The 105,627-nt window shown below is 43.0% G+C and overlaps 3 protein-coding genes and 3 long non-coding RNA genes across 14 annotated transcripts; 4 read left to right on the top strand and 2 right to left on the bottom strand.

Annotated features, from left to right (window-relative positions):
- Window positions 1–14,784: 14,784 nt before the first annotated feature.
- LOC118381631 (E3 ubiquitin-protein ligase RNF128-like) lies at window positions 14,785–16,808 on the bottom strand. Its single transcript, XM_035768546.2, has one exon. The coding sequence runs from the start codon at window positions 16,613–16,615 to the stop codon at window positions 15,461–15,463; it is 1,155 nt and encodes a 384-aa protein (XP_035624439.1). The 5' UTR covers window positions 16,616–16,808; the 3' UTR covers window positions 14,785–15,460.
- Window positions 16,809–26,756: 9,948 nt separating this feature from the next.
- On the top strand, window positions 26,757–53,056 carry slc24a5 (solute carrier family 24 member 5). The gene is made up of 9 exons (XM_052501661.1): window positions 26,757–27,095; window positions 27,423–27,602; window positions 27,741–27,824; window positions 28,920–29,023; window positions 33,004–33,104; window positions 34,673–34,944; window positions 36,594–36,800; window positions 48,904–49,005; window positions 50,622–53,056. The coding sequence occupies exons 1-9, from the start codon at window positions 26,936–26,938 to the stop codon at window positions 50,942–50,944; spliced, it is 1,533 nt and encodes a 510-aa protein (XP_052357621.1). The 5' UTR covers window positions 26,757–26,935; the 3' UTR covers window positions 50,945–53,056.
- LOC127918388 (uncharacterized) lies at window positions 29,516–31,396 on the top strand. The gene is made up of 3 exons (XR_008099805.1): window positions 29,516–29,908; window positions 30,553–30,700; window positions 30,809–31,396. It is a non-coding gene; the product is annotated as an uncharacterized LOC127918388 (long non-coding RNA).
- On the bottom strand, window positions 52,928–95,603 carry LOC118375235 (myelin expression factor 2-like). Its single transcript, XM_052501662.1, has 17 exons — window positions 95,412–95,603; window positions 93,738–94,126; window positions 92,871–92,923; window positions 91,894–91,901; window positions 89,313–89,406; window positions 88,809–89,006; window positions 88,316–88,469; window positions 60,293–60,342; window positions 59,933–59,993; window positions 59,628–59,726; window positions 57,021–57,065; window positions 56,854–56,913; window positions 54,554–54,658; window positions 54,143–54,202; window positions 53,795–53,943; window positions 53,469–53,520; window positions 52,928–53,309 (listed from the first exon to the last, which is right to left on the bottom strand). Exons 1-17 carry the CDS (start codon window positions 95,495–95,497, stop codon window positions 53,146–53,148), a joined length of 1,827 nt encoding a protein of 608 aa, XP_052357622.1. The 5' UTR covers window positions 95,498–95,603; the 3' UTR covers window positions 52,928–53,145.
- Window positions 57,470–59,446, top strand: LOC127918387 (uncharacterized). 7 transcript variants are annotated; one of them, XR_008099804.1, is made up of 5 exons: window positions 57,470–57,615; window positions 57,751–57,827; window positions 58,718–58,871; window positions 59,020–59,096; window positions 59,376–59,446. It is a non-coding gene; the product is annotated as an uncharacterized LOC127918387 (long non-coding RNA). The 7 variants fall into 7 exon arrangements; XR_008099802.1 differs by having other exon boundaries at window positions 59,020–59,173; XR_008099799.1 differs by lacking the exon at window positions 59,376–59,446 and having other exon boundaries at window positions 59,020–59,192.
- Window positions 60,349–73,093, top strand: LOC127918389 (uncharacterized). Of its 3 annotated transcripts, none has more exons than XR_008099806.1 (4): window positions 60,349–61,061; window positions 61,782–62,889; window positions 68,870–69,129; window positions 69,786–70,149. It is a non-coding gene; the product is annotated as an uncharacterized LOC127918389 (long non-coding RNA). The 3 variants fall into 3 exon arrangements; XR_008099807.1 differs by having other exon boundaries at window positions 60,349–61,451; window positions 61,976–62,889; XR_008099808.1 differs by lacking the exons at window positions 68,870–69,129; window positions 69,786–70,149 and adding an exon at window positions 72,950–73,093.
- Window positions 95,604–105,627: the final 10,024 nt, after the last annotated feature.

Raw genomic sequence — 105,627 nt, 5'->3', positions numbered from 1 at the left:
GTCTCCTGTGTGTTGGTGTTAGGTGGGGTTGTAGAGGGGGTTAGGTTAGAGGGGGTCTGCTAGGTGTTGGGGTTAAGTAGGATTGAAGGCATCATACCAACAGGAACAGCCTGAGGTACAGAACAGAGGGTCAAGAGGACTGAGCTGATAACAGTCTATCAAGAACCAAACAATAAACGTACAACACACCTCCTGGGAGTTAAGAGCAGTGATAAAGTCACAGACAGAAAACACCAGGAAAGCTCAAGATCTGGCCAAATACTCAAAACATTACATCATCTATTAACATAGTGACAATGTATTAACATATTGACAATGCATTAAACATAATGTATTAAAACATATTGATAATGTCCTAAACCTTACATATCTACCCATGTATTCAGTTATAAAAATGGGTGGTGTAGAATGCTGTGCTGGTTCCCAGAAAACACACAGCACAGCAGCTTTCTAGTTAATAAGTACTGCAGAGGGCAGACCGACCCCTTTACTAAGCACTTATCCAGCAAATGGATTCATTTGACTCTGATCCCATATTTCTCTGATCAAATGAAATCTCCTCCTTCATCTAGCTAATGACCCAGAGTAGAGAGCCAGTGTGTGTGTGTGTGTGTGTGTGTGTGTGTGCGTGTGTGCGTGCGTGCGTGCGTGCGTGCGTTCGTATGTCAGACTTCATTACAGAAGCTTTCCTCCAAGGCAGCACTTTGTACAGAACACACACACGCACACACACATGCACACACACACACACGCACACACACACACACACGCACACACACACACACACGCACACACACACACACACACAAAAACACACACACACACACACAACACACACACACACACACACACACACACACACACACACACACACACACACACACACACTGAGGGATGGTGCTGCTACAGTTAAAACCTTCAGTTTGCTGACTGAGAGGAAGGGGAGGACTTCTGAACTCTTCGTCTGAAAGATGGGCCTTTCAGTTTAGACAGGCTGATTTAAAGTGGTTTTAAATAACATGAAGTGAATGAGGAATAATATGTCCAGGGTGAAACAGCCTGGAGGTGTCAGCTAAAACCTGTCTGTGGTCACCACACTAAATACACAATGACTACAGTCCTCTTTATAGGTCAGCTTTGTACTGTAGCTTTTTTACATAGATACAGTAGTCTGCATCTAGTAGATTCAGAATAGAAAGTATAATAGGAAATTCAAGTGAAGTTGCTGATCTATTCCACTAGATGGCAGTGCAGTATTAACTATATTGATATGCTTATTACACCACAGACTTACATCATTTAGTGGACGCTCTTATCAAGAGAGACTTACTGTACAGTGAGTGCATACATTTTCATACTATTTAGTACTGGTTCCCCGTGAGAATCAAACCCACGCGTTGCAGACGCCATGCTATGCCAACTGAGCCACACGGGACATCAGCAGAGTAAGAGCAGCCAAAGCAACTCACATTCAAAAGTCATTTGTTTCTCACACTCAGCTTTAACTACCATCCACTGGTTTAACACACACATCAAACCAGACTATCTTTACCAACATGTCAGAGCTCAGCTACAGTATTGTGATGGTGGTCCAGTTAGATCTAATGAGTTGGACTGTTGGATGGCTGTCCAGCACTGAAGGTCAACACAGAACTGGGGCTAAAGCCACCTACCCCACGACCAGTGTTTCTGTACACGACCCAATGTTCCTTTAAATGAAAACATTCAGACCCAACCTTTCCCTTCTACGGCCGTTATCAATCACCTCACCACCACCACCACCACAGTAACAGTCTGAATGACTCTCTCTCTTAGATCAATCACCTCACCACCACCACAGTAACAGTCTGAATGACTCTCTCTCTCAGATCAATCACCTCACCACCACCACAGTAACAGTCTGAATGACTCTCTCTCTCAGATCAATCACCTCACCACCACCACAGTAACAGTCTGAATGACTCTCTCTCTTAGATCAATCACCTCACCACCACCACAGTAACAGTCTGAATGACTCTCTCTCTTAGATCAATCACCTCACCACCACCACAGTAACAGTCTGAATGACTCTCTCTCTCAGATCAATCACCTCACCACCACCACAGTAACAGTCTGAATGACTCTCTCTCTCAGATCAATCACCTCACCACCACCACAGTAACAGTCTGAATGACTCTCTCTCTCAGATCAATCACCTCACCACCACCACAGTAACAGTCTGAATGACTCTCTCTCTTAGATCAATCACCTCACCACCACCACAGTAACAGTCTGAATGACTCTCTCTCTGACCAGATCAATCACCTCACCACCACCACAGTAACAGTCTGAATGACTCTCTCCACCACACACCACACTAGATCAATCACCTCACCACCACCACAGTAACAGTCTGAATGACTCTCTCTCTTAGATCAATCACCTCACCACCACCACAGTAACAGTCTGAATGACTCTCTCTCTTAGATCAATCACCTCACCACCACCACAGTAACAGTCTGAATGACTCTCTCTCTCTCTCTCTCTCTCCGTTATTACCTGTTCAGCCAGTTAGGTGTTTATCAATTTTCTGTCTCTCTTACCTGACCACCACACACCCCACTAGGACTCTAATCTGGTTCCCTGCTCTGACCACCACACACCACACTAGGACTCTAATCTGGTTCCCTGCTCTGACCACCACACACCACACTAGGACTCTAATCTGGTTCCCTGCTCTGACCACCACACACCCCACTAGGACTCTAATCTGGTTCCCTGCTCTGACCACCACACACCACACTAGGACTCTAATCTGGTTCCCTGCTCTGACCACCACACACCACACTAGGACTCTAATCTGGTTCCCTGCTCTGACCACCACACCACCACACTAGGACTCTAATCTGGTTCCCTGCTCTGACCACCACACACCACACTAGGACTCTAATCTGGTTCCCTGCTCTGACCACCACACACCACACTAGGACTCTAATCTGGTTCCCTGCTCTGACCACCACACACCACACTAGGACTCTAATCTGGTTCCCTGCTCTGACCACCACACACCACACTAGGACTCTAATCTGGTTCCCTGCTCTGACCACCACACACCACACTAGGACTCTAATCTGGTTCCCTGCTCTGACCACCACACACCACACTAGGACTCTAATCTGGTTCCCTGCTCTGACCACCACACACCACACTAGGACTCTAATCTGGTTCCCTGCTCTGACCACCACACACCACACTAGGACTCTAATCTGGTTCCCTGCTCTGACCACCACACACCACACTAGGACTCTAATCTGGTTCCCTGCTCTGACCACCACACACCACACTAGGACTCTAATCTGGTTCCCTGCTCTGACCACCACACACCACACTAGGACTCTAATCTGGTTCCCTGCTCTGACCACCACACACCACACTAGGACTCTAATCTGGTTCCCTGCTCTGACCACCACACACCACACTAGGACTCTAATCTGGTTCCCTGCTCTGACCACCACACACCACACTAGGACTCTAATCTGGTTCCCTGCTCTGACCACCACACACCACACTAGGACTCTAATCTGGTTCCCTGCTCTGACCACCACACACCACACTAGGACTCTAATCTGGTTCCCTGCTCTGACCACCACACACCACACTAGGACTCTAATCTGGTTCCCTGCTCTGACCACCACACACCACACTAGGACTCTAATCTGGTTCCCTGCTCTGACCACCACACACCACACTAGGACTCTAATCTGGTTCCCTGCTCTGACCACCACACACCACACTAGGACACCCTGCTCTGACCACACTAGGACTCTAATCTGGTTCCCTGCTCTGACCACCACACACCACACTAGGACTCTAATCTGGTTCCCTGCTCTGACCACCACACACCACACTAGGACTCTAATCTGGTTCCCTGCTCTGACCACCACACACCACACTAGGACTCTAATCTGGTTCCCTGCTCTGACCACCACACACCACACTAGGACTCTAATCTGGTTCCCTGCTCTGACCACCACACACCACACTCTAATCTGGTTCCCTGCTCTGACCACCACACACCACACTAGGACTCTAATCTGGTTCCCTGCTCTGACCACCACACACCACACTAGGACTCTAATCTGGTTCCCTGCTCTGACCACCACACACCACACTAGGACTCTAATCTGGTTCCCTGCTCTGACCACCACACAGCATGAATGACTCTCTGGATCAACACAGTACAGTATAGTACAGTATAGTACAGTATAATATAGTGCAATATAATACAGTATAGTACATTATACTACAGAATTGTTGAATACTCGTTTCTGGTTGGCTAGAATGACATTCTAGAATGGACATTTAAACCAGACAACGGGACAGTTGGAAAAGATATCCGGACAGCTTGCAATCATGACACAATATGCATCTACACAAGCAGACCGTACTTATTACAGTTACAGAAAGCTAAACCAACAACTACACAAACTGAAATGGGATACATTGTAAACGCAGGTCCTTGAGGTAAACACTTACTGTAGCTAGCATTGATTTGTTTTTGCAGAGGAGTCATTTTTTGGAGCGTTTGAGGACCTGATGTGGTGAGTGATGAACATGAATTTCTCCGGTCCCCTCCTCCATTAAATCTGTCCAATCCTCCCACATGTTTCTAGTTTGACCTGCTGTTCTCAGTAACTGATCTTTTGAAGTCAGTTGTCATATTGGCAGGTTTGTTAGCTACAAACCATCGCGGTACGGCGTGGGACTCGATGCCAGGACTTCTATCTCCATCCTCTACAGCCACGGAAGCAATGAGTGTTCTCCAGACGTCAAACAGCTTTGCTGCTTTGGATCCTGACGTTCCAGCACCTTCAGATCCGCGGTCGTCTGATCCGGAAGAGTCTTCTTCTGCTCGCGCTGTGTCTGCTCCTGGAGCTCTGACCCCGTGACCTGTGGGGTCCAAGTTGGAAAAACCGAGAATAAAAACGGATCTGTGCTGAAGGCGTGGGAAGAAAACAATAACGGTCAACGGACAGCGTTTTAATCAGGAGCTCAATGGGAAAGTGTCAATCCAAGATACACACACACTTGTTTTCCAGGTGCTAAAGTCACCGAATGAATTAGAATTTTGACAGTCGTCAAGAACAGTTGTGTTGCACGTTGGTTCAAATTACATTACGGGAGTGAAGTATGAGAGACTCAGAAACAACTTCTTGTTGCTCTTGGAAACAGCTTGAAGCCCTGCAGGAAGAATCGTTATCTGAGGACCAATCCCATCTCCTCGCCGTTGTGGGACTGAGAGTTTTAGTCGTATGTGGTCTCTTCATCTAAGGCTGATGCGTCTTTCTAAAGACATGGACACGTCATTTTTTGACAATTTGGATTGTTTTTGGAAAAAGCAGAGGTACTTCATCAATGATGGATTTCACCTGGATGAAAATGGCGTCCGCCTGCTATCATCCAACATGGAAAAGGTACTCAATCAAAATGATATAGGGCCAGTCCCAGTATAGCTAGAGCAAGTATTGTATCAGATGTGTTATGGGCGTGAGTGAGGACCCAAAAGCGGTTTAACAAATACAGAGTCCTTTAATGTCAAAACACAGGAAAGACATAGATCCTCTTCAGATGTATATAATGGCAAAATAGACAACCCGCAGAGAGGGCGACAAATGAATCATAAAGTCCTTCTGATAATTACAGAAGAGTAGCTAGCTGGGTGAGCGGCGACAGACTGCTGGTCTCTCTGGGTAGGCGCAGGTCGTAGAGGACAGAGGTACCTGATCACACGTAGCATCAGATGAACAGGTAGATTCCGACAGGACAAGGGTGAAGCAAACAAGACGATAGTTTGGTTCTGGCATGAGAAACTCAAACGAGAATCTGACAAAGACAGAAGCAGGAACAGAGAGAGAAATAGAGACCTAATCAGAGGGAAAAAGGGAACAGGTGGGAAAAGGGTGAACGAGGTAGTTAGAGAAGATGAGGAACAGCTGGGGGAAGGAGAGGAAGAGAAGGTAACCTAATACGACCAGCAGAGGGAGACGGAGTGAAGAGAAAGAACAGGAACAAGACATAATATGACAATACATGACAAGGTGTAGGGATAATGTACTCAGTAATCTTGTCCCCATTCACTTGGTTCACACTGGCGATTATACTTGTGTAAACACCTCAAGTACCCCGCTCGATATCAACAATCTACATGTTTTTTTAAACTATAAGGGACTTGGTTTTTTACATTTGAATATGCTTAGTATTTTGTCTAAATGTTGATTTTATTAAGATTTTAGTTTCTCAGGCTAGTCCTGATTTCTTTGTTTTATCTGAAACTTGGTTATCAAGGAATTGTAATGATGCAGATATTGGACTGGATGGGTACAATGTTTTTAGGTCAGACAGGATGAGTAGAGGGGGAGGAGTGGCTATCTATGCTAAAAATGACCTCTCCATTGCACTAATTAAATCTGTCTCCATTCAAAATCAATTTGAAGTGTTAGCTCTAAGTCTTATATTAGGTAACAACTGTAAAGTTACAGTTGTTGGAGTATATCTCCCACCTTCTGCTAGTAAGAATATGCTTAGCCATTTAACAAAAGTATTAGCCACTTTTATATCAACTGAAGTCATTTCCTAGGATTTTTTATACTTTTATTGGAAAACACAGGACTCCGACAGTTTAAGACTTTTCTACTGAGGTAAATCTCACACAATTAATCACTGAGCCAACAAGGCCAACTCTTAAGGTGCCTACAAAGTCCTCATTGCTTGATTATATACTAACAAATGCACCTCAGAAATATAGATCTAGCGGAGTATTTCCACGAGGTGTCAGTGATCACTGCTCCATTGTGTGTGTTAGAGATGTCAGAATTCATAGGGACAAACCTTGTATTCTCACCAAAATAAATGACAGAAACTTTAGAGAACAAGCTTTCTTACAGGATCTTGAATCTATTTGAAAAATGTACTAGTGTTTTTATTTCCATTGCCGATTAACACGTTCCACACACTAAGGTTAGAGTAAAGAATAGATCAAACCCATGGTTTATTCAGACATTTCTGATGCTATTCGTTAACAAAATGTAGCATTGGCTAAGGCTAGAGAAACGTCTTCTAGCTCTGACTGGCTTTTAGGCAGCTGAGAAACCTGTGCATCAGACTTGTTAGAGCATGGGAGTCAAACTCTGGCCCGTGGGCCAAATTTGGCCCGCGGGGTAATTATATTTGGCCCGCGAGACAATACCAAATTACTACTAGAGCTGGCCCGCCGGTATTATACAGCGCATTCACCACTAATACTACGAATCCCATAATGCTCTGCTGTTTTCGCGCGCCAATCAGGACAGGACCCAGAAACGCTCTCTCCTCTGTGACAGTAGTCATAGCAACATAGACGCTACAACTGTCAGCGAGCTAACCCTTCCCAAAAATGGCGAAAGAAAGGCAGAAAACAGGAGCTTTCTGGACAAGTGGGAGGCAGAATATCTGTTTACATAAGTAAAAGACAAACCTGTTTGTCTTGTTTGTGGAGTCAACGTAAGTAAGGAGTACAACATTAGACGACACTATGAAACGAAACACCATGACAAATACAAGGACCTGGACATGACTCAAAGGAGCCAGAAAGTAGAGGAGATGAAAAGAAGTTTGGTTTCACAACAGAATATGTTTAAAAACAAAGCGAGGCTGCTGTAAAGGCTAGTTATATAGTGGCAGCAGAGATCGCAAAATCAGCCCGGCCCTTTAATGAGGGAGAGTTCATGAAAAAGTGCATGATGAAGGTTTGTGACCTCGTATGCCCAGAGAAAAAACAAGCATTTTCAAACGTGAGCCTGAGCAGGAACACAGTAGCTGATCGCACATGTGATCTTGCCACCAATCTGTTTGACCAGCTGATGGAAAAGGGAAAAGATTTTGTTGCGTTCTCCCTCGCTGTGGATGAGAGCTGCGACGCATCTGATACTGCTCAGCTGTCAGTCTTCATCCGTGGAGTGGACTCAAATCTGTGTGTTACGGAGGAGCTATTAGGATTCAAATCAATGCATGGCACAATCACAGGAAAGGAAATCTTTGAGGAGGTTTCCAAATGTGTAACTGAAATAAAGCTGCCGTGGGATAAACTCGTTGGATTAACGACAGATGGTGCGCCAGCGATGTGAGGTAAAAAGAGTGGACTGGTGGGCATGGTTCGGGAGAAGATGCGGGAAGAGAACTGTGCAGGTGAGCTAACTGTTTACCACTGCATCATACATCAGGAAGCACTGTGTGCCAAAGCCCTAAAGATGGAACATGTTATGACCACAGTAACACAGGTAGTTAACTTTATAAGAGCCAAAGGTCTAAATCACCGCCAGTTTAAATCTTTTCTGGAGGAGTGTGGTTCGGAATACGCAGACGTGCCGTATCACACAGAGGTGAGATGGCTAAGCAGAGGAAAAGTACTGAACAGATGTTTCGAGCTGCGTGAGGCAATATGTCAATTCCTGGAAACCAAAGGGAAGGATACAGCAGAGCTCCGGGAGCAAAAGTTCCTGTGTGAGCTGGCCTTTCTCTGTGACATCTCGAGCCATCTCGATGCGCTGAACCTGCAGCTTCAGGGGCGGGGGCGCATCATCACAGACATGTACGCTGCAGTGAGGGCCTTCAAAACTAAACTGTGCCTGTGGGAGAATCAGATGCTGCAAGGAAACCCTTGCCATTTTCCCTGCTGCCAATCCATAAAGGCGCAGATCTCTACCGCCGTGTTCCCATGCGCACAGTTTGCTGAAAAACTCAGTGTTCTCGCCGCTGAGTTTAGCCGTCGATTTGCCGACTTCGATGCCCAGAAATGCAAGTTTGAACTGCTTAGTAATCCCTTCGCAGTTGATGTGGAAAATGCACCAACCAACATCCAAATGGAGCTGATTGAACTCCAGTGCAACGACATCAAAGTATGATGCTGTGGGCGCCGCACAGTTTCCACGGTTCATCCCTGACACAATGCCTCAGCTCCGCACCCAAGCTGCTCAGATGCTCTCCATGTTCGGCAGCACTTATCTATGCAAGCAACTTTTCTCCTCGATGAAGATGACCAATACAACTCACAGGAGACGTCTGACTGATGAACATCTTCGCTCGATACTGAGGATTTCTTCAGCTCAGAGCTTGAGCCCAGACATTGATGAACTAGCATCCAAGAAGAGATGCCAGGTATCTGGCTTGGGCACATCAGATTAGACCAGTGTGCAATAATTAACGTTTTCTTTATGCACTTTTTCTTGCTACAAGGCATGGGCTTGAATGGTTGATTGATTTATTATCATTTTATTTGTAAAATTATTAGCCAATGGAAAAAGTTTATTTTGGTATTTAAATCAGAAGGCTGCAAATAGAAAAGAGGCATACCATTTTTATTTAAATTTGATTTATTTAATAAATGAATGCCATTGATGTGTTTTTTCATTTGAAATTCGATTTTGCATGTCTCCACTATTAAATTATATATCGTATGGTAATAAGCGATGCTTGTTCCATATTCAATGTTAAAGCAAAACTTGTTTGGGTCCATATTAAAAGGTTAATTTGTTCAATGTTGGCCCGTGACTTTGTTCAGGTTTTACATTTTGGCCCACTGGGTATTTGAGTTTGACACCCCTGTGTTAGAGGAACAAAATCAGATTACTATCAGATGACCAGTTTAAATGACTGTTTGTTATGGGAATCCAGACAGATTCTGGAAAGTAGTTAAAACATTTAAGAACAATATGCACTCTACACTCCCAAATCAGATAGGGTTGGATACTGGACTCATTACTGATAACAATGACTTTGCTAATGCCTTCAACAACCACTTCATTGCAGCAGGCGATCTTGTTGAGAAAATGTCGACCACAAATGAATGAAGAAAATATGCATATGAAGGGATTATGCATTAGTATGTTGATGGTCAGGGTTTCTCTCTAAGCCTCTTCACAGAGGAGAAAGTTATTGATGTCTTGCTGGCCATAGACACTTAGACACTAAGAAAGCAACAGGGGCTGACAAACTTGACCCAGGGTGGCTAGAGCTGCACCACTTGTCTCTGGTGCTCTTACTCATATTTTGAACCTCAGGTCACACCTAAGATTTGGAAAACTGCCTATGTGCTGCCTCTGCACAGAGGTGGGGTTACTGGTGACCTTGATAACTATCGACCAATCTCTAAGCTGTCTTGTCTTGTCTTGCAAAAATGTAATGAGTCATTGGTAAATGTACAGCTGCGCTCGTTCTTGTCCTCTCTGTCACGCCCTGATCTGTTTCACCTGTCCTTGTGCTTGTCTCCACCCCCCTCCAGGTGTCACCCATCTTCCCACTTATCCCTTGTGTATTTATACCTGTGTTCTTTGTCTGTCGCCAGTTTGTCTTGTTCGTTCAGGCTTACCAGCGTTTTCCCTGTCAGCTCCTATCGTTTCCCAGCCTCTCTTTCCTAGTCCTCCGGGTTTTGACCTTTGCCTGTCCTGACCCTGTAACCCTCCCGCCTGACCTCGCTGCCTGACCCTGAGCTTGCCGTCCTGTACCTTTGCTCCACTTCTGGATTACTGAACTCTGCCTGACCCTGAGCCTGCCGTCCTGTACCTTTGCTCCACTTCTGGATTACTGAACTCTGCCTGACCCTGAGCCTGCCGTCCTGTACCTTTGCTCCACTTCTGGATTACTGAACTCTGCCTGACCCTGAGCTTGCCGTCCTGTACCTTTGCTCCACTTCTGGATTACTGAACTCTGCCTGACCCTGAGCCTGAGCCTGCCGTCCTGTACCTTTGCTCCACTTCTGGATTACTGAACTCTGCCTGACCCTGAGCCTGAGCCTGCCGTCCTGTACCTTTGCTCCACTTCTGGATTACTGAACTCTGCCTGACCCTGAGCCTGCCGTCCTGTACCTTTGCTCCACTTCTGGATTACTGAACTCTGCCTGTCCCTGACCCTGAGCCTGCCGTCCTGTACCTTTGCTCCACTTCTGGATTACTGAACTCTGCCTGACCCTGAGCCTGAGCCTGCCGTCCTGTACCTTTGCTCCACTTCTGGATTACTGAACTCTGCCTGTCCCTGACCCTGAGCCTGCCGTCCTGTACCTTTGCCTTACCCTGGATTTGCAACCCCTGCATTGTACATACAGTGTGAACTGTATTCCTGTACTGCATTATATTATACTGATTATGAACTGGATTTACTCACCTCATTCAAACCATGATAACGCAGGGAGAGATCATGTGATTCTGGTGCAGCACATGCAGCCTACAAAGTTACAACTACAGGCTAGCAAATGAAATTGAATAGGGCCTATTTGTATAATTAGTAGGCTGACCTTTCATAATATTTCCCCTAATGTTACTAGCCCACCTCCTCTTTCTCTATTGTTGCTTCATTCCTTCCTCTCTTTCAACAGTTCAATGAAATACGTTGTGTTGTCCTTATCTTCATCATTCTAATGACATCGTTGAATAATATAGGACCAGAATTAGATGCAGAAAGCTTTCACTTCTCTTCATGAAGATTGAATGGTTATGGGTCTGAATAAATAACTGTTATAACCTACCACCATTGTGAGTTCACTCTTCTTTCAAACTACCTGTGAGTTCTATTGGCTGCTGTATTTAACATTCAGCAAACAAGAGCTTGTGTCCCTCTTCTAATGGTCTATTGGTATAAGAAATGCACAAATATAATAATGTCCAGCAAACTATTCTAGTGTATCTTTTCCTGCATGGGACTCCAAGAGCTGAGGAGCGTTATTTAGGGAGAGGCCAGCGGAGCACAGGTGTGTGTACTGAGCAAGAGACAAGAGGCTATAAAGTACAAGCTTATTATGCATAACCCATCATTAATTTGCTAAATATAAGACTAATACTGCATTGAATGTATTACCTGAAAGAGGTGGGCTAGGACATCTATATATATATATATATATATATATATATATATATATAGAACAATCTAGAACAGGATGATTTATTTTGGATGCAATTTGAATGGAGTTGATGGAGAGAGAGAAAGACACAGTGCTCCTTTGTGATATTCGAGTGACAGGCTGTTTTAAAACTCTGTAGTTGCGATAAAATAAAATAAAACATATTTACAATTTAAAAAATAAGATGTCCCAGATGGAGCCAGATGGAGATGGGTAAATTAGATGCGGATTCATTCTTTATATTTATATTACTGTATCATAGACTATGCAGCAGAAAATGTAGGAATAGCCTGCATTATGAACTGTGCTCCATACTGAGATAGGCTGTCTGTCCCCACCCTGCATTATGAACTGTGCTCCATACTGAGATGGGCTGTCTGTCCCCACCCTGCATTATGAACTGTGCTCCATACTGAGATGGGCTGTCTGTCCCCACCCTGCATTGAACTGAACTGTGGGCTGTCTGTCCCCACCCTGCATCCATTATGAACTGTGATCCATACTGAGATGGGCTGTCTGTCCCCACCCTGCATTATGAACTGTGCTCCATACTGAGATGGGCTGTCTGTCCCCACCCTGCATTATGAACTGTGATCCATACTGAGATGGGCTGTCTGTCCCCACCCTGCATTATGAACTGTGCTCCATACTGAGATGGGCTGTCTGTCCCCACCCTGCATTATGAACTGTGCTCCATACTGAGATGGGCTGTCTGTCCCCACCCTGCATTATGAACTGTGCTCCATACTGAGATGGGCTGTCTGTCCCCACCCTGCATTATGAACTGTGCTCCATACTGAGATGGGCTGTCTGTCCCCACCCTGCATTATGAACTGTGCTCCATACTGAGATGGGCTGTCTGTCCCCACCCTGCATTATGAACTGTGCCATACCATACTGAGATGGGCTGTCTGTCCCCACCCTGCATCCATATGAACTGTGCATCCATACTGAGATGGGCTGTCTGTCCCCACCCTGCATTATGAACTGTGCTCCATACTGAGATGGGCTGTCTGTCCCCACCCTGCATTATGAACTGTGCTCCATACTGAGATGGGCTGTCTGTCCCCACCCTGCATTATGAACTGTGATCCATACTGAGATGGGCTGTCTGTCCCCACCCTGCATTATGAACTGTGCTCCATACTGAGATGGGCTGTCTGTCCCCACCCTGCATTATGAACTGTGCTCCATACTGCCGGCTGTCTGTCCCCAGATGGGCTGTCTGTCCCCACCCTGCATTATGAACTGTGCTCCATACTGAGATGGGCTGTCTGTCCCCACCCTGCATTATGAACTGTGCCATACTGAGATGGGCCTGTCCCCACCCTGCATTATGAACTGTGCTCCATACTGAGATGGGCTGTCTGTCCCCACCCTGCATTATGAACTGTGATCCATACTGAGATGGGCTGTCTGTCCCCACCCTGCATTATGAACTGTGCTCCATACTGAGATGGGCTGTCTGTCCCCACCCTGCATTATGAACTGTGATCCATACTGAGATGGGCTGTCTGTCCCCACCCTGCATTATGAACTGTGCTCCATACTGAGATGGGCTGTCTGTCCCCACCCTGCATTATGAACTGTGCTCCATACTGAGATGGGCTGTCTGTCCCCACCCTGCATTATGAACTGTGATCCATACTGAGATGGGCTGTCTGTCCCCACCCTGCATTATGAACTGTGCTCCAGAGATGGGCTGTCTGTCCCCACCCTGCATTATGAACTGTGCTCCATACTGAGATTGTCTGTCCCCAGACATCACATGCATTATGAACTGTGAACATTTCTGTCCCCATTCCACTGAGATGGGCTGTCTTGCATTATGAACTGTGCAACTGAGATGGGCTGTCTGTCCCCACCCTGCATAAACTGTGCTCCACTGGATTTGTCTGTCCCCACCCTGCATTATGAACTGTGATCCATACTGAGATGGGCTGTCTGTCCCCACCCTGCATTATGAACTGTGGAGATGGTTTGTCCCCACCCTGCATTATGAACTGTGTCCAAAGATGGGCTGTCTGTCCCCACCCTGTTCTGTGCTCCATACTGAGATGGGTCTGGTAGACTGGTTTCCCCACCACCATGTCCCCAACCCTGCATTATGAACTGTGATTCAACTGTCTGTCCCCACCCTGCATTATGAACTGTGATCCCAGGCAGAAGAGGGCAGCAGTCTTTCAGCTGGGTTTAATGACCAAGTTCTATTAGCCACATCCTGGGGAGATTCTACACACACACACACACACACACACACACACACACACACACACACACACACACACACACACACACACACACACACACACACACACACACACACACACACACACACACACACACACACACACACACACACACACACACACACACACACACACACACACACACACACTACAGGCCCCTGAGTGCGAGGGAGGTGATTATGGCTGATCAGTAGGTGTGAGGTGAGTGGAGTCCTGCTGCTAGGAGGTAATTATAGACTTTCTCATCCTCTCTTATCCTCTGCTCCCCTCTCCTCCTCCCTTTTCCTCCTCCTCTCCTCCTTTCACCCTTCCCTCTTCTCTCCTCCTCCTCTCCTCTCCTCCTCCTCTCACCCTTCCCTCTTCTCCTTTCATCCTCCCCACCCCCCCCTCTCCTCCTCTCCTCCTCTCCTCCTCTCACCCTTCCCTCTTCTCCACTCATTCTCCACCCCTCCTCCTCCTCTCCTCTTCTCTCCCTTCCCTCTTCTCCTCTCATCCTCCCCTCCCCTCTGCTGGTCTCAGACTGGCAGGGCTCTCATCATTAGGCCCAGGCATCCCTTCTCACCACATGACAAGTCCAGGTTAAGAAAACTCAACATGGCTTCCATTGTCACTTCAGGATATTCATTGAAATTGTATTCAAAAGTGCCATTTGTTTTTAATGAAGATTTGATCAACTTATGAATTGAATTCCCTTTCTGAATTGACTGATTTGAAATGGAATTGACACATACCCTGCCACAGACACATGTACAGTACATCTCTAGCGATACTAAACCAGGTTAATACGTAAGTTAGTACATATTCTGTTTTGTTGGTTAATCATTTCATTTCATATGTGAACCATTACAGTATACTGTAGTTCCATTCCTTCTTAAATACTGATTTTTGTTTTACTCTCAGAATATCTACTTTTCAAAATACAGTTTACAATTTAATAGAAAAATATATTCAGCCTTTCTCATCATCATACAAGTGATTGTTTGTTCATTTAAGAAATGATAAAGAAGTAACTTTGATCTCAAAGAGAAGTTAAAAGAGAAGCGTGCACACCTGCAGCTTCCTGGACCAGGGTTTAGGCTCCAGCTCTCTATGCAGATGAGCAGAGGTAGAATCTACTGCCATGATAGTTATTTGATCATCAGTAAACCGTGTTTGAATCCAGGGAGATATTTTCCTAGCAGTACAGTAGATATGGTTTAGCTAACAGTGACAGTACAGTATATCACAAGCCACTGCTGTAGCTGTCTATGGGTTGTTGTTGGTGCTCCAGGTAGAAATGACCATTATCCAGTGTTGTTGTTGTCGTCTATCCTCTGGTGGCCACGTTTCCCTGAGGGTGTGTCTCTCCCTCGAAGACTATATTGTCATAGTGATGTGGTTGCCAGGCCTCGGTGGAGGGTTGAGGAGTCAGGGTGGGGGTCGGAAGGTGTTTGTCATTGAGAGGGACCTCATACAGCAGCTCTCTACCTGATCCTCCAGACACTGTGACGATAGGGACATCTGGTGGTGGGACAGAGGAACTGCTGCTCTCCTCCTCCCCGGGCCCCTCCACTCCTAAGGCCTTCAGGATGTCAGCCTTACACATGGGGCAGGTCCTCTTGTCCAGCAGCCAGGGCTCGATACAGGCCTTGTGGAACAGATGACCACAGGTCAGGACGGTCACTACATCTCCTGGGCGGTATGACTCGATACACACGGCACAGGTGTGGCTGTCCGGCTTCGTTTCCTCGTCCCCGCGCTTCAGCGTACGCACCTCCAGCCGACCAATCGCTTTCTTGGCCTCATTCCTCAGCCGCCTATCGGTGAGATGGATCACCCTGAGACTATGCAGTCGGTGGGCGGAGATGAATCCGAAGTAGACAATGGAGGCGCCCGTCACAATGAAGAAGGCGATAGACAGGAAGTAGAGCCAATAGGTGTCCATCCAGGGTCCATGGGCTTTGCCCACCTCGATCACCATGGAGACGGCCACACCACTCCGCACTATGTTGGCGATCTCAACCCCCTGGAGGTTACCGATCATGATGGCCACGGTGCCAGAGGTGTCACTGTGAGCCATGTAATCTGAGCTGTTACCGGTTCCATCCAGGTTATAGACCACTACGGCCGCCGCCCCCCTGGCCCACGCTGCCCTGATCTTCTCACTGAAGGTACAGTTTCCCCTCTTGACCAGAGCGATCCAATACCCCTGGGTGGTGGTGTTGTCGTTGGAGGGGTAGGGGTCCAGGCTGCAGCCCTGGGGGTCTGAGGCAGGGAGGACCACCATCCCGGCAGCGCTCTCCAGAGGGGAGGAACGCCCGTACACCCCACACTCACAGAACCTGGTCTCTGTCTGGTTAGAGCTGCTGTCGTAGAAATGTACCCCCACGTACGCCGTCCAGAATATCATCGCTGTCGTAGACTGGACCAGCCCGGACAGACAGACGAAGAACAGGACAAACATCTCTGTCTGTTTAGACATAGTCGCTCACTAACACTACCACTAGGACCAGTCTCTCTTTGTTAGGACTTCTTCAGTCTTCTGTTTGTCTGCTGTTCTGTTCAGTTCCACAGTTGTTAGTTAGTTAGTTGTTGTTCTCACTGCGTTCAGCGTCTCTCTACCTGTCTACCTCTCTCTCTCTAGCTGTGTTTGTGACCTGTGTGTTGATAGTAATCAGATAGCAGCCTGCTGTAACCCTGCCTCGCTCTGCGTCAGCTCTTCAGACTTATTATCTAAATGGACATTGGACTGTTGGGTAGAGACCAGCTATACAGCCAGGCAGAAGGGCTTGTGGTCTACATAGTACAGGTCTAAGGCCACAGGTTGCAGGTACCGGCTACGGTAAGGAACAGCACAGCACACAGCCATAAGGACATAAGCAAACAAAGAGATAACAACGCCATTAAGGAGCATTCCAAGGGAACTGTGACAAAGGGCGGTTGTGAAACTGTTAGTTTTAGATGTGTCATGCTGCTGAGAGGATACGCCCACAGTTATAACAGAGGTTTTAATAACTAACTGTGGCACTTTATCCTCTTACTTCTCAGAAGATATTATGTTCTTTCCATGAGTCACACAAACCAGGTGACAATACACTGAGTATACTAAACATGCTCTTACCATGACAGACTGACCAGGTGAATCCAGGTGAAAGCTATGATCCCTTATTGATGTCACCTGTTAAAGCCACTTCAATCAGTGTAGATGAAGGGGAGGAGACGGGTTAAAGTAGGGGTTTTAAGCCTTGAGACAATTCAGACTTGGATTGTGTATGTGTGGCATTGAGAGGGTGAATGGAAAAGAGTTAAGTACCTTCGAACCAGGTAGTAGGTGCCAGGCGCACCGGTTTGTGTCAAGAACTGCAATGCTGCTGGGTTTTTCAACAGTTTCCTGTGTGTATCAAGAATGGTCCACCACCCAAAGGACATCCAGCCAACTGTGGGAAGCATTGGCGTCAACATGGGTCAGCATCCCTGTGGAACACTTACGACACCTTGCAGAGTCCATGCCCCGATGAATTAAGTCTGTTCTGAGGGGAAAAGGGGGGGATGCAACTCATTATTAGGAAGGTGTTCCTAATGTTTGGTATACTCAGTGTATATGGTCAGGTTTGTTTCTGTTTTTATCTCCCACAGTGTCACACACACACACACACACACACACACACACACACACACACACACACACACACACACACACACACACACACACACACACACACACACACACACACACACACACACACACACTGGATGTTTACCCTATTACTTCTCAGAACCCAAGATTTGTTTACACACACAAACACACACAGAGACACACACACAGAGACACACACACAGGCATGAAGACTGTTTTGAATGCAGTTTCCATGAGTCAAACAACAACATAAGTGATAATAATAAATATGGTATGTTTTAAAACATGCTCATTGGGTGACATGTCTGGTGAGTTTGCAGGCCATGGAAGAACTGGGACATTTTCAGCTTCCAGGAGTTGTGTACAGATCCTTGCGACATGGGGCCGTGCATTATCATGCTGAAACATGAGATGATGGTGGCGGATGAATGGCATGACAATTGGGCCTCAGGATCTCGTTACAGTATCTCTGTGCATTTAAATTGCCATAAAACGCAATTGTGTTTGTTGTCCGTAGCTTATGTCTGCCCGTACCATAACCCCACCACCACAATGGGGCACTTTGTTCACAACAATGACATCAGCAAACCGCTTGCCCACACGATGCCATCTGCCCGGTACAGATAAAACCGGAATTCATCGTGAAGAGCACACTTCTTCAGCTTGTCAGTGGTCAAGACCCTGGTGAGGATGACGAGCACGCAGATGAGCTTCCCTGAGACAGTTTGTGCAGAAATTCTCTGGTTGTGCAAACCCACAGTTTCATCAGCTGTCCGGGTGGCTGGTCTCAGACGATCCCGCAGGTGAAGAAGCCAGATATAGAGGCCCTGGACTGGTGTGGATACATGTGGTCTGAGGTTGTGAGGCCGGTTGGAAAACTGCCAAATTCTCTAAAATAACATTGGAGGCGGCTTATGGTAGAGAAATTAACATTACATTCTCTGGGCAACAGCTCTGATGGACATTCCTGCAGTCAGCATGCCAACTGCACACTCCCTCAAAACTTGAGACATCTGTGGCATTGTGTTGTGTGACACAACTGCAAATTTTAGAGTGGACTTTAATTGTCCCCAGCACAAGGTGCACCTGTGTAATGATCATACTGCATATCAGCTTCTTGATATGCCACACCTGTCAGGTGGATGAATTATCTTGGCAAAGGAGAAATAATATTTTTTGTGCGTATGGAACATTCCTGGGATGTTTTATTTCTATCAGGACTCAGGAAGCAGATGGTTCAGTTCTCAGATCATTTATTATAACACGGGGAGCAGGCAAAGGGCAGGTCGAGGACAGGCAGAGGTTCGTAACCAGATCAGAGTTCGACAGGTACTGGATGGCAGACAGGCTCAGGGTCACGGGCAGGCAGAAAGGTCAGAACCAGAAAAGCTAGAAACAAAAAACTAGAGAGCAGGGAAAACCAGGGAAGACGCTGGGATGACCTGACAATACAAGACGAACTGGCAACAGACAAACAGAAAACAAAGGTATAAATACACAGAGGATAATGGGGGAAATGGGAGACACCTGGTGGGGGGTGAAGACAAGCACAAGAAAGGTGAAACAGATCAGGACGTGACAATTTCAGCTCATGAAACATGGGACCAACACTTTTTTGCGTTTATATTTTTGTTCAGTTTAAAATATTTTTCTCCCAGAATTGGACACTATGAAACACACGCACAAACACACGCACACACACACACAGGGGCATATAAGTGGAGTATCTGCCTGTAGTAGATGAAACCTTTAGAGCAAAAAAGGTCTGAGGAACTGCCTGCATTCACACAAGCACCCTCTGTCTCAGTCACTTTGCTTGTGTGTGTGTGTGTGTGCGTGCGTGCGTGGGTGCGTGCGTGCGTGCGTGTGTGTGTGGCTTTAAATCGACTGATCATCAAAAAAGGCTATAGGATTATACAGCTCCCTACATCCATTAAGAGGCTGGATCGTTAGTCACATGACTTAGTAAAACCTCATTCCATCCCGAGGCCTGAGATAGATGACCAGCTCATAGAAATGTCCATAGTGTCAGAATAAAACACTGTTCGGCATCTATCTATCTATATATCCCTCCCTTCCTCCATCTCTCCCTCCATCCATCCAGCACTCCATCTATCCCTCCCTCTCTCCCGCCTTCCATCCCTCCATCTATCCCTCCCTCTCTCCCACCTTCCATCCCTCCATCTATCCCTCCATCTTTCCCTCCCTCCCTCCCTCCCTCCCTCCCTCCCTCCTCCCTCCCTCCATCCCTCCCTCCCTCCCTCCCTCCTTCTATCCATCCTTGATAGTCATACTGGCTCCTGTTGTCTCTAACTCTAATGAATGACATATTAGCTTAATTGCGGTGGGCTAAAAGGGCTGAAGAGAGTGGAGGGGAAGAGAGGAAAAGGGCAGGAGGCTGGAGAGAGTGGAGGGGAAGAGAGGAAAAGGGCAGGAGGCTGGAGAGAGTGGAGGGGAAGAGAAGAAAGGGGCAGGGGCTGGAGAGAGTGGAGGGGAAGAGAGGAAAAGGGCAGGAGGCTGGAGAGAGTGGAGGGGAAGAGAGGAAAAGGGACGGGGCTGGAGAGAGTGGAGGGGAAGAGAGGAAATGGGCAGGAGGCTGGAGAGAGTGGAGGGGTGGAGAGGAAATGGGCAGGAGGCTGGAGAGAGTGGAGGAGAAGAGAGGAAAAGGGAAGGGGGCTGGAGAGAGTGGAGGGGAAGAGAGGAAAGGGCAGGAGGCTGGAGAGAGTGGAGGGGAAGAGAGGGAAGGGGAAGGGGGCTGGAGAGAGTGGAGGGGGAGAGAGGAGGAAGCCAGGGGGGTGGACAGACTGGAGATGGAGACAGGAAAAGGGCAGGGGGCTGTAGAGAGTGGAGGGGAAGAGAGGAAAAGAGCAGGGGGCTGGAGAGAATGGAGGGGAAGAGAGGAAAGGGGCAGGAGGCTAGAGAGAGTGGAGGGGAAGAGATGAAAAGGGCAGGGGGCTGGAGAGAGTGGAGGGGAAGAGAGGAAAAGGGAAGGGGCTGGAGAGAGTGGAGGGGAAGAGAGGAAAAGGGAAGGGCCTGGAGAGAGTGAAGGGGAAGAGAGGAAAGGGGAAGGGGCTGGAGAGAGTGGAGGGGAAGAGAGGAAAAGGGCAGGAGGCTGGAGAGAGTGGAGGGGAAGAGAGGAAAAGGGACGGGGCTGGAGAGAGTGGAGGGGAAGAGAGGAAAGGGGCAGGAGGCTGGAGAGAGTGGAGGGGTGGAGAGGAAATGGGCAGGAGGCTGGAGAGAGTGGAGGAGAAGAGAGGAAAAGGGAAGGGGGCTGGAGAGAGTGGAGGGGAATAGAGGAAAGGGCAGGAGGCTGGAGAGAGTGGAGGGGAAGAGAGGGAAGGGGCAGGGGGCTGGAGAGAGTGGAGGGGAAGAGAGGAAAAGGGAAGGGGGCTAGAGAGAGTGGAGGGGAAGAGAGGAAAGGGGAAGGGGCTGGAGAGAGTGGAGGGGAAGAGAAGATAGGGCAGGGGGCTGGAGAAGGTGGAGGGACGAAAAAGGAAGGGGGCTGGAGAGAGTGGAGGGGAAGAGAGGAAAGGGGAAGGGGCTGGAGAGAGTGGAGGGGAAGAGAAAAAGGGAAGGGGGCTGGAGAGAGTGGAGGGGAGAAAAAAAAGGAAGGGGGCTGGAGAGGGAGTGGAGAGGGAAGAAGGGGCTGGAGAGAGTGGAGGGAAAGAGAAGATAGGGCAGGGGGCTGGAGAAGGTGGAGGGGAGGGGGGGCTGGAAGAGTGGAGGGGAAGAAAAGGGAAGGGGCTGGAGAGAGTGGAGGGGAAGATAGGGCAGGGGCTGGAGGGAAGGGGAAGGGGAAGGGGCGGGGGCTGGAGAGAGTGGAGGGGAAGAGAGGAAAAGGGAAGGGGGCTGGAGAGAGTGGAGGGGAAGAGAGGAAAAGGGAAGGGGGCCGGAGAGAGTGGAGGGGAAGAGAGGAAAGGGGAAGGGGCTGGAGAGAGTGGAGGGGAAGAGAGGAAAAGGGAAGGGGGCTGGAGAGAGTGGAGGGGAAGAGAAGAGGAAGCCAGGGGGATGGACAGACTGGAGGGGGAGAGAGGAGGAAGACACGGGGCTGGAGAGAGTTAAGGAAGTTGGAATGACTACAGAAGTTGGTGTGAAGAGAGGTTATGGTTTGGATAAGGTATCAGAAATTGATTTAACTCTGGTATGTTTCTGTGATTATGTACGGCCCTTCAGTAGGATCAGCTGATAAACTGAACGAATAAAATACAAGAATGTAATTCTCCTGGCCAACTCTACTGCATTCAGTTACTACATTCTATATGAAGCAGATGTTTGCAGTCATTTCCATCCAAGGACCTTCCTCAAACTATGTTACTTTGATGATCAACTTACATAGGCCTTTAATTATGTTGCTATCATATTGTGCAAAACTATACATTACAGAGTAAACTAGTTCAACAGCTGTTTGAAATCATTTTCTTCTTAAAACTGTAACTGGTCTGAGTGTGAAATGAGGCACACTACAAGGGTGATTAGAACAGGTTTAACTAATAGATATTATTCCACATGGACCAAGTCTGTCCTGTAGTGGTCTTTGAGAGCTCCAGTCCGTTATATTACTGTGACAGTGGAGGCCAAGAACAAAAAAAGGGTTTCTTTCTGAAACCATCACATGGGGGCGCCGCAACCCAAGATGGTGATGACCTACCACAGCCGTAGAACCATTGTGTACAACTGTTAGTCACCTGCAACAGGTATGTATGCCTGAAGTCATGTTCCACCTAATTCTAATGTCATAATGGGGCGGCAGGGTAGCCTAGTGGTTAGAGAGTTGGACTAGTAACCGGCCAGTCTTCTTCTGGCTGTACTGGGTAGAGAGGAACCAGGCTCTGAGAGATGGCCAGTCTTCTTCTGGCTGTACTGGGTAGAGAGGAACCAGGCTCTGAGGGGTGGCCAGTCTTCTTTTGGCTGTACTGGGTAGAGAGGAACCAGGCTCTGAGAGGTGGCCAGTCTTCTTCTGGCTGTACTGGGTAGAGAGGAACCAGGCTCTGAGGGGTGGCCAGTCTTCTTCTGGCTGTACTGGGTAGAGAGGAACCAGGCTCTGAGGGGTGGCCAGTCTTCTTCTGGCTGTGCCAGTGGAGATAATAAGAGTACATGGCCATTAATTCTAGATTGTTCTTCAAGATGTCCAGCAGGGTCAAGTAATAATCACAGAGAGTGCAACATCAAGAAAGCAGGTGCGGTAGAGAGAGAGGCATTATTTATTCCTAAAATAATGGCCGACTGTCTCATAGTCACATTCTCTATAGGTCTACTAGAGACCTTTTTCTCAACAATTTGGATTTAGGCTACTATACTCTTCATCTATGTAGTCCATATGGAAAAACAATATATTGACATAAATATTTTAACATATATTTACATGTATTTAAGCCTTATATATACATATATTTAAATATGCTATATGTACAAAAATATATGGACATACAGTGCATTCGGAAATAATTCAGACCCCTTGACTTTTTCCACATTTTGTTATGTTAAAACCTTATTCTATAATGGATTAAATAAATAACAATCCTCACCCATCTACACACAATATCCCATAATGACAAAGCAAAACAAGTTTTAGAAATGCTTACAAAGGTATTACAAATAAAAACTTAAATACCTTATAAGTATTCAGACCCTTTGCTATGAGACTCGAAATTGAGCTCAGGTGCACCCTGTTTCCATTGATCATCCTTGAGATGTTTCTTGGAGTCCACCTGTGGAAAATTCAATTGATTGGACATGATTTTGGACAGGCACACACCTGTCTATATAAGATCCCAAACAGTGCATGTCACAGCAAGAATCAAGCCATGGAGTTGAAGGAATTGTCCTTAGACCTCTGAGACAGGATTGTGTCGAGGCACAGATCTGTGGAAGGGTACCAAAACATTTCTGCAGCATTGAAGGTCCCCAAGAACACAGCGGCCTCCATCATTCTTAAATGGTGAAGTTTGGAACCACCAAGACTCTTCCTAGAGCTGGCCACGTGGCCAAACTGATCAATCGGGGAGAAGGGCCTTGGTCAGGGAGGTGACCAAGAACCCAATGGTCACTCTGCCAGAGCTCTAGAGTTCTTCTGTGGAGATGGGAGAATCTTCCAGAAGGACAACCATCTCTGCAGCACTCCACCAATCAGGCCTTTATGGTAGAGTGGCCAGGCGGAAGCCACTCCGCCAAAAGGCACCTAAAGACTCTAAAGATTCTCTGGTCTGACGAAACCAAGATTGAGCTCTTTGGCCTGAATGTCAAGCGTCACATCTGGAGGAAACCTGGCACCATCTCTATGGTGAAGCACGGTGGTGGCAGCATCAAGCTGTGGGGATGTTTTTCAGCGGCAGGGACTGGGAGACTAGTCAGGATCGAGGCAATAATGAACCGAGCAAAGTACAGCGAGATCCTTGATGAAAACCTGCTCCAGAACGCTCAGGACCTCAGACTGGGGCAAAGATTCACCTTCCAACAGGACAACGACCCTAAGCACACAGCCAAAACAATGCAGGAGTGGCTTTGGAACAAGTGTTTGAATGTCTTTGAGTGGCCCAGCCAGAGCCCAGACTTGAACCCGATCGAACATCTTTGGAAAGACCTGAAAATACCTGTGCAGCGACACTCCCCATCCAACCTGACAGAGCTTGAGAGGATCTGCAGAGAAGAATGCGAGAAACACCCCAAATACAGGTGTGCCAAGCTTGTAGCGCCATACGCCAAGAAGACCCGAGGCTGTAATCGCTGCCAAAGGTGCTTCAACAAAGTACCGAGTAAAGGGTCTGAATACTTACGTAAATATGATATTACATTTTTATATTTTTTTATACATTTGTAAAGATTATTATTTTTTAACTGTTTTTGCTTTGTCATTATGGTGTATTGTGTGTAGTTTGATGAGGCAACAAAAACAATTGAATCCACTTTAGAATAAGGCTGTAATGTAACAAATTGTGGAAAGTTAATGGGTCTGAATACTTTCCGAATGCACTGTATTACAAAATTGTTTATATATTTAAATATATGGTGTGGAAATACATTTTAACAATATGCTGTGGTATCTAGTAAAACATGTTCCAAAATATACTTGATTAATATATGTTACCATGTATTTTAATGAATGGTAAATGTTGCTTTTTACTTTAGATACTATAGCTAAGCTACATTAAAATTCAATGCATAAAACTACAAAGTTCAGCACTAAATCACAATAGCATGCTGTGGTATACTTTGACAAGTTTGAATGGATAACAACTAAGAGTGTTTTCAATCATCTTTAGTTCTCAAATAACTTGGTCCATTGTTTAATTGTGGCATCGGAGTCACTGGAAGTTCGCATCTGAAACACAAAATATAATGTATAAATTACATCTGTGACCTTAACATCTGTTTTTGAAAATCATGTCTTTGAACATCATATGTATACTTACAATGCAGATTCCTTCACCTCCAGCTCACAAGATAACCGTTATCATGTGGATAATGCAGAGACATAGAGTTAGTGAAACAATTCCACAAAAGATGATTAATAAATAAGGGGTAAATGTTCATGAAGACGTTTAAATTCAATTGGGAACTAGCTAGCTAAATGATACTAAAGACTACTTCCATTGGCTGGGGTCTGTCCATAGGCAGCTAAGACTCAAGACCAGAAGGATCCACTGCAGCAGGGAAATGTATATTTTTTTTGTTGCTAGAAAATACCTATTTATATCAGAGACACCCAACCCTCACTAAAGCTATCTAAATTAGCTAGCCAACAAGCAACACATAACTTGGCTAGCCAAGAACATTTAACAATAGCTTTGGCAATTCAATTATATCTAATACATACATGACATTAACTCTACTGAACTTAATTTTTCAAAATTCTTACCTTGGTCTGTCACACTGCATGTTGTTGGCAAGCTAAAGGAGCTAACGTTAGCTAGCTAGCTGTGTTAGCAAGCTCGATGAAAACCCTTGTTGTGGGCAAGCTAAAGAAGCTAACGTTAGCTAGCTAGCTGTGTTAGCAAGCTCGATGAAAACCCTTGTTGTTGGCAAGCTAAAGGAACTAACGTTAGCTAGCTAGCTGTGTTAGCAAGCTCGATGAAAACCCTTGTTGTTGGCAAGCTAAAGGAGCTAACGTTAGCTAGCTTGCTGTGTTAGCAAGCTCGATGAAAACCCTTGTTGTTGGCAAGCTAAAGGAGCTAACGTTAGCTAGCTAGCTGTGTTAGCAAGCTCGATGAAAACCCTTGCTTGCAGTTGAAGAAATTATCACCCACCAGGTTAAAAACATAATTAATTCAATGTTGTGAATGTATAAATCAAATAAAATGCCAACATCCACTAGAAAGCTCTATGGCAGTGACAGAAAACGTTTGACCTCTGTCATTGTCAACAAAGGGTATATAACAAAGTATTGAGATAAACTTTTGTTATTGACCAAATACCTATTTTCCACCATAATTTGCAAATTAATTAATTAAAAATCATACAATGTGATTTTCTGGATTTTTTTCTTCTCATTTTGTCTGTCATATTTTAAGTGTACCTATGATGAAAATTACAGGCCTCTCTCATCTTTATACGTGGGAGAACTTGCACAATTGGTGGCTGACTAAATAGCTTTTTTGCCCCACTGTATATACAAAATATATATTTACATATATTTTATTTATTTATATATTGGATGAATACATGATGAAAACATTTCCCCAATATATTTAAATTTGATTGAAAAACATTCCAATATATAATTGTTCCGTATGGGAGCCTAGGCCTATATGGGCACCATGAGTGAGGCCTTTCTAATAATATTAAATGAGTGTAAATGTTTATTTCCAGGAAATATCTTTCCTATCCTGAGACTTTTCTATGGTCAAATTGAATGGGGGGAGGAGGGAGCGAGTTACAGGGGGCTGGGGTGCCTTCAGCTAGAATAACTTCATCCCGTGATCTCTCTCTCTCTCTCTCTCTCTCTCTTTTGTTTCTCTCTGTCTCTGAACACAGGCCTTAAAATATGCTTTTCTCCCCCATGATCTCCCTTCAGCCCTAATAGAGCAGGGTAGTGGTAGTAGTGGTATTTGTGAGTTAGGTTAGTTAGTAAGAGGCTTGTTGTATGTTTACTGGCTTATGAGTGAACTCATGACGCACTGCAACAGTAGTTAATGAAACCATTTTTTTACCGGTTTCTATTCTAAAACCATGTATAGAGACGGAGTGCTGCACAAGAAGAACAGAAAAGACTTTCTACCTTATTTTCTAGGACTAGTTTTAGTTTTCTATTGCACGGTTCATCTTGTGTCTTTCACTGCAGCAGCAGCTCAGGAGGACTCCCATTCCAACAGAGTGCGCCGGGCGCTGGGTGAGTGTTAATATCTCCCCATCAAGCCTGATAATCAATTAGATCAAGCCAATAAACGGTGACAACGTTTTCACAGCTAATGGCGGTGACTAATTGAGAACGAATCCCCATAACGTTCCTCAGAAGAATAGACACAATGTTCGCACTGTGGTCATTCAGTAATGTTACAGACATTTATTCAAGAAGCCTATAATTATGTTATTGTAGACTGTTACTTTCTTTTTTTACTTCAAATGTTTATTTTTATTGTATAAGTTTCATACCTTTTACTGAGTTTGTAGACTGTTACTTTCTGTAACTTAGACAACTCTGTGTGTGTTTTTTCAGAGAATGAGACAGAGTGTATTACAACACAGTCGTCTGAGTTTCCAGAGGGGTTCTTCACACTACAGGAGAGGAAGGATGGAGGACTCCTCATACACTTTATGATCATATTTTACATGCTGCTGGCAGTTGCTATAGTCTGTGATGACTACTTCCTACCTTCTCTAGAACTTATCAGTGACCGTAAGTCACTCTTTGTGTGTGTGTGTGTGTGTGTGTGTGTGTGTGTGTGTGTGTGTGTGTGTGTGTGTGTGTGTGTGTGTGTGTGTGTGTGTGTGTGTGTGTGTGTTAAATGGCAACATCTCTTGGTCTCCATTCCAGGTCTGGGTCTATCTCAGGACGTAGCAGGAGCCACCTTTATGGCAGCAGGCAGCTCTGCTCCTGAAATGGTCACTGCCTTTCTGGGTACGTAAGGCATCTGAAACATATGCACAACATATTTTATTTATTTATTTATTTTATTTCACCTTTATTTAACCAGGTAGGCTAGTTGAGAACAAGTTCTCATTTGCAACTGCGACCTGGCCAAGATAAAGCATAGCAGTGTGAACAGACAACACAGAGTTACACATGGAGTAAACAATTAACAAGTCAATAACACAGTAGAAAAAAAGGGGAGTCTATATACAATGTGTGCAAAAGGCATGAGGAGGTAGGGGAATAATTACAATATTGCAGATTAACACTGGAGTGATAAATGATCAGATGATCATGTACAGGTAGAGATATTGGTGTGCAAAAGAGCAGAAAAGTAAATAAATAAAAACTGTGGGGATGAGGTAGGTGAAAATGGGTGGGCTATTTACCAATAGATTATGTACAGCTGCAGCGATCGGTTAGCTGCTCAGATAGCTGATGTTTGAAGTTGGTGAGGGAGATAAGTCTCCAACTTCAGCGATTTTTGCAATTCGTTCCAGTCACAGGCAGCAGAGTACTGGAACGAAAGGCGGCCGAATGAGGTGTTGGCTTTAGGGATGATCAGTGAGATACACCTGCTGGAGCGCGTGCTACGGATGGGTGTTGCCATTGTGACCAGTGAACTGAGATAAGGCGGAGCTTTACCTAGCATGGCCTTGTAGATGACCTGGAGCCAGTGGGTCTGGCGACGAATATGTAGCAAGGGCCAGCCGACTAGAGCATATAAGTCGCAGTGGTGGGTAGTATAAGGTGCTTTAGTGACAAAACAGATGGCACTGTGATAAACTGCATCCAGTTTGCTGAGTAGAGTGTTGGAAGCGATTTTGTAGATGACATCGCCAAAGTTGAGGATCGGTAGGATAGTCAGTTTTACTAGGGTAAGCTTGGCAGCGTGAGTGAAGGAGGCTTTGTTGCGGAATAGAAAGCCGACTCTTGATTTGATTTTCGATTGGAGATGTTTGATATGGGTCTGGAAGGAGAGTTTGCATATAATTACTATGGTTTGCTGAGAATAACTGCACCTCACTAAAATCATCATCATCAGAATCATGTGTTAACAATTGTATGTGTGTGTCTACCCAGGTGTGTTTGTGACAAAGGGAGACATCGGTGTTAGCACCATCGTAGGATCAGCTGTCTACAACCTCCTGGGGATCTGTGCTGCTTGTGGACTCCTGACCAAAGTGGTATGTGTACAGTACACACATTATGGGAAGCATTACCTAACCATAAAGAGCTCAGTGGTATAATAATCATCCATTCCAGCCAGGGGCAGCTTTAGTAGGTCAAGGAGGGGAGATGATTGTGTAAACTGTTATGGTGTGTGTGTGCGTGTGTGTGTGTGGCCGGTCCTGGCCGTTCTGCCACCCACGTTGAAATCAGGTTCATTTTCAGTTATGAATGGAAGTTGAAATGATGCCATTTCTAGATATCTATGTTTGGGCCATATCAAGGCATATCACAAACTACCATCACACCTCAATCACTAAGCACAGAGAGCTCAGTGCAGCAGGGTCCGGTGGGTTAATGGATCCTGGATGAGCCCCATTATGTTACGCCTCTGTGAAGAGGGAACGCAACACCCTGCTACAACTCAACTCTCCCTGAAGTGAAAGTGGTATGGACTGTAGGTGTGAGTAAGGATGACAACAGAGGTATGGACTGTAGGTGTGTGTAAGGATGACAACAGAGGTATGGACTGTAGGTGTGTGTAAGGATGACAACAGAGGTATGGACTGTAGGTGTGAGTAAGGATGACAACAGAGGTATGGACTGTAGGTGTGTGTAAGGATGACAACAGAGGTATGGACTGTAGGTGTGAGTAAGGATGACAACAGAGGTATGGACTGTAGGTGTGTGTAAGGATGACAACAGAGGTATGGACTGTAGGTGTGTGTAAGGATGACAGAGGTATGGACTGTAGGTGTGAGTAAGGATGACCACAGAGGTATGGACTGTAGGTGTGAGTAAGGATGACTACAGAGGTATGGACTGTAGGTGTGAGTAAGGATGACAACAGAGGTATGGACTGTAGGTGTGAGTAAGGATGACAACAGAGGTATGGACTGTAGGTGTGTGTAAGGATGACAACAGAGGTATGGACTGTAGGTGTGTGTAAGGATGACAACAGAGGTATGGACTGTAGGTGTGAGTAAGGATGACAACAGAGGTATGGACTGTAGGTGTAAGGATGACAACAGAGGTAAGGATGATGACAACAGAGGTATGGACTGTAGGTGGATGACAACAGAGGTATGGACTGTAGGTGTGAGTAAGGATGACAAGATGTAGACTGGTATGGACTGTAGGTGTGAGTAAGGATGACAACAGAGGTATGGACTGTAGGTGTGTGTAAGGATGACAACAGAGGTATGGACTGTAGGTGTGTGTAAGGATGACAACAGAGGTATGGACTGTAGGTGTGAGTAAGGATGACAACAGAGGTATGGACTGTAGGTGTGTGTAAGGATGACAACAGAGGTATGGACTGTAGGTGTGTGTAAGGATGACAACAGAGGTATGGACTGTAGGTGTGAGTAAGGATGACAACAGAGGTATGGACTGTAGGTGTGTGTAAGGATGACAACAGAGGTATGGACTGTAGGTGTGTGTAAGGATGACAACAGAGGTATGGACTGTAGGTATGAATAAGGATGACAACAGAGGTATGGACTGTAGGTGTGTGTAAGGATGACAACAGAGGTATGGACTGTAGGTGTGAGTAAGGATGACAACAGAGGTATGGACTGTAGGTGTGAGTAAGGATGACAACAGAGGTATGGACTGTAGGTGTGTGTAAGGATGACAACAGAGGTATGGACTGTAGGTGTGAGTAAGGATGACAACAGAGGTATGGACTGTAGGTGTGTGTAAGGATGACAGAGGTATGGACTGTAGGTGTGTGTAAGGATGACAACAGAGGTATGGACTGTAGGTGTGTGTAAGGATGACAACAGAGGTATGGACTGTAGGTGTGAGTAAGGATGACAGAGGTATGGACTGTAGATGTGAGTAAGGATGACAACAGAGGTATGGACTGTAGATGACAAAAGGCAGAGAATTTACAGTAGGAATGTATTCCTTCACATGGTAATATGGGGAAAAGGGGCTGGATGGAAGCAAAGAAAGTAAATCTCAAAGCCCCATCTCCTACCTTACCTGCCTACCCACTACTTACCTAATTTAGCACCACCTGGTGCCCTAACCAAAATACAGGGGGTGGTCCGCCCAGGTCTTACCTAGTGTGCCTAGACAGTGAATATACTATGGGTATATGTATGCCCGCGGGCCTCTTGCCTAAGCACTCCCTGGGTGCCTTCCCCTTCCCCTCTGGGAACAAAGGAAACAGAATATTAAACCATTTCAAACAAACTAAGAAACAAAAGGACATAAAATAAGCTCTCTGATAATGCAACAAACTAACAGAGTACATACCAACTGCCTGTATCACTCTCAGAAACAACAAACGTAATATGACCCTCAGCCTCCTCTCTAAGCCATGATCTCTCTCAATCACAATCAATCTTTCTGCAATCAATCTTTCTGCAATCAATCTTTCTGCAATCAATCTTTCTGCAATCAATCTTTCTGCAATCAATCTTTCTGCAATGACCTCCCAAAAATGATCTCTCTTCTGAACAGAACACTGGCTTTTATATAGCTTCAGAAGGAATGGGTAATTGGAGACAGCTGCGTCTTGGCGAGGGGGCGGGGTCAGCTCTCCAATTAGCTATGGAGTCGACCAATCAGCTACTTGGGGAGAATTCAGGAAGCCATCTCCTGAAACACACACACTCAAATACACAAGCTATAACACAGAAACTGGGGAACATAACCCATACCGGACCAATTCTGAACCAAGCATAAACAACTAGGATTGGTGAAGATTTGGTCCCGGCTGGACGGTCCGGACGAATGTCCATGGTGGAAATCAAGGCCGAAAGGCGTTGGCGTCAGTCCGTGGTTACTGAGGCCTAGAGTGTCACCTGAAATAAACTGTTCTGAATGCCCATCCATGGTTTAGGCCCACCAATTGTAAAACATGCCGTTGCATTGGCTGTCCTGATTCCTGTGATTTGGCTATTTAAGCTCTGAATATCAGCTACCCAACTTTTTCAGGAGGAGTCATCTCTATTTGCAATGTGTTTATACAGCTGGAAATGCACAAGTATTTTCTTCTTTGCTATGATCAGCTCATCAAAATGTCTGGATTACAAACCTGAAACCACTGATAATGACAGTTTGGCCCACGGGATGAATCTCCTGGACAGCAGTTGTGGGCAGCCTGATTGTCCAGACCATATTGTCCCTTTTACTTTGACCTGTCCTGTTTTTAGGATACGTTGTTTGTTAACATGTCAGCGCAATTTTGATTTGATCGGGCACCATTTAGGTTAAACTATTTGATTGGAACAACCTGCATGATGTAAGAAGTTTCTGTCTATTTACATTGTCATACATTTTATCTCCAGCCTGTAAGCTACAGGCAGGTAGCCAAGTAGTCAGAGCGTTGGGCCAGTAACCGAAAGGTTGCTGGATCGAATCCCTGAGCTAACAAGGTAAAAATCTATTGTTCTGCCCCTGAGCAAGGCAGTTAACCCACTGTTCCCCGGGCGCCGAAGATGTGGATGTCGATTAAGGCAGCCCCTGGACCTCTCTGATTCAGAAGGGTTGGGTTAAATGCGGAAGACACATTTCAGTTGAATACATTCAGTTGGACAACTGACTAGGTATCCCCCTTTCCCTTACAGAAAAGGCCACATATTCTTTCTACCATATCCTATATGTGCTAGATGATTTGTCTGACAGAATGTTAGTAGAGCGCTCCAGAAATGCATCTCTCCATCAGCACCCTGCAAAGGCACGCTGGCAATGGACAAGATAAATATTCTGCGTCCCTGCCTTTTACAAAGTAGACACTGATTATCACAGGGGGGTATCAGCTCTGACCTAAATTGTTTGAGAGAAATTGACATTGTTTTTGGGCAGAATTATGTGAGGTTTAATTTGTTGCTGGAGGTGCATCTAGTCAATCTGCTGCCATAGGCTGTCGCCTAATGAGCTGGCGGGCCCGGTGTGTGTGTGTGTGTGTGTGTGTGTGTGTGTGTGTGTGTGTGTGTGTGTGTGTGTGTACTATAAGCTGTAAACAGTGTGTTTTCTGTCCTAGGTGGGTCGTCTGACCTGTTGGCCTCTGTTCAGGGACTGTCTAGCTTACGCCATCTCTATCTCTGCTGTTATAGCCATCATTTCAGACAACAAAGTCTACTGGTAAGTGTGTGTGTGTGTGTGTGTGTGTGTGTGTGTGTGTGTGTGTGTGTGTGTGTGTTGGACATGTTTAACTATTCTTAACTAATAGTAAACAAGCAAACATTTCACAAACTGGGGGACATTTTGTTGGTCCCCACAAGGTCAAATGCTATTTCTAGGAGGTTTATAGTTAAGGTTAGAATTAGTGTTAGGTTTAGGTTTAGGGTTCAAAATCAAATCAAATCAAATGTATTTATATAGCCCTTCGTACATCAGCTGATATCTCAAAGTGCTGTACAGAAACCCAGCCTAAAACCCCAAACAGCAAGCAATGCAGGTGTAGAAGCACGGTGGCTAGGAAAAACTCCCTAGAAAGGCCAAAACCTAGGAAGAAACCTAGAGAGGAACCAGGCTATGTGGGGTGGCCAGTCCTCTTCTGGCTGTGCCGGGTGGAGATTATAACAGAACATGGCCAAGATGTTCAAATGTTCATAAATGACCAGCATGGTCGAATAATAATAAGGCAGAACAGTTGAAACTGGAGCAGCAGCATGGCCAGGTGGACTGGGGACAGCATGGAGTCATCATGTCAGGTAGTCCTGGGGCATGGTCCTAGGGCTCAGGTCCTCCGAGAGAGAGAAAGAAAGAGAGGAGAGAATTAGAGAACGCACACTTAGATTCACACAGGACACCGAATAGGACAGGAGAAGTACTCCAAATATAACAAACTGACCCTAGCCCCCCGACACAAACTACTGCAGCATAAATACTGGAGGCTGAGACAGGAGGGGTCAGGAGACACTGTGGCCCCATCCGAGGACACCCCCGGACAGGGCCAAACAGGAAGGATATAACCCCACCCACTTTGCCAAAGCACAGCCCCCACACCACTAGAGGGATATCTTCAACCACCAATTTACCATCCTGAGACAAGGCTGAGTATAGCCCACAAAGACCTTTGTGGTTAGGTTTTCGGGTTAAGGTTAAGGTTAAGGTTAAGGTTAAGGTTAAGGTTAAGGTTAGTGTGTGTGTGTGTGTGTGTGTGTGTGTGTGTGTGTGTGTGTGTGTGTGTGTGTGTGTGTGTGTGTGTGTGTGTGTGTGTGTGTGTGTGCGTGCGTGCGTGCGTGCGTGCGTGCGTGCGTGCGTGCGTGCGTGCGTGTGGTGTAGCTAGTGCCTTCTGTGTGTGTTTGCAACAGTATAACTTTTCCAAGACAGTGGAAGTTTTACATGTCATTGAGAATTTATTGTCAATAAAGTTAAAGTGCCCTGTGTGTACTGGTAAGTATCTGTGTTCAACTCCACTTCCTCAATATCAGCATGCAGTAACACTTTACAGCCCAGCGCTGTGAAACTAATTATCAACAATCCTCCTGGGTACACAACCTTCCTATTTTATTACTGCCGGTTACAGAGTCATAAACCAATCAGTTCTAATATACAGTACATGTACAAGTGATTGTATTCGTTTTAGCATTTAACTCTCCTCTTCCCTCCTCTCTTCTCTTTTCCTGAAATCCCTTCCCCTCCCCTCCTCTCCTCCCATCCCCTCCTCCCCTCCCCTCCCGTCTCCTCTCCTCCCCTCTCCCCAGGTATGATGCAGCCTGTCTGTTGCTGGTCTATGGGGTGTACATCGTAGTATTGTGTTTTGACCTGAGGATCAGTGAGTGTGTTCTGAGGAGGTTCAGCCCCTGCTGTACTTGCCTGGGGAAAGGTTCCGGGGATCACAGCGAGACACAGCCATTGGTTGACACCACTCTGAGGGTCCACAGACGTTCTAGAAGCGACAGCGGAATCTTCCAGGATGATTCAGGATACTCACACATTTCCCTCAGTCTGCACGGCCTGAATGAGATACCAGAGGGTAGCTGACTCTATCTGTCACGTAAACGTTTTTAAGTATTTGGTTTTAAATATACTTAAGTAATCAAAAGTAAATGTAATTGCGAAAAAATACAATTAAAAATTACTTATATTAAGCAAACCAGACGGCATAATGTTCTTGTTTTTTAAATGTACGGATAGCCAGAGGCACGCTCCAACACTCAAACATAATTTACAAACTAAGCATGTGTTTAGTGAGTCCGCCAGATCAGAGGCAGTAGGGATGACCAGGGATGTTCTCTTAATAAGTGTGTGAATTAGACCATTTCTTGTCCTGCTAATCATACAGAATGTAACGAGTACTTTAGGGTGTCAGGGAAAATGTATGGAGTAAAAAGTATATAATTTTATATAAGTAAAAGCAAAAGTTCTCAAAAATATAAATTGTAAAGTAAAGTACAGATGCCCCAAAAAACTACTTAAGTAGTACTTTCAAGTATTGTTACTTATGTACTTTACCCTACTGCACACACACACACACACACACACCGCTCTGGTATATGACACATTGATGCCATGCAGACTGAGGAAGGTGTGTGTGTGTGTGTGTGTGTGTGTGTGTGTGTGTGTGTGTGTGTGTGTGTGTGTGTGTGTGTGTGTGTGTGTGTGTGTGTGTGTGTGTGTGTGTGTGTGTGTGTGTGTGTGTGTGTGTGTGTGTGTGTGTGTGTGTGTGATTTACTCCAGTGGGGAGTTTGCGGGGACAGAGGAGAACAAATTGCAACATTTTTCCTGCCAAGCAACAACAACACAGCAAGAGGTGCCGCTAATCAAAACACAGATCTGAGAATCACACACACAGCAAGAGGTGCCGCTAATCAAAACACAGATCTGAGAATCACACACAGCAAGAGGTGCCGCTAATCAAAACACAGATCTGAGAATCACACACAGCAAGAGGTGCCGCTAATCAAAACACAGATCTGAGAATCACACACAGCAAGAGGTGCCGCTAATCAAAACACAGATCTGAGAATCACACACAGCAAGAGGTGCCGCTAATCAAAACACAGATCTGAGAATCACACACAGCAAGAGGTGCCGCTAATCAAAACACAGATCTGAGAATCACACACAGCAAGAGGTGCCGCTAATCAAAACACAGATCTGAGAATCACACACAGCAAGAGGTGCCGCTAATCAAAACACAGATCTGAGAATCACACACAGCAAGAGGTGCCGCTAATCAAAACACAGATCTGAGAATCACACACAGCAAGAGGTGCCGCTAATCAAAACACAGATCTGAGAATCACACACAGCAAGAGGTGCAAGATCTGAGAATCACACACAGCAAGAGGTGCCGCTAATCAAAACACAGATCTGAGAATCACACACAGCAAGAGGTGCCGCTAATCAAAACACAGATCTGAGAATCACACACAGCAAGAGGTGCCGCTAATCAAAACACAGATCTGAGAATCACACACAGCAAGAGGTGCCGCTAATCAAAACACAGATCTGAGAATCACACACACATATTTTCTCTTGAACGCTTTCTCTGGATTCTACATAAATATTCACAGTTTGTGTGAGAACTTATTCAAGTAAATCACACCTGTGTGTTTCATATGAGAACAGGGATTGACACCACTTGTGTTTTCTCTCTCTCTGTGTGTGTGTGTGTTCCAGACCAGAAGAGTGTGTTCTCAATGCCAGAGAACGACCTGAAGCGAATCCTGTGGGTGCTGTCCCTCCCGGCCATCGTGATTCTCTACCTGACGATTCCAGACTGCAGGAGACGGTTCTGGAAAAAATGGTTCATGTTCACCTTCTTTATGTCCGCTGTCTGGATCTCAGCCTTCACATACGTACTGGTCTGGATGGTCACTATCGTAGGTAAATATATATATATATATATATACTACCGTTCAAAAGTTTGGGGTCACTTAGAAATGTCCTTGTTTTTGAAAGAAAAGCTCATTTTCGGTCCATTGAAATAACATCAAATTGATCAGAAATACTGTGTAGACATTGTTAATGTTGTAAATGATTATTGTAGCTGGAAACGGCAGATTTTATATACATAGGTGTACAGAGGCCCATTATCAACAACCATCACTCCTGTGTTCCAATGGCACATTGTGTTAGCTAATCTCATTTTAAAGGGCTAATTGATCATTAGAAAACTATTTCGCAATTATGTTAGCACAGCTGAAAACTGTTGTTCTAATTAAAGAAGCAATACAACTGGCCTTCTTTAGACTAGTTGAGTATATGGAGCATCAGCATTTGTGGGTTCGATTACAGCCTCAAAATGGCCAGAAACAAAGAACTTTCTTCTGAAACTCGTCAGTCTATTCTTGTTCTGAGAAATTAAGGCTATTCCATGCTAAATAATTATTGTACAACGCTGTGTACTACTCCTTTCACAGAACAGTACAAACTGGCTCTAAGTTCCTCTGTCCAGTGTCTGTGTTATTTTTATTGGCCAGTCTGATATATGGCTTTTTCTTTGCAACTCCTCCTAGAATGCCAGCATCCATGGAGTTGCCTCTTCACTGTTAACATTGAGACTGATGTTTTGTGGGTACTATTAAACGAAGCTGCCATTTTGGTGTTACAGCCTTATTCTAAAATGTATAACATTTTTGTTTAATCCTCAGCAATCAACACACAATAACCCATAATGACAAATTTATAAAAAATAAAAACAGAAATACCTTATTTATATAAGGTATAAGACTCGAAATTGAGCTCAGGTGCATCCTGTTTCCATTGATCACAGTAGTAAATTCAATTGATTGGACATGATTTGGAAAGACAAACTCCTGTCTATATAAGGTCCCAAAGTTGACAGTGCATGTCAGAGCAAAAAACAAGCCAAGGTCAAAGGAATTGTCCGTAGAGCTCCAAGACAAGATTGTGTCAAGGCACAGATCTGGGGAAGGGTACCAAAACATTTCTGCAGCATTGAAGGTCCTCAAGAACACAGTGGCCTCCATCATTTTTAAATGGAAGAAGTTTGGAACCATCAAGACTCTTGCTAGAGCTGGCTGTCCGACCAAAATGAGCAATCGGGGAGAAGGGCCTTGGTCTGTGAGGTGACCAAGAACCCGATGTTCACTCTGACAGAGCTCCAGAGTTCCTCTGTGGAATGGGAGAACCTTCCATAAGGACAACCATCTCTGCAGCACTCCACCAATCAGGCCTTTATTGCAGAGTGGCCAGACGGAAGCCACTCCTCAGTAAAAGGTACAGGACAGCCCACTTGGAGTTTGCCAAAAGGCACCTAAAGACTCTCAGACCATGAGAAACAAGATTCTGTGCTCTGATGAAATCAAGATTGAACTCTTTGGCCTGAATGCCAAGCGTCACGTCTGGAGGAAACCTGGTACCATCCTTACGGTGAAGCACGGTGGTGGCAGCATCATGCTGTGGGGGTGTTTTTCAGTGGCAGAGACTGAGGAGTGAGGCAAAGATAAATGGAGCAAAGTACAGAGAGACCCTTGATGAAAACCTGTTCCAGAGTGCTCAGGACCTCAGACTAGGGTGAAGATTCATCTTCCAACAGGACAACGACCCTAAGCACACAGCTAAGACAACACAGGAGTGACTTTGGGACAAGTCTCTGAATGTCCTTGAGTGGCCTTGCCAGAGCCTGGACTTGAACCTGATCGAACTTCTCTGGAGAGACCTGAAAATAGCTGTGCAGCAACGCTCCCTGTCCAACCTGATAGAGCTTGAGAGGATCTGCAGAGAAGAATGGGAGAAACTCCCCTAATACAGGTGTGTCAAGCTTGTAATCGCGTCCAAAGGCGCTTCAACAAAGTACTGAGTAAAGGATCTGAATACTTATGTAAATATGATATTTCATTTTTTATTTTTTATAAATTAGCTAAATTTTCTAAAAAACAGTTTTTGCTTTGTCATTATGGGCTATTGTGTGTAGATTGATAAGGGGGGAAATGATTCCATACATTTTTGAATAATGCTGTAACCTAACAAAATGTTGAAGGAGTTAAGGGGTCTGAATACTTTCCTAAGGCACTGTATATATATATATATATATATATACAGTATAAACACTGGTCTGGAGGGTCACTGTCGTAAGAAAATGTATACATATTGGTCACTAGGTAAGTCAGACTCCTTTACATCAGTGTTACCATTGTCAGACTGAGTGACGATTCTCTCTGCATTGTCTGACGTCAGACTGAGTGACGATTCTCTCTGCATTGTCTGACGTCAGACTGAGGGACGATTCCCTCTGCATTGTCTGATGTCAGACTGAGGGACGATTCCCTCTGCATTGTCAGACTGAGTGACGATTCTCTCTGCATTGTCAGACTGAGGGACGATTCCCTCTGCATTGTCAGACTGAGGGACGATTCCCTCTGCATTGTCTGATGTCAGACTGAGGGACGATTCCCTCTGCATTGTCTGATGTCAGACTGAGGGACGATTCCCTCTGCATTGTCTGATGTCAGACTGAGGGACGATTCCCTCTGCATTGTCTGATGTCAGACTGAGGGACGATTCCCTCTGCATTGTCTGATGTCAGACTGAGGGACGATTCCCTCTGCATTGTCTGATGTCAGACTGAGGGACGATTCCCTCTGCATTGTCTGATGTCAGACTGAGGGACGATTCCCTCTGCATTGTCTGATGTCAGACTGAGGGACGATTCCCTCTGCATTGTCATGTCAGACTGAGGGACGATTCCCTCTGCATTGTCAGACTGAGGGACGATCCCTCTGCATTGTCTGACGTCAGACTGAGGGACGATTCTCTCTGCATTGTCTGATGTCAGACTGAGGGACGATTCCCTCTGCATTGTCTGACGTCAGACTGAGGGACGATTCCCTCTGCATTGTCTGATGTCAGACTGAGGGACGATTCCCTCTGCATTGTCTGACGTCAGACTGAGGGACGATTCCCTCTGCATTGTCTGATGTCAGACTGAGGGACGATTCCCTCTGCATTGTCTGACGTCAGACTGAGGGACGATTCCCTCTGCATTGTCTGATGTCAGACTGAGGGACGATTCCCTCTGCATTGTCTGAGGGACGTTATTGTCTGATGTCAGGGATGAGGGACATTTCCCTCTGCATTGTCTGACGTCAGACTGAGGGACGATTCCCTCTGCATTGTCTGATGTCAGACTGAGGGACGATTCCCTCTGCATTGTCTGATGTCAGACTGAGGGATGATTCCCTCTGCATTGTCTGATGTCAGACTGAGGGACGATTCCCTCTGCATTGTCTGGACTGAGGGATTCCCTCTGCATTGTCGTTGTCTGAGATTGTCTGATGCCACCTGCATTGTCTGATATCAGACTGAGGGACGATTCTTCTGCATTGTCTGATGTCAGACTGAGGGACGATTCTTCTGCACAATGAGGGACGATTCCCTCTGCATTGTCTGATGTCAGACTGAGGGACGATTCCTCTGCATTGTCTGCATTGTCCTGCATGTCTGACTGACTGAGGGACTTCTCTCTGCATTGTCTGATGTCAGACTGAGGGACATTTTGCATTGTTTGATTGTCTGATGTCAGACTGAGGGACCGATTCCCTCTGCATTGTCTGATGTCAGACTGAGGGTAATTCCCTCTGCAAATTGTTGTCAGACTGAGGGGATTCCCTCTGCATTGTCTGATGTCAGACTGAGGACTGCATTCCCTCTGCATTGTCTGATGTCAGACTGAGGGACGATTCCCTCTGCATTGTCTGATGTCAGACTGAGGGAATTCCCATCTGCATTGTCTGAAGACTGAGGGACGATTTCTGCATTGTCTGATGTCAGACTGAGGGACGATTCCCTCTGCATTGTCTGCGTCAGACTGAGGGACGATTTAGAATGTGACTGAGAACATGTCAGACTGAGGGACGATTCCCTCTGCATTGTCTGATGTCAGACTGAGGGACGATTCCTCTGCATTGTCTGATGTCAGACTGAGGGCGATTCCTCTGCATTGTCTGATGTCAGACTGAGGGACGATTCCCTCTGCATTGTCTGACGTGGACTGAGACGATTCCCCTGCATTGTCTGATGTCAGACTGAGGACGATTCCCTCTGCATTGTCTGATGTCAGACTGAGGGACATTCGCATTGTCTGATGTCAGACTGAGGACGATTCCCTCTGCATTGTCTGATGTCAAATGAGGGACGATTCCCATTGTCAGACTGAGGGACGATTCCCTCTGCATTGTCTGACACAGACTGAGGGACGATTCCCTCTGCATTGTCATTAAGACTGAGGGACGCAGGTTCACTCTAAACATTGTCTGAACGTCAGACTGAGGCAGATTCCCTCTGCATTGTCTGACGTCAGACTGAGGGACGATTCTTCTGCATTGTCAGACTGAGGGTTCGAGCATGACGACTGATTCCTCTGCATTGTCTGACGTCAGACTGAGGGACGATTCCCTCTGCATTGTCTGACGTCAGACTGAGGGACGATTCCCTCTGCATTGTCACGATTCCCTCTGCATTGTCTGATGTCAGACTGTCTCTGCATTGTCTGACTGACAGGACGATTCCCTCTGCATTGTCTGAACACATTAAACACAGACTGAGGGACACATTGTCTGACGTCAGACTGAGGGACGATTCCCTCTGCATTGTCTGATGTCAGACTGAGGGACGATTCCCTCTGCATTGTCTGAACAGAGAGGGACGATTCTCTCTGCATTGTCTGATTGTCAGACTGAGGGACGATTAAATTCACAGACGCATTGTCTGATGTCAGACTGAGGGACGATTCCTCTGCATTGTCTGATGTCAGACTGAGGTTCATTCCCTCTGCATTGTCAGACTGAGGGACGATTCCCTCTGCATTGTCTGATTGTCTGATCAGACTGAGGGACGATTCTAAACTGCATTGTCTGACGTCAGACTGAGGGATGATTCCCTCTGCATTGTCACAGACTGAGGGACGATTCACTCTGCATTGTCTGATGTCAGACTGAGGGACGATTCCTCTGCATTGTCTGACTCACTTCCCTCTGCATTGTCTGACGTCAGACTGAGGGTTCTCTCTGCATTGTCTGATTCAGTCACTGAGGGACGATTCCCTCTGCATTGTCTGAACGTCAGACTGAGGGACGATTCCCTCTGCATTGTCTGACATCAGACTGAGGGACAGATTCGCATTGTCACGTCAGACTGAGGGACGATTCCCTCTGCATTGTCAAACTGAGGGAGATTCTGCATTGTCTGAGGGAACACAGACTGAGGGACGAGGCAGATTCTAAATTGTCACATTAACTGAGGGACGATTCTCTCTGCATTGTCTGATGTCAGACTGAGGGACGATTCCTCTGCATTGTCTGACGTCAGACTGAGGGACGACACTTAAACACATTGTCTGATGTCAGACTGAGGGACCCTCTGCATTCTCTCAGACTGAGGGACGATGCATTGTCTGATGTTCCTCTGCATTGTCTGACTGACTGAGGACGCATTCTGATGTCTTAAACATTGTCTGACGTCAGACTGAGGGACGATTCTCTCTGCATTGTCTGATGTCAGACTGAGGGACGATTCCCTCTGCATTGTCTGAACACAGACTGAGGGACGATTCCCTCTGCATTGTCTGATGTCAGACTGAGGGACGATTCCTTGCATTGTCTGACGTCAGACTGAGGGACACCTCTGCATTGTCTGATGTCAGACTGAGGGACACCTCTGCATTGTCAGACTGAGGGACTGAACACTGCATTGTCTGACGTCAGACTGAGGGACGATTCCCTCTGCATTGTCTGATGTCAGACTGAGGGACGATTCCTCTGCATTGTCTGAAACACAGACTGAGGGACGATTCCCTCTGCATTGTCTGATGTCAGACTGAGGGACGATTCCCTCTGCATTGTCTGATGTCAGACTGAGGGACGATTCCCTCTGCATTGTCTGATGTCAGACTGAGGGACATTCCACTGCATTGTCTGATGTCAGACTGAGGGACGATTCCCTCTGCATTGTCTGATGTCAGACTGAGGGAGACGATTCCCTCTGCATTGTTGTCAGATGTCAGACTGAGGGATTTCCCTCTGCATTGTCTGACGTCAGACTGAGGGGATTCCCTTTAAACACATTGTCGTCAGACTGAGGGACAGATTCCCTCTGCATTGTCTGACGTCAGACTGAGGGACGATTCCTCTGCATTGTCTGATGTCAGACTGAGGGACATTCCCTCTGCATTGTCTGATGTCAGACTGATTAAACACAGCATTGTCTGATGTCAGACTGAGGGACGATTCCCTCTGCATTGTCTGACGTCAGACTGAGGGACGATTCCCTCTGCATTGTCTGACACATTAACTGAGGGACGCATTCCCTCTGCATTGTCTGATGTCAGACTGAGGGACGATTCCCTGCATCTGCAGACTTGAACTGATGTCAGACTGAGGGACGATTCCCTCTGCATTGTCTGATGTCAGACTGAGGGACGATTCCCTCTGCATTGTCTGATGTCAGACTGAGGGACGATTCCCTCTGCATTGTCTGATGTCAGACTGAGGGACGATTCCCTCTGCATTGTCTGATGTCAGACTGAGGGACGATTCCCTCTGCATTGTCAGACTGAGGGACGATTCCTCTGCATTGTCTGATGTCAGACTGAGGGACGATTCCCTCTGCATTGTCTGATGTCAGACTGAGGGACGATTCCCTCTGCATTGTCTGATGTCAGACTGAGGGACGATTCCCTCTGCATTGTCTGATGTCATTACTGAGGGACAGGACGATCCCTCTGCATTGTCTGATGTCAGACTGAGGGACGATTCCCTCTGCATTGTCTGATGTCAGACTGAGGGATGATTCCCTCTGCATTGTCTGATGTCAGACTGACATTCCCTCTGCAACACAGACTGAGGTTCATTCCCTCTGCATTGTCTGATGTCAGACTGAGGGACGATTCCCTCTGCATTGTCTGATGTCAGACTGAGGGATTCGATTCCCTCTGCATTGTCTGACGTCAGACTGAGGGACGATTCCCTCTGCATTGTCTGATGTCAGACTGAGGGACGATTCCCTCTGCATTGTCTGATGTCAGACTGAGGGACGATTCCCTCTGCATTGTCTGAGACTGAGGGACAGACTGAGTCAGACTGAGGGACGATTCCCTCTGCATTGTCTGATGTCAGCATTGTCTGAGGACTGAGGGACGATTCCCTCTGCATTGTCTGATGAGGGACGATCATTGACTGACTGGGACGATTCCCTCTGCATTGTCTGATGTCAGACTGAGGGACGATTCCCTCTGCATTGTCTGATGTCAGACTGCAGGCAGATTCCCTCTGCATTGTCTGATGTCGACTCAGACTGAGGGAGGGACGATTCCCTCTGCATTGTCTGATGTCAGACTGAGGGACGATTCCCTCTGCATTGTCTGATGTCAGACTGAGGGACGATTCCCTCTGCATTGTCTGACGTCAGACTGAGGGACGATTCCCTCTGCATTGTCTGATGTCAGACTGAGGGACGATTCCCTCTGCATTGTCTGATGTCAGACTGAGATACGATTCCCTCTGCATTGTCTGATGTCAGACTGAGGGATGATTCCCTCTGCATTGTCTGGTTAAGGGATGAGGGACATTTCCCTCTGCATTGTCTGACGTCAGACTGAGGGATGATTCCCTCTGCATTGTCTGATGTCAGACTGAGGGACGATTCCCTCTGCATTGTCTGACGTCAGACTGAGGGATGATTCCCTCTGCATTGTCTGATGTCAGACTGAGGGATGATTCCCTCTGCATTGTCTGGTTAAGGGATGAGCTTTGCGTAGGAGTGATGCCACCTGTCGGATATCAATGTTGTTTTTTATCAATGCTTTTCACAATATATCCTCAATACACAATACATCCTTCATCAATATATTGCCTTAGGCCCTGTGTACACTCAGCTGGTACAACTGATGTACAGTACATTTGACACAATGTTTGAGTTTGTCTGAACCGTTGTTGTGTCGCCACAACAAGTGTGTAATTATTTCTGTGCAAATGTGTTGTACCTTAGTGGTATAACTTGTTTAAATGAGGTCTGCTTCACAGACTGCAGGTGTTATTGAGCAAAACATTTGCAATTTTACATGAAAAGAAGGAATCACATTAATTTAAACCATTTTCATGTTACTCAATCAGAGAGTTATGGAAGGCCAAAGAGGAGGTTTAGAATGTGTAAGAACATGTCAGATGTTAGAGTCGAGTCACATGCTGATTCCTGGGATTCCAGAGCAGAGCTGGGTCCTACAGGCTTAGTGGCGCAATGGCCACATTAAACACAGACGCATGGATAAACACATTAAACACAGGTAAACACAGCCCAGCCAGCACCGGGATTACACATACAACACACACGCATTAAACACACAAGACGCAGGTTCACATGCAGACACATTAAACACAGACGCAGGTTCACTTAAACACATTAAACACAGACGCAGGTTCACTTAAACACATTAAACACAGACGCAGGTTCACTTAAACACATTAAACACAGACGCAGGTTCACTTAAACACATTAAACACAGACGCAGGTTCACTTAAACACATTAAACACAGACGCAGGTTCACTTAAACACATTAAACACAGACGCAGGTTCACTTAAACACATTAAACACAGACGCAGGTTCACTTAAACACATTAAACACAGACGCAGGTTCACTTAAACACATTAAACACAGACGCAGACATGGACAGATGCACGTACACATACAACATGCATACATCCAGAACACGTGCACACACACACACAGACGCACACAGCAGTCAGATTACCGCCTGCTTCACCTCACACACTGCATGGCTGCCAGGAGACGTCATGTGAGCTTCGGGTGGGAGTAGCCTCTAGGCACAGATCTAGGATCTGCTATCCCCAAGCTTTACCATTACAGAGAAAACACAAAGAACTGACCTTACATCAGTGTTGAGGACTGATGTTGTCATGTGACGTTAGTAGACATGAGAGTATAATGGGATTATTATGTTTTAACCTTCAGAACAGCTCACATGAGAGAAAGAGAGAGAGAGAGAGAGAGAGAGAGAGAAGCAGAGAGAGAGAGAGAGAGAGAGAGAGAGTGGAGGGGAGAGAAAGAGGGAGATGGGGGAGAGAAAAAGAAGAGAGGGATGGGGAAAGATGGAAGAAGGGATGGAGGGACGGATGAGAGAGTGATGGGCTCCCGAGTGGCGCAGCGGTCTAAGGCACTGCATCTCAGTGCTAGAGGCGTCACTACAGACCCTGGTTTGATTCCAAGCTGTATCACAACTGGCTGTGATTGGGAGTCCCATAGGGTGGTGCACCATTGGACCAGCGTTGTCTGGGTTACTGTTTGGCTGGGGTAGACTATCATTGTAAATAAGAATTTGTTCTTGACTGACTTGCCTAGTTAAATAAAGGTTAAATAAAATAAAATGGGGAAGGGAGGACTCCTTTAAAGTAGTGTTTCTAAACCATTTTGCACTGTTGTCCACCTGAAGCCTTTCTTATTGTGTTTCCTGTGTTTTATCTACCTGTATCCTGTGTGTTTTATCTACCTGTATCCTGTGTGTTTTATCTACCTGTATCCTGTGTGTTTTATCTACCTGTATCCTGTGTGTTTTATCTACCTGTATCCTGTGTGTTTTATCTGCCTGTATCCTGTGTGTTTTATCTATCTGTATCCTGTGTGTTTTATCTGCCTGTATCCTGTGTGTTTTATCTACCTGTATCCTGTGTGTTTTATCTCTCTGTATCCTGTGTGTTTTATCTACCTGTATCCTGTGTGTTTTATCTACCTGTATCCTGTGTGTTTTATCTACCTGTATCCTGTGTGTTTTATCTACCTGTATCCTGTGTGTTTTATCTACCTGTATCCTGTGTGTTTTATCTACCTGTATCCTGTGTGTTTTATCTACCTGTATCCTGTGTGTTTTATCTACCTGTATCCTGTGTGTTTTATCTACCTGTATCCTGTGTGTTTTATCTACCTGTATCCTGTGTGTTTTATCTACCTGTATCCTGTGTGTTTTATCTCCCTGTATCCAGTGTTGTGTTCTATCTGACCCTGTGTTGTGTTCTATCTGACCCTGTGTTGTGTTGTATCTAACCCTGTGTTGTGTTCTATCTGACCCTGTGTTGTGTTCTATCTGACCCAGTGTTGTGTTCTATCTGACCCTGTGTTGTGTTCTATCTGACCCTGTGTTGTGTTCTATCTGACCCTGTGTTGTGTTCTATCTGACCCTGTGTTGTGTTCTATCTGACCCTGTGTTGTGTTCTATCTGACCCTGTGTTGTGTTCTATCTGACCCTGTGTTGTGTTCTATCTGACCCTGTGTTGTGTTGTATCTAACCCTGTGTTGTGTTCTATCTGACCCTGTGTTGTGTTCTACCTGACCCTGTGTTGTGTTCTATCTGACCCTGTGTTGTGTTCTATCTGACCCTGTGTTGTGTTCTATCTGACCCTGTGTTGTGTTCTATCTGACCCAGTGTTGTGTTCTATCTGACCCTGTGTTGTGTTCTATCTGACCCAGTGTTGTTTTGTATCTGACCCTGTGTTGTGTTCTATCTGACCCTGTGGTATGTCTGAGATGTAACAGGTGAGACTCTGGGTATCCCAGACACAGTGATGGGCCTGTCTTTATGTCCAGTGTATCTGACTGTGTGTTTTCTGTGTTGTGTGTAACAGGAGAGACTCTGGGTATCCCAGACACAGTGAGGGCCTGTCTTTATGTCCTGTGTATCTGACTGTGTGTTTTCTGTGTTGTGTGTAACAGGAGAGACTCTGGGTATCCCAGACACAGTGATGGGCCTGTCTTTATGTCCTGTGTATCTGACTGTGTGTTTTCTGTGTTGTGTGTAACAGGAGAGACTCTGGGTATCCCAGACACAGTGATGGGCCTGTCTTTATGTCCTGTGTATCTGACTGTGTGTTTTCTGTGTTGTGTGTAACAGGAGAGACTCTGGGTATCCCAGACACAGTGATGGGCCTGTCTTTATGTCCAGTGTATCTGACTGTGTGTTTTCTGTGTTGTGTGTAACAGGAGAGACTCTGGGTATCCCAGACACAGTGATGGGCCTGTCTTTATGTCCTGTGTATCTGACTGTGTGTTTTCTGTGTTGTGTGTAACAGGTGAGACTCTGGGTATCCCAGACACAGTGATGGGCCTGTCTTTATGTCCTGTGTATCTGACTGTGTGTTTTCTGTGTTGTGTGTAACAGGAGAGACTCTGGGTATCCCAGACACAGTGATGGGCCTGTCTTTATGTCCTGTGTATCTGACTGTGTGTTTTCTGTGTTGTGTGTATCAGGAGAGACTCTGGGTATCCCAGACACAGTGATGGGCCTGTCTTTATGTCCTGTGTATCTGACTGTGTGTTTTCTGTGTTGTGTGTATCAGGAGAGACTCTGGGTATCCCAGACACAGTGATGGGCCTGTCTTTATGTCCTGTGTATCTGACTGTGTGTTTTCTGTGTTGTGTGTAACAGGAGAGACTCTGGGTATCCCAGACACAGTGATGGGCCTGTCTTTATGTCCTGTGTATCTGACTGTGTGTTTTCTGTGTTGTGTGTAACAGGAGAGACTCTGGGTATCCCAGACACAGTGATGGGCCTGTCTTTATGTCCAGTGTATCTGACTGTGTGTTTTCTGTGTTGTGTGTATCAGGTGAGACTCTGGGTATCCCAGACACAGTGATGGACCTGTCTTTATGTCCAGTGTATCTGACTGTGTGTTTTCTGTGTTGTGTGTATCAGGAGAGACTCTGGGTATCCCAGACACAGTGATGGGCCTATCTTTATGTCCTGTGTATCTGACTGTGTGTTTTCTGTGTTGTGTGTAACAGGAGAGACTCTGGGTATCCCAGACACAGTGATGGGCCTGTCTTTATGTCCTGTGTATCTGACTGTGTGTTTTCTGTGTTGTGTGTAACAGGAGAGACTCTGGGTATCCCAGACACAGTGATGGGCCTGTCTTTATGTCCAGTGTATCTGACTGTGTGTTTTCTGTGTTGTGTGTATCAGGAGAGACTCTGGGTATCCCAGACACAGTGATGGGCCTGACTCTGTTAGCTGCAGGGACCAGTATACCAGACACAGTGGCTAGTGTCATGGTTGCCAGAGAAGGTAATTACTACTGTAGCTTCATTTCTGATCCTTTCTGACCTTTAGTCCCCCTGAGATACATCTCTTTTCTAGGTCAGTAGATACATAGAGACATATTACTTCAGGGCGAAATGGAGCCCACAGCTGCTAATTATTCCACTCGATGTCCTCCTTATCATAATCGTTCAAGTCATACTTAAGTCCCAACTCTCTCTTACTTTTGTGTATATAGTGTATGTGGACACCCCATTGCTGACAGGTGTATAAAATCGAGTACACCGCCATGTAATCTCCATAGACAAACATTGGCAGTAAATGACCCCTATTAAAGAGCTCAATGACTTTCAACATGGCACCGTCATAGGATGCCACCTTTCCAACAAGTCAGTTAGTCAAATTTCTGCCCTGTTAGAGCTGCCCTGGTCAACTGTAAGTGCTATTATTGTGAAGTGGAATGTCTATGAGCAACAACGGCTCAGCCACGATGTGGTGGGCCACATGAGCTCACAGAACTGGACCGCCGAGTGCTGAAGCATCTAGTAAAAATTGTCTGTCCTCGGTTGCAACACTCACTACCTAGTTCCAAACTGCCTCTGGAAGCAACGTCAGCACAATAACTGTTCGTCGGGAGCTTCATGAAATGGGTTTCCATGGCCGAGCAGCTGCACACAAGCCTAAGATCACCATGCGTAATGCCAAGCATCGGCTGGAGTGGTGTAAAGCTCGTCGCAATTGGACTCTGGAGCAGTGGAAACGAGTTCTCCGGAGTGATGAATTACGCTTCACCAGCTAGCAGTCCGACGGACAAATCTGGGTTTGGCGGATGCCAGGAGAACGCTACCTGCCAGAATGCAAAATGTTAACTGTAAAGTTTGGTGGAGGAAGAATAATGGTCTGGGCTGTTTTTCATGGTTCGGGCCCCTTAGTTCCAGTGAAAGGAAATCATAACGCTACAGCATACAATGACATTCTAGACGATTCTGTGCTTCCAACTTTGTGGCAACAGGTTGTGGAAGGCACTTTCCTGTTTCATCATGACAATGGCCCATGCACAAAGAGAGGTCCATACAGAAATGGTTGGTCAAGATCAGTGTGGAAGAACCTGACTGGCCTGCACAGAGCCCTGACCTCAACCCAATAGAACCCCTTTGGGATGAATTGGAATGCCGACTGCGAGACAGGCCTAATTGCTCAACATCAGTGTCCAACCTCATAAATGCTTGTTGTTGAATGGAAGCAAGTCCCTCCAGCAATGTTCCAACATCTAGTGGAAAGCCTTCCCAGAAGAGTGGAGGCTGTTGTAGCAGCAAAGGGTGGACCAACTCCATATTAATGCCTGACGAGCAGGTGTCCACATACTTTTGGTCATGTAGTGAAGATAAAAAAGACATGTACAACATAGTGTAATATGTCATCTCTCTCCTCCTCTCTCTCCTCTCTCTTCGCCCCTCTCTCCTCCCCTCGCTCCTCCTCTATCTCCTCCCCTCTCTCTCTTCCCCCCGCACCTCCTCTCTCTTTCCCCCGCACCTCCCCTCTATCCTCCCCTCACTCCTCCCCTCTCTTCTCTCCTCCTCTCTCTCCCCTCTCGCTCCTCCTCTCTCTCCTCCTCTCCACCCCTCTCTCCTGCTCTGTTCCAGGTAAAGCCGATATGGCCATGTCCAACATCGTGGGTTCTAATGTTTTTGACATGCTGTGTCTGGGTCTTCCCTGGTTCATTAAGACAGTGTTTGTGGACACGGTTAACCCTGTGGAGGTCAACAGCACCGGTCTGGTTTTCATCTCCGCCACCCTCCTCCTCTCCATCGTCTTTCTCTTCGTGGCGGTCCATATAAACGGCTGGAAGCTGGACTGGAAGCTGGGGATCGTCTCTCTGTTCTGCTATGTTGTTTTTGCCACTCTGGTCATCCTCTACGAACTGGGCATCATAGGGAACAACCCTGTCAGACTGTGCGGCGACTGATACACTGATAAACACACAGAGACGTACAACAACACACACAGCGCTGCTGCAGGCCGCACTCATCAGACTGTGTAGTGTCTGAGTGGCAGCGATGGAGTCCACACTGCAGCCCTCCCCAGAACCAGACCACCCAGAACCAACCTCTTTGACACTCAGACCATTTATACAGAACCCAGATACAGGGCAGATTCACAGAGTACTGATATAGGATCAGGTCCACCCTGTCCACGTCCTCTTATTCATTATGATCTAAATCAGTGGAATTCGAAGTCGGGTCGCGACCCCACTAGCAGTTGGGTTTGTGGACAGATTAGGAGTGTTCGATCACCAAATTCAAATACATTTTTTTTTAAACAAAAAAATAGCAGTACAAATTATTGTATGGGACACGATACAAACATTTTTTAGAAAAATAAAATTGTATCGAGTAAATGTATTTATTGGTTTGTTTTTGTTTCGATAAGAGATGAAAATACAATGAACGGAAGGTTATTTGCTGATGTATTGGTGGAGTCGTGAGAAATGGTGAAAAATGGTCCCCACTGTAAAAGTTTGAATACCGCTGATCTAAACAACACTCCTACTGACACACTTTATGAATACAGGCCCAGGACTGGGTGCCAAGACCAGGATCCAGGCTACATCTCAAATGACACCTTTCCCCAACGTAGGTCTCTGGCCAAAAGAAGTGTAAATAAATGTAGGGGTACTCAACTCTGACCCTATGAGGTCTGGAGCCTGCTGCTTTTCTGTTCTACCTGATGATTAACTACAGCCATGCCGAAGTCATTTCCTGATTAGATCAAATGCAGTGGAACTGGCTTCAATGTCCAGAGTTGAGTTTGACGGGTGCAAGGTGTGATTTGAGATTCAGCCCCACGCAGACTCCATACTACCTGAGAATGACCCAGTAACACTGCCTTTCACCTCTGACCTCTAACTCAGGGAAATAAAGCTGCTTTGTAATATTCTACTGGACTCCTCTGACCTTATCTGGTCATTACCAGAGAGGAAGAGGCAAAGCGAGAGGGATAACTGGGCCAAAAATCTGTCACCAGCAGGTGGCATTTACTTCATTTTTTTCACAAGCCAAGTATGGAGGTTTGTCATATTTGGTCAACAGAAAAATGGAATGGCCTTCTTGCTACATGAGGTTAATTTGATCAAATAGTCATTTCGCAATGCTTAGGTTATGAGTGTACTGATAAGGACACATGACTTCCCAGCAACTTTATATAAGAGTTGTGTCTGTTCAAGTGTTTCTGCCCTCGCAATGGCTAGAATGTTCCCAGCTGAGCTTGCCTCCTCCCAACTGCATTCCAATTTTAAAGAGATATTTCATTGTTAAAGCAGTCACTAGTCTGGTCAATATAATGGATAACCTGTCATTACTCAATGCTGGTGAACGAGGAAGGTGAATGAGGGAGGGAAGGGGCTATTGTCCAGGCAGAACAGATAAGTGTTTACAAGCAGCCTGTGTTGCTCAACAGTAAGGAGAGTGAGAACACACTCGTAAAGAGAAGAAACCCAAAAGTTTCCACTGGTCTTGAATGTCAGGTCAGAGACGGCGCCTGAAACTGTTTAAGATGAAGGAAAAGTTCCATTCAGTTGTCCACTTGTCATAAACACCATTTCAGTTGGTGCCCAGTTCCAGCGAGCAGAGCTGGTTTAAGACTCCCAGTGTATACTAACCAAAGATCCTATTACATTACAAACTAAACATTTATGGACACTAGTTTCAAACATTTTGTCAACGTGTCATATCAGTTAACTTCGCTACATGATTCTCCTACAGCATTGTGATCTGGTTCCCTCCGGTGTAGAAAAGGTCTTTAGTTAGTGATATTTTGGCTAGCTCCAGAGGACATTTTATTTATGGTGTTTTACCTGCAATTAACCTTTGTATTCAATTAAACACACCCACACAGGCCTTCTATGAACTAGCCAGTAGCCTTTGATCCCACAGTAACTTTTACAACAAAGTTGAAAAATTAAAATGTTTATTCATTCAAATAAACGTATGACCCACAAAAAGAAAAGGGCTTACAAAAAAAAAACTATGGAAGATTAAAAGAAAAACAGACCTTATACACATCCAGTAGTCATGGAAAAGCGGATACGTGGAAAATGTGTTTTTAAAACAAAACAAAAGCAGTTGGAGATGGAACGCGCAGTTGTCGTAACCGTGTATGTGTGTGACTCTAGGCGTTGCGGTCGATGCGGACGTCAACCTCGCGACCGCTGATCTTGGTTCCGTTCATCATCCTGCAGGCCTGGTTAGCGCTCTCTGGGGAGTCAAACCTGACCGTACCACAGCCCTTAGACTTTCCTCCCTCCATCTTAATCTCTGCAAACATCACCTGGCCTGGAGAGGGAGTAAGAAAGGGGTGATGAGAGCGAAGAAAGAGCAGTAGACAGTGTTTAAGCACAGACACTGCTAAAGCCATTTCATTACTACAGATCAAAGCTACATTCAATCCATCTGTAGGTTATTGAGTACAGTAGACTGATTGAAGAGGCTTACCACAGACACTGAACTTCTCCTTCAGTTTCTGCCAGGTCAGGTCATAGGACAGCTACAACACAACACAGGACATTAGAACACAGGGGCATACAATTCTAACTACTTTAGGGGGCATTTTCACAGAGCTAGATGACGCCTACTCTGTCTACAAGTGCTTCCAATTCCCGCTACTTAATGTGTGTCCATGATGTAAATACCCAGCAGTACATATAGTGGATTTGATCAGCCTTATTAAACATGTGTTCGGTGCTTTAATGTGCTTAAAGGGTGTGTGTGCACATCACGTCATAATGCACATGTATACAGTATTCATTTATAAAACATACATTTCTGACAAAGATCTGACATCCTCCCTTGGCTCTGTCAGACATGGCTCCTCCTCCGTAGCCCCCGAACCCTCGGTTCATGGCCATGCCCCCCCCCATACGGTCATAGCCAGAGCCCATCCGCTCCATGGACCGGCTGCCCAAGCCACCTAGTAGAGGACACAGGGAATATGAGTGAGCACCACAGATCGGAATCCCTACCATAATGGTATTCAGGGGTTGTGCAGGCTTTAGTTCCAGCCCAGCACTCTCACACATCAAATCAAGGTCAAGCACAGTGAAACATTGGCAGTATGAAATGGGTGTGCTAACAGACAGTGAGAGATGTTAATGTAATGTTCGGTGTACCTAATCCTCCCCCAATGGGCCCCATGCCAAAACTGCTCATGTCTCCTCCATAACCTCCTCCTGATGGAGAGAACGCACGGCATCACACACACACGTTACCACAACCTATCAGCACATCACAACACAAACAAGTTACAGCACACAAACATCTGTCAGTAACATGTTGGAGCCATAGGGCTGAATATGAACTTGACCAGTGTTGTGTTACCCATACAGGAGTTGTGATTCAGCTCTTAGTACAGTCTACCTGCAGGTGCCAGTTCCAAGCTGCTACATGCCCAGTATAATGCCCACCACGGACCATGCTGTTAGTGGATGGATATATGAGGACTATGGAATGGGTTATACCTATGATGACTGACAGTGACAGGTGTGTGTGAGAGAAAGTGAGGGAGGGTGTAAACTACTCACCCATTCCTCCAAAGGAGTCTCCGAAGCCTCTGCTCATAGACATGTCACTGCGACCAAAGTCTCTATCCATCCCTCCTCCCATCCCCCCTGAGCGGTAGGACATGTCTGGAGAGGGGGAAGTGAAGGAGAGAGACAGTCAGAAATATACTCAGTGAAGAGTTCACATTAAACTTCAGGAGCATTTAAACAGTTTGAGACAATTATTTTGTCCTTAGTGGTGATGGGGGGGGGTCTATAGTTACATAGCAATATTATTTTGGATGATATTATATTGATACTTTGACTCCAAGTATAGTTATTTGCTAGGTAGCGTTAGCTAGCGCTAGTCGGCTGTACCTGCACCAAACAACGCTATTTTTTATCCTATAGCTTGTTCTCATCTTTTGAAATAGTGAGTCAACATGTTTTCAGCACTTATACATTTCCCTGATTGATCAAAACAAATTATCATGCTGTCTCATGTCTACCACAGACATAGCATGATGTTTTAGAACATCAAATCCCAGTATTGAATCACAATGCATACAGTGGGGCAAAAAAGTATTTAGTCAGACACCAATTGTGCAAGTTCTCCCACTTAAAAAGATGAGGCCTGTAATTTTCATCATAGGTACACTTCAACTATGACAGACAAAATGAGAAGGAAAAAATCCAGAAAATCTCATTGTAGAAAAATCTCATTGTAGAATTTATTTGCAAATTATGGTGGAAAATAAGTATTTGGTCAATAACAAAAGTTTCTCAATACTTTGTTATATACCCTTTGTTGGCAATGACAGAGGTCAAACGTTTTCTGTAAGTCTTCACAACGTTTTCACACACTGTTGCTGGTATTTTGGCCCATTCCTCCATGCAGATCTCCTCTAGATTGCAGGTCTTAATAATTGCTCCCACAGTTGATTTCTTCAAACCAAGCTGCTTACCTAATGCAGATTCAGTCTTCCCAGCCTGGTGCAGGTCTACAATTTTGTTTCTGGTGTCCTTTGACAGCTCTTTGGTCTTGGCCATAGTGGAGTTTGGAATGTGACTGTTTGAGGTTGTGGACAGGTGTCTTTTATACTGATAACAAGTTCAAACAGGTTCCATTAACCTGTAGTGACACCCCATCCCGTGAACGGGACCGTTGTCATCTGACACTAATTAGCATAACGCAACGGACATAAATCTTCCTAGAAAATATTCCTATTCATGAAAATAACAAATGAAATATATTGGAACACAGCCTTTTGTTAATCACCCTGTCATCTCAGATTTTCAAAATATGCTTTACAGCCAACGCGAGACAAGCATTTGTGTAAGTTTATCATAGCCTAGGATAGCATTATGCCTTGCTAGCAGCAGGCAACCTTGTCACGGAAATCAGAAAAGCAATCAAATTAAATAGTTTACCTTTGATGAACTTTGGATGTTTTCACTCACGAGACTCCCAGGTAAACAGCCAAAGTTAATTTTTTCCCAAAATATAATTTTTGTAGGCGAAATAGCTCCGTTTGTTCTTCACGTTTGGCTGAGAAATTGCCCAGAAATAGCGTTCACCACAATGCCGAAAAATATTCCAAATTAGCTCCATAATATCAACAGAAACATAGCAAACGTTGTTTAGAATCCATCCTCAAGGTGTTTTTCTAATATCTATTCGATAATATATCCAATTCGTTTATCACTAGGACCGATTGGAATAATGGCTACCTCTGTATTTTACGCGAGAATCTCTCTCGGGGGCACCATGTGACCACTTACGCAATGTGGCCGCCTATGGCTATTCTTCAACAAAAATGCGTAAAACTACGTCAAGATGCTGTAGACACCTTGGGGAATACGTAGAAAGCGTAAGCTCGTTGATGGTACATTCACAGCTGAATAGGGAGTCATTGGAACGCAGCGCTTTCAAAACCTGGGGCACTTCCGGATTGGATTTTTCTCAGGCTTTCGCCTGCAACATCAGTTCTATTATACTCACAGACAATATCTTTACAGTTTTGGAAACGTTAGAGTGTTTTCTCTCCAAAGCTGTCAATTATATGCATATTCTAGCATCTTTTCCTGACAAAATATCCCGTTAAAAACGGGATGATTTCTTCAAACCAAGCTGCTTACCTATTGCAGATTCAGTCTTCCCAGCCTGGTGCAGGTCTACGATTTTGTTTCTGGTGTCCTTTGACAGCTCTTTGGTCTTGGCCATAGTGGAATTTGGCGTGTGTACTTTTTTACCCCACTGTATATAGAATTGTGATATCTACATATAATATCGCATCGTAAGGTCCCTGGCAATTCCCAGCCCGAGATGTGTGTCCCCTTACCTCCCATCCGTCCCATGTCTCTGGCTCCGAATCCCCCCATGCTGTCCATGCCACCGAACCCTCCAGGAAACACACAGTATTATATTAATGGATAGTCACAACAACCCATGTGTTGTCCAGTCATGTAACAGAGTGAATCAGTAGAGATCTATTATCTAGGACCTTACCTCCTAGTCTGCTCATCCCTCCATACCCAGGTCCTCCCTCCATACCTGACAGACAGAATCACACACGGATTTGTTTTGTACTAAAGCTTATTCTACATGACCTCTAGACAACTTTCCACCCACTTCAGTGGTCGGGGGGGGGGTCAGTGGTCGAGGGGGCGTTGGTGGTCGAAAGGGGGGCGTCAGTATGTGATGTAAGTGCTTGGAGAAGGTACAGGAACAACAGACAAGAGGGTTTAAAACATACAGCTACTCTTCACAACCGATAACTATCGTATGTATGAAACGACTGGCTCCTCCACTGACCTGCAGTCTGTGTGTGGTTTAAATAGTAACAGTGTGTTTGCTGGAGTACTATGGTGAGGTTAGGGGTCAGTACTGACCTGCAGTCTGTGTGTGGTTTAAATAGTAACAGTGTGTTTGCTGGAGTACTATGGTGAGGTTAGGGGTCAGTACTGACCTGCAGTCTGTGTGTGGTTTAAATAGTAACAGTGTGTTTGCTGGAGTACTATGGTGAGGTTAGGGGTCAGTACTGACCTGCAGTCTGTGTGTGGTTTAAATAGTAACAGTGTGTTTGCTGGAGTACTATGGTGAGGTTAGGGGACCTGCAGTCTGTGTGTGGTTTAAATAGTAACAGTGTGTTTGCTGGAGTACTATGGTGAGGTTAGGGGTCTGCAGTCTGTGTGTGGTTTAAATAGTAACAGTGTGTTTGCTGGAGTACTATGGTGAGGTTAGGGGTCAGTACTGACCTGCAGTCTGTGTGTGGTTTAAATAGTAACAGTGTGTTTGCTGGAGTACTATGGTGAGGTTAGGGGTCAGTACTGTGAGTCTGTTAAATAGGGTGTTTGCAGTACTATGGTGAGGTTAGGGGTCAGTACTGACCTGCAGTCTGTGTGGTGGTTTAAATAGTAACAGTGTGTTTGCTGGAGTACTATGGTGAGGTTAGGGGTCAGTACTGACCTGCAGTCTGTGTGTGGTTTAAATAGTAACAGTGTGTTTGCTGGAGTACTATGGTGAGGTTAGGGGTCAGTACTGACCTGCAGTCTGTGTGAGGTTAGGGGTTTAAGTCTGTGTGTGGTTTAAATAGTAACAGTGTGTTTGCTGGAGTACTATGGTGAGGTTAGGGGTCAGTACTGACCTGCAGTCTGTGTGTGGTTTAAATAGTAACAGTGTGTTTGCTGGAGTACTATGGTGAGGTTAGGGGTCAGTACTGACCTGCAGTCTGTGTGTGGTTTAAATAGTAACAGTGTGTTTGCTGGAGTACTATGGTGAGGTTAGGGGTCAGTACTGACCTGGTCTGTGTTTGCTGGGTTTAGGTTTTGCTGGAGGGTGAGGTTAGGGGTCAGTACTGACCTGCAGTCTTGTGTGTGTGGTTTAAATAGTAACAGTGTGTTTGCTGGAGTACTATGGTGAGGTTAGGGGTCAGTACTGACCTGCAGTCTGTGTGTGGTTTAAATAGTAACAGTGTGTTTGCTGGAGTACTATGGTGAGGTTAGGGGTCAGTACTGACCTGCAGTCTGTGTGTGGTTTAAATAGTAACAGTGTGTTTGCTGGAGTACTATGGTGAGGTTAGGGGTCAGTACTGACCTGCAGTCTGTGTGTGGTTTTTAAATAGTAACAGTGTGTTTGCTGGAGTAATGGTGAGGTTAGGGGTCAGTTTGCTGGTAACAGTGTGTTTGCTGGAGTACTATGGTGAGGTTAGGGGTCAGTACTGACCTGCAGTCTGTGTGTGGTTTAAATAGTAACAGTGTGTTTGCTGGAGTACTATGGTGAGGTTAGGGGTCAGTACTGACCTGCAGTCTGTGTGTGGTTTAAATAGTAACAGTGTGTTTGCTGGAGTACTATGGTGAGGTTAGGGGTCAGTACTGACCTGCAGTCTGTGTGTGGTTTAAATAGTAACAGTGTGTTTGCTGGAGTACTATGGTGAGGTTAGGGGTCAGTACTGACCTGCAGTCTGTGTGTGGTTTAAATAGTAACAGTGTGTTTGCTGGAGGGTGAGGTTAGGGGTCAGTACTAACCTGCAGTCTGTGTGTGGTTTAAATAGTAACAGTGTGTTTGCTGGAGTACTATGGTGAGGTTAGGGGTCAGTACTGACCTGCAGTCTGTGTGTGGTTTAAATAGTAACAGTGTGTTTGCTGGAGTACTATGGTGAGGTTAGGGGTCAGTACTGACCTGCAGTTTGCTGTGTACTATGGTGAGGTTAGGGGTCAGTACTGACCTGCAGTCTGTGTGTGGTTTAAATAGTAACAGTGTGTTTGCTGGAGTACTATGGCGAGGTTAGGGGTCAGTACTGACCTGCAGTCTGTGTGTGTGGTTTAAATAGTAACAGTGTGTTTGCTGGAATACTATGGTGAGGTTAGGGGTCAGTACTAACCTGCAGTCTGTGTGTGGTTTAAATAGTAACAGTGTGTTTGCTGGAGTACTATGGCGAGGTTAGGGGTCAGTACTGACCTGCAGTCTGTGTGTGGTTTAAATAGTAACAGTGTGTTTGCTGGAGTACTATGGCGAGGTTAGGGGTCAGTACTGACCTGCAGTCTGTGTGTGTGGTTTAAATAGTAACAGTGTGTTTGCTGGAGTACTATAGCGAGATTAGGGGTCAGTACTAACCTGCAGGGCCCATGTTGCCCATTCCTCCACCACTCAGCCGGTTGGCGTTGATAGGTTGTCCTCCTGGTCCCAGGCCCATCCCAATCCCTCCCAGACCCCCTACACACAGAGGACACAGAGAGTTGGAGTTTGTTTGACCACACAAACATAACATCCCTTATGTAATGCCTTGGTTCACTGGAGAACAGAACACTGAGCCAACTAGCTGACAACACGACCCATTTCTGATAGAGATAATGCTGAAGTCATTCTAACATGTAGGTGTTTTCTAGAGATGGTCAGAAAGGGACAGGATGTGTACTCACGTGGTAACTGAGGAGCTTTCTCCACCGGGTGGAAATCATCAGCTGGCATAGACTTGTCATCCTGAAACACACAGAAACAACATATCAAGAGGTGGTTCTCACACAACATATTACCACACCAACATGTAACAGCCTCTATTTTATTTAACGAGGCAAGTCACGTAAGAACTCATTCTTATTTTCAATGACGGCCTACTGGGGAACAGTGGGTTAACTGCCTTGTTCAGGGGCAGAATTACAAGTCCAACGCTCGAACCACTAGGCTACCTGCCACCCCAATGACCTCTATGACCTTCCACACACAGTAACTGTGTACAGTGTTTAGAAATCAGAAACATGCAAATAACAAAGCACACGTACCATCTTAACATGCATCTGTCTGTCAAACAGCATTTGGCCGTTGAACATGGCTAGAGAACAGAGTTAAGAATGCCAACAATAAAAATAAAATTGTCACATGCTTCCTAAACTAACAGTGAAACGTACGTCTGTGGTAGTATATAATATATAAAGATAGATAGAATCTGCAGCCTGTTGGAGTGTGGGTGTGTTCTGTGGTAGTATATAATATATAAAGATAGATAGAATCTGCAGCCTGTTGGAAGGTGGGTGTGTTCTGTGGTAGTATATAATATATAAAGATACAGATAGAATCTGCAGCCTGTTGGAAGGTGGGTGTGTTCTGTGGTAGTATATAATATATAAAGATACAGATAGAATCTGCAGCCTGTTGGAAGGTGGGTGTGTTCTGTGGTAGTATATAATATATAAAGATACAGATAGAATCTGCAGCCTGTTGGAAGGTGGGTGTGTTCTGTGGTAGTATATAATATATAAAGATACAGATAGAATCTGCAGCCTGTTGGAAGGTGGGTGTGTTCTGTGGTAGTATATAATATATAAAGATACAGATAGAATCTGCAGCCTGTTGGAAGGTGGGTGTGTTCTGTGGTAGTATATAATATATAAAGATACAGATAGAATCTGCAGCCTGTTGGAAGGTGGGTGTGTTCTGTGGTAGTATATAATATATAAAGATAGATAGAATCTGCAGCCTGTTGGAAGGTGGGTGTGTTCTGTGGTAGTATATAATATATAAAGATAGATAGAATCTGCAGCCTGTTGGAAGGTGGGTGTGTTCTGTGGTAGTATATAATATATAAAGATAGATAGAATCTGCAGCCTGTTGGAGGGTGGGTGTGTTCTGTGGTAGTATATAATATATAAAGATACAGATAGAATCTGCAGCCTGTTGGAAGGTGGGTGTGTTCTGTGGTAGTATATAATATATAAAGATACAGATAGAATCTGCAGCCTGTTGGAGGGTGGGTGTGTTCTGTGGTAGTATATAATATATAAAGATAGATAGAATCTGCAGCCTGTTGGAGTGTGGGTGTGTTCTGTGGTAGTATATAATATATAAAGATACAGATAGAATCTGCAGCCTGTTGGAAGGTGGGTGTGTTCTGTGGTAGTATATAATATATAAAGATAGATAGAATCTGCAGCCTGTTGGAGGGTGGGTGTGTTCTGTGGTAGTATATAATATATAAAGATACAGATAGAATCTGCAGCCTGTTGGAAGGTGGGTGTGTTCTGTGGTAGTATATAATATATAAAGATACAGATAGAATCTGCAGCCTGTTGGAAGGTGGGTGTGTTCTGTGGCAGTATATAATATATAAAGATACAGATAGAATCTGCAGCCTGTTGGAAGGTGGGTGTGTTCTGTGGTAGTATATAATATATAAAGATACAGATAGAATCTGCAGCCTGTTGGAAGGTGGGTGTGTTCTGTGGTAGTATATAATATATAAAGATACAGATAGAATCTGCAGCCTGTTGGAAGGTGGGTGTGTTCTGTGGTAGTATATAATATATAAAGATAGATAGAATCTGCAGCCTGTTGGAGGGTGGGTGTGTTCTGTGGTAGTATATAATATATAAAGATAGATAGAATCTGCAGCCTGTTGGAAGGTGGGTGTGTTCTGTGGTAGTATATAATATATAAAGATACAGATAGAATCTGCAGCCTGTTGGAAGGTGGGTGTGTTCTGTGGTAGTATATAATATATAAAGATACAGATAGAATCTGCAGCCTGTTGGAGGGTGGGTGTGTTCTGTGGTAGTATATAATATATAAAGATACAGATAGAATCTGCAGCCTGTTGGAAGGTGGGTGTGTTCTGTGGTAGTATATAATATATAAAGATACAGATAGAATCTGCAGCCTGTTGGAAGGTGGGTGTGTTCTGTGGTAGTATATAATATATAAAGATACAGATAGAATCTGCAGCCTGTTGGAAGGTGGGTGTGTTCTGTGGTAGTATATAATATATAAAGATACAGATAGAATCTGCAGCCTGTTGGAAGGTGGGTGTGTTCTGTGGTAGTATATAATATATAAAGATAGATAGAATCTGCAGCCTGTTGGAAGGTGGGTGTGTTCTGTGGTAGTATATAATATATAAAGATAGATAGAATCTGCAGCCTGTTGGAAGGTGGGTGTGTTCTGTGGTAGTATATAATATATAAAGATACAGATAGAATCTGCAGCCTGTTGGAAGGTGGGTGTGTTCTGTGGTAGTATATAATATATAAAGATAGATAGAATCTGCAGCCTGTTGGAAGGTGGGTGTGTTCTGTGGTAGTATATAATATATAAAGATAGATAGAATCTGCAGCCTGTTGGAAGGTGGGTGTGTTCTGTGGTAGTATATAATATATAAAGATACAGATAGAATCTGCAGCCTGTTGGAGGGTGGGTGTGTTCTGTGGTAGTATATAATATATAAAGATACAGATAGAATCTGCAGCCTGTTGGAAGGTGGGTGTGTTCTGTGGTAGTATATAATATATAAAGATACAGATAGAATCTGCAGCCTGTTGGAAGGTGGGTGTGTTCTGTGGTAGTATATAATATATAAAGATAGATAGAATCTGCAGCCTGTTGGAGGGTGGGTGTGTTCTGTGGTAGTATATAATATATAAAGATACAGATAGAATCTGCAGCCTGTTGGAGTGTGGGTGTGTTCTGTGGTAGTATATAATATATAAAGATACATAGAATCTGCAGCCTGTTGGAGGGTGGGTGTGTTCTGTGGTAGTATATAATATATAAAGATAGATAGAATCTGCAGCCTGTTGGAGGGTGGGTGTGTTCTGTGGTAGTATATAATATATAAAGATACAGATAGAATCTGCAGCCTGTTGGAGTGTGGGTGTGTTCTGTGGTAGTATATAATATATAAAGATACAGTTAGAATCTGCAGCCTGTTGGAGTGTGGGTGTGTTCTGTGGTAGTATATAATATATAAAGATACATAGAATCTGCAGCCTGTTGGAAGGTGGGTGTGTTCTGTGGTAGTATATAATATATAAAGATACAGATAGAATCTGCAGCCTGTTGGAAGGTGGGTGTGTTCTGTGGTAGTATATAATATATAAAGATAGATAGAATCTGCAGCCTGTTGGAGGTGGGTGTGTTCTGTGGTAGTATATAATATATAAAGATAGATAGAATCTGCAGCCTGTTGGAAGGTGGGTGTGTTCTGTGGTAGTATATAATATATAAAGATACAGATAGAATCTGCAGCCTGTTGGAAGGTGGGTGTGTTCTGTGGTAGTATATAATATATAAAGATACAGATAGAATCTGCAGCCTGTTGGAGGTGGGTGTGTTCTGTGGTAGTATATAATATATAAAGATAGATAGAATCTGCAGCCTGTTGGAGGGTGGGTGTGTTCTGTGGTAGTATATAATATATAAAGATACAGATAGAATCTGCAGCCTGTTGGAGGGTGGGTGTGTTCTGTGGTAGTATATAATATATAAAGATACAGATAGAATCTGCAGCCTGTTGGAGGGTGGGTGTGTTCTGTGGTAGTATATAATATATAAAGATAGATAGAATCTGCAGCCTGTTGGAAGGTGGGTGTGTTCTGTGGTAGTATATAATATATAAAGATAGATAGAATCTGCAGCCTGTTGGAGGGTGGGTGTGTTCTGTGGTAGTATATAATATATAAAGATACAGATAGAATCTGCAGCCTGTTGGAAGGTGGGTGTGTTCTGTGGTAGTATATAATATATAAAGATACAGATAGAATCTGCAGCCTGTTGGAAGGTGGGTGTGTTCTGTGGTAGTATATAATATATAAAGATAGATAGAATCTGCAGCCTGTTGGAAGGTGGGTGTGTTCTGTGGTAGTATATAATATATAAAGATAGATAGAATCTGCAGCCTGTTGGAAGGTGGGTGTGTTCTGTGGTAGTATATAATATATAAAGATAGATAGAATCTGCAGCCTGTTGGAGGGTGGGTGTGTTCTGTGGTAGTATATAATATATAAAGATAGATAGAATCTGCAGCCTGTTGGAAGGTGGGTGTGTTCTGTGGTAGTATATAATATATAAAGATAGATAGAATCTGCAGCCTGTTGGAAGGTGGGGGTGTTCTGTGGTAGTATATAATATATAAAGATAGAGAGAATCTGCATCCTGTTGGAAGGTGGGTGTGGGTTCTGTGGTAGTATATAATATATAAAGATACAGATAGAATCTGCAGCCTGTTGGAAGGTGGGTGTGTTCTGTGGTAGTATATAATATATAAAGATACAGATAGAATCTGCAGCCTGTTGGAAGGTGGGTGTGTTCTGTGGTAGTATATAATATATAAAGATAGATAGAATCTGCAGCCTGTTGGAAGGTGGGTGTGTTCTGTGGCAGTATATAATATATAAAGATAGATGAATCTGCAGCCTGTTGGAGGGTGGGTGTGTTCTGTGGTAGTATATAATATATAAAGATAGATAGAATCTGCAGCCTGTTGGAAGGTGGGTGTGTTCTGTGGTAGTATATAATATATAAAGATAGATAGAATCTGCAGCCTGTTGGAAGGTGGGTGTGTTCTGTGGTAGTATATAATATATAAAGATAGATAGAATCTGCAGCCTGTTGGAAGGTGGGTGTGTTCTGTGGTAGTATATAATATATAAAGATACAGATAGAATCTGCAGCCTGTTGGAAGGTGGGTGTGTTCTGTGGTAGTATATAATATATAAAGATAGATAGAATCTGCAGCCTGTTGGAAGGTGGGTGTGTTCTGTGGTAGTATATAATATATAAAGATAGATAGAATCTGCAGCCTGTTGGAAGGTGGGTGTGTTCTGTGGTAGTATATAATATATAAAGATAGATAGAATCTGCAGCCTGTTGGAAGGTGGGTGTGTTCTGTGGTAGTATATAATATATAAAGATACAGATAGAATCTGCAGCCTGTTGGAAGGTGGGTGTGTTCTGTGGTAGTATATAATATATAAAGATACAGATAGAATCTGCAGCCTGTTGGAAGGTGGGTGTGTTCTGTGGTAGTATATAATATATAAAGATACAGATAGAATCTGCAGCCTGTTGGAAGGTGGGTGTGTTCTGTGGTAGTATATAATATATAAAGATACAGATAGAATCTGCAGCCTGTTGGAAGGTGGGTGTGTTCTGTGGTAGTATATAATATATAAAGATACAGATAGAATCTGCAGCCTGTTGGAAGGTGGGTGTGTTCTGTGGTAGTATATAATATATAAAGATAGATAGAATCTGCAGCCTGTTGGAGGGTGGGTGTGTTCTGTGGTAGTATATAATATATAAAGATAGATAGAATCTGCAGCCTGTTGGAAGGTGGGTGTGTTCTGTGGTAGTATATAATATATAAAGATAGATAGAATCTGCAGCCTGTTGGAAGGTGGGTGTGTTCTGTGGTAGTATATAATATATAAAGATACAGATAGAATCTGCAGCCTGTTGGAGGGTGGGTGTGTTCTGTGGTAGTATATAATATATAAAGATACAGATAGAATCTGCAGCCTGTTGGAGGTGGGTGTGTTCTGTGGTAGTATATAATATATAAAGATACAGATAGAATCTGCAGCCTGTTGGAAGGTGGGTGTGTTCTGTGGTAGTATATAATATATAAAGATACAGATAGAATCTGCAGCCTGTTGGAAGGTGGGTGTGTTCTGTGGTAGTATATAATATATAAAGATACAGATAGAATCTGCAGCCTGTTGGAAGGTGGTGTGTTCTGTGGTAGTATATAATATATAAAGATACAGATAGAATCTGCAGCCTGTTGGAAGGTGGGTGTGTTCTGTGGTAGTATATAATATATAAAGATAGATAGAATCTGCAGCCTGTTGGAGGTGGGTGTGTTCTGTGGTAGTATATAATATATAAAGATAGATAGAATCTGCAGCCTGTTGGAAGGTGGGTGTGTTCTGTGGTAGTATATAATATATAAAGATAGATAGAATCTGCAGCCTGTTGGAAGGTGGGTGTGTTCTGTGGTAGTATATAATATATAAAGATACAGATAGAATCTGCAGCCTGTTGGAAGGTGGGTGTGTTCTGTGGTAGTATATAATATATAAAGATACAGATAGAATCTGCAGCCTGTTGGAAGGTGGGTGTGTTCTGTGGTAGTATATAATATATAAAGATACAGATAGAATCTGCAGCCTGTTGGAAGGTGGGTGTGTTCTGTGGTAGTATATAATATATAAAGATACAGATAGAATCTGCAGCCTGTTGGAAGGTGGGTGTGTTCTGTGGTAGTATATAATATATAAAGATAGATAGAATCTGCAGCCTGTTGGAAGGTGGGTGTGTTCTGTGGTAGTATATAATATATAAAGATAGATAGAATCTGCAGCCTGTTGGAAGGTGGGTGTGTTCTGTGGTAGTATATAATATATAAAGATACAGATAGAATCTGCAGCCTGTTGGAAGGTGGGTGTGTTCTGTGGTAGTATATAATATATAAAGATACAGATAGAATCTGCAGCCTGTTGGAAGGTGGGTGTGTTCTGTGGTAGTATATAATATATAAAGATACAGATAGAATCTGCAGCCTGTTGGAAGGTGGGTGTGTTCTGTGGTAGTATATAATATATAAAGATACAGATAGAATCTGCAGCCTGTTGGAAGGTGGGTGTGTTCTGTGGTAGTATATAATATATAAAGATACAGATAGAATCTGCAGCCTGTTGGAAGGTGGGTGTGTTCTGTGGTAGTATATAATATATAAAGATAGATAGAATCTGCAGCCTGTTGGAGGGTGGGTGTGTTCTGTGGTAGTATATAATATATAAAGATAGATAGAATCTGCAGCCTGTTGGAAGGTGGGTGTGTTCTGTGGTAGTATATAATATATAAAGATACAGATAGAATCTGCAGCCTGTTGGAAGGTGGGTGTGTTCTGTGGTAGTATATAATATATAAAGATACAGATAGAATCTGCAGCCTGTTGGAAGGTGGGTGTGTTCTGTGGTAGTATATAATATATAAAGATACAGATAGAATCTGCAGCCTGTTGGAAGGTGGGTGTGTTCTGTGGTAGTATATAATATATAAAGATACAGATAGAATCTGCAGCCTGTTGGAAGGTGGGTGTGTTCTGTGGTAGTATATAATATATAAAGATACAGATAGAATCTGCAGCCTGTTGGAAGGTGGGTGTGTTCTGTGGTAGTATATAATATATAAAGATAGAGATAGAATCTGCAGCCTGTTGGAAGGTGGGTGTGTTCTGTGGTAGTATATAATATATAAAGATACAGATAGAATCTGCAGCCTGTTGGAAGGTGGGTGTGTTCTGTGGTAGTATATAATATATAAAGATACAGATAGAATCTGCAGCCTGTTGGAAGGTGGGTGTGTTCTGTGGTAGTATATAATATATAAAGATACAGATAGAATCTGCAGCCTGTTGGAAGGTGGGTGTGTTCTGTGGTAGTATATAATATATAAAGATACAGATAGAATCTGCAGCCTGTTGGAGTGTGGGTGTGTTCTGTGGTAGTATATAATATATAAAGATACAGATAGAATCTGCAGCCTGTTGGAGGGTGGGTGTGTTCTGTGGTAGTATATAATATATAAAGATAGATAGAATCTGCAGCCTGTTGGAGGGTGGGTGTGTTCTGTGGTAGTATATAATATATAAAGATACAGATAGAATCTGCAGCCTGTTGGAAGGTGGGTGTGTTCTGTGGTAGTATATAATATATAAAGATACAGATAGAATCTGCAGCCTGTTGGAAGGTGGGTGTGTTCTGTGGTAGTATATAATATATAAAGATACAGATAGAATCTGCAGCCTGTTGGAAGGTGGGTGTGTTCTGTGGTAGTATATAATATATAAAGATACAGATAGAATCTGCAGCCTGTTGGAGGGTGGGTGTGTTCTGTGGTAGTATATAATATATAAAGATACAGATAGAATCTGCAGCCTGTTGGAGTAGTATATAATATATAAAGATACAGATAGAATCTGCAGCCTGTTGGAAGGTGGGTGTGTTCTGTGGTAGTATATAATATATAAAGATACAGATAGAATCTGCAGCCTGTTGGAAGGTGGGTGTGTTCTGTGGTAGTATATAATATATAAAGATACAGATAGAATCTGCAGCCTGTTGGAAGGTGGGTGTGTTCTGTGGTAGTATATAATATATAAAGATACAGATAGAATCTGCAGCCTGTTGGAAGGTGGGTGTGTTCTGTGGTAGTATATAATATATAAAGATACAGATAGAATCTGCAGCCTGTTGGAAGGTGGGTGTGTTCTGTGGTAGTATATAATATATAAAGATAGATAGAATCTGAAGCCTGTTGGAAGGTGGGTGTGTTCTGTGGTAGTATATAATATATAAAGATAGATAGAATCTGCAGCCTGTTGGAAGGTGGGTGTGTTCTGTGGTAGTATATAATATATAAAGATACAGATAGAATCTGCAGCCTGTTGGAGGGTGGGTGTGTTCTGTGGTAGTATATAATATATAAAGATACAGATAGAATCTGCAGCCTGTTGGAGGGTGGGTGTGTTCTGTGGTAGTATATAATATATAAAGATACAGATAGAATCTGCAGCCTGTTGGAAGGTGGGTGTGTTCTGTGGTAGTATATAATATATAAAGATACAGATAGAATCTGCAGCCTGTTGGAGGGTGGGTGTGTTCTGTGGTAGTATATAATATATAAAGATACAGATAGAATCTGCAGCCTGTTGGAAGGTGGGTGTGTTCTGTGGTAGTATATAATATATAAAGATAGATAGAATCTGCAGCCTGTTGGAAGGTGGGTGTGTTCTGTGGTAGTATATAATATATAAAGATAGATAGAATCTGCAGCCTGTTGGAAGGTGGGTGTGTTCTGTGGTAGTATATAATATATAAAGATAGATAGAATCTGCAGCCTGTTGGAGGGTGGGTGTGTTCTGTGGTAGTATATAATATATAAAGATACAGATAGAATCTGCAGCCTGTTGGAAGGTGGGTGTGTTCTGTGGTAGTATATAATATATAAACATACAGATAGAATCTGCAGCCTGTTGGAAGGTGGGTGTGTTCTGTGGTAGTATATAATATATAAAGATAGATAGAATCTGCAGCCTGTTGGAAGGTGGGTGTGTTCTGTGGTAGTATATAATATATAAAGATACAGATAGAATCTGCAGCCTGTTGGAAGGTGGGTGTGTGTTCTGTGGTAGTATATAATATATAAAGATACAGATAGAATCTGCAGCCTGTTGGAAGGTGGGTGTGTTCTGTGGTAGTATATAATATATAAAGATACAGATAGAATCTGCAGCCTGTTGGAAGGTGGGTGTGTTCTGTGGTAGTATATAATATATAAAGATACAGATAGAATCTGCAGCCTGTTGGAAGGTGGGTGTGTTCTGTGGTAGTATATAATATATAAAGATAGATAGAATCTGCAGCCTGTTGGAAGGTGGGTGTGTTCTGTGGTAGTATATAATATATAAAGATACAGATAGAATCTGCAGCCTGTTGGAAGGTGGGTGTGTTCTGTGGTAGTATATAATATATAAAGATAGATAGAATCTGCAGCCTGTTGGAGGGTGGGTGTGTTCTGTGGTAGTATATAATATATAAAGATAGATAGAATCTGCAGCCTGTTGGAAGGTGGGTGTGTTCTGTGGTAGTATATAATATATAAAGATAGATAGAATCTGCAGCCTGTTGGAAGGTGGGTGTGTTCTGTGGTAGTATATAATATATAAAGATAGATAGAATCTGCAGCCTGTTGGAAGGTGGGTGTGTTCTGTGGTAGTATATAATATATAAAGATACAGATAGAATCTGCAGCCTGTTGGAAGGTGGGTGTGTTCTGTGGTAGTATATAATATATAAAGATAGATAGAATCTGCAGCCTGTTGGAAGGTGGGTGTGTTCTGTGGTAGTATATAATATATAAAGATAGATAGAATCTGCAGCCTGTTGGAAGGGTGGGTGTGTTCTGTGGTAGTATATAATATATAAAGATACAGATAGAATCTGCAGCCTGTTGGAAGGTGGGTGTGTTCTGTGGTAGTATATAATATATAAAGATACAGATAGAATCTGCAGCCTGTTGGAAGGTGGGTGTGTTCTGTGGTAGTATATAATATATAAAGATACAGATAGAATCTGCAGCCTGTTGGAAGGTGGGTGTGTTCTGTGGTAGTATATAATATATAAAGATACAGATAGAATCTGCAGCCTGTTGGAAGGTGGGTGTGTTCTGTGGTAGTATATAATATATAAAGATACAGATAGAATCTGCAGCCTGTTGGAAGGTGGGTGTGTTCTGTGGTAGTATATAATATATAAAGATAGATAGAATCTGCAGCCTGTTGGAGGGTGGGTGTGTTCTGTGGTAGTATATAATATATAAAGATAGATAGAATCTGCAGCCTGTTGGAAGGTGGGTGTGTTCTGTGGTAGTATATAATATATAAAGATACAATAGAATCTGCAGCCTGTTGGAAGGTGGGTGTGTTCTGTGGTAGTATATAATATATAAAGATACAGATAGAATCTGCAGCCTGTTGGAAGGTGGGTGTGTTCTGTGGTAGTATATAATATATAAAGATACAGATAGAATCTGCAGCCTGTTGGAAGGTGGGTGTGTTCTGTGGTAGTATATAATATATAAAGATACAGATAGAATCTGCAGCCTGTTGGAAGGTGGGTGTGTTCTGTGGTAGTATATAATATATAAAGATACAGATAGAATCTGCAGCCTGTTGGAAGGTGGGTGTGTTCTGTGGTAGTATATAATATATAAAGATAGATAGAATCTGCAGCCTGTTGGAAGGTGGGTGTGTTCTGTGGTAGTATATAATATATAAAGATAGATAGAATCTGCAGCCTGTTGGAAGGTGGGTGTGTTCTGTGGTAGTATATAATATATAAAGATAGATAGAATCTGCAGCCTGTTGGAGGGTGGGTGTGTTCTGTGGTAGTATATAATATATAAAGATAGATAGAATCTGCAGCCTGTTGGAGGGTGGGTGTGTTCTGTGGTAGTATATAATATATAAAGATAGATAGAATCTGCAGCCTGTTGGAAGGTGGGTGTGTTCTGTGGTAGTATATAATATATAAAGATAGATAGAATCTGCAGCCTGTTGGAAGGTGGGTGTGTTCTGTGGTAGTATATAATATATAAAGATACAGATAGAATCTGCAGCCTGTTGGAAGGTGGGTGTGTTCTGTGGTAGTATATAATATATAAAGATACAGATAGAATCTGCAGCCTGTTGGAAGGTGGGTGTGTTCTGTGGTATAATATATAAAGATAGATTCTGTGTTGGAGGTGGGTAGTTCTGTGGTATATAATATATAAAGATACAGATAGAATCTGCAGCCTGTTGGAAGGTGGGTGTGTTCTGTGGTAGTATATAATATATAAAGATACAGATAGAATCTGCAGCCTGTTGGAAGGTGGGTGTGTTCTGTGGTAGTATATAATATATAAAGATACAGATAGAATCTGCAGCCTGTTGGAAGGTGGGTGTGTTCTGTGGTAGTATATAATATATAAAGATACAGATAGAATCTGCAGCCTGTTGGAAGGTGGGTGTGTTCTGTGGTAGTATATAATATATAAAGATAGATAGAATCTGCAGCCTGTTGGAAGGTGGGTGTGTTCTGTGGTAGTATATAATATATAAAGATATATAGAATCTGCAGCCTGTTGGAAGGTAATGTGGTAGTATATAATATATAAAGATACAGATAGAATCTGCAGCCTGTTGGAAGGTGGGTGTGTTCTGTGGTAGTATATAATATATAAAGATACAGATAGAATCTGCAGCCTGTTGGAAGGTGGGTGTGTTCTGTGGCAGTATATAATATATAAAGATACAGATAGAATCTGCAGCCTGTTGGAAGGTGGGTGTGTTCTGTGGTAGTATATAATATATAAAGATAGATAGAATCTGCAGCCTGTTGGAAGGTGGGTGTGTTCTGTGGTAGTATATAATATATAAAGATAGATAGAATCTGCAGCCTGTTGGAAGGTGGGTGTGTTCTGTGGTAGTATATAATATATAAAGATAGATAGAATCTGCAGCCTGTTGGAAGGTGGGTGTGTTCTGTGGTAGTATATAATATATAAAGATAGATAGAATCTGCAGCCTGTTGGAAGGTGGGTGTGTTCTGTGGTAGTATATAATATATAAAGATACAGATAGAATCTGCAGCCTGTTGGAAGGTGGGTGTGTTCTGTGGTATATATATAATATATAAAGATATAGATAGAATCTGCAGCCTGTTGGAAGGTGGGTGTGTTCTGTGGTAGTATATAATATATAAAGATACAGATAGAATCTGCAGCCTGTTGGAAGGTGGGTGTGTTCTGTGGTAGTATATAATATATAAAGATACAGATAGAATCTGCAGCCTGTTGGAAGGTGGGTGTGTTCTGTGGTAGTATATAATATATAAAGATACAGATAGAATCTGCAGCCTGTTGGAAGGTGGGTGTGTTCTGTGGTAGTATATAATATATAAAGATACAGATAGAATCTGCAGCCTGTTGGAAGGTGGGTGTGTTCTGTGGTAGTATATAATATATAAAGATAGATAGAATCTGCAGCCTGTTGGAAGGTGGGTGTGTTCTGTGGTAGTATATAATATATAAAGATACAGATAGAATCTGCAGCCTGTTGGAAGGTGGGTGTGTTCTGTGGTAGTATATAATATATAAAGATACAGATAGAATCTGCAGCCTGTTGGAGGGTGGGTGTGTTCTGTGGTAGTATATAATATATAAAGATACAGATAGAATCTGCAGCCTGTTGGAAGGTGGGTGTGTTCTGTGGTAGTATATAATATATAAAGATACAGATAGAATCTGCAGCCTGTTGGAAGGTGGGTGTGTTCTGTGGTAGTATATAATATATAAAGATACAGATAGAATCTGCAGCCTGTTGGAAGGTGGGTGTGTTCTGTGGTAGTATATAATATATAAAGATAGATAGAATCTGCAGCCTGTTGGAAGGTGGGTGTGTTCTGTGGTAGTATATAATATATAAAGATACAGATAGAATCTGCAGCCTGTTGGAAGGTGGGTGTGTTCTGTGGTAGTATATAATATATAAAGATAGATAGAATCTGCAGCCTGTTGGAGTGTGGGTGTGTTCTGTGGTAGTATATAATATATAAAGATACAGATAGAATCTGCAGCCTGTTGGAAGGTGGGTGTGTTCTGTGGTAGTATATAATATATAAAGATACAGATAGAATCTGCAGCCTGTTGGAAGGTGGGTGTGTTCTGTGGTAGTATATAATATATAAAGATACAGATAGAATCTGCAGCCTGTTGGAAGGTGGGTGTGTTCTGTGGTAGTATATAATATATAAAGATAGATAGAATCTGCAGCCTGTTGGAAGGTGGGTGTGTTCTGTGGTAGTATATAATATATAAAGATAGATAGAATCTGCAGCCTGTTGGAAGGTGGGTGTGTTCTGTGGTAGTATATAATATATAAAGATAGATAGAATCTGCAGCCTGTTGGAAGGTGGGTGTGTTCTGTGGTAGTATATAATATATAAAGATAGATAGAATCTGCAGCCTGTTGGAAGGTGGGTGTGTTCTGTGGTAGTATATAATATATAAAGATACAGATAGAATCTGCAGCCTGTTGGAAGGTGGGTGTGTTCTGTGGCAGTATATAATATATAAAGATACAGATAGAATCTGCAGCCTGTTGGAAGGTGGGTGTGTTCTGTGGTAGTATATAATATATAAAGATACAGATAGAATCTGCAGCCTGTTGGAAGGTGGGTGTGTTCTGTGGTAGTATATAATATATAAAGATACAGATAGAATCTGCAGCCTGTTGGAAGGTGGGTGTGTTCTGTGGTAGTATATAATATATAAAGATACAGATAGAATCTGCAGCCTGTTGGAGGGTGGGTGTGTTCTGTGGTAGTATATAATATATAAAGATAGATAGAATCTGCAGCCTGTTGGAAGGTGGGTGTGTTCTGTGGTAGTATATAATATATAAAGATAGATAGAATCTGCAGCCTGTTGGAAGGTGGGTGTGTTCTGTGGTAGTATATAATATATAAAGATACAGATAGAATCTGCAGCCTGTTGGAAGGTGGGTGTGTTCTGTGGTAGTATATAATATATAAAGATACAGATAGAATCTGCAGCCTGTTGGAAGGTGGGTGTGTTCTGTGGTAGTATATAATATATAAAGATAGATAGAATCTGCAGCCTGTTGGAAGGTGGGTGTGTTCTGTGGTAGTATATAATATATAAAGATAGATAGAATCTGCAGCCTGTTGGAAGGTGGGTGTGTTCTGTGGTAGTATATAATATATAAAGATAGATAGAATCTGCAGCCTGTTGGAAGGTGGGTGTGTTCTGTGGTAGTATATAATATATAAAGATAGATAGAATCTGCAGCCTGTTGGAAGGTGGGTGTGTTCTGTGGTAGTATATAATATATAAAGATAGATAGAATCTGCAGCCTGTTGGAAGGTGGGTGTGTTCTGTGGTAGTATATAATATATAAAGATAGATAGAATCTGCAGCCTGTTGGAAGGTGGGTGTGTTCTGTGGTAGTATATAATATATAAAGATACAGATAGAATCTGCAGCCTGTTGGAAGGTGGGTGTGTTCTGTGGTAGTATATAATATATAAAGATACAGATAGAATCTGCAGCCTGTTGGAAGGTGGGTGTGTTCTGTGGTAGTATATAATATATAAAGATAGATAGAATCTGCAGCCTGTTGGAAGGTGGGTGTGTTCTGTGGTAGTATATAATATATAAAGATACAGATAGAATCTGCAGCCTGTTGGAAGGTGGGTGTGTTCTGTGGTAGTATATAATATATAAAGATAGATAGAATCTGCAGCCTGTTGGAAGGTGGGTGTGTTCTGTGGTAGTATATAATATATAAAGATAGATAGAATCTGCAGCCTGTTGGAAGGTGGGTGTGTTCTGTGGTAGTATATAATATATAAAGATACAGATAGAATCTGCAGCCTGTTGGAAGGTGGGTGTGTTCTGTGGTAGTATATAATATATAAAGATACAGATAGAATCTGCAGCCTGTTGGAAGGTGGGTGTGTTCTGTGGTAGTATATAATATATAAAGATACAGATAGAATCTGCAGCCTGTTGGAAGGTGGGTGTGTTCTGTGGTAGTATATAATATATAAAGATAGATAGAATCTGCAGCCTGTTGGAAGGTGGGTGTGTTCTGTGGTAGTATATAATATATAAAGATAGATAGAATCTGCAGCCTGTTGGAAGGTGGGTGTGTTCTGTGGTAGTATATAATATATAAAGATACAGATAGAATCTGCAGCCTGTTGGAAGGTGGGTGTGTTCTGTGGTAGATAGAATCTGCAGCCTGTTGGAAGGTGGGTGTGTTCTGTGGTAGTATATAATATATAAAGATACAGATAGAATCTGCAGCCTGTTGGAAGGTGGGTGTGTTCTGTGGTAGTATATAATATATAAAGATACAGATAGAATCTGCAGCCTGTTGGAAGGTGGGTGTGTTCTGTGGTAGTATATAATATATAAAGATAGATAGAATCTGCAGCCTGTTGGAAGGTGGGTGTGTTCTGTGGTAGTATATAATATATAAAGATAGATAGAATCTGCAGCCTGTTGGAAGGTGGGTGTGTTCTGTGGTAGTATATAATATATAAAGATAGATAGAATCTGCAGCCTGTTGGAAGGTGGGTGTGTTCTGTGGTAGTATATAATATATAAAGATACAGATAGAATCTGCAGCCTGTTGGAAGGTGGGTGTGTTCTGTGGTAGTATATAATATATAAAGATACAGATAGAATCTGCAGCCTGTTGGAAGGTGGGTGTGTTCTGTGGTAGTATATAATATATAAAGATAGTATATAATATATAAAGATAGATAGAATCTGCAGCCTGTTGGAGGGTGGGTGTGTTCTGTGGTAGTATATAATATATAAAGATAGATAGAATCTGCAGCCTGTTGGAAGGTGGGTGTGTTCTGTGGTAGTATATAATATATAAAGATAGATAGAATCTGCAGCCTGTTGGAAGGTGGGTGTGTTCTGTGGTAGTATATAATATATAAAGATACAGATAGAATCTGCAGCCTGTTGGAGGGTGGGTGTGTTCTGTGGTAGTATATAATATATAAAGATAGATAGAATCTGCAGCCTGTTGGAAGGTGGGTGTGTTCTGTGGTAGTATATAATATATAAAGATAGATAGAATCTGCAGCCTGTTGGAAGGTGGGTGTGTTCTGTGGTAGTATATAATATATAAAGATACAGATAGAATCTGCAGCCTGTTGGAAGGTGGGTGTGTTCTGTGGCAGTATATAATATATAAAGATACAGATAGAATCTGCAGCCTGTTGGAAGGTGGGTGTGTTCTGTGGTAGTATATAATATATAAAGATAGATAGAATCTGCAGCCTGTTGGAAGGTGGGTGTGTTCTGTGGTAGTATATAATATATAAAGATAGATAGAATCTGCAGCCTGTTGGAAGGTGGGTGTGTTCTGTGGTAGTATATAATATATAAAGATAGATAGAATCTGCAGCCTGTTGGAAGGTGGGTGTGTTCTGTGGTAGTATATAATATATAAAGATAGATAGAATCTGAAGCCTGTTGGAAGGTGGGTGTGTTCTGTGGTAGTATATAATATATAAAGATAGATAGAATCTGAAGCCTGTTGGAAGGTGGGTGTGTTCTGTGGTAGTATATAATATATAAAGATACAGATAGAATCTGCAGCCTGTTGGAAGGTGGGTGTGTTCTGTGGTAGTATATAATATATAAAGATAGATAGAATCTGCAGCCTGTTGGAAGGTGGGTGTGTTCTGTGGTAGTATATAATATATAAAGATACAGATAGAATCTGCAGCCTGTTGGAAGGTGGGTGTGTTCTGTGGTAGTATATAATATATAAAGATAGATAGAATCTGCAGCCTGTTGGAAGGTGGGTGTGTTCTGTGGTAGTATATAATATATAAAGATAGATAGAATCTGCAGCCTGTTGGAAGGTGGGTGTGTTCTGTGGTAGTATATAATATATAAAGATAGATAGAATCTGCAGCCTGTTGGAAGGTGGGTGTGTTCTGTGGTAGTATATAATATATAAAGATAGATAGAATCTGCAGCCTGTTGGAAGGTGGGTGTGTTCTGTGGTAGTATATAATATATAAAGATAGATAGAATCTGCAGCCTGTTGGAAGGTGGGTGTGTTCTGTGGTAGTATATAATATATAAAGATAGATAGAATCTGCAGCCTGTTGGAAGGTGGGTGTGTTCTGTGGTAGTATATAATATATAAAGATACAGATAGAATCTGCAGCCTGTTGGAAGGTGGGTGTGTTCTGTGGTAGTATATAATATATAAAGATAGATAGAATCTGCAGCCTGTTGGAAGGTGGGTGTGTTCTGTGGTAGTATATAATATATAAAGATAGATAGAATCTGAAGCCTGTTGGAAGGTGGGTGTGTTCTGTGGTAGTATATAATATATAAAGATAGATAGAATCTGAAGCCTGTTGGAAGGTGGGTGTGTTCTGTGGTAGTATATAATATATAAAGATACAGATAGAATCTGCAGCCTGTTGGAAGGTGGGTGTGTTCTGTGGTAGTATATAATATATAAAGATAGATAGAATCTGCAGCCTGTTGGAAGGTGGGTGTGTTCTGTGGTAGTATATAATATATAAAGATACAGATAGAATCTGCAGCCTGTTGGAAGGTGGGTGTGTTCTGTGGCAGTATATAATATATAAAGATACAGATAGAATCTGCAGCCTGTTGGAAGGTGGGTGTGTTCTGTGGTAGTATATAATATATAAAGATAGATAGAATCTGCAGCCTGTTGGAAGGTGGGTGTGTTCTGTGGGTGTGTTCTGTGGTAGTATATAATATATAAAGATACAGATAGAATCTGCAGCCTGTTGGAAGGTGGGTGTGTTCTGTGGTAGTATATAATATATAAAGATAGATAGAATCTGCAGCCTGTTGGAAGGTGGGTGTGTTCTGTGGTAGTATATAATATATAAAGATAGATAGAATCTGCAGCCTGTTGGAAGGTGGGTGTGTTCTGTGGTAGTATATAATATATAAAGATAGATAGAATCTGCAGCCTGTTGGAAGGTGGGTGTGTTCTGTGGTAGTATATAATATATAAAGATAGATAGAATCTGCAGCCTGTTGGAAGGTGGGTGTGTTCTGTGGTAGTATATAATATATAAAGATACAGATAGAATCTGCAGCCTGTTGGAAGGTGGGTGTGTTCTGTGGTAGTATATAATATATAAAGATACAGATAGAATCTGCAGCCTGTTGGAAGGTGGGTGTGTTCTGTGGTAGTATATAATATATAAAGATAGATAGAATCTGCAGCCTGTTGGAAGGTGGGTGTGTTCTGTGGTAGTATATAATATATAAAGATAGATAGAATCTGCAGCCTGTTGGAAGGTGGGTGTGTTCTGTGGTAGTATATAATATATAAAGATAGATAGAATCTGCAGCCTGTTGGAAGGTGGGTGTGTTCTGTGGTAGTATATAATATATAAAGATAGATAGAATCTGAAGCCTGTTGGAAGGTGGGTGTGTTCTGTGGTAGTATATAATATATAAAGATAGATAGAATCTGCAGCCTGTTGGAAGGTGGGTGTGTTCTGTGGTAGTATATAATATATAAAGATACAGATAGAATCTGCAGCCTGTTGGAAGGTGGGTGTGTTCTGTGGTAGTATATAATATATAAAGATAGATAGAATCTGCAGCCTGTTGGAAGGTGGGTGTGTTCTGTGGTAGTATATAATATATAAAGATAGATAGAATCTGCAGCCTGTTGGAAGGTGGGTGTGTTCTGTGGTAGTATATAATATATAAAGATAGATAGAATCTGCAGCCTGTTGGAAGGTGGGTGTGTTCTGTGGTAGTATATAATATATAAAGATAGATAGAATCTGCAGCCTGTTGGAAGGTGGGTGTGTTCTGTGGTAGTATATAATATATAAAGATACAGATAGAATCTGCAGCCTGTTGGAAGGTGGGTGTGTTCTGTGGTAGTATATAATATATAAAGATAGATAGAATCTGCAGCCTGTTGGAAGGTGGGTGTGTTCTGTGGTAGTATATAATATATAAAGATACAGATAGAATCTGCAGCCTGTTGGAAGGTGGGTGTGTTCTGTGGTAGTATATAATATATAAAGATAGATAGAATCTGCAGCCTGTTGGAAGGTGGGTGTGTTCTGTGGTAGTATATAATATATAAAGATAGATAGAATCTGCAGCCTGTTGGAAGGTGGGTGTGTTCTGTGGTAGTATATAATATATAAAGATAGATAGAATCTGCAGCCTGTTGGAGGGTGGGTGTGTTCTGTGGTAGTATATAATATATAAAGATAGATAGAATCTGCAGCCTGTTGGAAGGTGGGTGTGTTCTGTGGTAGTATATAATATATAAAGATAGATAGAATCTGCAGCCTGTTGGAAGGTGGGTGTGTTCTGTGGTAGTATATAATATATAAAGATAGATAGAATCTGCAGCCTGTTGGAAGGTGGGTGTGTTCTGTGGTAGTATATAATATATAAAGATACAGATAGAATCTGCAGCCTGTTGGAAGGTGGGTGTGTTCTGTGGTAGTATATAATATATAAAGATAGATAGAATCTGCAGCCTGTTGGAAGGTGGGTGTGTTCTGTGGTAGTATATAATATATAAAGATAGATAGAATCTGCAGCCTGTTGGAAGGTGGGTGTGTTCTGTGGTAGTATATAATATATAAAGATAGATAGAATCTGCAGCCTGTTGGAAGGTGGGTGTGTTCTGTGGTAGTATATAATATATAAAGATAGATAGAATCTGCAGCCTGTTGGAAGGTGGGTGTGTTCTGTGGTAGTATATAATATATAAAGATAGATAGAATCTGCAGCCTGTTGGAAGGTGGGTGTGTTCTGTGGTAGTATATAATATATAAAGATAGATAGAATCTGCAGCCTGTTGGAAGGTGGGTGTGTTCTGTGGTAGTATATAATATATAAAGATAGATAGAATCTGCAGCCTGTTGGAAGGTGGGTGTGTTCTGTGGTAGTATATAATATATAAAGATAGATAGAATCTGCAGCCTGTTGGAAGGTGGGTGTGTTCTGTGGTAGTATATAATATATAAAGATAGATAGAATCTGCAGCCTGTTGGAAGGTGGGTGTGTTCTGTGGTAGTATATAATATATAAAGATAGATAGAATCTGCAGCCTGTTGGAAGGTGGGTGTGTTCTGTGGTAGTATATAATATATAAAGATACAGATAGAATCTGCAGCCTGTTGGAAGGTGGGTGTGTTCTGTGGCAGTATATAATATATAAAGATACAGATAGAATCTGCAGCCTGTTGGAAGGTGGGTGTGTTCTGTGGTAGTATATAATATATAAAGATAGATAGAATCTGCAGCCTGTTGGAAGGTGGGTGTGTTCTGTGGTAGTATATAATATATAAAGATAGATAGAATCTGCAGCCTGTTGGAAGGTGGGTGTGTTCTGTGGTAGTATATAATATATAAAGATAGATAGAATCTGCAGCCTGTTGGAAGGTGGGTGTGTTCTGTGGTAGTATATAATATATAAAGATAGATAGAATCTGCAGCCTGTTGGAAGGTGGGTGTGTTCTGTGGTAGTATATAATATATAAAGATACAGATAGAATCTGCAGCCTGTTGGAAGGTGGGTGTGTTCTGTGGTAGTATATAATATATAAAGAAGGTACTGTGGTAGATAGAATCTGCAGCCTGTTGGAAGGTGGGTGTGTTCTGTGGTAGTATATAATATATAAAGATACAGATAGAATCTGCAGCCTGTTGGAAGGTGGGTGTGTTCTGTGGTAGTATATAATATATAAAGATACAGATAGAATCTGCAGCCTGTTGGAAGGTGGGTGTGTTCTGTGGTAGTATATAATATATAAAGATAGATAGAATCTGCAGCCTGTTGGAAGGTGGGTGTGTTCTGTGGTAGTATATAATATATAAAGATACAGATAGAATCTGCAGCCTGTTGGAAGGTGGGTGTGTTCTGTGGTAGTATATAATATATAAAGATAGATAGAATCTGCAGCCTGTTGGAAGGTGGGTGTGTTCTGTGGTAGTATATAATATATAAAGATAGATAGAATCTGCAGCCTGTTGGAAGGTGGGTGTGTTCTGTGGTAGTATATAATATATAAAGATAGATAGAATCTGCAGCCTGTTGGAAGGTGGGTGTGTTCTGTGGTAGTATATAATATATAAAGATACAGATAGAATCTGCAGCCTGTTGGAAGGTGGGTGTGTTCTGTGGTAGTATATAATATATAAAGATAGATAGAATCTGCAGCCTGTTGGAAGGTGGGTGTGTTCTGTGGTAGTATATAATATATAAAGATAGATAGAATCTGCAGCCTGTTGGAAGGTGGGTGTGTTCTGTGGTAGTATATAATATATAAAGATAGATAGAATCTGCAGCCTGTTGGAAGGTGGGTGTGTTCTGTGGTAGTATATAATATATAAAGATAGATAGAATCTGCAGCCTGTTGGAAGGTGGGTGTGTTCTGTGGTAGTATATAATATATAAAGATACAGATAGAATCTGCAGCCTGTTGGAAGGTGGGTGTGTTCTGTGGTAGTATATAATATATAAAGATAGATAGAATCTGCAGCCTGTTGGAAGGTGGGTGTGTTCTGTGGTAGTATATAATATATAAAGATACAGATAGAATCTGCAGCCTGTTGGAAGGTGGGTGTGTTCTGTGGTAGTATATAATATATAAAGATAGATAGAATCTGCAGCCTGTTGGAAGGTGGGTGTGTTCTGTGGTAGTATATAATATATAAAGATACAGATAGAATCTGCAGCCTGTTGGAAGGTGGGTGTGTTCTGTGGTAGTATATAATATATAAAGATACAGATAGAATCTGCAGCCTGTTGGAAGGTGGGTGTGTTCTGTGGTAGTATATAATATATAAAGATACAGATAGAATCTGCAGCCTGTTGGAAGGTGGGTGTGTTCTGTGGTAGTATATAATATATAAAGATAGATAGAATCTGCAGCCTGTTGGAAGGTGGGTGTGTTCTGTGGTAGTATATAATATATAAAGATACAGATAGAATCTGCAGCCTGTTGGAAGGTGGGTGTGTTCTGTGGTAGTATATAATATATAAAGATACAGATAGAATCTGCAGCCTGTTGGAAGGTGGGTGTGTTCTGTGGTAGTATATAATATATAAAGATAGATAGAATCTGCAGCCTGTTGGAAGGTGGGTGTGTTCTGTGGTAGTATATAATATATAAAGATACAGATAGAATCTGCAGCCTGTTGGAAGGTGGGTGTGTTCTGTGGTAGTATATAATATATAAAGATAGATAGAATCTGCAGCCTGTTGGAAGGTGGGTGTGTTCTGTGGTAGTATATAATATATAAAGATACAGATAGAATCTGCAGCCTGTTGGAATGTGGGTGTGTTCTGTGGTAGTATATAATATATAAAGATAGATAGAATCTGCAGCCTGTTGGAAGGTGGGTGTGTTCTGTGGTAGTATATAATATATAAAGATAGATAGAATCTGCAGCCTGTTGGAAGGTGGGTGTGTTCTGTGGTAGTATATAATATATAAAGATAGATAGAATCTGCAGCCTGTTGGAAGGTGGGTGTGTTCTGTGGTAGTATATAATATATAAAGATACAGATAGAATCTGCAGCCTGTTGGAATGTGGGTGTGTTCTGTGGTAGTATATAATATATAAAGATAGATAGAATCTGCAGCCTGTTGGAAGGTGGGTGTGTTCTGTGGTAGTATATAATATATAAAGATAGATAGAATCTGCAGCCTGTTGGAGTGTGGGTGTGTTCTGTGGTAGTATATAATATATAAAGATAGATAGAATCTGCAGCCTGTTGGAAGGTGGGTGTGTTCTGTGGTAGTATATAATATATAAAGATACAGATAGAATCTGCAGCCTGTTGGAAGGTGGGTGTGTTCTGTGGTAGTATATAATATATAAAGATACAGATAGAATCTGCAGCCTGTTGGAAGGTGGGTGTGTTCTGTGGTAGTATATAATATATAAAGATACAGATAGAATCTGCAGCCTGTTGGAAGGTGGGTGTGTTCTGTGGTAGTATATAATATATAAAGATACAGATAGAATCTGCAGCCTGTTGGAAGGTGGGTGTGTTCTGTGGTAGTATATAATATATAAAGATAGATAGAATCTGCAGCCTGTTGGAAGGTGGGTGTGTTCTGTGGTAGTATATAATATATAAAGATACAGATAGAATCTGCAGCCTGTTGGAAGGTGGGTGTGTTCTGTGGTAGTATATAATATATAAAGATACAGATAGAATCTGCAGCCTGTTGGAAGGTGGGTGTGTTCTGTGGTAGTATATAATATATAAAGATAGATAGAATCTGCAGCCTGTTGGAAGGTGGGTGTGTTCTGTGGTAGTATATAATATATAAAGATACAGATAGAATCTGCAGCCTGTTGGAAGGTGGGTGTGTTCTGTGGTAGTATATAATATATAAAGATACAGATAGAATCTGCAGCCTGTTGGAAGGTGGGTGTGTTCTGTGGTAGTATATAATATATAAAGATAGATAGAATCTGCAGCCTGTTGGAGGTGGGTGTGTTCTGTGGTAGTATATAATATATAAAGATACAGATAGAATCTGCAGCCTGTTGGAAGGTGGGTGTGTTCTGTGGTAGTATATAATATATAAAGATAGATAGAATCTGCAGCCTGTTGGAAGGTGGGTGTGTTCTGTGGTAGTATATAATATATAAAGATACAGATAGAATCTGCAGCCTGTTGGAAGGTGGGTGTGTTCTGTGGTAGTATATAATATATAAAGATAGATAGAATCTGCAGCCTGTTGGAGGGTGGGTGTGTTCTGTGGTAGTATATAATATATAAAGATACAGTTAGAATCTGCAGCCTGTTGGAGTGTGGGTGTGTTCTGTGGTAGTATATAATATATAAAGATACATAGAATCTGCAGCCTGTTGGAAGGTGGGTGTGTTCTGTGGTAGTATATAATATATAAAGATACAGATAGAATCTGCAGCCTGTTGGAGTGTGGGTGTGTTCTGTGGTAGTATATAATATATAAAGATAGATAGAATCTGCAGCCTGTTGGAGGGTGGGTGTGTTCTGTGGTAGTATATAATATATAAAGATAGATAGAATCTGCAGCCTGTTGGAGGGTGGGTGTGTTCTGTGGTAGTATATAATATATAAAGATAGATAGAATCTGCAGCCTGTTGGAAGGTGGGTGTGTTCTGTGGTAGTATATAATATATAAAGATACAGATAGAATCTGCAGCCTGTTGGAAGGTGGGTGTGTTCTGTGGTAGTATATAATATATAAAGATACAGATAGAATCTGCAGCCTGTTGGAAGGTGGGTGTGTTCTGTGGTAGTATATAATATATAAAGATACAGATAGAATCTGCAGCCTGTTGGAAGGTGGGTGTGTTCTGTGGTAGTATATAATATATAAAGATACAGATAGAATCTGCAGCCTGTTGGAAGGTGGGTGTGTTCTGTGGTAGTATATAATATATAAAGATAGATAGAATCTGCAGCCTGTTGGAAGGTGGGTGTGTTCTGTGGTAGTATATAATATATAAAGATAGATAGAATCTGCAGCCTGTTGGAAGGTGGGTGTGTTCTGTGGTAGTATATAATATATAAAGATAGATAGAATCTGCAGCCTGTTGGAGTGTGGGTGTGTTCTGTGGTAGTATATAATATATAAAGATACAGATAGAATCTGCAGCCTGTTGGAAGGTGGGTGTGTTCTGTGGTAGTATATAATATATAAAGATAGATAGAATCTGCAGCCTGTTGGAAGGTGGGTGTGTTCTGTGGTAGTATATAATATATAAAGATACAGATAGAATCTGCAGCCTGTTGGAATGTGGGTGTGTTCTGTGGTAGTATATAATATATAAAGATAGATAGAATCTGCAGCCTGTTGGAAGGTGGGTGTGTTCTGTGGTAGTATATAATATATAAAGATACAGATAGAATCTGCAGCCTGTTGGAAGGTGGGTGTGTTCTGTGGTAGTATATAATATATAAAGATACAGATAGAATCTGCAGCCTGTTGGAAGGTGGGTGTGTTCTGTGGTAGTATATAATATATAAAGATACAGATAGAATCTGCAGCCTGTTGGAAGGTGGGTGTGTTCTGTGGTAGTATATAATATATAAAGATACAGATAGAATCTGCAGCCTGTTGGAAGGTGGGTGTGTTCTGTGGTAGTATATAATATATAAAGATACAGATAGAATCTGCAGCCTGTTGGAAGGTGGGTGTGTTCTGTGGTAGTATATAATATATAAAGATAGATAGAATCTGCAGCCTGTTGGAGTGTGGGTGTGTTCTGTGGTAGTATATAATATATAAAGATAGATAGAATCTGCAGCCTGTTGGAAGGTGGGTGTGTTCTGTGGTAGTATATAATATATAAAGATACAGATAGAATCTGCAGCCTGTTGGAAGGTGGGTGTGTTCTGTGGTAGTATATAATATATAAAGATACAGATAGAATCTGCAGCCTGTTGGAAGGTGGGTGTGTTCTGTGGTAGTATATAATATATAAAGATAGATAGAATCTGCAGCCTGTTGGAGTGTGGGTGTGTTCTGTGGTAGTATATAATATATAAAGATACAGATAGAATCTGCAGCCTGTTGGAAGGTGGGTGTGTTCTGTGGTAGTATATAATATATAAAGATAGATAGAATCTGCAGCCTGTTGGAAGGTGGGTGTGTTCTGTGGTAGTATATAATATATAAAGATAGATAGAATCTGCAGCCTGTTGGAAGGTGGGTGTGTTCTGTGGTAGTATATAATATATAAAGATAGATAGAATCTGCAGCCTGTTGGAAGGTGGGTGTGTTCTGTGGTAGTATATAATATATAAAGATAGATAGAATCTGCAGCCTGTTGGAGGGTGGGTGTGTTCTGTGGTAGTATATAATATATAAAGATACAGTTAGAATCTGCAGCCTGTTGGAGTGTGGGTGTGTTCTGTGGTAGTATATAATATATAAAGATACATAGAATCTGCAGCCTGTTGGAAGGTGGGTGTGTTCTGTGGTAGTATATAATATATAAAGATACAGTTAGAATCTGCAGCCTGTTGGAGTGTGGGTGTGTTCTGTGGTAGTATATAATATATAAAGATACATAGAATCTGCAGCCTGTTGGAGGGTGGGTGTGTTCTGTGGTAGTATATAATATATAAAGATAGATAGAATCTGCAGCCTGTTGGAGGGTGGGTGTGTTCTGTGGTAGTATATAATATATAAAGATACAGATAGAATCTGCAGCCTGTTGGAGGGTGGGTGTGTTCTGTGGTAGTATATAATATATAAAGATACAGATAGAATCTGCAGCCTGTTGGAAGGTGGGTGTGTTCTGTGGTAGTATATAATATATAAAGATACAGATAGAATCTGCAGCCTGTTGGAAGGTGGGTGTGTTCTGTGGTAGTATATAATATATAAAGATACAGATAGAATCTGCAGCCTGTTGGAAGGTGGGTGTGTTCTGTGGTAGTATATAATATATAAAGATACAGATAGAATCTGCAGCCTGTTGGAAGGTGGGTGTGTTCTGTGGTAGTATATAATATATAAAGATAGATAGAATCTGCAGCCTGTTGGAGGGTGGGTGTGTTCTGTGGTAGTATATAATATATAAAGATACAGATAGAATCTGCAGCCTGTTGGAAGGTGGGTGTGTTCTGTGGTAGTATATAATATATAAAGATAGATAGAATCTGCAGCCTGTTGGAAGGTGGGTGTGTTCTGTGGTAGTATATAATATATAAAGATACAGATAGAATCTGCAGCCTGTTGGAATGTGGGTGTGTTCTGTGGTAGTATATAATATATAAAGATAGATAGAATCTGCAGCCTGTTGGAAGGTGGGTGTGTTCTGTGGTAGTATATAATATATAAAGATAGATAGAATCTGCAGCCTGTTGGAGTGTGGGTGTGTTCTGTGGTAGTATATAATATATAAAGATAGATAGAATCTGCAGCCTGTTGGAAGGTGGGTGTGTTCTGTGGTAGTATATAATATATAAAGATACAGATAGAATCTGCAGCCTGTTGGAAGGTGGGTGTGTTCTGTGGTAGTATATAATATATAAAGATACAGATAGAATCTGCAGCCTGTTGGAAGGTGGGTGTGTTCTGTGGTAGTATATAATATATAAAGATAGATAGAATCTGCAGCCTGTTGGAAGGTGGGTGTGTTCTGTGGTAGTATATAATATATAAAGATAGATAGAATCTGCAGCCTGTTGGAGGGTGGGTGTGTTCTGTGGTAGTATATAATATATAAAGATAGATAGAATCTGCAGCCTGTTGGAAGGTGGGTGTGTTCTGTGGTAGTATATAATATATAAAGATACAGATAGAATCTGCAGCCTGTTGGAGGGTGGGTGTGTTCTGTGGTAGTATATAATATATAAAGATACAGATAGAATCTGCAGCCTGTTGGAGGGTGGGTGTGTTCTGTGGTAGTATATAATATATAAAGATACAGATAGAATCTGCAGCCTGTTGGAAGGTGGGTGTGTTCTGTGGTAGTATATAATATATAAAGATAGATAGAATCTGCAGCCTGTTGGAGGTGGGTGTGTTCTGTGGTAGTATATAATATATAAAGATAGATAGAATCTGCAGCCTGTTGGAGGGTGGGTGTGTTCTGTGGTAGTATATAATATATAAAGATACAGATAGAATCTGCAGCCTGTTGGAGGGTGGGTGTGTTCTGTGGTAGTATATAATATATAAAGATACAGATAGAATCTGCAGCCTGTTGGAGGGTGGGTGTGTTCTGTGGTAGTATATAATATATAAAGATACAGATAGAATCTGCAGCCTGTTTGAGGGTGGGTGTGTTCTGTGGTAGTATATAATATATAAAGATACAGATAGAATCTGCAGCCTGTTTGAGGGTGGGTGTGTTCTGTGGTAGTATATAAAGGATACAGATAGCCTGTACAGCCTCCAGGGCCTGTTCGAAGGTAACAGTCCCCATCCCTCTGCTCTTCCCATCCTTATCCTCCTTCACGTCAGCCCTCTTCACTGTTCCTGCCATACCAAACACCTCCTTCAGCTTCTTCCAGCCCACCTTGAAGTCCAGCTGGGAGGAGACCGCAGAGGGGAGGGACCGGGTTAGCATAGAAACAACTTACCACACAACACATCTAAACAGACAGGAGAAGACGAGTTAGCAATAGCATAGAGAACAGTGAAACTAACATGGTCAACATGGAACTTCAAGTTCTAGGAAGACGCAGTCGGACTTGAGATTTAGAGTGCACTGCTCAAGTTGTCTTCAATTGGTAAACCGGAATATTGGTAGGTTAACTTGGTACTTCAATACAGCAGATATAAATTTAGTGAGGTGAGATGGTCAGAGACAAAGGCACAGAGAAGAGAGACAGACATCAGAGAGTATAGTGTGTATGCTTGTCCTCACGTTGGCTACGAACACAGTGGTCCCTAGGCGTCCGACCCGTAGAGAGCTGATAACTTCATGGGGGACGTTGGGGTTGTTAGCGATGGAAGGGGGTACACCTACACCACCCGGTCCCCCCTCCTGCCCCCTGCCTCCCCCTCCAGGGTACATCCCCCCTGTACGCTGCAGCACACGCCGAGCACGCTCACCATCAGGATCCTGAAAAGGGGAAACAGATAACCCCTAAACTTTGACCTATTACTTCAACTCTGAGCTTTAGCCATCCACATCAGGGTTCTGGAGCAGGGAAACAACACATAAACACATATGGCCCCATCCTTTGACCTCCAACCTATAATTACAACTCTAAACTTTGACGTTAACTAGGCCTAGTTCTCAGTGATTACAGTTACAAACCATGTTAATGTAACCACATTTCCAGCAGGCTGGAAGTGCAGATTTTGCACACCACTAAATGTAATCTCTCATCACCGTGTGGTGCCTAGAGTGTGAACAGGTCCTTACCGCCATGATATTGAGGGGTCTTCCATTCAGATCATATTTGTTCATGACTTCTATGGCCTTCTTCACAAACTCCTCATCTTTGAACTCCACAACACTGCAGGACAGACAGTCAGTGGATGAAGACATGTATAACAATGCCTCATGAAATTAAGGTGTGTCTGAAATAGACCCTATTCCCCATGTTATAGTACACTACTTTTGACCAGAACCCTATTAGCAGCCCAATGTGACTCTGGTCAAAAGTAGTGTACTGAATGGGGAATATAGGGCCCTACACGAGGACGGTACCACAGAATCCAGACAATAAAATTCAAAAATGTATTGAACTTTTTCAAATATATTTTACTAGGCAAGTGAGTTAAGAACAAATTCATATTTTCAATAACGGCCTAGTAACAGTGGGTTAACTGCCTGTTATGGGGCAGAACGACAGATTTGTACCTCGTCAGCTCAGGGGTTTGAACTTGCAACCTTCCGGTTACTAGTCCAATGTTCTAACCACTAGGCTAACCTGCCGCTCCAACTTAGTAGGGAATCAACTAAATGTCTAAAAAAAAGTATTAATTTGCCCAAGACATTAACAGAATGCGTCAATGATTCGTATTTCCTGCAACTCTGAAGAGGCAACAAGAATTCCCCCCCCACCTGTGCGTGCAGCTACCCCTTTATGTAAAGGTTTGCGACAATGCTAATAAACTCTTCTGGTAGATGGAAAGGCTCACCCAAAAACCTTCTACAAAGTAGCCTATGCTTACCTGGCTGAATAATTATTTGCATAAATCCAGTGGGTATCTGTTTGGCAAACACTACCATCACATACACTACAAAAACAAAGCAAAATAAAAGCAAATTGCTAGGTGCTGTGTATACCAAAATAATTGACATTGAAGTGTTTTCCCCAGGCTTCAAAATTGGCCTCCTGGGGTGGTTTAAGATTTGAGCGAAAACCTGGAAAAACTGAAACTTGGACATACAAAAACGGAGAAAACTGAATTTGGGGAGAAGCTAAACAGAGTCACGCAATAGAATTCAAACAGATTGTATAGGGCCCTAGGAATAGGGTGTCATTTGAGAAGCACCCCGTGTCCGCCTGGTCTCAGACTAGACTTAACATATTACAAGTAAATCCGGGACACTGAAATTAGTACGACTTGACACTTTTTACATGAAACAGAAGTTTACTTAAGGCAAAAAACTAAATGGTGGTTGGTTGGGGTGGATATATAACGTCTAGCAACCCAAAGGTTGCATGTTCGAATCTCAAGGAAAACTTTAGCAACTACTTACTACTTTTTAGTTACTTAGCATGTTAGCTAAACCTAACCCATTAACTTCTCTAGGATAGGGGGCAGCATTCGGAATTTTGGATGAAAAGTGTGCCCAAATGAAACTGCCTGCCACTCACACTCAGAAGCTAAGATACGCATATTATTATAGATAACGCATATTGGATAGAAAACACTGGAATCATGTCTGTGACTATAACAGAACTTATTTGGCAAGCGAAACCCCGAGGACAAATCATTCAGATTTTTTTTTTTTTTTTAGGTCACTCTTTTCAATGGGTTTTCATTGGAAATCCAGATTTCTAAGGGACCTTCTTGCAGTTCCTATCGCTTCCACTGGATGTCAGTCTGTAGATATTGGTTGAGGTTTTTCCTTTGAGAAATGAAGAAGTAACACTGTTCAGAATGAGGGAAGTGTACTCTTTGTTAGAGGTGCGTGACCTGAAAGCTAGCTACACTTTGTTTTCCTCCGGTATTGAACACAGATCATCCAGTCTTCAATTTTATATGTAAAAAAATACCTAAAGTTGTATTACAAAAGTAGTTTGAAATGGTTGGACAAAGCTTACAGGTAACTTTTGTAGTCATGTTGAGCGAGTTGGAACCGGATCAAACGCGCCAAATAAATGGACATTTTGGATATATATCGATGGGAATAATCGAACAAAAGGACCATATGTGATGTTTATGGGACATATTGGAGTGCCAACAGAAGAAGCTTGTCAAAGGTAAGGCATGTTTTATATCATTATTTCTGTGTTTTGTGTCGCACCTGGATGGTTGAAAAATGCTTGTCTGTCTTTGTTTACTGGGGTGCTATCCTCCGATAATAGCATCGTTTGCTTTCGCCGTAAAGTATTTTTGAAATCTGACACGTTGGCTGGATTCACAACAAGTGCAACTTTAATTTGGTATATTGAATGTGTGATTTCATGGAAGTTACATTTTTATAGTAATTTATTTGAATTTGGCGCTCTGCATCTTCCCTGGATTTTGGCCAGGTAGGAGGCTAGCGTCCTACATATCCCAGAGAGGTTAACCTTAACCTAGCTAATGTTAGCCACCTAGCTAGCATGGGCCACAAATTGGAATTAGTAGCATATACACATTGCAAATTACAAACTGCAATTTATAACATATGAAAATTGTAATTAACATTTCATATGAAATTAACACATACCATACGAAATGTAAAACATCATATTAAAGGGAGTGTGTCAGATTTACGTACAGGATCATACAAAATGTACTGAGACCATGTTGCAAAGTTAGACAGGTAAAGTTTGGTTCCTTACCCACATCCCTGTACAGATAACACCAGGGGATCCAGAGACACAGATCCATAACAGAGGGAATGAACAAAGACAGTGATTAGACTGACAACAGTTAACATCATCATCATCACACATTTGACATCATGCTATCAGTAGATTACATAATCCATCTTGAAGGGCCAGCTAACAGGCCTTGATGTGGAGAGTGTGTTTTGATCGTATCCAAGATAAAAAGTTAAGTGAATTTAAAAGACATTGACTTGGGTTCCTATATTCCTATTGTTTTTTTTTGTTCCCAGTAGAGACATGGTACCTTACCGTCTTCAGTGGAATAAAAGAACTCAGGATATACTTACAAATATGTCCGTTCTGTGTCTACGTTTGTTTAGGAGTATATACTAAACAGTCCATTTCTCAAACTACATATTACATTAAATGGCTGAATTGAATACATTCACAACCTAGTTTGCAAATTCCTGGCTGCATCATAATATTACAGATGAATAAACGATGGTGAGATTTTACTGTGAGCCGCTGGAGAAAGAAGAAAGTTACTTTATACAAAATCTACAATATTTTAGAAATAATTAGTTTGTTCATGAAGAGATAATTGTGACATTGATCCAAATAAAAAGGTAACAATTTGAAGACCGAAAAGTAAAATGTCAATCAATAAGACATCAAAATCCCTTTGAGAAATGGTCAACTGCCAAACTTTGACACCAATTGAGAAGACTACAACAACTTAAAAACAAAGGTGTACTAAGTTTCAGATGAATTCAAGTTAGTGTTCCAGAATCAACAAGAAGACATCCTCCATCACTCTACAGCCAACTAGGCTATAACAGGCTCTAGCTAACAGCCACCAACATATCATCCCATAGACATACATGGATAACCCCTTGGATCAGTGCCTTACAGAACACTTGGTAAATAAAGATATACTGCAGTGGAGGGCATTTAAAACCTCGTGCAGTGAGTTGGTCCACATCACTTACCCTTGACTTTCCTTCAGCATCCTTAAAGAGCTCCACGTATGTAACCTCACCAACTTCATGAGACATACAAAGGAAAAATACCAAGAGAACAAAAGGCATTTAAAATCACCAGTCGACTGTTGAACCACCACTCTCGCTCCAGGGCAGGCCGTTGCCTTGGTTATGCCGTTACGATGCTTCCCCATGATTGGTCAACAGTGAGCCCAGACCAATAGTCACCACACAACCCCTTCCAATGCCTTCCTGGGCTCGACTGAGACAGACACACAGTCAGTCAACTACTGTCAACCTGGGAATTCAGATCACACTTCAGTATAGAAGAACAGTTTGGTCAACACGGTTCCTGTCAACATAGCAAGAAGTCACTACAGTTTAAAAGGTGTCCTTTTCACCTTGAAAAAAGACTTTGTGAAGAGCTAAAGACCCAATAGTTCAGTGCACAGAAAGACAATGGTTTCATTCATACAAAACAATCATTTGTCACCTTAACACAGGTTCAACTGAATCAAGTAGTCAATACTACTAATTGTCTGAGGTTACATTTTGGAGCTGTAAGTCAATATCATAAAACCAATAGTAGCTAACTACATAACAACTTTAACAAGCACAGACATTTCAATTCAATCCAAGCTAAATTGGTGTCCACCAAGGAGTAAAAAAATGAAAAATCCAGAAATGTCTATTCTACTGACTTAATAACATCGGCAATACAATAACATGTTGCCTCAAAAGAAGGAACTACGAGAAGATATGGCTAGGTCTATGTTCTGGTCACAAAGAGGACTGAGAAAGCTCCTGTTGAGCTGGAAAGAATAGGGCTCATCTCTATAGGGAGAAGAAGCATGGCCCTGTGTGTGGATGGATTACCTTTTTCTCTCATCAGATCTTTAATAGCCTGCCACTTCGTGTCATAGGGGATATTGCTAATGAACACACGGTTCCTGTGACCCCCTCCTCCGCCCTTCTTGTCCCCAGTGACCTGCTTCTCTTTGTAGGGGTGGAAGCGGTTCCCTTTGCGGCCTCCTCCGGACATCTTTTCTTTGAGCTCAGACTTAGTATTTTGGGTTGGGGCATCAGTAGGGTCATCTGCAAGGGTTTCGGCATCATTGATAGGGGCGTCATCGATAGGGTCACCATCGAGAAGGGTATCATCATCACCAAGGACCTCATCTCCAAGGACCTCGTCATCACCCAGGCCTAGGTCCTCTTCTTCTGCAGGGACATCTTCACCAAGAACCTCGTCTTCTTCCGGCTCTCTGAAGAAAACAGAAGAGGACCGTATTAATGGATGCAGCTAGCTTGTCTGTTATAGGTAATGTTACCTAAACCTACATGGCATGGTCATTTCACCCATGTGCCAAATAACAAAGATGTGCACATAAGTTTATGCAACTTCAATCTCCCTTAACTAACATGGGTTTATAGACACAAACGGCTAGTTAGCTACAAAGTCAACTTTTCACAGAGAGGAGAGGAAAGTTACTGTAGGCAACTCTTGATTCAACTACAAATTGACTCCATTCAAACTGTCGGCTCTACACGGGCAATACATTACTACCAACTGTCTATTGGCTATCTAACTGTTCGCTAGCTAAATCTCCATTAAGGGACTGTGCACCTAAACCATATAAATCCTATTAAATTACTGAGGGGCCAATGTTATACACCTTCAAAGTCCCACAATGGGCTGAAAATTGCAGCCATATTGGTCAGGGAGAAATCCAAACCAGTCTAATAGGAATGGATGGCAGTCGAGGTATAATCCAGATTTTACTTTATGTAGTAAAAGAAAAAAGGCATGTGACATATCAAAAATGCTGTAATATAATTGTAAAACTAAAATAATGCAATATATTGTACAGTTCATTAGTTTTATACAAATGTTCTGTATAAAGATACTAATTAAAATGTTATATATATAATATACACACAAAACAGACCTTAATGTCTAAATGTTTTCTTGGAGAGCAATATTAGTAACGTTACTTGATGCATTGATAAGTCCCATCATCAACTGATTTCAGCCAGTTTATGGCTGTGGATTGACTGCATTGTCTGAATGGAATGTTGGCATTCCCAAAAAATATGGAATCATTCCTCTAAAGCTGGCTAACATACAGTAAGGATACATTTCTCAAATACATTATTTACAGTCTTTTCACAGTACTGGCAAACAATGGTTGACCAACTCCCTGCCCAAAATGGCTGACATTTATCCGCCAAACGGTTCATGTACGTTCTAGTATGATAATTCTATGAGTTAAACGCACTAACGTTAGCTAGCTACACATGGTTGGATGGATAAAACTAATGTAGTTATCTGCATAACTACCTAGTAAAATAACGATATATTACACTAATCTAAAAACAAATTTGACGATAACCAACAAGTTAGCTAGCTAGCAAGCAAGCAAAGTAGCAACTAGATAGCAAGCCATAGCTAGTTTGATGCTAGCTTTAATGCTAGGCTAACGTTAGCTAGCCTCCATCTTGCCTGTGAGTGCAGCACAGATTGTCAGAAAAATACGACATTTTAGTTACATTTTCAGGCCATTCGTGCCATCCTGAGATGTTCCCTCTGTCTCAGCCTCAATGGGTTCAATAATTTCCTGGACAATATCTGCCATATTCGTCGGTTTGCAGAGAAAGCTAATTCAATCGAGAGATGCGCCTCCGCTAACACTGCGCAATTTAAAATTAGTGACGCTCCAGGCCTCCACCAACGCGAGAAAATGCGAGAATTTGGCCTGGTTGTCTTTCATAGCCTAAAACCGAAACACCCATTAGGTTTCAACAAACAATTGATATATTTCTAAAGTTTCGATATGGTTTTAGTAATTTCAATATTGAAATTACTAAAACCAAATCGAAACATAATTTCAAAAAAGTATTTAACAAGGCAAGTCAAAGAACAACCAGGGAACAGCCTTGTTCAGGGACAAAAGCGACCTTTCAATTACTGGCCCATCACTGTAACCACTAGGCTGACACGGGGTTAGTACATGATTCCAAATGTGTTATTTCATTGTTGATGTTTTCACTATTATTCTACAATGTAGAAAATGGTTAAAAATAATAATAAAGAAATACACACACACACATAGGCCCACCACTTGGGAGCCAGGCACAGCTAATCAGAATGAGCTTTTCCCAACAAAAGGGCTTTATAACAGAAACAAACTCCTCGGTTTCATCAGCTGCCTGGGTGGCTGGTCTCAGACGATCCCACAGGTGAAGAAAAATGGATGTGGAGGTCTTGGGCTGGTGTGGTTACATGTGGTCTGCTGTTGTGAGGCCAGTTGGACGCACTGCCAAATTCTTTAAAGCAACGTTGGAGGTGGCTTATGGTAGAGAAATTAGATTATTTGGCAGCAACTCTGGTGGGCATTCCTGTAGTCAGCATGCCAATTGCACGCTCCCTCAGAACTTGAGACATCTGTGGCATTGTGTTGTATGACAAAATTGCACATTTTAGTGACCTTTTCTTGTCCCAAGCTCAAGGTGCACCTGTGTAATGATCATGCTGTTTAATCAGCTTCTAGATATGCCACACCTGTCAGATTGATGGATTATCTCAGCAAAATTTTCACTAACAGGGATGTAAACACATTTGTGCACAAAATTTGATTTACTGTATTAAATAAGCTTTTTGTGCATATGGAACATTTCTGGGATCTTTAATTTCAGCTCATGAAACATGGGACCAATACTTCACATGTTGCATTTATATTTTGTTCAGCGGCATTGTTCGACACCCCTTCTTTAGCCTCTCTGCGTCTCTCTCACACTCTCTCTCGCGTGTGCTTTCTCTCTGAACCTAAGGCCCTTTAACTTTGTACATTCATAACAGTCCAAAAAATATCTTTCTTCTATGAATTGATAACATATTGCCTAACACATTTATAACCATATAAATATGATTCATTAACTGAACATCAATAATGTAATAATGATTTTTTTTAAATTAGATTAAACATCCAGCCAGGTCCAAAGTGTCATGTTGAACAGCCAGAAGCCCAAATATATATCTGACCATGTGCTTGTTGCGTCAAGTTGATATCTTTGGGTTCTGAGAGGGAGCCAGAGATGTTTGGCAAGTGGATGATGTTATCAGGTCCACAAACAAACGGGTACGCAGGGCATGTGCCCTGGGGGCCCAAACCTCCAGGGGGCCCACAACCCTTGTTGAATTGCAGGAAATTAGCTTTAAAACCGCATAATTTTCTCTCAGCCTAATGGCAAAATGTGAAGAATGGTATGAGATATTATTTCTCTCTGTCCCATGGCAAAATGTGTAGAATTGCAGAAAATGTGCTTTAAAACTGCAAAATGATCTCTCTGCCCCATGATAAAATGTGTTGAAATGCAGGAAGTTAGCTGTTATCCCCCCAAAATATGTTTTACCAAAAAAAAAATTGCCCCGGGCCCCAAATGTGGTAGTCCGGCCCTGATCAGGTACATTCAGTGACACTGACACTTCTCACTATTTGAGGTCTGCATGTGACTTGTGCCTTGTACATACACTAATAACAGGGAAGTAATGCCACTGAAGGCCCACTGTAAAATAATGTGAATGTAAGTGGTCAGGTGATACCACTGATGGCCCACTGTAAAATAATGTGAATGTAAGTGGTCAGGTGATACCACTGATGGCCCACTGTAAAATAATGTGATTGTAAGTGGTCAGAGAGGAGCATGAGGGGTGTGGCAGTATTTTGCAGATATAAAACCAGTCAGCCTAATAAAGATGTCTCAGCAACTGGGCTCTGATTGGAGAGAGTGCAGACTGCGTCTCTGTTCTTAATGTCTCTGTAAGTCAATAACCAAATAACCATTACCACAGGACTCTCTGTAATGACCCAACGGGACACAGGCCAGAGAATGATGTGATTACATTCATCATGAAAAACATCAGCCTGTCTCAAAGGAGAGAGAGAGAGAAAGAGAGTGAAAGAGAGAAGAGAAGGAGAGAAGAGAAAGAGCAAATAGAGCAGAGAGAGAGTGAAAGAGAGAGATCAAATAGAGCAGAGAGAGAAAGAGAGAGCTCAAATAGAGCATAGAGAGAGAGAAAGATCAAATAGAGCAGAGAGAAAGGGAGAGAAAGAGAGAGATCAAATAGAGCAGAGAGAGAGAGAAAGATAGATCAAATAGAGCAGAGAGAGAGAAAAGATAGATCAAATAGAGCAGAGAGAGAAAGAGAGAGCTCAAATAGAGCAGAGAGAGAGAGAGAAAGATCAAATAGAGCAGAGAAAGAGAAAGAGAAAGAGAAAGAGAGAGATTAAATAGAGCAGAGAGAGAGAAATAGAGAGATCAAATAGAGCAGAGCGAGAAAGAGAGAGATCAAATAGAGCTGAGAGAAAGAGAGAGATCAAATAGAGCAGAAAGAGAGAGAGAAAGATCAAATAGTGCAGAGAGAGAGATCAAATAGAGCAGAGAGAGAAAGATAATGAGAAAGAGAGAGATCAAATAGAGCAGAGAGAGAGAGAGAGAGAAAGATCAAATAGAGCAGAGAGAGAGAGAAAGAGAGAGATCAAATAGAGCAGAGAGAGAGAGAGAGAGAAAGAGAAAGAGAGATATCAAATAGAGCAGAGAGAGAGAGAAAGAGAGAGATCAAATAGAGCAGAGAGAAATAGAAAGAGAGAGATCAAATAGAGCAGAGAGAAATAGAGAGAAAGAGAGAGATCAAATAGAGCAGAAAGAGAGAGAGAAAGATCAAATAGAGCAGAGAGAGAGAAAGAGAATGAGAAAGAGAGAGATCAAATAGAGCAGAGAGAGAAAGAGAGAGATCAAATAGAGCTACGTTAACCCACTGTTCCGTGGCGTCGAAGATTTCGATTAAGGCAGCCCCCCGCACCTCTCTGATTCAGAGGGGTTGGGTTAAATGCGGAAGACACATTTCAGTTGAAGGCATTCAGTTGTACAACTGACTAGGTATCCCCCTTTCCCCTAATGTTCCCCTCTCCTGACATTCACTGTATGATCAAAAGTATGTGGACACCTGCTTGTTGAACATCTCATTCTAAAATCATGGGCATCAATATGGAGTTGGTCCCCCCTTTGCTGCAATAACAGCCTCCACTCTTCTGGGAAGGCTTTACACTAGGTGTTAGAACATGGCTGAATGGAAGAAAGTCCCCGCAGCAACAAGAGCATTAATGAGGTCAAGCACAGCCACCCCGGATATCCACTACCCCGTTCAAGTCAGATGACTTAGTTCTAAATCTAATGTTATCTACTGTATGTACACGCCCTAAACTGAATCATTGGATCCCTTGATAAAGATGAGCAAAAAAGACACTATAAAATATAATACAAATACTGTGCTATATTGTATGTGATTAGGTGATTAGGCCTGGCTCGCAGTCTGTGTTTCAATTCATCCCAAAGGTTTTCGATTGGGTTGAGGTCAATGCTCTGTGCAGGCCAGTCAAGTTGTTCCACACCGATCTCAACAAACCATTTCTGAATGGACCTTGCTTGTGCACAGGTGCATTGTCATTCTGAAACAGGAAAGGGCCTTCCACAAACTGTTGCCACAAAGTTGGAAGCACAGAATCATCTAGAACAGGGGTTCTTAAACTTTGTCAGCCTGGGACCCAAATTAGAAATTCTGTGTTTTCCTGGCTACCAAGTTTAGGAAAATATGCAACTATAGGTAAACATCGGAACATTTCAGTGCCCTTATGCCTAAAAATAATGCAATTCATACAAAGACAAATAACAATGAAATACCCAGAAATATAGTTGTGTTTCCCCCCCATTAAAACACTCTTACATACCTGTCTAGGTTGGAATTGTTGCTGTTAAAATACAATGAATAATTTAATTCTGAACTGGAATAAACTGATTGATCCCCTAACACAGATGTAGACCAGAAAACAAGTTTGTGGTAGTTTTGGGCTCAGTTTTTGACTACAACACTGAGGTCATGCTCAGCATTGAGTCTGTTCCTGTACTTGAGAACCCTGACTCGCATAGGTATGTGGTGCCAAACTGGATCAGAACATCTACTGCTTTCTCAGTCAGGCAGGAGACTGCTTCCTGCTGTAGATGAGCAACCCAGAACTGTGTGAGTGTTTATTCCAGTTAAGAATCAAATGTATTACTTGTAACAGCAACAGTTCCAACCTAAACTTGTTTTCAGCAATCATTTCTACAATAAAATGTACAGTAGGCCTGATAATGTTTCACCTGTACTGTTTCTTAGGGTTGCACTATCAGTAGTTTGCTAGCTTGCTTTGGCTAATGTTAGCTAGCTATTAGCTGAGTAAAGCAAATCATCAAATCAAATCAAATCAAATTTTATTTGTCACATACACATGGTTAGCAGATGTTAATGCGAGTGTAGCGAAATGCTTGTGCTTCTAGTTCCGACAATGCAGTAATAACCAACAAGTAATCTAACTAACAATTCCAAAACTACTGTCTTATACACAGTGTAAGGGGATAAAGAATATGTACATAAGGATACATGAATGAGTGATGGTACAGAGCAGCACAGGCAAGATACAGTTGATGGTATCGAGTACAGTATATACATATGAGATGAGTATGTAAACAAAGTGGAATAGTTAAGGTGGCTAGTGATACATGTATTATATAAGGATGCAGTCGATGATATAGAGTACAGTATATACGTATGCATATGAGATGAATAATGTAGGGTAAGTAACATTATATAAGGTAGCATTGTTTAAAGTGGCTAGTGATATATTTACATAATTTCCCATCAATTCCCATTATTAAAGTGGCTGGAGTTGAGTCAGTGTCAGTGTCAGTGTGTTGGCAGCAGCCACTCAATGTTAGTGGTGGCTGTTTAACAGTTTGATGGCCTCTCGAGTCCCAGCTTTGATGCACCTGCACTGACCTCGCCTTCTGGATGATAGCGGGGTGAACAGGCAGTGGCCCGGGTGGTTGATGTCCTTGATGATCTTTATGGCCTTCCTGTAACATCGGGTGGTGTAGGTGTCCTGGAGGGCAGGTAGTTTGCCCCCGGTGATGCGTTGTGCAGACCTCACTACCCTCTGGAGAGCCTTACGGTTGTGGGCGGAGCAGTTGCCGTACCAGGTGGTGATACAGCCCGCCAGGATGCTCTCGATTGTGCATCTGTAGAAGTTTGTGAGTGCTTTTGGTGACAAGCCGAATTTCTTCAGCCTCCTGAGGTTGAAGAGGAGCTGCTGCGCCTTCTTCACAATGTTGTCTGTGTGAGTGGACCAATTCAGTTTGTCTGTGATGTGTATGCTGAGGAACTTAAAACTTGCTACCATCTCCACTACTGTACCATCGATGTGGATAGGGGTGTTCCCTCTGCTGTTTCCTGAAGTCCACAATTATCTCCTTAGTTTTGTTGACGTTGAGTGTGAGGTTATTTTCCTGACACCACACTCCGAGGGCCCTCACCTCCTCCCTGTAGGCCGTCTCGTCGTTGTTGGTAATCAAGCGTACCACTGTTGTGTCGTCCGCAAACTTGATGATTGAGTTGGAGGCGTGCGTGGCCACGCAGTCGTGGGTGAACAGGGAGTACAGGAGAGGGCTCAGAACGCACCCTTGTGGGGCCCCAGTGTTGAGGATCAGCGGGGAGGAGATGTTGTTGCCTACCTTCACCACCTGGGGGCGGCCCGTCAGGAAGTCCAGTACCCAGTTGCACAGGGCGGGGTCGAGACCCAGGGTCTCGAGCTTGATGACGAGCTTGGAGGGTACTATGGTGTTGAATGCCGAGCTGTAGTCGATGAACAGCATTCTCACATAGGTATTCCTCTTGTCCAGATGGGTTAGGGCAGTGTGCAGTGTGGTTGAGATTGCATCGTCTGTGGACCTATTTGGGCGGTAAGAAAATTGGAGTGGGTCTAGGGTGTCAGGTAGGGTGGAGGTGATATGGTCCTTGACTAGTCTCTCAAAGCACTTCATGATGACGGAAGTGAGTGCTACGGGGCGGTAGTCGTTTAGCTCAATTACCTTAGCTTTCTTGGGAACAGGAACAATGGTGGCCCTCTTGAAGCATGTGGGAACAGCAGACTGGTATAGGGATTGATTGAATATGTCCGTAAACACACCGGCCAGCTGGTCTGCGAGTACAAGGGGATTGTTTGAAAGATAAACTCACATCTACTACTATGAGAGATAGTACTCCCTTATTTCTGCTTATCATCATCATCTGTTATAAAATGACAATGCCATGCTACTTACTTTTCCACTGTCGAAGCACTGTTTCCTGACGCATTCTGCCCTGTTCTGAAATAACTCCCTGTTTAACGTTAACGTATGATAGTGGTGAGTGATGGCGAGTGGGAATAACAATCAGTGGCTTGAACAATAGCGCTGCAGCGTGTGGGTCGTGGAGTGATCTTCAAGAAAACTGCAGAAAAAAAGATAAACAGCGAAGCACATGGGCATCTCCCTCTACAACCTCTCCCCAAACTGAGACCGCTGATAAGCAGAGAGCACACTGAACGGATAGCGCGGTTGCACTTGGCCAAATTAATTCATTAATGAAATAATTATACATTTACGTCGCAACCAACCATTAAAAACAGGTCTGCGACCCACTTTGGGTCTCTACCCATACTTTAAGAAACGTATGCTGTATGCTGTAGATTTAAAATTTTGCTTCACTGGTCACATTGGCAGTAAACCTACCCTAACCAGAAACCGTGGATAGATGGCTGCCAGTGTTTGTCTATGGAGATTGCATGGCTGTGTGCTTCTACACCTGCATTGATTGCTGTTTGGGGTTTTAGGCTGGGTTTCTGTACAGCACTTTGAGATATCAGCTGATGTACGAAGGGCTATATAAATAAATTTGATTTGATTTGATGTGATTTGATTTGCTCGATTTTCTATACCTGTCAGCAACGGGTGTAACTGAAATGGTCAAATCCACTCATTTGAATGGGTGTCCACATACTTCTGTATATATAATGTATATTCTACTTATTTTGAGATTAATCTCATCATTGATAACCCAATATTTCCACTGGTGATAATATGCTATGTGTGCATACAGTATCTGCTCATTCTGCAAAGGTATCTGGCACGATCAAATCTCAATCTACTAATGTTCTATTGTAATTACTTAGGACTTTAATTATATTTCTATAGGGGGTAGATCAGCTTTAATATTGCAGACAGATCGTAGCTTCCATCAATGTAATTGTCTGCATATTTTTCAATCCCCCATCTTTTTGGGGGTATACACACACACACACACACACACACACACACACACACACACACACACACACACACACACACACACACACACACACACACACACACACACACACACACAAACCCACATATATATATATATATATAAACATACATACACATATTTAAAACATCTATATTTTCCTTTATTTCCTGCAAACCCTACCATCCCTCCCCTAGTTGGAGTAAACTAATAAACAATAACACTTAGGCAGCTTATACATACTATGTACAGACACAATCTATTTTACAATAGTTATATTTTGTTTGTTTTTAGTCCTGGCCTTCATCTATTTCTGATGTCCACACAATTAGATTTCTATTTGCCATATTTTTAACTGTGCTATTTCACAACAGTTCTGAACCTATATACATTTTACAGACACTGTATATTTAGCCTACTTTCCTGGAGTAGGCTACAATATGCAGTGTTATCAAAACATGACTGTAACGGCGTTCTTCGTTTGTGGAAAGAGAGTCGGACCGAAATGCAGCGTAGTGGTTACTCATGACTTTAAAAGAAGAAGTGACACATGAAATAACGAATACAAAACAACAAACGTGAAACCTATTACAGCCTATCTGGTGAAACTACACAGAGACAGAAACAATCACCCACGAAATACAAAGCGAAACCAGGCTACCTAAATACGGTTCCCAATCAGAGACAACGAGAATCACCTGACTCTGATTGAGAACCGCCTCAGGCAGCCAAGCCTATACAACACCCCTAATCAGCCGCGATCCCAAATACTACAAACCCCAATACGAACATACAATATAACATAAACCCATGTCACACCCTGGCCTGATCAAATAAAAAAGAAAACACAAAATACTAAGACCAAGGCGTGACAATGACATCTTAAAACGGGAACAGCAGTAAAGGTTTGGTCACGCAGGTTGAGGATGTGAATACAGTTGCCTCCTCAAGCCCCAAAGGTAATTTACTAGGTAAAAGTTGAGTGGGAGCACATTCTCTCTTGTACAATAAATAGCCTAATGACCTGGAGAAGAAAGGCAGAGCATGATAATATGCATACAGTGGCTAGTGAAAGTATTCACCCCATTGGCATTTAGCCTATTTTGTTGTCTTACAACCTGGAATTAAAATAGTTTTTTGGGGGGGTTGTATCATTTAATTTACACAACATGCCTACCACTGTGAAACAAACAAGAAATAAGACAAAAAAAACAGAACTTGAGCATGCATACTATTCACCCCTTTGTAGAGCCACCTTTTGCAGAAATTCCAGCTGCAAGTCACTGAGGGTATGTCTCTATAAGCTTGGCACATCGAGCCACTGGGATTTTTGACCATTCTTCAAGGCAAAACTGCTCCAATCCCTTCAAGTTGGATGGGTTCCGCTGGTGTACAGCAAGCTTTAAGTCATACCACATATTCTCAATTGGATTGAGGTCTGGGCTTTGACTAGGCCATTCCAAGACATTTAAATGTCTCCCCTTAAACCACTCGAGTGTTGCTTTAGCAGTATGCATAAGGTCATTGTCCTGCTGGAAGGTGAACCTCCGTCCCAGTCTAAAATCTCTGGAAGACTGAAACAGGTTTCCCTCAAGAATTTCCCTGTATTTAGCGCCATCCATCATTCCTTCAATTCTGACCAGTTTCCTTGTCCTTGCCGATGAAAATAGGATGGTGTTCTCTGGGTAATGAGGTGTTGGTTTTGCACCAGACATAGCGTTTTCCTTGATGGCCAAAAAGCTCAATTTTAGTCTCATCTGACCATAGTACCCTCATCCACATGTTTGGGGAGTCTCCCACATGCCTTTTGGCGAACACCAAATGTGTTTGTTTATTCTTCAAGCAATGGCTTTCTTCTAGCCACTCTTCAAATCAAATCAAATTTATTTATATAGCCCTTCGTACATCAGCTGATATCTCAAAGTGCTGTACAGAAACCCAGCCTAAAACCCCAAACAGCAAGCAATGCAGGTGTAGAAGCACGGTGGCTAGGAAAAACTCCCTAGAAAGGCCAAAACCTAGGAAGAAACCTAGAGAGGAACCAGGCTATGTGGGGTGGCCAGTCCTCTTCTGGCTGTGCCGGGTGGAGATTATAACAGAACATGGCCAAGATGTTCAAATGTTCATAAATGACCAGCATGGTCGAATAATAATAAGGCAGAACAGTTGAAACTGGAGCAGCAGCATGGCCAGGTGGACTGGGGACAGCATGGAGTCATCATGTCAGGTAGTCCTGGGGCATGGTCCTAGGGCTCAGGTCCTCCGAGAGAGAGAAAGAAAGAGAGGAGAGAATTAGAGAACGCACACTTAGATTCACACAGGACACCGAATAGGACAGGAGAAGTACTCCAGATATAACAAACTGACCCTAGCCCCCCGACACATAAACTACTGCAGCATAAATACTGGAGGCTGAGACAGGAGGGGTCAGGAGACACTGTTCACTCTTCAGTAAAGCCCAGCTCTGTGGAGTGCACGGCTTAAAGTGGTCCTATGGACAGATACTCCCATCTCTGCTGTGGAGCTTTGCAGCTCCTTCACGGTTTTCTTTGATCACTTTGTTGCCTC

The sequence above is a fragment of the Oncorhynchus keta genome, unplaced genomic scaffold, assembly GCF_023373465.1.
Source record: "Oncorhynchus keta strain PuntledgeMale-10-30-2019 unplaced genomic scaffold, Oket_V2 Un_contig_14101_pilon_pilon, whole genome shotgun sequence".
NCBI classification, from domain to species: Eukaryota; Metazoa; Chordata; class Actinopteri; order Salmoniformes; family Salmonidae; genus Oncorhynchus; species Oncorhynchus keta.
Note: the sequence above shows the minus strand (reverse complement) of the source record. Positions and strands in the feature narration are given on the sequence as shown.

What these genes read in the sequence shown, in the direction of transcription:
- LOC118381631 (XM_035768546.2), bottom strand. Translation starts at nt 16,615, where the DNA reads ATGTCTAAACAGACAGAGATGTTTGTCCTGTTCTTCGTCTGTCTGTCC.
- slc24a5 (XM_052501661.1), top strand. Translation starts at nt 26,936, where the DNA reads ATGTATAGAGACGGAGTGCTGCACAAGAAGAACAGAAAAGACTTTCTA. An exon ending in TCAGACAACAAAGTCTACTG is followed by an intron (nt 33,105 to 34,672) that starts GTAAGTGTGTGT and finishes CCCTCTCCCCAG; the next exon opens with GTATGATGCAGCCTGTCTGT. An exon ending in CTGGATGGTCACTATCGTAG is followed by an intron (nt 36,801 to 48,903) that starts GTAAATATATAT and finishes TGTGTGTATCAG; the next exon opens with GAGAGACTCTGGGTATCCCA.
- LOC118375235 (XM_052501662.1), bottom strand. Translation starts at nt 95,497, where the DNA reads ATGGCAGATATTGTCCAGGAAATTATTGAACCCATTGAGGCTGAGACA. An exon ending in AGATCTGATGAGAGAAAAAG is followed by an intron (nt 92,924 to 93,737) that starts GTAATCCATCCA and finishes TGTCTCATGAAG; the next exon opens with TTGGTGAGGTTACATACGTG. An exon ending in AGACATGGGACGGATGGGAG is followed by an intron (nt 54,659 to 56,853) that starts GTAAGGGGACAC and finishes CCCCCTCTCCAG; the next exon opens with ACATGTCCTACCGCTCAGGG.